We start from the raw sequence: 142,875 nt of genomic DNA on the forward strand, positions 1-142,875 counted from the left end.
TTACGGCTGTTTTTTCCACGGCTGTAAAAAGTGTTACATGCCTCATGACAAGTGTCCGTTGAGAGGGGTCGCATTTGAACAGTTTTACGCAGCCACTGTTGAGAGAAGCAAGGTGTTACAAACTGTGTACGGCCTTCGTCTCGAGGTCATATGGGAGCATGAGTGGATTGAAATGAAAAAATCAGACCCAGGGGTGATCAGCTTTCTTGAGAAAGTTAAAGCACCCGAACCGTTATCACCCCGGGATGCGCTGTATGGTGGACGCACCTGTCCTATGAAGTTGAGGTACACAGCGGAACCGGATGAAACTGTACACTATGTGGATTACACATCTCTGTACCCTTATGTAAACGCCAACTGCGTTTTTCCCCTCGGACACCCCACCATCATTTACAAAGATTTTGATGACCCCAGCAGCTACTTCGGTATAATCAAAGCTGTGGTCTACCCACTACGTAACCTGTTGTTCCCTGTTTTACCTTACAGAACATCCCAAGGTAAACTTGTGTTCACTCTCTGCCGCTCATGCGCTGAATTAAATTACCAGTCAGGTCCCTGCATGCATAATGATCAAGAAAGAGCTCTGACCGGAGTTTGGGTCACTGTAGAACTCTGTAAAGCGTTGGAGTGTAGTTATTGTCTTGCTAAAATCACAGAGGTGTGGCATTTTGAAAAGAGAAGTGATACAATCTTTAAAGGTTACATTCATTGCTTTTTAAAGGGTAAGCAGGAGGCTTCAGGCTATCCGTCTGATGCAGTGGATCAGGAGAGTAAGTCAAAGTATATAAGCGACTACAAACTGCATCAGGGCATCCAATTAGACCCTGAGAAAATCGAGATGAATCCTGCCAAAAGGCAGGTTGCAAAATTGTGTTTAAACAGTTTTTGGGGGAAATTTGCGCAAAGAAGTGATCTGTCTCAGACCACAGTCATCACTAACCCTGAAGACTTTTTCAGCTTCATGTTCTCGAGTAAATACAGGGTTAACTATTTTCATTTTTTCAACCCTGAAATGTGTGTAGTGCAGTGGAACTACAGCAAACGTGTCATATATCCACCAAGTAAGACAAATAATGTGTTTATAGCAGCATTCACCACCGCTTATGCACGTTTAAAACTTCTCAGCAGCTTGGAGAAGTTACAGGACAGATTGATTTATATTGACACGGACAGTTTGATTTATGTGACAAAAAGTGGTGAAACTCCTCTGGAGTTGGGGAATTATCTGGGTGATCTTACTGACGAGTTAGATGGTGACAGCATTTCGGAGTTTGCATCGACAGGACCCAAGAGTTATGCATACCAGACCAAAAACCGTAAAAATGTAATGATACGTGCTAAAGGCATCACTCAGACGCATGAATGCAGCGAGAGGGTCAATTTTGACAGCATCAAAGGGCTGGTCGAGGGCTACTTACAGAGGTCAAGTGAGGGTGTCATTGAAATCCCTCAGCACACGATCAGGAGGGATAAAAAGAGATTCCGTTTGACAAACGCGACATTTCTTAAAAGGTTTCGACTGGTGTATGATAAGAGACGTCTTTTTTCTGACGGGACAACTCTGCCTTTCGGTTATTAGAGTTGAAGAAGAAATAAAATAAAAAGTCACATGGATTTACAGGAGATTGATTTTGATCCTAGATTTAGAGTCCCTTTCTCATGTATGATAGTTGGACCCAGCGGCTGCGGGAAAACTTTCTTTGTAAAAAGTATTTTACAAAACTGTAATCATGTCATGGATATTGTTCCAGAAAATATTGTATGGATTTACACATCTTTTCAACCCATGTATGCTGAATTGCAGAAGATGAATAAAAATATAAAATTTGTGGAAGGATTGCCTCATTCTTTTGAAGATGAAAACCTGTTTCCTCCTGATCAGAATCATCTGATTATTCTAGACGATGTTATCGCTCAAGCCTCAGATGATGAAAACGTGATGAAGGTCTTTACCCAGTTTCGTCACCATCGTAATATGAGTGTTATGATGTTGACTCAGAATGTATTTCATCAGGGAAAGTTCAGTCGCACTATTAGTTTGAACTGTAATTATATGGTGTTGTTTAAGAACCCGAGAGATAAACTCCAGCTGAATATACTGGCCCGCCAAATGTTTCCATCTCAAAAGGGTCTCTTCTTGGAGAGTTTTGAAGACACAACGAGAGAAGCTCATGGATATTTAATCATCGATTTTACGCCTACCTGCCCAGAACATTTCAGACTGAGGACGGGGATACTTCCTCAGCAGTGGCCTGCTGTGTACGTACCCAGAACAAAGTAAGTCATCATGTCAGCGCGTATAAAAAGGAATTTACCATTATTCAGAGCTTTGTACCAGGCCTGTCCACAGAAACGTAAAGATATTCTCGCACACTGCTCTCCCGACTTTATTCAGGCTCTGTGCGAGATTGCACTGAATATCCTAAAAGGTAACATTAAACTATCACCCTCTCAACACCGACAATTAAAGAAACAAAGACATATCATCAGATTGTTGGGTGATAAAAGAACCGGGATAAAAACTAAACAGTTGGCTCTCAAAAAGCAACGAGGTGGTTTTATTCTGCCCATCTTAACGGCTCTTGCACCCTTGATCGGTGATCTAGTGGGTGGAATCATCAGGAGATAATGTCTCTCAGAACATCGCAGAAGATGTTTCTCATTTCACCTCATCAATTCAAGCGTCTGACCCAGTCAGACACGTCCATCAGACAGACGGCGGAGGAGAATTTGGATGCTGAAATGAGAGCGATATTAAACGAGCCGGGTTTTTCTTCTTTGACACCTTGCTTAAGTAAAGTCAGATACCTCTGGAGAAGAGCATCGTATCTCTTGATTTTTTCATAAGAAGTCAAACCCGGCTCGTTTAATATCGCTCTCATTTCAGCATCCAAATTCTCCTCCGCCGTCTGTCTGATGGACGTGTCTGACTGGGTCAGACGCTTGAATTGATGAGGTGAAATGAGAAACATCTTCTGCGATGTTCTGAGAGACATTATCTCCTGATGATTCCACCCACTAGATCACCGATCAAGGGTGCAAGAGCCGTTAAGATGGGGAGAATAAAACCACCTCGTTGCTTTTTGAGAGCCAGCTGTTTAGTTTTTATTCCGGTTCTTTTATCAGCCAACAATCTGATGATATTTCTTTGTTTCTTCAATTGTCGGTGTTGAGAGGGTGATAGTTTAATGTTACCTTTTAAAATATTCAGAGCAATCTCGCACAGAGCCTGAATAAAGTCGGGAGAGCAGTGTGCGAGAATATCTTTACGTTTCTGTGGACAGGCCTGGTACAAAGCTCTGAATAATGGTAAATTCCTTTTTATACGCGCTGACATGATGACTTACTTTGTTCTGGGTACGTACACAGCAGGCCACTGCTGAGGAAGTATTCCCGTTCTCAGTCTGAAATGTTCTGGGCAGGTAGGCGTAAAATCGATGATTAAATATCCATGAGCTTCTCTCGTTGTGTCTTCAAAACTCTCCAAGAAGAGACCCTTTTGAGATGGAAACATTTGGCGGGCCAGTATATTCAGCTGGAGTTTATCTCTCGGGTTCTTAAACAACACCATATAATTACAGTTCAAACTAATAGTGCGACTGAACTTTCCCTGATGAAATACATTCTGAGTCAACATCATAACACTCATATTACGATGGTGACGAAACTGGGTAAAGACCTTCATCACGTTTTCATCATCTGAGGCTTGAGCAATAACATCGTCTAGAATGATCAAATGATTCTGATCAGGAGGAAACAGGTTTTCATCTTCAAAAGAATGAGGCAATCCTTCCACAAAGGTAATATTTTTATTCATCTTCTGCAATTCAGCATACATGGGTTGAAAAGATGTGTAAATCCATACAATATTTTCTGGAACAATATCCATGACATGATTACAGTTTTGTAAAATACTTTTTACAAAGAAAGTTTTCCCGCAGCCGCTGGGTCCAACTATCATACATGAGAAAGGGACTCTAAATCTAGGATCAAAATCAATCTCCTGTAAATCCATGTGACTTTTTATTTTATTTCTTCTTCAACTCTAATAACCGAAAGGCAGAGTTGTCCCGTCAGAAAAAAGACGTCTCTTATCATACACCAGTCGAAACTTTTTAAGAAATGTCGCGTTTGTCAAACAGAATCTCTTTTTATCCCTCCTGATCGTGTGCTGAGGGATTTCAATGACACCCTCACTTGACCTCTGTAAGTAGCCCTGGACCAGCCCTTTGATGCTGTCAAAATTGACCCTCTCGCTGCATTCATGCGTCTGAGTGATGCCTTTAGCACGTATCATTACATTTTTACGGTTTTTGGTCTGGTATGCATAACTCTTGGGTCCTGTCGATGCAAACTCCGAAATGCTGTCACCATCTAACTCGTCAGTAAGATCACCCAGATAATTCCCCAATTCCAGAGGAGTTTCACCACTTTTTGTCACATAAATCAAACTGTCCGTGTCAATATAAATCAATCTGTCCTGTAACTTCTCCATGCTGCTGAGAAGTTTTAAACGTGCATAAGCGGTGGTGAATGCTGCAATAAACACATTATTTGTCTTACTTGGTGGATATATGACATGTTTATTGAAATTCCACTGCACTACACACATTTCAGGGTTGAAAAAATGAAAATAGTTAACCCTGTATTTACTCGAGAACATGAAGCTGAAAAAGTCTTCAGGGTTAGTGATGACTGTGGTCTGAGACAGATCACTTCTTTGCGCAAATTTCCCCCAAAAACTGTTTAAACACAATTTTGCAACCTGCCTTTTGGCAGGATTCATCTCGATTTTCTCAGGGTCTAATTGGATGCCCTGATGCAGTTTGTAGTCGCTTATATACTTTGACTTACTCTCCTGATCCACTGCATCAGATGGATAGCCTGAAGCCTCCTGCTTACCCTTTAAAAAGCAATGAATGTAACCTTTAAAGATTGTATCACTTCTCTTTTCAAAATGCCACACCTCTGTGATTTTAGCAAGACGATAACTACACTCCAACGCTTTACAGAGTTCTACAGTGACCCAAACTCCGGTCAGAGCTCTTTCTTGATCATTATGCATGCAGGGACCTGACTGGTAATTTAATTCAGCGCATGAGCGGCAGAGAGTGAACACAAGTTTACCTTGGGATGTTCTGTAAGGTAAAACAGGGAACAACAGGTTACGTGGTGGGTAGACCACAGCTTTGATTATACCGAAGTAGCTGCTGGGGTCATCAAAATCTTTGTAAATGATGGTGGGGTGTCCGAGGGGAAAAACGCAGTTGGCGTTTACATAAGGGTACAGAGATGTGTAATCCACATAGTGTACAGTTTCATCCGGTTCCGCTGTGTACCTCAACTTCATAGGACAGGTGCGTCCACCATACAGCGCATCCCGGGGTGATAACGGTTCGGGTGCTTTAACTTTCTCAAGAAAGCTGATCACCCCTGGGTCTGATTTTTTCATTTCAATCCACTCATGCTCCCATATGACCTCGAGACGAAGGCCGTACACAGTTTGTAACACCTTGCTTCTCTCAACAGTGGCTGCGTAAAACTGTTCAAATGCTACCCCTCTCAACGGACACTTGTCATGAGGCATGTAACACTTTTTACAGCCGTGGAAAAAACAGCCGTAAAATTCAAACGCAACTTTGACACCGTTAATCTCTGCATACCCATCCACTGAATATGGCCCGATTTTCTTTTCACCCCTATTTAATGCATGCTCGATAAATATGGCTCTGCTGTCTGCAATCCGGCCGAGCCATTGAATGGACGCGCTGGAGAACGTTTTACTGCTACGTCTGTAGTCCAGAGGTGATGGAATGGCTAAGGTTTGAGGAGGAAGGAAATTGGTTACAAAAACCTTCATGCAGGCTGATGCTATTGTGATACTTTTAAACGGATCCACACTTGTCTCCTTAAAGAACTCGTCTCTGAATTTTAAGCATCCTTGAAAAAGAATTTCAACGTCATTTTTACAATAACGAATAGCTTCTTTCTTAAAGTCAAAGACCTCTTTGCTCGCTTCTCTGTACCAGCTGCTAAACACCTGTTGTTCTTGAAGACTCATGCGTTCTACAGCGTAGCAGGATGGAGGAGGAAAAGCCCCCACATACTGGAGACGTTGTTCAGAGGAAAATAGGTGGGGGAAAAAACCCTTGCTTTGATCGGTAAAGCCTAACGCTTTCGGCATGGCGCTAAGCTTTATGCACATGAAGGACAGGCTATCAATGTATTTTAACCTGTAATCAGGGTCGGTTAAACAGAGAACTTTACTCCCTACCATGACGATATGTGGTTTAATCCCTAACTGCAGCATTGCTGTGAGAATCAGGTAACCATCATACCCCCGCGCATTGTGCGCTATTAAGGTGTAACCTTTGTACATTGGCCTCCTGAAATGCAGGAGAAATTTTTGGGTGCAATTCAGTCCATAAGCGTACCATTCATCACCTTTCAACGTTTTAGCACAGACCAGAAAGGGGGTATGCTCGCCGCTCTCATTGACGAGGCATTCGAAATCATAAAAAATCAGTTTATCATCAAGCTGATTAATTGCACTGCAAGGCAGAATGTAACACTTATGACCATCGCATGTCTAGGCTGGGGGGTACATTTTCACCGCAAATACTGCATTTTACATTACACACGTGTGGTTTATTCAGTTTACTGATTGGAATAACGTATATCCGTTTGCATACTTTACACAGTTTTACCAACTCACAGTCACTCATAGGTCTGTCAGCACTATTTCTGATGCGCGGTTCCCTGTGTCTGCTGAAACATGAAGAATTACGACAGATTCTTTGACAGCCTGCACAGCTTACAGGATTGCTAATCTCTTGCATACATTTATATGTTCGACACACTGGACAATAACCTTCACAATGGTGTGTATTGGCATTCTGATAGCTGGCGTAACAGTAATTACAAATATATCTGCACCCCATAAAACCTTTGAGATTTTTTATCCCATAGTAATGACCTTGAAATAACAGCAAAAACAGAGGGTTTGAACGATCAGGGAAACTGGTCTCAAATTTACACAGAGCAGTAGAGCCCGTGGTTCTGTGAAACACTACAATTTTTCTCTTCAGAATGGTTTCAAATTTACCAATATCACTAAAAGTAACTGCTGTTTGCTCGTCAAGGCCTGCCTGATGCTGCCATCTCCTCCCCAGTTCTACAGCACGGTGATCCGTGAGCTCAGGGTCAGAGACGTGTGCGAGGCTGATTGCAAAACATAACTGATTACCGGTATTGTTTATAATATACAAATGACGCATTTTCTTATTAAACAGTTCACAGTCTAACGTTCCTGCAGCTTTACGCTTAGAACCTCCTGCTGGGTCATTAACAACCTGAAGAACAAATTCCATGTTATTATCTACAGGTATATTTGCATTCGATTGTACTAAATCGTCGAGGAAGTTTTCGAAAGCAGGCAGGATCATATTTCCATCATCTGTAACAGTAAATGTGATGTGACGATTGAGATTTTCACCCACTAATTCCAGCTGCACAACGTCGTTACGTCTGGTTAACGATCTCGCAGCGTCGGCTAATTCAATTATAATACGCATGATGTCTGTATAGAATGCTGCTAAATCTGGAACGTTACTTGGACAGGGCGGCGGTATGGTAAAAGGTCTCCTTATTTCATGGTTATTAAAATGTTCACGTTCAACCACAGCTGGAGGATCTCGCTCTATTTGATTAGAACTAACCGCTACTCCCGTATTAAAATTACCCCCGTGATGATCTGCGGAGTGTGACGTAGAGGGGTTATGATGAGTGTCAGGTGGATCATTTTCCTCAATGCTGCTGCTGTGTGGAGACGGTTCGCTGTTCAAATCGGAAAGAGCCTGATTGATTACGTTTAAAACGTCACAGTGCCGATCTGCGGCGTGTGCAGGTGAATCATTTTCCTCAATGCTGCTGTGTGGAGACGGTTCGCTGTTCAAATCGGAAAGAGCCTGATTGATTACGTTTAAAACGTCACCGTGCTGATGTTCATTTATTAAATTTTCACTGTTAGCAGGAGATGCATTAACGGGAATTTCGTTAAGTTCATTAACTAAATTTCTTATTTCATCCAGGGCAAGTCTGATTACTTGATCAGAACTAACCGCTACTCCCGTATTGAAATGACCCCCGTGATGATCTGCGGAGTGTGTCGTAGAGGGGTTATGATGAGTGTCAGGTGGATCATTTTGCTCAATGCTGTGTGGAGACGGTGTGCTATTTTCTTCTGCATTAACGGGAATTTCGTTAAGTTCATTAACTAAATTTCTTATTTCATCCAGGGCAAGTCTGATTCGGTTATCCATTTTCTATGAACATAAGAAACGAAAAAAAAAAAAAAAACTAACCTACAGAAAAAAAAAAAAACAAAAAAAAAAAAAAAACACAGTGATCAGTTCAGTTTAAAATCACCTTGATGTCACCAAAATGCTTCTTTAACAGAATCTGACATGCAGCCAGAAGCGTTAACGATGAGGTCTTATTACGAAGATCCCGTGAGACTGTAGAGACTGTCTTCCTGCGCTGTCCGTTTCTGTGACCAATCTGTCCTACCATCAACGTTACCTCTGTAAGGAGAATGAACAAAAAATAAATAAAAAGATAATAAATATATATATATATATATATATATATATATATATATATATATATATATATATATATATATTGAAATAATCACATTAAAGCTGAAAAAAAAAAAAAAAAGGGAATTAAAATTAATTCAGTATGTATGTATGAATTAAAACGTACCGTTCATTAAACCACTCACTAGCGTTGCTCGGGTTTGTAGCGCAAAGAGTCGCTGTCTTTTGGCCGGGGTTAAATATTCTGTAAAAACAGAAGACAATAAAAAGTTATCTTACGCTGCGCAGCACAGCGTTCATAAATAAAACGAAAATAGTTTTTAAAATACACAAGTTTTTTTTTAAATCTTACTCCGATTCTTTGCGGTAAAACCTGCAGATTTCACTTCTTGTTGGACTGAAACTGTGCCGTTCTGCTGAAAGCTGTCTTGATCTTTGAAAAGCGACCTTCTGGTTGGCGGATTTAATGTGGCATCTTTGGATGTATCTGTAAACAGGTTTATATGACATTTTTATTGAACTATGCTTAAAATACATATATATATATATATATATATATATATTGTTTTTATTTAATTTTTATTTCCTTACCTTGCTCCTGCTCGACAACTATGTCTTCCACAGAGCTCTCAGTCGAATCTGTAAACAGTTTTATCTGAGGTTTAAAACAAAAGTCTCTAATAACACATAAATAAAATACATTCACTCTCAAAGAAAAACAGTTAGTTCTTAGGACTTACTTTCTGGAGGTGCCGGTAACTTATCCGGTGTGTCTTCAGGGGAAATGATGATAATTGGCGGAGGAGTATTCAAAGAATCTGTCGTAATTTCTGTGTTAGAAGAAAGTTCAGATGTAGTTGGGAGTTTTTCTTGTTTGGAGATAATTCGCCTTCTTAATTTGGAGTATGGATTCCAGCCGCTGAACCCTCCAACTTGATCATTCGGGTTTACCTCTCTCATCAAATCTATAAATTGAAACATTGTCAAGGGTTAACTATAATATATATATGTATATATATATTTTATTGCATTTAACATTTACTTACCATAATCTGATTGTGTCAAGATGAAATCATCAAGGTCATCAGCGGTGGGTTCTATGACAAAGAAACAAAAAAAAAAATATATATATATATATATATATATATATATATATATAAACAATATATATAAACAAAAATTGAGAACATTCACATGCATTTAATGATACTTACTTACTTACTTACGTTTTAAGATGTCATTGTGCTTTTGTGAATTATCAGAAGAAGAAGCCACAATTTCCGGGTTTCCTGAAATATTTACCGACATTTTTTCTTGTCAGTACTGGTATTTTTCAATGTAACAAGTGTTATGGTTCAAAGACATTCAGCATTTGAAGACCCTGACACTGAGGTTAACCAATGAAACAGAGCCCCAACATTTACACACAGTATTTATACCAGAACATGACAGTGTTATCTCAACTGCAAAGACTATGTTTTTAAGACCAAAACCCTTCTTGAGTTCAAAGGTGATATGTTATCTAAGAAACAGACGTAACTGCCCCTTCCTGACATCGCCCCTAACAGTTGGGATATAGAATAACTGTAACCCTGTAACTCTAAGATGAAAAAGTAAAAATGTTTTTTAGAAAAGCTACAGGTAACTTAAATTATCATTCCTTTTTCCTAAAATGGAGTCTCTCATGATTCAAAAACAAACACATCATTGCTAGTCAATTTGTAACTTGGAAACAGTATACTGATGTTCTTTTTTTTTTCTGTTAATCTGATATTCGTCTTACCTCTTTCAGCTGCTTTTCCAGTATGTTGACGCAGAAGCTGAAGGTTTTTCTCGTTCCATCGATGTAGTGAAGCACAATTTTTTATTTTTATTTACTTTTTTAGGTCTTTTCTATTTTGAACGGATTTAGACTGGCTCATATATTCAACAAATAGGTCCTGCTGTAAAGCAAAAATTAACTTACAATTCTGTCAGGTTACACAGTTCCTTTATTAGGATTTCATGTGATAGGTCAACATTAAGTTGATTATACCTTTAAAAATATAAAAGGATGCATGTCTTTTTTTGTTGTTTTGTTTTTTAGATGTATTAACGCCTGAAAAAAACATACAGATTATTAATAACACCCTTAAACACACCCCTGTGTTTTAATTGACTCATTTAAGGTATCGCCCCTAATGACGACAACCAATCAACATCCACTGTTACGCCCCTTGGACACACCCCCCCCCCTGCCCACATGGCAACCACATGGCGCCCATATGCCCCCCACCGGAAGTCCCGCCCTCACCGGAAGTCCCGCCCACCTGTCAAAATGTTTGATGGAAGGGTGCACTTAAATTCTCTCTTATGGATTCAATTGCACCCAAAAATTACTTCTCCATTTCAGGAGACCGATGTACAGAGGCTTTACCTTAATAGCTCATAACGCGCGTGGATATGACAGCTACCTGATTCTCACAGCTATGCTGCAGTTAGGCATTAAACCTCATCTCATCATGCAGGGAAGTAAAGTTCTCATGTGTATGAAGCTTAGTGCGATGCCAAAAGTATTAGGTTTTAGTGATAAGACCAAAGGTTTTTTCCCCCACCTATTCTCCTCTGAACAACATCTCCAGTATGTGGGGTCTTTTCCTTCTTCATCCTCCTACGCTGTAGAACGCATGAGCCTTCAAGAACAACAGGTGTTTAGCAGCTGGTACAGAGAAGTGAGCAAAAGGGTCTTTGACTTTGAGAAGGAAGCTCTTCGTTATTGTAAAAATGATGTGGACATTCTTTATCAAGGTTGTGTTAAATTCAGGGATGAGTTCTTTAAGGAGACAAGTGTGGATCCGTTTAAATGCGTCACGATAGCCTCAGCCTGCATGAAGGTTTTTGTAACCAATTTCCTTCCTCCTAAAACCTTGGCCATCCCCTCATCTCTGGACTACAGGCGTAGTAGTAAGATGTTTTCTAGCACGTCCATTCAATGGCTTGGCTGGATTTCAGACAGCAGAAAAATTGACATTGAACATGCATTAAACATTGGGGAAAGAAAATTGGTCCATATTCTGTGGATGTCATTGAAATTCCTCAGCACACGATCAGGAGGGATAAAAAGAGATTCTGTTTAAGAAATGCTCCATTTGTTAAAAGGTTTCAGTTGGTGTATGACAAGACATGCCTTTTTTCTGATGGGACAACTCTGCCTTTTGGTTATAGGAGCATAAGAAGAAGAAAAAGAAAAACAAGAAGAAGAAAGATAAAATAAAATAAAAATGTTGCATTCGGCCGATTTACAGGAGGTTGATTTTGATCCTAGATTTAGAGCGCCTTTCTCATGTATGATAATAGGACCCAGCGGCTGCAGGAAAACGTTTTTTGTAAAAAGTGTTTTGAATAATTGTAACCAACATGGATGTTGTTCCAGAAAATATTGTGTGGATTTACACTTCTTTTCAGCCCATGTATGCTGAATTGCAGAAGAAGAAGAAAAATATTAAATTTGTGGAAGGATTGCCTCATTCTTTTGAAGATGAAAACCTGTTTCCTCCTGATCAGAATCATCTGATTATTCTAGACGACGTAATCGCTCAAAGCTCAGATGATGAAAACGTGATGAACGTCTTTACCCAGTTTCGTCACCATCGCAATATTAGCGTCATGATGCTGACTCAGAACGTATTTCATCAGGGAAAGTTCAGTCGCACTATTAGTTTGAACGCTAATTATATGGTATTGTTTAAGATACCGAGAGATAAACTGCAGCTGAAAATACTGGCCCGCCAAATGTTTCCATTGTAAAAGGGTGTCTTCCTGGAAAGTTTTGAAGACGCAACGAGAGAAACTCATGGATACTTTATCATCGATTTTACGCCTACCTGCCCAGAACATTTCAGACAGGCATACTTCCTCACCAGTGGCCTGCTGTGTATGTGCCCAGAACAAAGTAAGTTATCATGTCTGTGCATATAAAATTATTATTCAGAACTTTGTACCAAGCTACTCCACAGAAATGTAAAGATATTCTCGCACACTGCTCTCCTGACTTTCTTCTGGCTCTGTGTGAGATTGCTCTGAATATTTTAAAAGGTAACATTAAACTATCTCCCTCTCAACACCGGAAATTAAAGAAGCAAAGAAAAATCATCAGATTGTTGGCTGATAAAACAACTGGTATCAAACGTAAACAGCTGGCTCTCAAAAACCAGGGAGGTGGTTTTATTCTCCCCATCTTAACGGGTCTTGCTCCCTTGATCGGTGATCTAGTGGGTGGTATAATCAGGAGATAATGTCTCTCAGAACATCGCAGAAGATGTTTCTCATTTCCCCTCATCAGTTCAGGCGTCTGACCCGGTCAGAAACATCCATCAGACAGATGGATTTTGGATGCTGAAATGAGAGCGATATTGAATGACCCCGGTTTGACTTCTTATGAAAAAATAAAAACATACGATGCACTTTTACAGAGGTATCTGACTCTACTCAAGCAGGGTGTGAAAGAAGAACAGCGGGTGAGTTTGACGCTTCAGCGTGACACATCAAACGAGACTCCAGACCATGAGCAGCATGAAGAAAATCTGGTCCCGGGGCATAACCAGGTTGCTTCGGATCAGATTGTTATGGATGTACTGAAAAGCCTGCCAAAGCATAACCATAAAAATACATTTTGAAGAAATTATCCGAAGAAGTGGGGGTTGGACTTTGCGAGGAGAATTTGTATTTAAAGGAAATGTTGTAAAGGTGTCCCATATGATTGACTTGTTGAAAAATCTCATGCTACCGTTTAAAAAACCTGGAGCACCGCTACCCCAAGGATGGTCAGACTTTCTGCATACTTTGTCAGAGGTAAACATCCCCATATCTTCAGTCAATAACCGTTATGCTCCTGATGAATATAGACGGTTCAAAACAAATGGAGAGGCATCATTTATTGAAAGTGAAACATCCCCTCACATTAAGCAGAGAAGAAAAAAGCAGATAACTCTTTCTCCCCATTGGTTGAGATCCGAGCAGGAAGACCCTGAAAATACTACCATGAAGCCAAAAAAGTCTCTTCGTAAAACAATACTACCTCCCAGATGGATCACATTTTCATCATAAACCGTTATAAGAAAATGAGACGTGTAACCTATTTCTTTCATTCAATAAAATCTTTATTGAATATATTTTCATGTCTAGCATCATGCTCTATTTCACACACACACACACGCACACACACACACACATACACACACACACACACACACACACACTGATATACATTTTAATTAGAATTTAAACAAAAATTAAAATCAGAAAAAAGACAATTTTTTCTGATTAGACAATTTAAATTCCATAACAATCCTGAAACATCTCCAAGGAGCATGCACTGTGAGTGAAAATGCTGAAGTCTGATTAATGACACATTTCTGGTATTTTTTTACAACGTTCGATACCATTAAATCATTCTTAAACATCTCCGGTGTATTTAGACAACACTTGCTGCAGTGATAGACCGCATGCTCTATGACAGAGGTAATAAATACAATGGTGACCGCACACAGTGGACAGAGTGTTTTGAAGCTGATTATTATGATACAATATTTTTGATGATCTGTCTTTTAAAAATGTTACGATGCTTGACGGGTAGAAATCAAAATTCGGAGGGAATCCATAAGAGTCAAAAAAGCTGGATTGACCATTCTCATCCAGAGTCAGAGCTAACCAGTGTTCTCCCGGCATGTGTGAAGGATGTATGTTCACGATAAAGTATGCGGGTCCTGTGAATGGGTCAGCTAGCAGCGGCAGCTGGTCGCACGCCCAGACACCGTAAAACAAATCTCCCAGCAGATGATACAGTAGATCCTCAATTTCATGATTATTCATGTCTGATTAGATTAATAATAATCCACCAGCACACGCCTCTTTGAATCAATCTCTAAAATAGAGTCATAACAAGCGTAGATGATCAGCGTGGTGGTATGAGGCAACGGGTTTCTGAAATGCATTTCCAGTCTTAAATTCCCACTGGAAACTGGAGATAGAGCATCTGTGTCCTCACCCGGGTTAAGATTAAATGTGAATAGAGAGTATCCTTGATTAAATTCCTGACGTGTTATACTCAGTGGAAGATCTTTTAGATGTCGTCCTGTAGCCGTAAACAAGTTGTAATACTCTCTCACTGAATGACCTTGGTTAAAATTGGGCTGGAAGGCTTTAGCTGGAATTTGTCTGCCATCCTTACACAAAGCTAAATATTCCATATCAAAATGATTAAAGTCAAACGGATTGAGATTGCGTGTTCCTGTAAAAGCATCATGATCCAGTAACGCAATCACCACATACCTGGGAAAGATACCTAAGAAAAGATTCTCTTGGTTGCATACCCTTGAATTTTCAGGGATGGAATATGTTTTTACATTCACACGTGAAAGTGGATACAGAGCATTTGCTTTCATTAAAGCTGAAGCGTGACCCAGTCGTACAGCTGGAGAGACAGTAACTTTTTTGATAAAAAGAGATGCTCCTAATATCCTGAGTTTGTAAGTGGAGTCTCTTGCTGCCATGAGACAAAAGGCATCATTGGCTCTTGTAAGTTTAATTTTAAGGTCAACAGAGTTTAAAAGAAGTCTCTCGCAGAAAAATATGTCTGCATGCAGGGGGCCTAGGAGATGTACCTCCCTGGAATTTGCCGTAAAGCCTGCTCTGCTGTTAAGACCTTGGTTAGGGCCGTTAGTTGTAACAATAGAGTTCAGAGCACCTGCAGTGTCTTTATAAAAAAGACCAGAGCTAAACTGGGTTTTTAAAGAATCCTCAGAAAAGTTTAACAATGTCTCAATCATGGCTCTATATGGATGTGTAGCGCTGGATTGTGAAATCATTCGATCTCCGAGAGTTACGTCACACTGACTGAAGATGGTGTTTAACGGGTAGTTGATGAGCCCTACAGGTGCATCATCCGGCAGGTTTGTTCCATCCTCGTTAGTAATTTTCACTCTGAGATGCAACAGTGTATCGTTGAGATCCAGATACTTTTCTCCGTCTCCCGGAATGAAAAACTCGATCGGGCCTCCATCAGTGATTGCTGAAAGCGGTTGAGATCCAGCCGTCAATTTCATCAACCTGATTACTCTCCTCCTCCTCTGGTGAAGGCTGAAGGGCAGGTATCGGGTCTGGAGTTTGTGGGGAGGGTGAGTAGCTGATGGTTGCCTCGTCCTCCACGATCACCCTCTTGTCTTCAGGTTGGATATCTGTGTGTACCTTTAAAGAAACTGCATGTTTTCTCTTTTTTTTTTAGATGTAAAAAACATCTAAAAACATACACCAAACTACATTTCCATGCACATATTTCATAAAATATTATTGTTCTAAGGATTTTTTTGTTCGCTATAAATGCTCTAATTTTTTCTTCCAGATGTGCCTCATAATTTTTATCTTATGGTGTTTTTAATCTCTTTCCTTTGTGGATCTCTTAATGATTGAAGGTGTTTTTTTATTTATTTCCTTTTCTGAAGTAATTTTGGTCTGTGTCCTATATTTGCATTCTGTGCAGAGTGTTTCAACAAAAAATTCATTATGGGTTCATAATGACCATAAACATTCTTGTTTGATGAGCTTCCTCTGTAAGACGTTCAGGTTTCTGCATGAGGAGAAGGTCTGTCATCCAGAGGTGGCCAGGAGTAGAGAACCCGGTTCCTCTACATAGAAAGGTTTGGTCATCTGAGCAGGATGGTGGCTGAGCGCCTCCCTTTGGAGGATTTTTGGGAATGTCTCACTGGAAAGAGAGCCCAGAGGAGACCCAAAAAGAGACTGGAGAGATTAAATCTCATGGCCGGTTTGAAATTTTAGCTCAGAAGAGGCAGAGGAGGAAGTTGGGGAGGAGATCTGCAGATCTCTGCTTCAGATGTTGACCCATCACCCAGTTTCAGATTAGTGCCAGAAGATGGATGGAGCTTTGTTGGTGTTGCAGGTATGTGAGTCTTTACATTGAGGGAATTTGTTATCCTTTGTTGTAATTATTTTCTCACTTTTTCTTTAGGTCCTGCATATGATCCACTTCGTTTTATTCTCAGCACCTCAGTCTGAGCTTCTGGATAAGATGCTGCAGGCAAAGATCAAACATTTCAATTTTACCACATGAACCCTTCTTACATAAATCCTCTCGCTCCTTAAACATTTCTATAACTCACAGTTTTGACTCTGAGGCCCTAATTGTGCCTGTCTGATGAAAACAAAGACAGGTGGGAATCACCTAGGCAACAGTGACTGACACTGCTGATAATTTTTACAAACACTAACAACAGTGCTAACTGAAGGCAGGTATGCTGGAGCAGCAGCGGCACCCTTCAATTTGTTAGTTGTTGAAATGTTCTGGATATTTTGTTTCATTTGAATTAATACACCATAGAAATACATGTGTTTCATATTCTGTCAGGACATCAAAGCAAAATGTATTTTTCAACAAAGATAAATTCAATGTGTTTTGAATAGAAGAACAAAATGTTGGACCTGTTGGAATTATGATTATTGATTAATTAATATTTATCAATAATAATTATTAAAAATCATAATTTGACTAAATTAATTTCTTAACCAAAATCCTCATTTATGAATTGAAACCAGAGATGTTTCTGGTGTTGTAATTGTGGCTCAACGCCTTTGATAATTACAACCGTTAAATACTCCGTAATAATTAATAACTATTACCAGAGATGTCGCTGTTTAATCGACCGTTTCTGCCGAAACGTGTGGAACTTTTAACCTTATCTTGACTGAAGAATCACTCTTGCCCAAAATAAACACAGAACGCCTTCTGTTACCATCTATGTGAATATTTATTAAATCACAGCCTGATACAATCCGCTCTTCTGATTTAATAATCTTCACCAACTCAAACATGCAAAGTTCTACACAAAAGGGGTAAAATATCTAACTAAACAACAATAAAGCAAAACAGCAGTGGGTGTGTATGGAATCAAACCACCAGTTATGGCAAAAATGATAATATGACAAAGGGATGTGGTGGTGAGTGGAGGAGGGTCGCAGCTCCAACTGTAACTCAGTTATACTCAGTCATAAAACATCCCCCAACGCTGGGCGGGGTGAGCAGACAAAGTGTTATAAAACTTTTGATGGCAAGCTAGCAAGCAGTAAGGTTGAAGACAAAGAAAATGGTGAATTTCACCATGAGGTTATTTTAACAGTCCAGTCTCACAGCACACCTGCGCTTGCTCTCAGGTGTTGGAAAAGCGGTCAATCTTCGTCCTCTGGCCTCCTTGGCAAAAGGGAAAATATGATCTGACCATCAAAGTCGACTAGAACAAAACACGGTGGCGATTCGTCTCCTTGAAACTCCGTGTTTTTTTAGTTACGTGTTAAGCTCACGTCTTCGATCAGCAAAATGAAATTTCTGGCTTTCTTATTCCAGAAACCTCTTTTATGAATTGTTCGTTGGCCAACGAGAGAGAATAAATAAAATCCACTCAGGACTCTTCTCCAGGTGATGCTTCAGATGTTGGTAACCGTGTCACGGTCTCCAGCTGGAAAAGCAAATGGTCAAAATGGGCGCCTTCCTATATAGCGTCCTGTGACGTCAGACTGGGGCGTCCCGTCGAATCAGTCGCAATGTCCTGGATACAAAATGGCCGAAAACGCCAGGAGGCCTGGTGGCGTCCAGCATCGTGCAAATGGTCCAATATTCAGCAAACAAGTGGTCCAACAGACCATACTCAAGAAAAATCTGATTTGGAACAGCAGTTTGTTGGGAGATGAAAGCAGACCTTTAACATCTCCACCAAACTGGAGAACATGCAGTTGGGGCCTCCAGTCTTGCTGAACAATGAAGATACAGTCTGCAGTATACAGAGTCCATGATATACATCAGTTCCAAGATAACTGTTTTTGTTGTCTATAAAAATACTCTTAAGTTATCTGCTTCTAATACGCTAAACTGCTAAAACTCCTTATTGCATCCAGAGGCTGAACTGCTCCACCATAGTACCTGCAACAGAACCTGTCTCTGATTGGACAATATAACTACTAAACTATAAGTAACATATACAGTTGTACCCATCAGCTGGAGACAAAACCCCAAGCCAAGAAAAAGAGATTCCTGGACCAGTTAACCGTAATAATTGCCCTGATATTTTAACCTGCATATTGTTCAGGGTTTCTGGGTCTCAGGTACTGGACTTTGTCTTGCAGTCCTGAGAAGCAGAAGTTACTCTCAAAGGAAACCCTTAATGTTTCTGTTTTTCTTGATCACATGATCAACCATTAATTCAGTCTTCCTGATTGTCACCAATCTTCATGCTACAGCACTGTAGTTTTTTGTTGTTCCCTAGTCTTCTCCCTCTTATTTAAACTCAGCTGGCTCTCTGCTATTGTCGGATCCACCCTACAGTACTGGGATCTGGGAGGTGCAATGGTAGTGAGTTCATGTTGGTCAGTGACCACAAGCCTCTGGTTTTCATTTTGGATGTTTATCACTTTGAAGATGCGCTTGCCAATAAGATAAATCATCTCAAGGATGCACATTAAGATGCAGATTGCACTGGACACAACCATGAAGAGCATGAAGATTTTCTTTTCTGTTGGACGACTGATGAAGCAGTCAACGGTGTTGGGACAAGGTTCCAGGGAACACTTGGAAAGTCTAGAGAGAAAAAGTAGATCGAAGTTAATCAACTGAAGAACAGCATTGACGTCATTTGAGAATAAATAAAGTCCAAGGCTTACTTGGGGAGATCATATCCATGGTAGATCCGATACAGAATATAGAGAAATGATGTGTCAAATCCAGCTTTAAAGACCAAGCTTATTAGATATGTCCACCACAGACCACCTCTCTTCTTGCCGGGGTTAGCGTAAAGGTGGGAGCCATGGTTCACCTCAACATACTTCCTATCCTTCCCCTCACGGTATTTGACATGAGCCATCACCATAAGAGACGGACAGGTGACAAAGATCAGCTGCAGCGCCCACAGACGAATGTGGGAGATGGGGAAGATGTGGTCATAGCAGACGTTGGTACAGCCAGGCTGCAAACAAAGTCAAACATGTTACTTTCTGGACCCACCAAAAGAAGAAAAACTGTCTCTAAAAGGAAAAGGTCATGAAAACAGGAATAGTCGATTATCGCAAGACAAGTTTAACTCTGATCTGAACTGATTTCACAAGTAAACCAACATAAAGAGAAACCACAGTACTCTCTGAGATCCAAAAAATAAACTACATTAATACAATTTGCTTCCATTGAGGGAAATAATGAATCTTTTAATGTTGAAACAGATACCATGTTCATGAATGCACAGGGAAGATGATAGCTGCATAGGGTAGTTAGCCAAAATGGTACACAGAAGCTGCCACAAAGTGCTTGTGGAAATTAAAACCAAATTAATAAAAAAATACTGTTTGATCTGTGTATTGATGGACTCTCTCACTCTCTGCTTGTTACCTTCATGCTATTGTGGAAATATAAATGCCTTATCATTAGTAGCTAAAGCTAAGATATATTTGGGATTTGCTGCTTATAGATTGATTATTATTAGGAGTTTTTAGTTTTGGCATTGTTGATAGGCCTAAATTCTTGGTGTCAGATGTCTGAGTAAGTGAAATGTTCTGCTAAATTTTAAATGTGTAAACCAGTGTGTTAAGATAATATAAAAGAGGTCAAGTAAAGTAAAGTGAGAAAATAAGGTTTGAGGCCTGTAGTTTGAAGATTCTACAAATTCTGTTTCCTGAGTTTGGCAACTCCACATGTTTTCTGACGAGAATTCATGATTTCGCTGGGTTGAAGTCCCGGAGGATGGGGACCTCCGAAGTGTAAACAGTTTTCTTGAGGTTTGAAAGAAGGTTGTTCATTGTATTCTGGAGTCAGAAAGCTAAGACCGGGCAAAAACACAAAGGTTTGAATGCTGTGTTTTATTCGAGTTCTGTCTCAATAAAACCAGATTACAGATGTGGTAATTCCTAAAACACATAGTCTGAAGTCCCATGAAGTTATAAGTTACTGTGAACAGTTTGTATGAATCTGTAAGACCAGTAACAGTGAGAGCATGACTGTGAGTTATAAATGACATTTGTAACAAGACCAGCATGAGAAAACTATGAGCTGAAATAGGATAATTCAGCAAGAACAGTCAGAAACTGGAGCGCATTTAGTGCACTCCAATAATAGATAAAGTGCACAAACATAAAGACACATAAAATAAATGAGCTGTCCTCGGAAGAATAATCTGTGAGATAGACTTGTTAGGAGGAGTATGTGAAAAATACGGTGTGACTGGAGAGAGGCGCAGCGGTTCGCCAGACTCTCATTGCAGGTGAATGAATGTAGCATTCCTGTATGGAAACCTAACTGGTGTCAACAATGACAGGGTGCTGATTGCTGTTTGGATTGTAGGTGGGGAAACTGAGGTGTCTTGAGACGTGTTTATGTCACTCTCAAAATGGTCCAGATACCAGGGACACAGCGTGTCATATTTTCTGGACGGCCTCAGTTGACCAGTGAATTAACAGAGTGGAGTGAAGAAAGGTGTGAATACTTTTTTGAGTGATAATACTTTTCAGAGTGCCAATACTTTTCAGAGTGCTAATACTTTTTGAGTGCTAATACTTTTCAGAGTGCCAATACTTTTCAGAGTGCTAATACTTTTTGAGTGCTAATACTTGTTTGGGTGTGAAAACTTTTGAAAGTGTGAATACTTTTGTAAGGTGTGAAAACTATTTAGGGTTCTAATTGTTATACTGCCAACAATACCAAGATAAAATGCAAAAGATTCATTTTACAGGGAAATAATTTCATATTTGGCTCAGATTGTTTGCATTCTTGATTTTTCCTCTTTGAGAGAAGTTAAATTTCAGCTCTGTGAAACGACCTTGACAAAGAGATGCAGCTGCCTGAAAACAAAGATACAGGTCCTTCTCAAAATATTAGCATATTGTGATAAAGTTCATTATTTTCCATAATGTCATGATGAAAATTTAACATTCATATATTTTAGATTCATTGCACACTAACTGAAATATTTCAGGTCTTTTATTGTCTTAATACGGATGATTTTGGCATACAGCTCATGAAAACCCAAAATTCCTATCTCACAAAATTAGCATATTTCATCCGACCAATAAAAGAAAAGTGTTTTTAATACAAAAAACGTCAACCTTCAAATAATCATGTACAGTTATGCACTCAATACTTGGTCGGGAATCCTTTTGCAGAAATGACTGCTTCAATGCGGCGTGGCATGGAGGCAATCAGCCTGTGGCACTGCTGAGGTCTTATGGAGGCCCAGGATGCTTCGATAGCGGCCTTTAGCTCATCCAGAGTGTTGGGTCTTGAGTCTCTCAACGTTCTCTTCACAATATCCCACAGATTCTCTATGGGGTTCAGGTCAGGAGAGTTGGCAGGCCAATTGAGCACAGTGATACCATGGTCAGTAAACCATTTACCAGTGGTTTTGGCACTGTGAGCAGGTGCCAGGTCGTGCTGAAAAATGAAATCTTCATCTCCATAAAGCTTTTCAGCAGATGGAAGCATGAAGTGCTCCAAAATCTCCTGATAGCTAGCTGTATTGACCCTGCCCTTGATAAAACACAGTGGACCAACACCAGCAGCTGACACGACACCCCAGACCATCACTGACTGTGGGTACTTGACACTGGACTTCTGGCATTTTGGCATTTCCTTCTCCCCAGTCTTCCTCCAGACTCTGGCACCTTGATTTCTGAATGACATGCAGAATTTGCTTTCACCCGAAAAAAGTACTTTGGACCACTGAGCAACAGTCCAGTGCTGCTTCTCTGTAGCCCAGGTCAGGCGCTTCTACCGCTGTTTCTGGTTCAAAAGTGGCTGGACCTGGGGAATGCGGCACCTGTAGACCATTTCCTGCACACGCCTGTGTACGGTGGCTCTGGATGTTTCTACTCCAGATTCAGTCCACTGCTTCTGCAGGTCCCCCAAGGTCTGGAATCGGCCCTTCTCCACAATCTTCTTCAGGGTCCGGTCACCTCTTCTCGTTGTGCAGCGTTTTCTGCCACACTTTTTCCTTACCACAGACTTCCCACTGAGGTGCCTTGATACAGCACTCTGGGAACAGCCTATTCGTTCAGAAATTTATTTCTGTGTCTTACCCTCTTGCTTGAGGGTGTCAATAGTGGCCTTCTGGACAGCAGTCAGGTCGGCAGTCTTACCCATGATTGGGGTTTTGAGTGATGAACCAGGCTGGGAGTTTTAAAGGCCTCAGGAATCTTTTGCAGGTGTTTAGAGTTAACTCGTTGATTCAGATGATTAGGTTCATAGCTCGTTTAGAGACCCTTTTAATGATATGCTAATTTTGTGAGATAGGAATTTTGGGTTTTCATGAGCTGTATGCCAAAATCATCCGTATTAAGACAATAAAAGACCTGAAATATTTCAGTTAGTGTGCAATGAATCTAAAATATATGAATGTTAAATTTTCATCATGACATTATGGAAAATAATTAACTTTATCACAATATGCTAATATTTTGAGAAGGACCTGTAAAACTTCTACACAAAAGGCAGAAGCCTGTCTCTGCTGAGAGATGGGGATTGTAACTCTACCCTGCATGTGTCAAACTCAAGGTCCGCGGGCCAAAACTGGACCCCAGAAGTTTAGTGATTCTCTAGAAGTAGAGCCTTTTAATATGGTGATTGTGTGCTTGAATGTTATTTTGTCAATCAATAAGCAGTTTTGTCTACATTCTGCCACAATCTGCCTTTTGAAAATGTTTTGAATCTCGCTCTTTATGTCTAAAATAAAAAGATAAATTGGCTAAAGTCTGCAGACACAAAATGAACCTGGATTGAAGCTCTAACTATGTTTATTTAATCTGAGATCTTCTCCAAATGCAACAGTATATGTCCGTCTACATGAGATACTAACAACTTCACCTACTGGTATAATATAAAGATCTGATTGAATATGTGAAACAAACAATGATGAAAGTTTTTCAACAGGTGATGCTCATCCAGGAGGAAGACAGTGTTCCTAGGAAATGCAGCTCATTCATTAACAATCATTTTTTCTCCTATAGGTGGATGTTTTGCTGACTAATCATAGGCTGGATCTATGAAACATTATGAGCACAGACCAAATGACCAAGGTTCTGACTGACTTATGAACCTCACTGACCTGACAATGATAACATGACACCCAACAGACAACACCTTTAAGGTGGACCCACTAAGACCACCGTATTGATTCTTGGTGAATAAAAAAAAAGAATTGAAGCGTTCAAAACAGACCTTGTGGAAACAAAAGGGGTTATGAGGAAACAATGTGCATTTTAAGAATAATAGAAGTCAAATTATGTTCAAATGTTTGCAAATAAAATGACTCTGACAGAGAAATAAGTAAGTAGTGTGTGAATGTGTGTGAATGGGAATGACTGATTTCAATGTAATGCATCTTTGAGGGACTTTAAAAGCGCTAATAAAGGTCTGATGTTCTGATGATCTTTGCCAAATTTATATCTTAATAAGGTTTCCAGAATCTTTTCTGAAAAATCATATAAAGATAGCAAAGGTTCTACCTGTATTGAAAATACTGATTACCATAAGAAAGTTCATAGATCTGTCTTCAATTTTTCATAATTCTTTTACAAACAGGTTATTTAAACTTTCATGTGGCCAAATGTCTGTGTTTGACTTTCTGTTTTTGTGAAATAAATGTCTGTTTCATGTTATGTAAAAATTAGAGTCCTCAACATACCATAATAATATTAGGTCAGTTCTCTATGGTAAAACAAAAAGATTTTAACAGATGTTTAGACTTTTTCCAGTCAGGTTCAAAATGATTGAATTAGACTCAAACTTAACATAAGATGAAATGAACCTTAACAGAATTACTGGACTGGACTGACATAGAGAAAACTTTAGTTAATTGAAACAAACTTTAGTTACTTGAACTAAATACAAAGCTGACTGAAACTGGATGTTGTATCTATAAAACTGGGTAAGATAAACTAAGATTATAAGATATAATATGCCCTTCATTTTTTGTGTTCATCAGTGAGTGAGTTTTTATTTTTAATAAGAACTAAACCAAGCATTATTTATAATAATAGCAACTACCAAAAATAGTGATCTCATTTTTAAATGTAATAAGGACAGCGGCTACAGTGACACATTGGGAAGACCCACGTGTCAAGGGGGGAATATGTCACATCTGGTAAAGCATTAATGCTACACTATAAATGCAAAGAAGTTTTGCAGATCATGCATAATTTGTTGCAAACACGGGGGAAGAAATATTGCCTAGTTGTAATAGATGAACCTAGTGACACATTTCTTCCCCACATATGGTATCCCACAGATTATAAGGTCAGATAATGGAACTCATTTTGTAAATAAATTAATAGAACTAAGTTCTAATGCATTAGGGTTTCAGTTAAAAATTAAGGAAAACAATGGAAGAAACAGGGAGGCCATGGCCCGAATGCCTATCCCTGGTTAATTATGGATGAGAATAACTCCAAATCAAACTGGTCTTACTCCATTTGCCACCTACTGTACATCATTGTATGGCTCCACCCACTATATTCTGAGTCTGAGATCACGTGACACCAAGTCGCTGATGTAACTTCGTATTCTCAAAGAAATAGTACATGGCAGACCGTTTTCTCTGCCCTCTGACATGAATGAAATAGAGAAAGCACAACAGGAATGGGACAGCTGTTTAAAAAGCCATATTAAAAGGAGTTCCTGTTGACATGTGTCAAAAGATGAAAAATAATCCTGATTTGCAGGGAACAGACTTCACAAAGTGGGAAAAACATTTAATTCACCTTTTACATACAGCTCAGGAGGCAGAGAAAAAGAAAAGAGGAGAAAGAGCAGCTACAGAATCCGCTCCTTAAATTACAGCTGCAAGAGGCCAAAGACAAATTAAATAAGAGAAAAATGATTTAACTGAAAATGTAATGTTAGCTGCAGCTCAACCTGTTCCTCCAGCAGCACACACCCCTATGTTTATGACTGATCAGTGGCAAGAAGGGGGTTACTCCCTCCTCCACCCTATTTATTTTAATAATTACAGGTACAGTGTCCCCGGTCGTGGAGGCGGATGGTATGTTGGTGGTCGGCTGGTCGTGGTGGATGGTGTGGAGCACCCAGAGGAAGGGGTGGAGCCAGCGGAGCACTGGGAGATGTTTGCTACAACTGTGCAGCGTGGGCACAGCAGATCCCACGTTGCCTGCAAAGGTGGGAGAGAACTGGCTGAATTTTTAGTGGACACTGGAGCTACTTATTCCACCATAACACAGCAACCTCCTAAACCACTGCTCTCTACCAAGACTGTTTCTGTGATGGGCTTCTCAGGGGCTGCATAAATTCTTCCTGTTCAGATTGGGACTCAGAGAATAACTCACCCTTTTGTGTGTTCACCCAGCACACCTGTTCATTTGCTGGGCAGAGACTTATTAGTGAAGCTGGGAGCATCAGTGTTGAGTGGTACTGATGGGTTAACGGTAACTTTTCCAGATGGTTCCTCTTTGGCATGTGGACAAATCAGCATGGACAATATTTTTTACAGCCAGTTGCAGAGGAATATGCTGACATATACTGGGGACTGCAGAAAGCACCTTCTTCTCCAAGCAGCATCTTCTCAGTGTATCAGCTGTGGAAACCCTGGATTCGAAGTCTCTGCCCCTGCACCTCTCCGCCTGACCCGCCCCATGTCACTCTGTTCTACGACCGTTGTCACACTGAATGGTACCAGGATTTGTTTAATGAAACAGTAGAAGGTAGGACATGGTTTATTTCATCCAAAAATATTTATGTGGCTCCTGAGGGTGTGGCTGCAACAGTTGATTTAACACCTGACCAAGCAGAACGGTATTTACTGTCAGATGAAGCTGTTCCTCATGTTTCTCTTTCTTTGCATCCTGATTATCAAGCTAAGGAATTGGGAGGAGTGGTAAAGCACTCTCTGGCAGCTGGAGACTGGCAGGACACCTCAGTCACTAACTTAAGGTATTCTAAGAGCACAGACACATACTGTATAAATGTACAGCTACTGATGAAGTTCTGTTGCAGCGTGAGATGCTCATACATCATCCTGGAAGAGAAAAAAAAATAGATTATCCTAAAGCTGCAGCTCTTTTGCAGAGCCTATCTTATCAGTTATGGGCTGAAGGGCCCACAGATGTAGGATTAACCCCCTGCGCCCCAGTTTCTTTTCAGGTTGCATCTCCCTCGCTTATTTGGGTTCCACAGTATCCGCCCAGAAAATAAGCTCAGGAAGGCATCAGAGACATCTGCATAAACATGGATTCAAGGTCAGTAAAAATAAACTAAAAATAGCAAGGAAGCAAGTTTCCTTCCTGGGCGGAGTTATTACCGCAGGAAACACGAGCATGTCAGGTTCACATAAGCAACGTATTTTAACACACCCTAAACCTCTTAGGTTGAAAGACATGCTGTCATTTTTGGGCCTTACAGGCTACAGCAGGAACTACATCCCAGGTAACACCGATCTCACACAGCCCCTCAGAGACCTACTCAGAGAACAGGGCATGTGAAATCTCAACAATGTCCTTAATTGGACACAGGAAGTGGAGGAAGCCTTTATTGTGTTAAAACAGCTTCGCTCCAACGCAGCAGAACTTACGCTCCCAGACTACACCACACCATTTTATTTGGATGTTTCTGTAACAAAACTGGCAGTAAATGGAGTTTTGTTTCAAGGAAAAGGGGGAGAGAGGAGAGTGCTGATGTACATTTCAGTAATGATGGATAACATGGAAAAACACCACCCATAATACACACAACATGCAGCAGGGTTGACAAAATTAATTCAAAAAACAGCTCACTTAGTGATGGGACACCCTCTGAATGTTTTAACAGTGTGGTGGCATATGTGAACTCTCAAAGTTTCACCATGACAGCTCTGAGACAACACAGGCTCAGCAAAATCTTGGAGGCACCAACATAACCTTCACTCATGAGGGAATCAACATGGCGAATGGAATAACAGGAGGAACCACATCAATGTGAAGAGCTGGTTAGCAGGCCAGAAAGAATAAGACCAGATTTAGAAGCCAGTCCCCTTGAGGGACCTCAGGTGAGACAGATGTTCACAGATGGTTGTTGTTTTAGGCATGATGCTGAAGGACTTAAGGCAGCATACCGGTGGTGGAAGACACAGGGACAGATTTTATCACAGTACAGGGAGAGGAACTGACAGACGCACAATCAGCGCAGAAAGCAGAAGTTATGGCAGTAATAGCTGCTCTGGAAATAGGAGCAGGACAAAAGGTTAATATCTACACAAATTCTGCATACGCTACAGGAGCGGAGTTCTATAAATCAGAAACATGGTTTAACTCCACATGAGCTGCAAACAGGGAGGCCATTTCCAGGTCCACAAACAAGGTTACCGTTTCTCACTGAGTGTGAACAATCTATGTCTCATCGTGATTATTAAAGATTTCTCCAGTCTTTTTACAGCTTTCTCCAAGCAGATCCCAGCAGAACCAGAGACCAGGGTCGGAACCACCACCTCGGAAGCCGAGTGGGTCCTCCTGAAAGTCATCAAAAGAAAGTGGTCAGAGCCAAGGTGGACCGGTCCATTCCAGGTCACAGAGAGAACCTCACATGCGGTGAGGGCAAAGGAGACACGTGGTATCATTGGAGCCAGTGTGCAGCAGCAGAGGCACCACAGAGATCGCTGCCAGAGGTCCAGCAGAACCTGAGGGACAACACCAGCACACTAGAAGACCTTTCTCACCCAATTCAAGGGGCAGAATAATCCCCTAGGGTGAGAGAGCGTTCATTTACACCTAAAGGTTAGTCTACACCTTAGGTGCACCGTCAGATCAGTGGTCCCACCAATAGGGGCAGAATAATCCCCTGGTGGGACCACTCAGCTCCAGGTCAGTCTACACCTGTGATTGAAGACCAGGACATCACACAGAAGAGGCGGATGTGATCGAGCTTTCCTCTCTTTCACTCTCTTTCACTGGTGGTTGTAGCTGCTCTCCCACCGAAGAACTGAACTGAACACTCTGAACTTTTAAAAAAATAATAATAAAAAAGGTCCTTAAGTATCTTCCTTCAACACACGCCCAAAGCACAGCTTTAACTAGGAGAAGGCGTAGACATATCATAAAACGGAGCGCAAACTCCTTTGACTTAAGCAAAGACTCACCCACCTACATTGATGCAATAGGAGTACCTCGGGGAGTGCCAAATGAATATAAAATCGCGGATCAAATCTCGGTAGGTTTTGAAAATCTCCCAATAATTGCAGCCTTTTTTCCGGTGACCCCAAATAAAAATGTAGACCGCATCAACTACATCCATTACAATGTTTTACGTCTAGCTCACTTAACAAGGGATGCAGTAGAAGGTCTGTCTGAACAATTGGCACCAACCTCCCTCATGGCTGTGCAAAACCGAATGGCATTAGATATGTTGTTAGCAGAAAAAGTATGTGCAATGTTTGGTGATATGTGTTGTATTTTCATACCCAATAATACCGCCCCTGATGGTTCCGTCTCAAAAGCTTTAGAAGACTTAAAAACACTTTCAACCACCATGCATGAGCACTCAGGAATAGACAATCCGTTCGAAGACTGGATGACTGGTATGTTTGGACACTGGAAAGGGTTAATTATGTAATTGTTTATATCCATTGCTGTTTTTGTGACTATTATGGTGACGTGTGGATGTTGTTGTGTACCATGTATAAGATCTTTGATTGTGCGCTTTATTACTGCAACTATTGAAGGCAAGGCAACCACACCCCCTCATATGATGCCTTTGTTGGCTATCCCTGATGATGACGAGGAGCCTGAAGGGGTGCTTAGGCGTCTGGTATAGACGTTTACTTTTTGTATTCTTTTAGTGAAGTCTTAACAGACTTCAAAAGGGGGAATTGTGGAAATATAAATGCCTTATCATTAGTAGCTAAAGCTAAGATATATTTGGGATTTGCTGCTTATAGATTGATTATTATTAGGAGTTTTTAGTTATGCTTTTGATCGTTAGAAAAAAAACCTTAACAGTAGCCTCAGTTTTTACACAATGAGTGTTTATTATTCAAGGTTAAAGGTTGCAGGTGTTTTCTGTCTGTATCGTGAGAAGCTGGCAGTATATTAGGGAGGCATGGTACTCCTCTCACTGAAGATTCCTGAAGACGTGTGAGAAACATTTCTTTAATTAAATGATGAAATGTATCTCTGTTTCTTTGATACTGTTGCTGGGGAGACATCCACAGACAGAATGATTGTGTCTGTGTACTGCATAGCAGCATGGGGTATAAAATGTAATGTTACGCAGCCCCCAGTGAGACAACACACAGACGTTTCCAGGTACCAGTGTAAGTGTGTGTCTCCTCTCTGAATTCAGATTGGTTTTAATAAACTTGTGGAAACGTACAACTGATCTCTGACTGAGGATTGTCCTTTGGGTGCCAAATAAAAAGAGTCGTTGAGAAGTGAGGAGTAATGTAAGAATGTAAGAGTTAACGGACGGCCAGTAAAGTTTTCCTACCTCGACATGAGCTATACCAGGACAGGCGAAGATCAGCTAAAGTAAGATACCCCAATGTAAGCTAATTTAGGTTTAGAGAAGATACACTAACATAAACAATGCTAAGGCAAACTAGCATAAAATACAGTAACATAAGCCAAGGTAAGAAAGCCTAATCTGTAAGATAACAAGGTTATAGGTAAAAAAAAAAAAACCCATGACATGTCAAGACAAGCTATGCTAAAGTAACCTAGCCTAAGGTACTCGCACTCGTACTCGTCGTCTTCCGCTTATCCGGGACCGGGTCGAGGGGGCAGCAGACTCAGCAGAGACGCCCAGACGTCCCTCTCTCCAGACAACCTCCTCCAGTTCCTCCAGGGGGAGCCCAAGGCGTTCCCAGGCCAGCCGAGAGACATAGTCCCTCCAGCGTGTCCTGGGCCGTCCCCTGGGCCTCCTTCCAGTGGGATGTGCCTGGCACACCTCCCGAGGAAGGCGTCCAGGAGGCATCCGGTATAGATGCCCGAGCCACCTCTTATCTATTAAACTCATAGAGCTGACAGGAAAGTCACAAATATTACTGAACTTCAGGAGAGTTGAATGTAGCGGTTTTAACACGCAGTCTGCTGCTTATAAAACGTGTTTAGTTGTAATCAAGTTCACCAGTGATTAAGGGACACTTGTTAGACAGATTCTGGATTAAATCAGTCCTGCATCTCTTCATTCATCAAACCAAAAGTACCATCATGTGTCAAGTCTCATCTGAGCAACAAAACTGCTGCATTAAAGATTTAAGAGGTAAGGTACGGAAGCCCGTGAGGGGACATGGGGAAATTTATTTATTTTGCGTCTCCACGCAATACTTTTGTGTTCGGCATTTTGGAACAACAGCACAGATGACAAACTGCTCATAAAACAAACAGCACTGATATGTCATTGATATGGTTTATTTGTCATATGCAGGTTAACACGTAGTAAACAATGTGATTAAATGTTTAGGATAAGAAGAACCGTTCAAATCACGATAAAAACAAAAACACTAATGGTGTACAAAAAAAAAAGTACACATCATGCAGCAGCAATAAGGAAATAAAGTGTCACAGATGTGGTTTCGTGCAGTTTTATTGTTCAGTAGTTTGTTTGACAGCTTGTGGATAAAAACTGTCTTTTAGTCTGATTTGAAGATCATTTTATTTAAGGCTGATTTCAAAATAAAACTCAATAAATCTCAAAACGGGTGTAGTGTTTGTTTCATTTTTGCAGTTATCTGGTTTGGAAACTATCCCGCAAAGTATCGCGAGATAACGCAAAGACTATTGCGTGAGAACGCAAAAAGTATTGCGTGGGAACACAAAAAAGAGAAAAATCCCCCATGTCCCCTCGAGGACTCCGTAGAAAAGCTTCATCAAGAGAAGATATTAAATAAATATGTTGTGAAGTAGAAAAAAATTGAATGTACCATTAAATGTACAATTTATTTAATACATCATTAAATATTAAGTGTACCACTAATTATGTCATGTCGTCTTTAAAATTATACTTAATTATTCAGTGGCACATTTAATTGCATTATAGTCCATTTCATGATATAATGGTACATTTATTGTTTCTAATAATGTATTAAATAAATAAATGGTACCATTAATTTAATGGCACATTTAATGTTACATTTCTTTCATGTTGCATTTACTTCACTTATGGGACATTCACAACATTTATTTATTTAATGATGATTTTATTGTATTAATTTTGGTCCAGTTTGACCCTCCATTCTTGATGCCTGTATAGGAGGTCATGTCAGAATTTGAATCAGGTGTTCTGGAGCAGACAAACATCTAAAACTTGCAGGGAAGGGGTCCCTGAGGACCAGGGCTGTGAACCATTGAGCTACAGTTTCTAAATTATGAAGGTTTTGTCTTTTTGGCCTTTTGTTCAACAAGTACAGTTCTCTTACTAGGTGGATTTTTCTTTCATTTCAGCAACTTGAAACATAAAAGTAATGTCATTGTTCAAAGGAAACAATCACTTAATAAATAAGTAAAATACAACTAAGATAAGCATGGTCTGTTTCCTTGTTTAATATTTTATTATTTCTTCATTATTATTCTTTTTACTTTAACTGGCCTTTACTACAGCTAAAAACAGGGACCTAACTGGTCCTTCAAAGAAAGAAATTACCAAAAGACTAAATGAAGAAAACAAAAATGGGAGTGGCACAGGAGTGGGAGTCAATTTACCAGGAGTGGGACGGGACAGGATTTTTTTCGTTATGCTGGCCTTGGATTGGGATGGGACAAGACATTTTTCTGTGAGAGCGGGATGGGACAGGAGAGAAAATACACTCCCGTGTCACCCTCTAGTGCCCGGCCACCCTACAGAGGAAGCTCATTTCAGCCGCTTGTATCCGGGATCTCGTTCTTTCGGTCATGACCCAAAGTTCATGGCCATAGGTGAGGGTAGGAACGTAGACCGACCGGTAAATCGAGAGCTTCGTTTTTCGGCTCAGCTCTCTCTTCACCACAACGGGTCGTCACATCGCCCCCATTACTGTGGCAGCCGCACCGATCCGTCTGTCGATCTCCCGCTCCATTCTTCCCTCACTCGTGAACAACACCCCGAGATACTTAAACTCCTCCACTTGAGGCAGGAACTCCCCTCCAACCTGAAGAGGACAAGCCACCCTTTTCCGGTCGAGTACCATGGCCTCGGACTTGGAGGAGCTGATCCTCATCCCAGCCGCTTCACACTCGGCTGCGAACCGCTACAGCGCATGCTGTAGGTCTTGGCTAGAGGGGGCCAGCAGGACCACGTCATCTGCAAAAAGAAGAGATGAAATCCTCTGGTCCCCAAACCAGACCCCCTCCGGCCCTTGGCTGTGTCTAGAAATCCTGTCCATAAAAGTTATGAACAGGACCGGTGACAAAGGGCAGCCCTGCCGGAGTCCAACATGCACCGGGAACAGGTCCGACTTAGTGCCGGCAATGCTGACCAAACTCCTGCTCCGCTTGTACAGAGACCAGATGGCCCCTAATAAAGGGCCCCCGATTCCATACTCCTGGAGCACCCCCCACAGGGCATCACGAGGGACACAGTCAAATGCCTTCTCCAGGTCCACAAAACACATGTGAACCGGTTGGGCAAACTCCCATGAACCCTCAAGGACCCTGCTGAGGGTATAGAGCTGGTCCACCGTTCCACGGCCGGGACGAAAACCACACTGCTCCTCCTGAAGCCGAGGTTCGACTATCCGACGGACCCTCCTCTCCAGTACCCCTGAATAGACCTTACCAGGGAGGCTAAGGAGTGTGATCCCCCTGTAGTTGGAACACATCCTTTTGTCCCCCTTTTTGAAGAGGGGGACCACCACCCCAGTCTGCCAGTCCAGAGGCACTGTCCCCGTTCGCCACGCAATGTTGAAGAGGCGTGTCAACCATGACAGCCCCACAACATCCAGAGACTTGAGGTACTCAGGGCGGATCTCATCCACCCCCGAAGCCTTGCCACCGCGGAGTTTCTTTACCACCTCGGTGACTTCAGCCTGGATGATGAAAGAGTCAAACCCCGAGTCCCCAGACTCTGTTTCCACCACGGAATGCGTAATGGCAGGATTGAGGAGATCCTCGAAGTACTCCTTCCACCGCCCGATAATTTCCTCAGTCAAGGTCAGCAGTCTCCCACCCCCACTATAAACAGTATTGGCAAAGCACTGCTTCCCCCTCCTGAGGCGACGGACGGTTTGCCAGAATCGCTTCGAGGCCAACCGGTAGTCCTTCTCCATGGCCTCACCGAACTCCTCCCAGGCCCGAGTTTTTGCCTCTGCCACAGCCCGGGCCGCAGCACGCTTGGCCTCACGGTACCAGTCAGCCGCCTCAGGAGTCCCACAAGCCAACCACAGCCGATAGGGCTCCTTCTTCAGCTTGACAGCGTCCCTTACTGCCGGTGTCCACCACCGGGTTCTGAGTTTGCCGCCGCGACAGGCACCGCAGACCTTACGGCCGCAGCTACGGGCAGCAGCATCGACAATAGATGCGGAGAACATGGTCCACTCGGACTCTATGTCTCCAACATCCCCCGGGATCTGGTCAAAGCTCTCCCGGAGGTGGGAGTTGAATACATCCCTGGCCGAGGGCTCCGCCAGGCGTTCCCAGCAGACCCTCACTATGCACTTGGGCCTGCCACGTCTGTCCGGCTTTCTCCTCCTCCAGTGGATCCAACTCACCACCAGGTGATGATCAGTGGACAGCTCAGCCCCTCTCTTCACCCGAGTGTCCAAAACATGCGGCCGAAGGTCTGATGATACGACAACAAAGTCGATCATCGACCTCCTGCCTAGGGTGTCCTGGTGCCAAGTGCACTGATGGACACCCTTATGTTTGAACATGGTGTTCGTTATGGACAATCCGTGACTAGCACAGAAGTCCAATAACAAAACACCACTTGGATTCAGATCTGGGAGGCCATTCCTCCTGATCACGCCTCTCCAGGTGTCACTGTCGTTCCCCACGTGGGCGTTGAAGTCCCCCAGCAGAATAATGGAGTCCCCAGGAGGGGCACTATCCAGCACCCCCGACAGGGACGCCAAGAAGGCCGGGTACTCTGCACTACCACTCGGCCCGTAGGCTGAAATGATAGTCAGAGACCTCTCCCCAACCCGAAGGTGCAGGGATACGACCCTCTCATCCACTGGGGTAAACCCCAACACGAGACGGCTGAGCTGGGGGGCAACAAGCAAACCCACACCAGCCCGCCGCCTCTCCCGGTGGGCCACTCCAGAGTAGAAGAGAGTCCAACCCCTCTCAAGGAGATGGGTTCCAGAGCCCACGCTGTGCGTGGAGGCGAGCCCGACTATTTCTAGTTGATATCTCTCGACCTCCCGCACAAGCTCAGGCTCCTTCCCCCCCAGCGAGGTGACATTCCACATCCCTAGAGCCAGCCTAAGCATCCGGGGATCGGGCCGCTGAGGTCTCCACCTTCGTCTGCTACCCAATCCTCTTTGCAACGGTCCCTCACGGTTCCCCCTGCAGGTGGTGGGCCCACGGGGGGATGGCCTCATGTCTCTCGTTCGGGCTTGGCCCGGCCGGGTCCCGCGAGGAGCAACCCGGCTACCAGGCGCTCTCCGACAAGTCCCGACCCCAGGCCTGGCTCCAGGGTGGGACCCCGGCTCTGCCGTACCGGGCGACGTCACGTGCCTCGATATTTTGTTCTTCATGAGGGATTCTTGAACCACTCTTTGTCTGACCCATCACCTAGAGCCTGTTTGCAATGGGAGACCCTACCAGGGGCATTTAGGCCCCAGACAACATAGCCTCTAGGATCATTTGAGCACTCACACCCCTCCACCACGTTAAGGAGGCGGTTCAAGGAGGGGCCTAGCCTAAGGTAAGTTCAGCTAAACAAATAAAAGCTGTGCTCTGCCAAGCTATAAGCTAAATCAATGCAAAGCTAATCCAAAGTAAACTATTCTGTGGAAAGCTAAACTAAGCTAACTAGATGGTTCATCGGCTGCTTCTTGGTTAGTGTTTATGATCTAACAGGTCTTGTGATTTTATTCCAGCTTACTTTAGTTTTATTTTTATAGCGCCAATTCACAACACATGTGGTCTCAGGGCACTTTACAAAGTCAGTTAAATCGAATCATACAGATTTCAAGTCAGACATTCCAATTAATCGTAACCATTGAACAGTTCAGTCAGATTCAGATTTCATCCAGTCAGTGACTTGCAGCATTCACTCCTCCTGGATGAGCATATAGAGACAGTGGACAGTCACTGGTGTTGACTTTGCAGCAATCCCTCATACTGAGCATGCATGTAGCGACAGTGGAGAGGAAAAACTCCCTTTTAACAGGAAGAAACCTCCAGCAGAACCAGAACCAGGCTCAGTGTGAGCGGCCATCTGCCACGACCGACTGGAGGTTTGAGAGAACAGAGCAGAGACACAAAGAGAACAAAGAAGCACTGATCCAGGAGTACTTTCTATGGGAAGGAAAAGTAAATGTTAATGGATGTAGCTCCTTTAGTCGTTTCATCTAGAAAGAAAGAACAGATAAACTCTGATCCAGTTTTCAAGGTTAGAGTCTGAAAGAGAGAACATAGAGTTAGTTACAGTAGAAGCTCAGTCAGTAGCCATGTCTAGGAGAGAGAAAGGGTTAAACACTAAAAGACAGGGCTATGTGGATCATCAGTAGAAGGTGAGCATTAAGTTGTTGCCAGCAGAAGCTTGGACGATGCCCCTCTCCAGAAAGGTGTCACAGGTAGACACAGAGTCAGGCCAGGTGTAGCTTCTAGGAAGAGAAAAGAGAGAACATAAAGTTAGAAGCTTTGTAATTTGGATGAGGAAAACTAAGGATTAAATATTGAAAAGAGTTGTAGCTATTGATTGGTCTGGGACTAATCAATAAATCAGACTGAAAGATGGTTGCTACTCCTCCTCCTCGCTCAGTATTTCGAGGAATGTGAAAATTTAAATAATTATTAGGAGTTAACTCATTTATAGTAACATAATCATCTTGCTGCAGCCAGGTTTCTGTGAATCAAAATAAATCAATCTGATTGTCACAAATCAGGTCACTAACTAACAATGTCTTTGAAGAGAGAGATCTTATGTTCAATAAGCCACATTTAATTGTTTTATTTTTCTGTTCAGTCGAAGTTGTTAATTTCTATGAGATTTTTATGGCTTCCTCCTTTTATTATTTTTTAATCTATTCAATTTTGGTCGTGGGCGAGACACTGTCTTAATAGGGTAATGGGTGGGTAGCAGTACAGAAGCTGCAGAGAGGAGTGTTAAACTATGACCCTGCTTCCTGGACTGAACCCTGGGTTGTCAGAGTTCTGGAGAACTAATAAATTCAGCCAGATTCCTAGAAAGAAGAGCTGCTCCATCCAAAGTGGAATGGATGCCGTCTCTCTGGATCAGACCAGGTTTTCCCCAAAATGTTTGCCAATTAGTAAATTAAGTACAATGCAACTAAAACTACCAAATCTGAGAGCATTTTTAAGATGGCATGAGTAAAGGAGAGCTGCAGCATCATCCTTTAGTTCATCTACTCCTGTATGATTTGGAACTAAAATGCTATTTTGTCTGTCAAACTGGGTGATCTCTGAGATTCTTCATAAACCCAGTTAAAGACATGCAACAAAGAGAGTGTCTGTACCAAACTGTCAGTAACTAATTGTTACAAAAGCAGTTAATTTTATACATAGACTCTGTGCCAAGTTGTCTGTTAACTCTAAACACAACACTGGTTGATCTCTTGGGTTCAGAAGTCTTTTTATGCCTGATACGTTAACAGAATTTCCAGATTTTTATTTTGCTACAATGCTGTGAACATTATTACAAATTTCTCCTGGTTTTGTTTTTTTGTCAAACCCGAATGTTTATGATTGTCAAGCAAACATTGATACAAAAAGCAGTTTTTAAATGGTAAAATTTACTAAAGTAAAATGTTACCCAAACCAACCTGTGTCAAATATAATTATACCCATATCTCACCACTATGCACCTCTTTCATAATATTGGGGGCTGTTTGTGGATGAAGAATATGATCCTGGCACTTTGTTTTGAAAAAAGAACAAAATATGAAACAGAAATAGCCAAGCACTTCCCTAAAGTTACCAAGAGGGAGCAGAAAAATGAGATTAACAGGCTCGGGTGTAATCAAAGTAGTCTGTTCACTTCCTGCAGGCAGGGCAAGGAGGAGAATACCGTCATCAGAATACCATGAGGATTTACAAAGATTTGACACCAAGAAGAGAAAGCTAATTAACCCATTGAAGTTCTGCATATCCTCAGTGCACAAAACCCAGGATAGAGGACTGTGATAAGGACAAAAATCAGTGATGCTTGTAGACAACATTGCGTTTTTAAAAATATGGTGATAAACGAACTGTTGCTGTATCCATATTCAAATGTGAGAGGGTGCTGGAAACACATCCTCAATCAAACACAGTTTTACTCACTATCTGGACTTTTACACACAGGACACTGTGAATCTGGAGACAGATGGAGGCTGCTGCAGCTCTGAAGCTGAGCTAAATTGGACTGGACTATTCAGATTGTAGAATCAGCAGTAACATCCGCAGCATACTTCAAAACATTTATAATCCACAACTTTTAAATACTGTAACTCATTTTTGACCTACATACGTAGCATACGTAGCAGCTTAATGTTTTATTTCCATGTTCCTTTGCAATGAGCTTGCAGATCACCTTCAGCCGTTCTGTCCTGGTGCTCTCCAGATAATCCAGCATGGCCAGGAGATAGAGCCTCTAATTAGGAAAGCCGTTTATCCATCCCAGGGACATGTAAAGGTGTGTTTGTATGGAGCTCACCTGTCGAGTGTTGCACACAAAGTCCCTGCTTTCCTCTCCCCACACTTTCTGGGCCGCCACCACAAACACCAGCACACGGAAAACAAACACCATGGACAACCAGATCCTCCCAAAGGCTGTGGAGTATTTATTGACTCCACTCAGCAGATTCTCCAGTCCGGACCAGTTCATCCTGCTGGTGCTGTGGTCTAGAGCACACACAGGTTCTCACTGTGGAAAAGAAGAAGTGAGAAAATATCAGCTACACCTTCCCAAACGGTGCAGCTCATTAATGAAAACATGTGGGCGATCCGTAACCAGTCATGTTACCTCTGCATTCATCACCTTCTTCTTCAGTGAAAACCCAGCAGTGATGAACCCTGCCCATAGCTCAGCCGTTCTTTCCATCAGAACCATAATTCAAAGTTTAAAGGGATCACCGAAGATTGGACTTTACCTGACCCAGTTATCATTCTGACCCCTTTACCAGTTTTTCTACCAACACAGTTTAAGTTTAAGGATATTTTTCAGATTTTTCTACAGAATGCTGATCTTAGAGTGTGATAATAGTTCTGACCCAGTGCCATTATATTCAGAACCTTTTGTGGTCATGATCTGTTAGTGTTTAAGCTGTTCGCGTTCTCTTAGTGTTGTTCAGCCCCTTGTTTATGTACTTTTTACTCCCTTCTTGGGTTCTGTCACATTTAGATATCTCCGTTTCGCTCTGCTCAGACTCTTCTCTCCCTCAGCTCCTTCTGTCCTGATTAGTCTCAGCTGCTCCTCATCTCCACCTGGTTGCTTCCACTTAGCTTTCTCTTCTTCCCCTGTATTCTCCTGTGTTTAAGCTGTCTGGTTGTCATTGTTCCTCTGCTCCATGTTCCACTGGTCTGCCTCATGGTCTGTTGTCCTCTTCACTTCTTCGTTGGTGCTACCTGTGTCCGCAGTGAGTTGTTTTTGATATTATTGTTTTTAAAATCTTGTGTTTACCTTTCAGTCGGCACTTGGGACCTTCACAAACCTACACATCATGACATTTGGATTTAAAAGGTTTCTCCATCCACCCCGCCTCCAGCCCATAGACTGCTGGAGATACAGGGGTTGGACAATGAAAGTGAAACACCTGTCATTTTAGTGTGGGAGGTTTCATGGCTAAATTGGACCAGCCTGGTAGCCAGTCTTCATTGATTGCACATTGCACCAGTAAGAGCAGAGTGTGAAGGTTCAATTAGCAGGGTAAGAGCACAGTTTTACTCAAAATATTGAAATGCACACAACATTATGGGTGACATACCAGAGTTCAAAAGAGGACAAATTGTTGGTGCACGTCTTGCTGGCGCATCTGTGACCAAGACAGCAAGTCTTTGTGATGTATCAAGAGCCACGGTATCCAGGGTAATGTCAGCATACCACCAAGAAGGACGAACCACATCCAACAGGATTAACTGTGGACGCAAGAGGAAGCTGTCTGAAAGGGATGTTCGGGTGCTAACCCGGATTGTATCCAAAAAACATAAAACCACGGCTGCCCAAATCACGGCAGAATTAAATGTGCACCTCAACTCTCCTGTTTCCACCAGAACTGTCCGTCTGGAGCTCCACAGGGTCAATATACACGGCCGGGCTGCTATAGCCAAACCTTTGGTCACTCATGCCAATGCCAAACGTTGGTTTCAATGGTGCAAGGAGCGCAAATCTTGGGCTGTGAACAATGTGAAACATGTATTGTTCTCTGATGAGTCCACCTTTACTGTTTTCCCCACATCCAGGAGAGTTACGGTGTGGAGAAGCCCCAAAGAAGTGTACCACCCAGACTGTTGCATGCCCAGAGTGAAGCATGGGGATGGATCAGTGATGGTTTGGGCTGACATATCATGGCATTCCCTTGGCCCAATACTTGTGCTTGATGGGCGCGTCACTGCCAAGGACTACCGAACCATTCTTGAGGACCATGTGCATCCAATGGTTCAAACATTGTATCCTGAAGGCGGTGCCGTGTATCAGGATGACAATGCACCAATACACACAGCAAGACTGGTGAAAGATTGGTTTGATGAACATGAAAGTGAAGTTGAACATCTCCCATGGCCTGCACAGTCACCAGATCTAAATATTATTGAGCCACTTTGTGGTGTTTTGGAGGAGCGAGTCAGGAAACGTTTTCCTCCACCAGTATCACGTAGTGACCTGGCCACTATCCTGCAAGAAGAATGGCTTAAAATCCCTCTGACCACTGTGTAGGACTTGTATATGTCATTCCCAAGAAGAATTGATGCTGTATTGGCCACAAAAGGAGGCCCTACACCATACTAATAAATTATTGTGGTCTAAAACCAGGTGTTTCAGTTTCATTGTTCAACACCTGTAGGGACCAACTTCCCCACGACCCATTATCGAAGAAGCGGTAGAAAATGACTGACTGACAGTTTCTTCATCCAAACGTAGGTATTTTTGTCTCCTACTGCTGTAGGACCAACAGTTTTCTGACCAATCAGGGCTCCGAGTGCAGAGAGACACGCCCACACTCTAATTTAGTCCCAGTAAATTTCGCCTGTGGACCTGAAGGTTCTGTTTAACCCGTCAGATCTTCTACAGGAAACTGCAGACACTTTAAAAGTCCCATGTGAGACCAGCAGAAGGCTCTGATGCTCACAGTTCAAGACTCTTTCATGCTTTTATTCAACTTGTGGACTCATCCCGCTCCCCCAGAAAAGTAGATCACCATAGTAACCAGTGGCTCTACATCATCTGAGTCTAGCTCCTTCATTGCTGTCATAATCCATCATGAAGCTTAAATTACTAACAGGTTTCAGAAGAGGAAGTTGATGTATGTTGGATTTTTGGCCAGCAGCACCTTTGGCTGGTTCATTTATGTGAAATGAGGAGGTTTTTGCATGTTGGGGTGTGGATTCAGCTGCTGCTGAAGACATTCAGGTTAAAGACAGATCAGAGCGCAGTGAGGGCTAAATACTGGATAAAGAGACTTATTTTCCCACACAGTAGACATTTAAACATGTAATCACTGTGTGCTGCTCAGTGAACAAAGCCAGTGATTTTTATAACCTGCAGTCAGAAACATCCGGCCACATGATGGAAGTATAACCATCATGTCAGCTTCACTGGTGAAGAACACTAGATCTTCATGTTCTTTACTCATTTTGTCCAAAAACTGAAGGAACCACACCAGTGATTCTTTTGTCCTCAAAAGTGGACCCGATACCAGTGTGACAGGAGCTACACTTGACAGCATCAGTCTTTGCACACATACAGGTCCTTCTCAAAATATTAGCATATTGTGATGAAGTTCATTATTTTCCATAATGTCATGATGAAAATTTAACATTCTTATATTTTAGATTCATTGCACACTAATTGAAATATTTCAGGTCTTTTATTGTCTTAATACGGATGATTTTGGCATACAGCTCATGAAAACCCAAAATTCCTATCTCACAAAATTAGCATATCATTAAAAGGGTCTCTAAACGAGCTATGAACCTAATCATCTGAATCAACGAGTTAACTCTAAACACCTGCAAAAGATTCCTGAGGCCTTTAAAACTCCCAGCCTGGTTCATCACTCAAAACCCCAATCATGGGTAAGACTGCCGACCTGACTGCTGTCCAGAAGGCCACTATTGACACCCTCAAGCAAGAGGGTAAGACACAGAAAGACATTTCTGAACGAATAGGCTGTTCCCAGAGTGCTGTATCAAGGCACCTCAGTGGGAAGTCTGTGGGAAGGAAAAAGTGTGGCAGAAAACGCTGCACAACGAGAAGAGGTGACCGGACCCTGAGGAAGATTGTGGAGAAGGGCCGATTCCAGACCTTGGGGGACCTGCGGAAGCAGTGGACTGAATCTGGAGTAGAAACATCCAGAGCCACCGTGCACAGGCGTGTGCAGGAAATGGGCTACAGGTGCCACATTCCCCAGGTCAAGCCACTTTTGAACCAGAAACAGCGGCAGAAGCGCCTGACCTGGGCTACAGAGAAGCAGCACCGGACTGTTGCTCAGTGGTCCAAAGTACTTTTTTCGGATGAAAGCAAATTCTGCATGTCATTCGGAAATCAAGGTGCCAGAGTCTGGAGGAAGACTGGGGAGAAGGAAATGCCAAAATGCCAGAAGTCCAGTGTCAAGTACCCACAGTCAGTGATGGTCTGGGGTGCCGTGTCAGCTGCTGGTGTTGGTCCACTGTGTTTTATCAAGGGCAGGGTCAATGCAGCTAGCTATCAGGAGATTTTGGAGCACTTCATGCTTCCATCTGCTGAAAAGCTTTATGGAGATGAAGATTTCATTTTTCAGCACGACCTGGCACCTGCTCACAGTGCCAAAACCACTGGTAAATGGTTTACTGACCATGGTATCACTGTGCTCAATTGGCCTGCCAACTCTCCTGACCTGAACCCCATAGAGAATCTGTGGGATATTGTGAAGAGAACGTTGAGAGACTCAAGACCCAACACTCTGGATGAGCTAAAGGCCGCTATCGAAGCATCCTGGGCCTCCATAAGACCTCAGCAGTGCCACAGGCTGATTGCCTCCATGCCACGCCGCATTGAAGCAGTCATTTCTGCAAAAGGATTCCCGACCAAGTATTGAGTGCATAACTGTACATGATTATTTGAAGGTTGACGTTGTTTGTATTAAAAACACTTTTCTTTTATTGGTCGGATGAAATATGCTAATTTTGTGAGATAGGAATTTTGGGTTTTCATGAGCTGTATGCCAAAATCATCCGTATTAAGACAATAAAAGACCTGAAATATTTCAGTTAGTGTGCAATGAATCTAAAATATATGAATGTTAAATTTTCATCATGACATTATGGAAAATAATGAACTTTATCACAATATGCTAATATTTTGAGAAGACCTGTACATTAGCTCAGTGAGCTGTGTGGAGGCATCTCCAAGTCAACAAAGATGACTAAAGGAGACTGCAAATTCTGCTTGGCAACGGGAGAACCAAGTCCATACCAACATGATGTCGATTTTAAAGAGAAAACCACAACTGCTAACTTTGCAGCAAACGCTAGAGAACTGGGTGAAGATGTCCAGGACAATGTGAACATCACAGAGAGGGTTACTCAGAACACAGCCGGGTTCTGTTGTTGGTAACACACGATTTGGACTGGAGCTGCCATCACTTCCCTGACATAGCACCACCCTAAGGAAGAGGCACGTCCTCCACCTGTACATTGTGTTTTAGCCCTGAGCTTCACCACATACATTTGGAGAAGCAGTGGTGGCCCTCATTAGTTTATCTGCACAATGGATGGAAGAAGGTGTTGTCCTGTATGCAGCAGGTAGTCACTGGAAATGGACTGGACTCATCAGGAAACAACAGAGCAGTTTTGAAGATAGAAAACGTGTCAGTGAGTTTAGCTCAGTCAGATTTGCCTTTCAAAACGGATCTGTGACAGGCTGTGCTATCATTTGCATGTGATCGGGAGCGAGCGATGTTGATCTCCAGTCATCAGCTCCTCTGCTGTGGTCATGCAAGTGGAGACAAGAGCGGATGACAGAAGCTATCAGTTTTAACCTCTTAAGCCCCAGGCTCCCCTTACAAGGGGACTTGGTCTCTTTAGCTGACTAACTCTGACACACACTTGTCATATGTCCAGATCTTCATCTGAGACTCCTCAACAAAATGATCTACTTCTACTTATATCCACTGACCACTGCTCAAACGCCATGCAAAAAAGTCTAACATGTATGAATTGCCTGTTGTGTTGACACCAGACTGGCTCCACATGTCACTCAGATGCTGTAATTACAATTTATTGTGTTTATTTCCTTCTTTACAGTAAGAGTAAGAGCTTTTCTATGAAAAATCTGTTTTCTGTTAGGCAGAATTTTGTTTTTTTGCATTCAAACCTTATTTACTCAGACCCAGAATAATTACTCTCAAATGTTCACATCCACATCATCCTCCAGGACCTTTCTGTTAGTAGATACCAAGATGAGCAGTTCAGGCATTGTACATGTTGAGAAATGCCATATGAAAGTATGAGTGTGCATTTAGACCCTAGGGCTTAAGGGGTTAAATGAAAGCCAGGCACTGGGAAGTCAAATCTTGATTGTTGTTAACCTGACGAACATCAGTTAAACCTTGATGCAATGGCTCCTAAAACTCTCAGATGTCTCCAGGGTGTTTCCAGGGTCATTGTATCCACAGCTGTAAAACCTTACAGCCCAAATCCCTGTCATTAATCAGCCTGATTGCTTTCAACAGATTCAACTTGCTTTGGATCTCTGGGAAATCAGGTCTGATGCTTCACAGTTGCATCAACTCTGGTGAAGAGAAACACACCTCATCATGGCAGAGGGAGAAATCATCCAGGAACCGTTTTGAGGATTATGACAAACAGTTTAAAGTGCTGACTTTCAATCCAATTAACCATCTGAGGGATTTACAGGTAAAACCACGACATGACATCTACAGACTTAAGGGATTAGCTTCAACTGTCCTGGAGCCCAAAACCACAGAACATCTTCAGATGTTTTATTCTCGTCAAGAGGGACCCACACAATGTCAGGTAGGTCATGTTAAAGCCTATAAGTGAAGCAATGTGTGATTAGCTGTAATGTAGACGTTTCTAACTCAGAACCAGGACACACCCAGTTAGCCTCTCTTTGTAACACTGATGACTCATTCTCTCCTTTCCCTTAAAATTCTTCCCAGCCTCAGCCTGAGAATATCTTTCTTCTGCTGCTTTCGTGATGAACTTCTCTGTTATTTCTTGGCTTAAATAAGTTCTGTATCTGTTGTTCAGGACGGAAAACAGTGTTCTGTAAAATAAAACTGTTAGCTCTGGAGACAATCTCTCCTTACTGTTCAGTTATGCCCTAAAAACTGGATAAACTAGATAAAAATCAAACAAACAGAACGTTACCTGGTTCCCAAACGTTGCTCACAGATATCCAATGTGTCAACATTGAGTGCAGCAGTGAAGTAGGAGGAAAAAAACTTATTGGATCCTCTTTTTCCGCTCCTGTCTGCTTTCTGCCTCCTTCCTCAGAACCAGCCAAGCCAGAATGAGCAGTTGCAGCGTCATAAAAAACACACATGAACTAAAAGGCTTCACAAGCTCAGAGCGTCCATTCCTGCCACCTAAAGGGTTGGATGGGAGTTTTTTTATGTTTTGATGTCCAGTGCCTTGCAAACGTTTTTTACATTCTAACCTGTAATTTGAATATTTTTAATATTATTTTACAAGGTAAGTTACCATAACTACGCAGATGATCTACATTACAGTGTCACCAGGTGACCTATTCAAGCACTGGCTAGATGCATAGAAATCAAATCAACGCATGGATGAGTCATCATTTTCTTCAGCTGAATAAAAACGAAACTGAAGTAATTATTTTTGGACCAAAGGAGAAGCGATCAAGAATCAACTCACAGCTTCAGTTACTACAGCTAGAAAGCACAGATCAGGCCTGGAATCTAGGTGTAGTGACGGTCTCAGGCCGGAACCTTCCGATGCATAGTAGGAATGTAGACCAACCGTTAAATCGAGAGCTTCGCCTTTCAGCTCAGCTGTCTCTTCACCACAATGAACCGGTGCAGCGTCCTCATTACTGCAGTGGCCGCATCAATCTGTCTGTTGATTTCCCGCTCCATTCTCCCCTCACTTGTGAACAAGACCCCAAGATACTTGAACTCCACCACTTGAAGCAGGAACTCCCCTCCAATCTGGAGAGGGGAAGCCACCCTTATCCAGTCAGGAACATCGCCTCGGATTTGGTGGAGCTGATCCTCATCTCCGCTGCCTTTTACTCTGTTGCTGCAAACCGCCCCAGTGCATGCTGTAGGTCTTGCGAGAGGGGGGCCAGCAGGACCACATCATCTCCTTTCCAACAAACGGGCATATGCTAAGGGAGGCCGAGGAGTGTGATCCCCCTGTAGTTGGAACACACCCTCCAGTCCCCCATTCATAAGAAGGGGGACCACCACCCAAGTCTAGCAGTCCATAGACACTGTCCCCAACTGCCACACAATGTTGAAGAAGTCTGTCAGCCACGACAGCTCCACAACATTCAGAGACTTGAGGTACTCGGGGTGAATCTCATCTACCCCTGAAGCCTTGCCACCGCGGAGATTATTGACCACCTCTGTGACTTCAGCCTGGCTGATGAACAAGTCCACTCCCAGTCACTGCTTCCACCAGGGAAGGCGGGAATGCAGGATTGAGGAAATCCTCGAAGCACTCCTTTAGCCGCCCAATAATGTCCCTTGTCGAGATCAGCAACTCCCCACCTCCACTGCAAACAGTGTTGGCAAAGCACTACTTCCCTCTCCTGAGGCACCAGACGGTTTGCCAGAATCGCTTCACAGCAAACTGATAGTCCTTCTTCACGACCTCACTGTCAACCACCGCAATCTGGAATTGCTGCCTCGACAGACCCGCAGACCTTATGGCCACAGCTACGGACGGAGGCATCGACAACAGAGGTGGAGAACATGGTCCACTCAGACTCTATGTCTCCAACCTCCCCTAGGATCTGGTGAAAAGCTCTTGCAGAGGTGGGAGTTGAAAACATCCCTGCCCGATGTCTGACCCATCACTCAGAGCCTGTTTGCCATGGAAGACCCTACCAAGGGCATTTAAGCCCCAGACAAAATAGCCTTTAGGATAATTTGAGTATCCAACTTCTCCACCAAGTCAGTTCAAGTATCTGCTGTATTGTTCATGATGATGTCAGCAGCCTAAATGATCATCTCCAACATCTATGGAGAAGTTCTCTGGTGCTGCTATCTCCTCTCTAGCTTCTGAATGCAGCAGGAACCAGAGCTGCTCACATTCCAGGCTGGTGCTGAAAGCAGAGGGAACGACGCATTGATCTACTGGGAATGTCTGTTGGTTCCCACCGTGATCCCAGAACCAAATCTACCTTTAACACTCCTCTCTTCTCCTCCACCAGCAGGCTCTGCTCCTCTGTTCACTTCACTTTACTCCACCTTTTTTCCTCCGTTTTGTTTTGGTCATACTAAACCTCATTAAACAGGAGGGAGATCACAGTAAAATGCTGAATTTTGCATGGCGAGTAAACATAATAATAAGCGAATCAAAATAATGACAAACATTTAAATAAGCAACATTCAAACATTTTTAAGTTGTGTTACAATTAATTTAGTCTTGCTAAGTTTTTTCATCTCGATTTTAACATTTCTTAATCTAGTCGAAATTCTATCAGCAGATTTTTCTCCACTGATTACTAGGAGCGCATTTTTTTACTTGTTTCTTTTAACAACCAATCACAGCTCTTAGAAGACAGCGTCACACCTAGCAATGGGGTCAACCACATATCCTCACTCAGATAGGAGTTTCTGTCATCTCCTTGCTCAGAGTTACTCTCTGCAGAAAACCAAATCATTCTTAAGCTAAGACTCCTTGCCAAGAAATTTTAGGCTAAGATAGGAGCTCTCTGAGAGGACTCTGAGGATCTTTGTGAATACGGACACAGGAGCTTGGTAGGTGTCAGACAAGGCAAGGCAGTAGAATCCAGGAAACATGGAGATCAAACAAAGGAGAGAAACAATCCGCTGAAAATCTACAGGCAGGGACTTTCGATAATCTGGCAGAGACTGGCAAGCAGTTAAATAAAGCAGATCACAGGTGAGTAAAATTGCACTGATTGCAGCAGAGGAGGTGGGCATGACAGAGCAGAGAACAGCCAGATATCAAACCAAAGTATTTACTCTTCATTTTTAAATTAGTTTATAAATTTCTTATCTGATTTAGAGTTAAGAACTGATAAAGGCATCATGGGGGGGCAGACCTACTCAATCGTGTCTTTATACTCTGAACCTTATATTAAGATTAACATTGAGTGTGAACTAACATCATTATTTCCTCATAGCCCTGTCATGTCTGACCATTTTGAAATGACCTTTGAGTTACATTTCACTGAGTACTCCACCCCTTAAAGAAAATTTCTTTATAGTAGATCTTTATTAGTTATATTCCCTCTGAGATTATTGATGACCACACTCTAGCCTGGTAGGTGGCGGTAAATGCACCTTAAGTTGGTTGCCATCCGCCAATAAAAAACAAAAGAAGAAGAAGACGATCTTTAATAGACAGTGCTGTAAAAACGTTTAAATAATGTCTCATTAATTTTGTCAGTATCACCTAGCAGTCCAGCAGAGGCAACAACGCAGTTTCCACCCCTTTACATATCAGTGATAGGAGGCTAGCTCCTGGTTTAATTCAGAGTTGTGTACCTTAAAATTGACCCCTAGGAAATTGGAGAGAAAAGGGTGCTCTACACTTTCCGCTGTCAAAACATGTATGCTTAGTATGAGGGATTGCTGTGAATTTAAAGACTGAATGCAATGAACTATCCACTGTTGCCACATGCTCATTCCAAGGGGCAAGTGATTGTTGCAGGAGGAGACTGCTGTAAAGTCAGTAACTTGATGCAATCTGCTTGGTTTCCGTAGATAGAAAGCTTTTTACCAATTTGAATAATAAACTGAACCTGAGATCATTGTTTTACTACTACCAACAAATTGGAATGCATGTATTTTACTTTTAATCAGTCTGTATGATTAACTGATTATATCATTTATATTATGTGCTTACATTGGATAGTTTTCTTCTTTTTTTTGTAAACTGCCTTGAAACATTTGTAGTGAATTTGCGCTGTAAAAACAAAGTTAATTTAATTCAACTGAAACAGAAAAGGTGAATATATGATGGTGAGGAATGTACTGATTTGATTAATACAAATAAATATTTATTTCAATTACTAAGCTTATGGGTGTCACAAAATAAATGTAAACATAATTGGTCAGATTAACATATCCTGCTGAATGGTTCGTTTCTCCTCTGCAACCAGTGCAGACAAGTTTATCCTCTCCAATATGGCGGCCTTGTCGACGTGGGAACCCATTAACTGTAAAACCAAACTAGTTTTATTTTGAAAACCGTGCAAGCGGAAATCGTATTCATGCTAACCGTACGTCAGTGTCTAACATGTCTCCCTCGCAGACCCGTCTGTGTCAGTAGAAACGTTTGGGTTTTTATCCGTGGATCCTCTGCCTTGTGTGAGTATTCCCGTGGATTTAGCGTGTTTTACGTGTGTCGCAGTGACGGTAGAGGTTGTGTATCTGCCGGCGCCCGCGGTAACAAGGTCACCGTATCCTCTCGGTGAGCCGGTGGCCGCTCTGAGCTCCGGGCCGGGAACATGGTGGTTACAGACCTTTTCAGACGAGCTGCCTGGCGGGGTCGCAGCGGACAGGAGGCGGCGGGGATCAGGTCTGTGTGTCGGAGTTTGGACCAGAAACAGGGGCATGTTTTATGAACACAACTTACTAACCTTACCTGAGCTATTTTAGTATTTCTCTTCAAAATGATTCGTTTTCTTTCTTTCGTTTTTAGGGTTTAGTGGTCACACTGTGAGCTTTGCCTAAATCCTATTAGGAATATCATATATATTATTACGTTTTAACCTCTCTCATCTCTGCTGTGATTGGTTGTATTTTCATTCTACGAAATCGATGACGTTTTAATCATTCCAAAAAGTCTCGTGGCAAAAAATGCTTAATGATAATTCTGTTGAAGTGGATCTAAACAGCAAATCAACGTTTACAAATAAACTGTAAACTGGGCCTTCAGGGTGTTATCTTTATGTTACTGTGCATTTTTTTACATTTTCATGTAGTCTCGTTTAATTCTGCAGCATTTATCCTAAAACATTTAGTGCTGCCCTCTTTGGTTGAACGGTGGCTACTGCAGGTGAATTTTCTACTGGTTGAAACGGTCCAGACGGGTCCATGTCTACCCACAGCTCCAAAACCATCTCACTCAGACACTCCCCCATAGCGAGTCAGGAGTTGGACCTGTGAGCATTGATGATAGCGTTTTAGACCTTTGATCAGATGCTTTACAATTCAATTCAATCCAATTCAATTCAAAGATACTTTATTGATCCCCGAGGGGAAATTATAATTCCAGTACAACCCATCCAAACATACATCATGACACAAGACAAGGGGGGACGGGTCACCGAGGCTTTGCTGCCCACTCACAGGCGCTGCCCTTGTTAGATGAGAAAAGAGACCACATTAGGTAAGTAGAGGGAAATAAATCATATTTCACACTTTATCCTTAGCAGGATACAGTTTGAGATTGTAAAAAACCTCAGAACAAAGAAGCAACAAGTTGACAAAACAACATCATGCTGGGAACGGTGAAGGTGGTGTGAGGGGTGCATATGTTTATCTTGAGCATGTGTGTGTGTGTGTGTAAGTGTGTGTGTGCAAGTAAGTCCATGAAGCACTGTCACAGAGGCCATTGTCCTTGATGGTTCGTTGGAATGTACATCAACCGGCCACAAAGTTCTGAGCAGGTCCACAGATGTCCTCAGTGAAGGGAGGGGGCAGAGGGAGCAGAGCGTCATGGTTACATAACTTCCAGGAGAAGTTGAAGATAACCAGCCATCAAGGCCGTGCAGGGGAGCCAGATTCAGAAAAACAATAATTATTTGGGTTAGGCTGACTCTTAATTTTCCGTCAGCCTTGAGAGTCTCGCTGGTTTTTCTCAAAGGCGAATCCAAACAGCCAAATTCCTGGTCTTTCTGCCAGATCCGAGCGAACAACTTTCTCCAAGATTTATCCCATTTCACCCCTGAGTCCAGGAACCGCAACCTGCCTGCGATCCTAAGGATCGCATCCAGTCTGCGATTCAGCTCACGTAACATCTCAGTCTGAGTGTTGATCGCTCTGAAGATCCCATCATACATGCCAGGCAGCCTCATAATGGCCAGAACAGCTGCTGACATTCTCCAAATTTCTCGATATGCCAGGTAACCGCTGATTCCAAAAAGCAGAAATCCTGATATCAAACATCCAATTATTTACACATCTTCCACATCCTCGACTGACATTATCGACACACAATCCTCCACCTCTGCCAGGAGTCCATCGTGTATCCGGAAAAAGACGTCCCGTCTGGACAAGTTGGGCTCTCCTTCACCCTGTCTTCTCCTCGAGAAAATTTGATCAATTGCATTGAGAGTCCAGCTGACCAAATCCATAACTCAGAATTTGGAAAGAGGCTCCAAAAAGAAGACAAGACACAGAGCTGAAGCAGGGCAGATATGGGAGGGTGCGGGAGACAGAGAAAAAGCTACTGGAGATAATATAAATGTAGATGTGAGTGTAAATGTTCTGAAAGTCTGTTACTGCTTTGAATGTTAGCCCAAACTGGACCCATTCTGTCCTCCACTGCCTCAGCAGCGCCAGCTTCGGGCATCTCTGACTCAGCGCCTTGAGCCAGCGGCTCGGACTGGTAAGGCTCAGGCCCGCTGGGCTCCATAAAGCCTCCCTCAACCTCTGGTGACGAGGGGGTTGATAAATCCTCCACCTCCAAAGATCTGTCTGTGGTGAACCTACCAGCGTCGCTCTCCATGTTTCAACATGTCAAATGAAGCTAGCTGCCACTTTCCCTCGTCCTCCTGACCACACCCCCACTTAACCCCTTCTGCTCATCCCCACACTTGGCCACGCCCCTCCATGTCTTTTGGCACCGCCCACTTTGGTGGCGTTTTTCTGAATGTGTTTTGGGGGCGGGGTTATGATTTAACATCAGGTTTAGTTCCACTTAACTGCTATTTTGGAGTTTGATTCATTTTTTTATTGCAGTGAAATAATAAATGCTTTAAATGTTGCTAGGCTGGAGAGGAAATATGTTGTTTCTATAGCAGGGCAACACACCTATTTAAGTCATGATGTAAGGCAGTGCCGTCCAGAGGCACACATGAGGACCAGAGAGGGGGAGAACATGAAGAACTGTCAGTGTTCCCCTGGAAGTTTTATTGGAGGGGTGGTTTGGACCTCCCTTTCTCCAACAGTCAAGTTAATTTTTTCAAATTTAATTTCTAAATAACGCTGGATCGCAGAGAGGAAAAAAAGCAAGCAACCATGGTGGTTTATGCCCTTGTATGGAAGCTTATATGGACCAAAACTCTAATTTACCAAGACCAAAATCCTAGGGGAAACGGTGTACTTTCTGTTAATCAACAACTAAAGAGGTAATGACATATAACCAGCACAACAATGGGAATCTTATTTCATGCCTTTGTTGTGATTATGAATCTGAGAATATTATTTAATATTAATATTTTAATATTTTATCTAATAATATTTGGGTCTGTTAAGGGTTGTTCTGTGAATACCAGCCCAGTAAGGCGATGGTATTAGAACAAAATAGAAAGGTGTGAGACGAGCTCTGACATTATTGAACAGCATAAACTCTGCACATATATGGAATAAATTCACACAATTTATTAAAATACAAGAATTTATTAACAAAAATAAGTCAACTCAAAGTCAAACATATTTCAATCAACAAACTCTTTACTTTGCTAAAACAATCCAACTAAACTACCAAGCAGAATTAAAGAATAATGAAGACTAATGGACTATGTACAATATAAACAAGTTGATTAAAGATGATTGATAATTATGACCAAAAAGAGTGATGCAACATTACCATGAAATGTTTATGTTTGAGAACCAAGGATTATCTTGAAGAATCTGGAAATGAAGTTAAGTTAGTTTTGGAACCAACTTAGAAAATAATCAGCAAACGTTTAGACAACCATTCACAATGTAAGATCAGATAAAATATTATTTTAATAAAATGTTTTAAATAATGATCTGCTGAATAAAACCAACATTCTGGATGACTAATTCTCAACGGTGTCTAATTAGCTGCCTTTATTTATTGAAATAATATTTAAAGAAATATTATTAAGGGAATATTTTGGAAAGAACCAAATCTTTCTGGAGAAATGGGGCTTAATGATGTTTACTTAGTTATCAAGTTTAGTAAAATAATGTTTAGGGAACTATTATTCACTAGCTTGAAAACTAAACCTTTCTGGGTAAATATTATTTAGCAGCTAGCACAACTGCTAACATTATCTGTTAGCTGTTAAGCTAACAAAGAAGCTGATAGCTTAGCAACAGAATCAAACACCTTTAAAAAATACCGTTAATAAAATGGTTAAAATGCATAAGTGCGGACGGCGCGTTATGATCAATATTCTGTTTAAAATCACCCTTTAAATAAAGTTTGTCTTAACTTTAAAAACATACAAACAAAGAACACAACCTGAGAACGTGTGCTGCAGATAGCCTGCTAGCACCAAGATAGCTGAGTTCAACACAAACAAAACCAAACTTCATAAAATGAAAAACGTTTAGATCATTTCAATCAAAATCTTTCTATATTATTCTACCCAAACACTTAACCTCATGAACTATGGTGAGGAACGATGTCCAAGGCGGAGAAGTTTGAAGAAACGTCCACAGTCTTAGCTTCTAACTAACCTCTGAAGCTGTGGATGAAAGACTTCTCCTTCTGTCCGCCAACCACGCTGCACGTTACCGTAACCACGGTGATGCGGTCTCTGCTGTCTTCCTTCCAGACTGGGAGACGCTCCGCTCTGCTTCGTAGAGACCGCTTCTCTGTAGGGAACTTCTCTGGGACAGTTTGCTTCTGCAGGCCTCACAGAGAAAGTAAGCAATTCTTACACCTTAATTTCCCCGTTCATGAATGAAAATACCGGATACACAAACAGTATTTCATTCGTACTTAACTTTGCATATAATCGATGATCGTATGACATCTTTGGATCCAGTTGAAGAGTTTATGTCTGTTTGCCAGCAAAGAGACATCAGCGCGCTTGTCTCCCCATCCGGTCCCTGTTGAAGGCCGTGTGGAAAGAGAGCGGATGTAGCAACAGCTGTGCTTTTATTTGGGTAGTGGCGTCACAGGAAGTCTGCAGTTATCCCGTTTCCTGGCTGTGCCGGAAGAAGGTTGATGCAATTTATTTTGAAAAGTTCCAGAAGAGTTCGTACCGGAGTTTAATGTTGAAATCCATGGCTGTGGGTCCCAACACTGACATCTTTTCTGAGAAAGCATAAATCTGTACTCCATAAGTAACTGTTATTAACATAATCCTTCTAACCCTTTCAGATGGATATGAGTTTTTCTCATATGTCCTGTCTTGGCATTTCAGGCATATCCTGAAGAGAAGCTGGTAGCCTACATGTGCTGTGGCAGTATTTGCTGTTCAGAAATGAGATGAGATTAATTTAATTAAACAGCATAAATCCAGCATAAAAGTAGGCATTTCACAATAATCAAACCTTTGTTTGAACATCTTTCAACCATTTGGATTATATGTGAGGGTGGATGAGTGTATGTGTAGAAATAAGTGTGTTTGAGTTTGTCACCTAGAGTTGAACAGTTGTTAGTGATAGGACAGGTGAACCCGGCTCCAGCAGCCCCAGGGAAGCACTATGCCCCGTACAGAGGTAGGGTGTCAGCAAAGCACAGGAGGAGCATATCCCAGGCCAAAGAGGCGCAGGGTAAGACGCGGGGCACAGAGTCCCCCCAACCCAGCCAGAAGGCCATACTCCGCTGCGCAGGCCTTGCCTGGGACCTAGTTCCCAAATGAAGCTGTTTGGAACAATGTCTTGTAGCCAAACCACAGTCATGATATAACGACTATAGGAGCGCCCTCTATCGATCTTACGGAGCCATTGCAAGCTGTTGTACTGCAAGCTGGTTACTGGAGCTGACAGCCTGACTAATAAACCAGCTAATATGGGATTGTTTAGTTTTTTCTATGAAGAGAAAAACTGAATGTAGTACTATGCACAATAAGTAATCAGAGGGAACACTTCCTTAAATAATTTGGTTGGGATTGGGTCTAACATACAAGTTGAAGGTTTAGATGAAGCTAATATTTCTGATAACTCAGGAAGCTCCACAGGATCAAAACAGTCCAAACACAGATCAGGTTCTGCAGCTATTTCCAATGTTGTCTCACTTGCTGAGGATGAAGTAATCATCTTCGGGAGTATGTCAAAGATTTTATTTTTAATAGAATCAATTTTATTTAAGAAGAATCCCATAAAATCATGACTGCTAAGAGCTAAGGGAATAGATGGTTCAACAGAGCTATGACTCTGTGTAAGTTTAGCAACTGTACTAAAGAGAAACCTTGGATTATTCTTGTTCTCTTCTATTAATGATGAGAAATAAGTTCTAGCTTGGTGAAGTGTCTTTTTATACAACAGTAGACTATTTTTCCAGATTAAGTAGGAATCCTCTAGGTGTGTAGAGCGCCAATTCTCTCCAATTTTCTAACATTGTGCTTTAAAGTATGCAGCTCTGAATTAAACCAAGGAGCTAGCCTCCTATGAATGATTACCTTCTTTTTCAAGGGGGCTGCATTGTCTAATGCATCACGCAATGATGAAGAAACACTATGAACAAAAGAATCAATTTGTGAAGGGGAAGAAATTAAACTGCTGCCCTCTGCTGGAGGTTTGTTGACACGGAGGAATTAAAAAATAAGATGGATTCTTTAGAAGGTCTTATATGACTAGCAGGTAAAACCTCTCCATGATACCCAGGGTGATCAGATGTCCCGGTTTGTGCTGCATTTTTCACTTCAGTCTTGATGTCCCTCAAACAGAAATAATGTCCTGCATTTGACTGGGTCCTACGTCATGACCAGCCTGCTGGGAAAATAAAACCAAAGAAGAAAAGGATTTCCTTGCATAGCTCACATCAGCAGACTATCCAGAATATAATGGAAAGTTTGTCCCATGCAGCTACAACAAACTGGACTACAGGACTGGCTGCACCAATGAGATGCAACGTGTTGATCTGAAGAACCTTTTTAATGTGTTTAGTAACTTTTATTTTGACTGAACTAGAGGACCAGATATTTGTCACATCATGATTAATCCAGCTAGAAGCTCACAGAGAGGATTCTTACTGTTTTCTCTCCCAGCCAGGCCATTTAACATCACCTGTAGCTCAGGTGAAGGTCCCTCTACTCTGTTCCTCATCATGACCCTGAAGATGCTCATTAGCATGAACCTCTGCATCTTGTCTTGCTGGGTGAATAAGTGATGAGCTTTAACTTATGATCAGGCCATTCTGAGTCAGCATTCAGGTTTTATCGCTGCTCTGCTTCCACCTGTTCCTGTGCGCAAACAAGCACCAGACTCAGCTCTCCGGTTGGCTCCGCGGTTGCTCTGAAATAAGCCCGGTTCGAGGCGCTCGGTGTAACTTTTCGGGTAATAATCGAGGAATGCTGACGGCTCCAGACTTAACAGCCATCCTGAACTTCCCCAGGATGGACAGAATGCCAGTCCGCCGGTACCTGTGCGCGTAGTTGTGCAGTCGCGGTGCCGACTGTGTGCGCACATAACCATTTTTGTTGTTTTAACTCTTTGCCAGCTTAGGTGAAGCAGGCAGTGATTATATGGAGCACAATAGAAACAAATCAGATAGTTTTTTAGATAAAAACATTTTGTGGCTTAGTGCATCTTTTTAAGACTTCTAAATTTCGTCTTTTAAGAGATCTGGGGCTAGTTTTAACGACGCGCCGCGTGGTGAAGTTATGAGTACAACGATGTCGTCTGACTGCGACGATGTTGGACGTTAACACGTATCTGCCATCTTTGATTGGCATGTTCTCTTGTCTTTTCTATTTTGAAGAGTGGCCTCTGTGAGTAAAAACACTCCATGTGTGTCTTTGGGACAGTCTCCTTGAACCCTTCTTGTTCTGTGCAGCAGGTTAGCTCCGAGCTAGCGGGTTGAGTCAGCCAGAACTGCAGCAGCATCATCATCAATGGTGTGTCTACATCCGAGAGCCGTCACATTCTCCTGTGTCCGCTCAATGAACTCTGATCTCCTCCGCTGTCATCACGGTGAGTGTGTGTAGCTGCGCAGCCCCGTATGCGCATGCTGCTGCAGCTGGGGCTCACCTATGGTCTCCTGCAGGCTACACGTGTATGGCGTTTGCAAGGCTGGGAGGAGAGTTCTGCCAAGCTCAGCACCTGCTGCTTATTGTGGACAAGTGAACAGAAGGAAGAGCAGCGACGCACAATCACTGCCGCCCACACCCACTCACAGGTCAGTGACACAAGGGCAGCAGGTGGCCCTCACAGGAACATTATTCATATTAATAAAGGGTTAAAGACTGAGTTTGTGGTGTGTTCAGGTCCGTACTGCCATCCTGTTGAACACATATGAAGACGAGCTAACCCTCAGTCTGTGACCTGTCCTGGGAGGAGGGGAGGCCTTGGTTGCAGCCTGCCACTTCCCTCTCTGCTCTGGTTTCTTTCTTCTTCCTCTCTGACTCTTCAAACCTGTAGAAGATCCGATTCATTTTTCCTCTCAGTCGAGCCAAACAAGCCAACTTTATTTTATTGCCAACAACTTTTGATCCTTCATCATTTTGTTTACAACATATTTGTAAGTCGATTTAATGTTTGTTCAGAGCAGCTGTTCATAATTTAGTGAAAAGTTCTTCTTGAAGTTGGTCCCTTCTTCACAAACACTGAACAATGAACCGCCCGGCCCCGGTGGAGATCTCCTACGACTGTCTGAGGTTCCTCATCACGCACAATCCCACCGATGCACAACTGGGGAAGTTTCTGGAGGTATGGACCTGCACACGGTTGACTTTCAGCTTGTGTTGTTTTCTTCTGCAAACAGAAGTGACATGCTGTGTTTTGATGTGCAGGACCTGAAGATGTATGGAGTGAACACCCTGGTGAGAGTGTGCACTGCAACGTACGACAAAGCTCCGGTGGAACAAGAAGGAATCCAGGTTCTGGTGAGGGATGCGGAGCACCTTTCATCTCAATGGAGAGGAATTAAGTTTCCTCCACCCTGAACGGTTTCCTCTCTGCAGGATTGGCCGTTTGATGATGGCTCCGCCCCCCCGGAGCAGGTGGTTGATGATTGGCTGAACCTGCTGCAGACGAAATTCAGGGAGGAGCCCGGCTCCTGTGTGGCTGTGCACTGTGTGGCCGGACTGGGACGGTCAGTAGAACTTCTTGCAGGCTTTTCTCACTCTAGGCTCATTTAATGAACAAACTGCTGTTTCAGCAGAATTACGCCACAACACCACCACTAAATAACCCAGAATGCTCCAGGGTCAGCAGAGTTCTTCTGAGTGTACATGAAGAGATCATCTGAACCCTTGTAGTTTGAACCTTCTCTGCTGATCATCTGCAGAAAAACACATGAACTTAGGTCTGGTGTTAAAGCTCATGCATGCTGTGTCTCCTCAGGGCTCCTGTGTTGGTGGCCTTGGCCCTGATTGAGTGTGGCATGGAGTATGAAGACGCAGTGCACCTCATCAGACAGTAAGAGCTCTGTTCTTGGTGATCCTGCTGACCCGTTCTTCTGAGTTCTGTTCATTTTGTCTTTGTTTCATCAGAAAGCGTCGCGGTGCTCTGAATGCCAAGCAGCTGCAGTACCTGGAGAACTACAGGCCCAAACTCTGCCTGCGCTCCAAAGATGCTAACGGACAGAGCTGCTGCGTGCAGTAGGGTCCAACAGAACTTGACGGGTCTAAGTTTATCTGTAACCTCACCTGAACAAGTAGCAGAAACCCAAACATTCTTAGCATCTTAAAGGGAAACGCATTAAAAGCTTCTCTGCCTTGATTCATTCTGCTTCAGATGTTTGCAGCCAAATCCAGGTTCTGTTCGTGTATGCATTTAGAGGCCTCCTGGTTCTGTCCACGCTCAGTAAGCTGCATGTGACAGTAAACCGATTTAATTTGAAGACCTTCTGATTTAAAGCAGGTTGAAGACTTCCAGTTTTATTGGCAGCAGGTTATCGAGGGAATCTGAAGCTGTTCAGTAGTTCTCTGCAGGACGACTGATCGCCTGCAGAGAACCCATCAGAACACAAGCTGAGATTAAAAGGATAAAAACCAGAATCACACCAGCATCTGTCTGCACCTTCAGCACCACCTGCTGCTCAGTGTAAACTATTATCTCTCGTCTCTGTTCCTGTAATTTATTTATTTCACAGTTTTTGTCAAACGAACGTCTAATTAAGAAAATGTTGAAGAATTAAAGTCCTACGTGCTGAAACTGTTGCCTTTGGTTTCATTTAAAACATCCTTCAGAACCAACCTCACACTTGTTCTGGGTCGCAGAAAGCCACTGTTTTAAAGATATTTATGACCCGCAAGTTTCACAACATTCTGCTGGTATCAGAACCATCATCACAAGCAGAAAATTCTGTGAGAAAATAAAGTTCAACTACGATTGTGGAAAAACTGGAAATGGGATCCAAACTTCCTGTGAAACATATTTACAGATTCGTTTTTCCATTCTTGGTCCCAACTAAATGTTCATCTTCTATACCGCTTATTCCATAGCGGGTCATCGGGGGAGCTGGTGCCAGCAGTCTACGGGCGAGAGGCGGGTTCACCCTGGAAAGGGCGCCAATTCATCACAAGACAACTAAATGTTTTAATTTATAAAACCAAAGTTCATATCAGAAAAAAATAACCTGAGGAAAAACTAAAGTTTCCAAACCAACCTGGCTCTGTCTGAAATAGTAATTACCTCCCTTGTTAAATCATGAATTAACTTTGGTAACACTGAGGCCAAATCTCTAGAACCTCGAAATCACTTCAGTAGAACCCGTCTCCACACCTGAAATGTTGACCCACCAGGCTCTGATCTAAAGAAATTCAGGAAGAAAGTCACTGACTTCTATCAGTGTGAAAGGTTATCAATCCATTCTAATGCTTTTGTGACTCCTGAGAACCTGAGGGAGAACCATTATCCACACGTGGAGAAAACATGGAACATTGGAGAACCTTCCTGGGAGAGGCTACCAGAATTAATCCCAAGAGTTCAAACAACTCATCCAAGAGGTCATAGAAGAGCCCAGAACAACATCTAAAGCTCAGCAGGTGGTTCCTGCAGGAAAACCCTCCAGTGTGTCTGAAATAAATCAATTCAGCAAAGCAGAGTGGGTCAGAATGTCCACAGTGATGTTGAAGACTCAGTACCAGTTATCAGGAACACTTGATGGCAGCTACTGCTGCTGCCAAGGGAGGAACAACCAATTATTAGGTTTAGGGGGTGATTACTTTTTCACACAGGGCCAGGCTGGTCTGGTAGATTTTTATCCTTAATCATTTTAAAACTGCATTTTGTAATTTGGTTATCTTTGTCTGATAACTTTATTTGATGATCTGAAACACGTAAGTGCGACAGGAAAGGAAAAGCAACAGAACTCTGTAAGGGTGTAAATACTTTTTTATTATCACCCTGATGGAAGTTTAGAGTTGGTGGTTGATCTGATCTGAATGGGTTTATGGTCTCTGCAGCAGGTTGAACTGATGGGTCCTGGACTCCATGAACTCTGTGTGGGTTTGCTGCACAGAGCGACTGGTGCCTCTGGCTGTGGAGATGCTGGGCTGCTGCTGGAGCAACACAGTGTTCTGCTTGTTGGTTGGGTTCTATCGACTGACCCAAAAACAACAGAAAGCTAACCTTGAATAAACCAGCAACACATTATTGGCTGGGCTGCATGATGCCACATTATTATTTAAAACAAAGGGTGTGGTTGGTTCTAATGAACAGCAGCTATTAGCTGTCTGCAGAGTTCAGGGACCACATGCTGGAGAACACCAGAGGGCGACACTGTCCTGCTCCATGCAGCAGTCAAAGAGAAGGTGGGACAGTCAATTCTTTCTTGACTGAGCTAAAAACGAGAAGATCAGGGAGAGCAGCAGCTCTGTGACTATCTGGTAAATTTCTAGCAGACCAACATCATCAGTCCTCATTAGATATGGTCCAATTAGTTTTCTGCTGAAGGCCCTTTGTGTGACCTGGAAACTCCTTTTGACTGAACAATTGTTTTAACCTTACCTTTAGAAATGCTTCCAGCAATAATTCCTGATGTTTTTTGGTTCTCTTGATGTTACTCTGCTTACTGTGACCCTCATCTTCTTCTTGACAGAAGATGACAATCAGGGTGCAGACCTTGATTTCCAAATGAAATGCAAACTTTATTTTGATCTGAAAAGAGGACTTTGGACCACTGAGCAACAATCCAGTTCTTTTCCTCCTTAGCCAAGGTAAGGTGGTTCTGATGTTGTCTCTGAGTCACAATGAATGCGACATCTGAGTCCATCTTCTAGATACGTCTGTGAGTGATGGACTCTGAAACTATGACTCCAGCTGCAGTACACACCATGTGAATCCCATTCAACCGCTTGATTGGGCTTTGCTTCACAGTCCTCTCAAAGTTACAGTTATACTTGTTAGTTGAAGACCTTTCTCTGCCACACTTTTCCCTTCCACTCAACTTTCCATTCATTTGCTTGGAGACAGCACTCTGAGTGCTATGTGACTCTTCACTCTATGACTCTTGTGTATATATGTACTTTTTAAAGATATTTTTATTTACAATTATTATTTTAAAAAATCCTCACTAGGAGCAAAATGTATCAGAGTCAAATTCCTTGTTTGTGTGCACAAACTTGGTAATAAATAAAGCTGATTCTGGTTGTGATGAACAGCAGTGTTTTTATGCTTTACCCTCCATATAGAGAGCGTCAGTGATCTTCTCCATGACTGTAGACCTCAACATGAACATTTCTATATTAAATATCTCTGGGTTTTTATTAGCTGTAAACCAGAATCATCATGAACAGAATAAAACGCTTTATAACAGCGTGTTTGAGGAATCTGTAAAAAATATACGTTTTATTGTTTGAACTGATTAGATGAAATAAACTGTTTGCTGATTTATTGAGATGCAGCTGGAGCTAGAAACACGTTAAACTTTGAGATGCCAAAGATGTAGCTGCTGGTTCTGCAGAAAGAGGGCGCTCTTCTTACTAAATACTGTGGAAAACAATATTGATCCTTTATTGACACTTTTCAGGGAAATTATTTCTGCTGCACGTTTAACTGAAGCCTTCAGGCTCTTCATCGAGAGGAAGAGGAGGGTACATGGGAGGAGTGATCGGAACTGTGACCCAGTTCAGACCAGAAGACTCCATCTGAGAATGGGGACGGAACATTGAAGCTTGATCATTTCTTCAGTCATTCAGCTGAGTTTCTGCAGTTAGACCAGGAGGAGAGAGGGAGCGGCTCAGGAAGGAAGGAAGGAAGGAAGGAAGGAAGGAAGAGGGTGGGCTGCTCAGGAGGTTCGGGCATCTGGCTGGATTCGAGGAAGATAAGAAGAACAGGAGAGGAAGAAAACTGGATGCGCGTAAAGTTTCTACAAGCAAAGAACTAAAGAGAGAGAGACAGGCGGGTTGGAAGAGGAGAGGAGGAATTATTTTCTACCGGAAAAGGAGGAATTCTGCAGGGAGCAGCAGGAATGTTACCGGTAAGTTTTTACTGATGGATCCAACCGTCATAAACTCATTTAACGGAAACTAACGGTCCAATAGAACTGCTGGTAATGGACCTGAACTGTCGTGTTTTGGCGTTTTTTCATAGGAAAAGTGAATCACTGCGCCGTTTCAAATTCAGCTAGGCAAAGGTAATCACAGTGCCAAGCGCCCCCGGGTGCTAGGGGCCCCACATCAAACGCCCCCGGGTGTCAGGGGCCCCAAATGTACCCAGAAACTAATGGCATGGATTGTCTTCCTTCCTTGTTGCTCTTACTGGCTTTAACTGGTTCTTGGATTATTGCCTGGGTTCTGGTTTTTCATATAGACAATATGGCACACTGTCCAGGGTGACATGGGGGGGGGGGGGGGGGGGGGGGGGGGAGTGGTGCTGGCAAATAACAAAAAACAAGAAAAATGGACAAAAATATACATACAGTTAATTGGCAGATAACCAATTCATTCAAGTTCAAATATTTTCACAGCTGAGCTCTGGACATGCTGAAGGCTTCCAACATACTCGTACTTCTGTGAAGGGAGCCTTCAAAGTTAAACTTTCAGTTTTACATAGATGGAATCAGGCCAGTCTAAGGCTTAAAAGGGACATATGATGCTTTTAAATCCTTCCTTTCCCCCTTAAATCATCCAGCTGTGGTCTAAATAAAGTGGAACTGCAGTTTTTTGGTCTGAACTCCTTGTTCTTGTAGCTCCTCAGGCTCCTCTTTTACCTGTTCTGAGGAGCGTCTGAGAGCAACTCGTTTTGGTGCCGTCTCTTTAAATGCTGCTGAGGCACTTCGCACCGCGCCCCCCTCCAGGTCAAAGATCGCTCCACTTTGACCACTTCGGCCATTTTTGTAGTTTAATAACAATTATCTAGCGGTGCAGAAGCAAGAGAAACACAGCAAAACAATGCTAAAGTGTTTATGTAATAATAATATTAAAACACGCAGCACGGTTCTGTCCTCCAGGAGCTGAAAGCAGCACACAGCACCAACATCAGCAGAAGATCCGATACTGCTGCTATCAGAACCACGGCCAGGACGTCACATCCACACAATAAATTCATGTCTAAAATAAAGTTTGTTGTCATTTTAGCGTTATTTGCAGCTTATTGCTTTGCTGCGTCCGTCGTTTCCAGAGACAGAAGGAACTGAGCCCTTAATCAGTCTTTCAGCAAATCCTTCTGGAGGAGGTTGATGAAGAACTCGTCCTTGAGGAGCTTCATGCAGACGAAGAGGAATTTCTCCACTGATGTGGGAACATTTCAATGAAAGTAAAATTTAAGCAGACACTTTGAAGAGGTTCTGATGCTGGGGGACAATGTCATGAATTGTGTGGGTTAATACAGTCAACAACTAAACTGAACTCATCTTCTTGCAGCGTCGGCATATTTGAGATTTTACTACAAAATCACAGTGAGAAATAAATATGGCAAATATGCGAAATGACCTTGTTTAGCTGTTCAGCAGCAAATACTGTGATGTTACAGTTGGAATATCATAATAGAGAGTGGAGAAAACTGAAAGGACTGAAAAATACGACCCAAACAGAATATAAAGATATCTCTGCAACACCTGGAGAGACTAACTTCAACTTCTTTGCACTCCTACAGACTCCAAGTACACAACATGTATTTAAGGGCTAAAAAGCTGGATTTTGCATGATATGTCCCCTTTAAATGAGTTTATTCTAGTAAACACCAGCATTGTTTCCCTGCTGTCCAATCTTTCTGACAAAGGTCGTTTCTCTTTATCGTTGTTGCCCTCTCTCACACTCGCACAATGTCAGAAAACAGAGCACCTCTTTGTGGGCAGGTTTGGTTGCTGTCAGCTCCAGACAAAACACCAAGATATAGAGATGTGTTTACTGCACACAGAGCGAGAAACGAAGGGACTCAGAGGGGTCTGCTACCTTGATCTGTGGCCTTATCCGGCCTTTTCTTTATCAGGTGATAGTTCTGTTCAACTACTGCTATTCACCATATACCCTATTAACGCGCATGTACCAAACTGTTTGGCCTGTCTCCTGGGGGCATGCAGTGAGAGCTAAAGTATTTTCCATGTGGAACATCTTGTGGTTTTGCCTTTAAAGTTGAATCTGAGGCAGCTGTAATGAGTGTTGCAACAAATGTAAAACAGCTTGAGTACCTCGGCAACCTCCTCTGTAATTTGGAGTCGCCAACACTTATTTTTTCTGGGCACAGATTCTAGCTGTGCAGCTGTCAGTGAATACAGATAGTCATTGAGATTTCTATATTTAACGTGTGAGCACTCAAATCATCAGACAGCTTAAGATGACAGCTGCTGATATTTGCATAAATACTGACATACTTTGCTTAACTCCTAATCCATTCATTGTTTCTTTCTAGTTTCCTCCCAAGCTGCCAGATTTCCACGCAATCTTTTAAATTGCTCTTGATCAGCATTTCTTGATTGTTTTCCTTCAGCTCATTTTCTAATGAATGTATCTTTAACTGCAATGGACTTTAACTCTGACCTTTGAATCCTTCAGGCATAAAATACTTCTGAGCTCAGAGGGTGAACCAGCGTTAATCAACACATAACCATTTTATACCAGCATACTGTCAGAAAGTAACTTTCTACCATTTCCCATTACTTTTGGTGAATTTAAGAAAAATAAGTTAGCACAGTTTAGTAGACAGAAAATAGCATGTTAGCTCCTAATGAGCTAAAGCACTCAAAATATAGCAGGAGTTTCAGTTGTATTGCACTTACTTTACTAATTTATCGAGGACACAAATATGAAACAATATATTGATAAAATCACACCTCTTTATCTCATACCATGTTTTACCTTGGCTTATGTTCTTTTAAACTACGTAGTTTATTTTGTCGAAGTTTATCTTAGCTTTCCTTAGCTTAGCTTAGCTTAGCTTACCTCATTTTATGATGGCTTTTCTCCTAGGCTTCTTAGTTTACCTAATATCGGCTTACCTTAGTTTAATTATCCTATCCAGTTTATTTTAACCTAATTTAATTTAATATAATTAAACTTGTCTTACTGTATCTTATTTTATCTTGGCTAATCCTAGCATGGTAGCATGGTTTAGCATGCTTTGTCTAATCTCATTTTAGTTTATTTATCTTGCCTTACTTACCTAGTTTGTGTTGCTCTACCTCATTTGAGCTTAGTTTAGCTTAGTTCAGCTTAGATTAATTTAGTTTAGCTTAGTTTAGTTTAGTTTAACTGTTTAGTTTAGCTTGGTTTAGTTTAGTTTAACAGTTTAGTTTAGCTTAGTTCAGCTTAGATTAATTTAGTTTAGTTTAGTTTAGTTTAACTGTTTAGTTTAGCTTAGTTTAGTTTAGTTTAACTGTTTAGTTTAGCTTAGTTTAGTTTAGCTTAGTTTAGTTTAACTGTTTAGTTTAGCTTGGTTTAGTTTAGTTTAACAGTTTAGTTTAGCTTAGTTCAGCTTAGATTAATTTAGTTTAGTTTAGTTTAGTTTAACTGTTTAGTTTAGCTTAGTTTAGTTTAGTTTAACTGTTTAGTTTAGCTTAGTTTAGTTTAGCTTAGCTTAGCTTAGTTTAGTTTAACTGTTTAGTTTAGCTTGGTTTAGTTTAGCTTAGCTTAGTTTAGTTTAGTTTAACTGTTTAGTTTAGCTTAGCTTAGCTTAGTTTAGTTTAGTTTAACTGTTTAGTTTAGCTTGGTTTAGTTTAGCTTAGTTTAGTTTAGGTTAGTTTAACTGTTTAGTTTAGCTTGGTTTAGTTTAGTTTAGATTAGTTTAGTTTAGTTTAGTTTAACTGTTTGGTTTAGCTTGGTTTAGTTTAGCTTAGATTAGTTTAGTTTAACTGTTTAGTTTAGCTTGGTTTAGTTTAGCTTAGATTAGTTTAGTTTAGGTTCGTTTAGTTTAACTGTTTAGTTTAGCTTAGTTTAGTTTAGTTTAACAGTTTAGTTTAGCTTAGTTCAGCTTAGATTAATTTAGTTTAGCTTAGTTTAGTTTAGTTTAACTGTTTAGTTTAGCTTAGTTTAGTTTAGTTTAGCTTAGCTTAGTTTAGTTTAACTGTTTAGTTTAGCTTGGTTTAGTTTAGTTTAACAGTTTAGTTTAGCTTAGTTCAGCTTAGATTAATTTAGTTTAGTTAGTTTAGTTTAACTGTTTAGTTTAGCTTAGTTTAGTTTAGTTTAACTGTTTAGTTTAGCTTAGTTTAGTTTAGTTTAGTTTAGTTTAACTGTTTAGTTTAGCTTGGTTTAGTTTAGTTTAACAGTTTAGTTTAGCTTAGTTCAGCTTAGATTAATTTAGTTTAGTTTAGTTTAGTTTAACTGTTTAGTTTAGCTTAGTTTAGTTTAGTTTAGTTTAGTTTAACTGTTTAGTTTAGCTTGGTTTAGTTTAGTTTAACAGTTTAGTTTAGCTTAGTTCAGCTTAGATTAATTTAGTTTAGTTTAGTTTAGTTTAACTGTTTAGTTTAGCTTAGTTTAGTTTAGTTTAACTGTTTAGTTTAGCTTAGTTTAGTTTAGCTTAGCTTAGCTTAGTTTAGTTTAACTGTTTAGTTTAGCTTGGTTTAGTTTAGCTTAGCTTAGTTTAGTTTAGTTTAACTGTTTAGTTTAGCTTAGCTTAGTTTAGTTTAGTTTAACTGTTTAGTTTAGCTTGGTTTAGTTTAGCTTAGTTTAGTTTAGGTTAGTTTAACTGTTTAGTTTAGCTTGGTTTAGTTTAGCTTAGATTAGTTAAGTTTAGTTTAACTGTTTTGTTTAGCTTGGTTTAGTTTAGTTTAGATTAGTTTAGTTTAGTTTAGTTTAACTGTTTGGTTTAGCTTGGTTTAGTTTAGCTTAGATTAGTTTAGTTTAACTGTTTAGTTTAGCTTGGTTTAGTTTAGCTTAGATTAGTTTAGTTTAGGTTCGTTTAGTTTAACTGTTTAGTTTAGCTTGGTTTAGTTTAGTTTAACAGTTTAGTTTAGCTTAGTTCAGCTTAGATTAATGTAGTTTAGCTTAGTTTAGTTTAGTTTAACTGTTTAGTTTAGCTTAGTTTAGTTTAGTTTAGCTTAGCTTAGTTTAGTTTAACTGTTTAGTTTAGCTTGGTTTAGCTTAGCTTAGTTTAGTTTAGTTTAACTGTTTAGTTTAGCTTAGCTTAGTTTAGTTTAGTTTAACTGTTTAGTTTAGCTTGGTTTAGTTTAGCTTAGTTTAGTTTAGGTTAGTTTAACTGTTTAGTTTAGCTTGGTTTAGTTTAGCTTAGCTTAGTTTAGTTTAGTTTAACTGTTTAGTTTAGCTTAGCTTAGCTTAGTTTAGTTTAGTTTAACTGTTTAGTTTAGCTTGGTTTAGTTTAGCTTAGTTTAGTTTAGGTTAGTTTAACTGTTTAGTTTAGCTTGGTTTAGTTTAGTTTAGATTAGTTTAGTTTAGTTTAGTTTAACTGTTTGGTTTAGCTTGGTTTAGTTTAGCTTAGATTAGTTTAGTTTAACTGTTTAGTTTAGCTTGGTTTAGTTTAGCTTAGATTAGTTTAGTTTAGGTTCGTTTAGTTTAACTGTTTAGTTTAGCTTAGTTTAGTTTAGTTTAACAGTTTAGTTTAGCTTAGTTCAGCTTAGATTAATTTAGTTTAGCTTAGTTTAGTTTAGTTTAACTGTTTAGTTTAGCTTAGTTTAGTTTAGTTTAGCTTAGCTTAGTTTAGTTTAACTGTTTAGTTTAGCTTGGTTTAGTTTAGTTTAACAGTTTAGTTTAGCTTAGTTCAGCTTAGATTAATTTAGTTTAGTTTAGTTTAGTTTAACTGTTTAGTTTAGCTTAGTTTAGTTTAGTTTAACTGTTTAGTTTAGCTTAGTTTAGTTTAGTTTAGTTTAGTTTAACTGTTTAGTTTAGCTTGGTTTAGTTTAGTTTAACAGTTTAGTTTAGCTTAGTTCAGCTTAGATTAATTTAGTTTAGTTTAGTTTAGTTTAACTGTTTAGTTTAGCTTAGTTTAGTTTAGTTTAGTTTAGTTTAACTGTTTAGTTTAGCTTGGTTTAGTTTAGTTTTAACAGTTTAGTTTAGCTTAGTTCAGCTTAGATTAATTTAGTTTAGTTTAGTTTAGTTTAACTGTTTAGTTTAGCTTAGTTTAGTTTAGTTTAACTGTTTAGTTTAGCTTAGTTTAGTTTAGCTTAGCTTAGCTTAGTTTAGTTTAACTGTTTAGTTTAGCTTGGTTTAGTTTAGCTTAGCTTAGTTTAGTTTAGTTTAACTGTTTAGTTTAGCTTAGCTTAGTTTAGTTTAGTTTAACTGTTTAGTTTAGCTTGGTTTAGTTTAGCTTAGTTTAGTTTAGGTTAGTTTAACTGTTTAGTTTAGCTTGGTTTAGTTTAGCTTAGATTAGTTAAGTTTAGTTTAACTGTTTTGTTTAGCTTGGTTTAGTTTAGTTTAGATTAGTTTAGTTTAGTTTAGTTTAACTGTTTGGTTTAGCTTGGTTTAGTTTAGCTTAGATTAGTTTAGTTTAACTGTTTAGTTTAGCTTGGTTTAGTTTAGCTTAGATTAGTTTAGTTTAGGTTCGTTTAGTTTAACTGTTTAGTTTAGCTTGGTTTAGTTTAGTTTAACAGTTTAGTTTAGCTTAGTTCAGCTTAGATTAATGTAGTTTAGCTTAGTTTAGTTTAGTTTAACTGTTTAGTTTAGCTTAGTTTAGTTTAGTTTAGCTTAGCTTAGTTTAGTTTAACTGTTTAGTTTAGCTTGGTTTAGCTTAGCTTAGTTTAGTTTAGTTTAACTGTTTAGTTTAGCTTAGCTTAGTTTAGTTTAGTTTAACTGTTTAGTTTAGCTTGGTTTAGTTTAGCTTAGTTTAGTTTAGGTTAGTTTAACTGTTTAGTTTAGCTTGGTTTAGTTTAGCTTATATTAGTTAAGTTTAGTTTAACTGTTTAGTTTAGCTTGGTTTAGTTTAGTTTAGATTAGTTTAGTTTAGTTTAGTTTAACTGTTTGGTTTAGCTTGGTTTAGTTTAGCTTAGATTAGTTTAGTTTAACTGTTTAGTTTAGCTTGGTTTAGTTTAGCTTAGATTAGTTTAGTTTAGGTTCGTTTAGTTTAACTGTTTAGTTTAGCTTGGTTTAGTTTAGTTTAACAGTTTAGTTTAGCTTAGTTCAGCTTAGATTAATGTAGTTTAGCTTAGTTTAGTTTAGTTTAACTGTTTAGTTTAGCTTAGTTTAGTTTAGTTTAGCTTAGCTTAGTTTAGTTTAACTGTTTAGTTTAGCTTGGTTTAGTTTAGCTTAGCTTAGTTTAGTTTAGTTTAACTGTTTAGTTTAGCTTAGCTTAGTTTAGTTTAACTGTTTAGTTTAGCTTGGTTTAGTTTAGCTTAGATTAGTTTAGTTTAGTTTAGGTTAGTTTAACTGTTTAGTTTAGCTTGGTTTAGTTTAGCTTAGATTAGTTAGGTTTAGTTTAACTGTTTAGTTTAGCTTGGTTTAGTTTAGCTTAGATTAGTTTAGTTTAACTGTTTAGTTTAGCTTGGTTTAGTTTAGCTTAGATTAGTTTAGTTTAGTTTAACTGTTTAGTTTAGCTTGGTTTAGTTTAGCTTAGATTATTTTAGTTTAGTTTAGCTTAGGTTAGCTTACCATAAAAGCAGCAGAGTGAATTGGTTACCCTTATCCTTTCTGAAAATGGCTGAATACAAGAAAAAGGTCTAATTACCACATTAATAATATTCTTTTTGACAACATTGAACTATTATCATAATAGTAAGTAGGCATAATTCATTATTTCTTATAGTAATTCTTTGTATCAGTATTGTTCTTTTTTATGTTACTGATTATTTCTTAACATCTTGCTCTACATCTGCCCGGTCCTGTTTCAGGTCTCCTGGATTTCACTGTGTTTCCCAAAGACTTTGAAAGACAGTTATTGTGATAAAAATAGTTTAGTAGTCCTGAAAACTTGTTGTTTCTCCTTCACTCCACTAAAAACATACACTGCTCTGAATGCTGTTTTTGTCAGATACAAGGACTGGACTGACAGAGTGAAAAACAACCAAATAAAAAAAAGAAAATCTGAAACTCCATCAGGAAAATTACTGATGAAGACCTCTTTGAAAGATTACAAGAAGATCTGGCTGCTTGGAAGGAAAACAGCTGCAGACTGAGTCAGGGCATCTGTACTACGCCACTTATAAGTGGCTTTAGGGTGTCACTGCAGAACCTACAAGAATCCTGAGGAACGTTTTACCAAATTCATTTGTTAGAGAGTCAAAGTTCATTTGAAAATCTATTTGAGGTTGCTTTGGGACATTTTTACATAGATTCTTTCAAAATCAAAGAAGGAAACTGATTTCTTGTCACAATAGATGATTCCCGCCCATGCTGCTTCCAAAGTGTGATGCTGATTTCCTTCCCAACACAAGTTATAGTGGTCGCTCAGCGTTTCTAAAGAAATGTCTGTATTTGTTTGGGTGTGAGCAGAACTGTGGTTCACTGCTTAACCACCAGTGGGGCACTTTGGATGATATGTTTTTCCATTTCAATTGGTTTCTACTGTTTAAATGTCAAGATAATGTGGACTTATTTTGTCAGGCTTTTTGTAGCAAATCCTACTGCATCTGTCTGCTGTTTTGAGCTTATTGACAGGTTTTAGCCTGCATGAAGGGACACTGTCAGTCAGCTGTTGGCAGTGCTCTTCTAATTCTGGTCAATGTTCTCACTGAAATAAAAAGAGCGTCAACATAGGAGGCTTTAAATGGCAACAGTTTGCTCCACACCCACAACACATTTATCCTTTCGCCATTGACTGTTGAGCATACATTAGCCTTAGATTTACATTAGAATTACAACTTTTTGCTAACAGCTGCTCCAAAGGAACCTTCAATCTTTTAAAGCCTTAAAGTTACAAACCAGAATTATTTGTTGAGGATTGGTGCTCATTTCTTTTGAGTATGTCCATTTGCTTTTGTTCTGCTGTTGAAAGGAGGGTCATGACGTACTGTTCACATCTGGATTTAGTGTTGAATATCATTACAGCTCTGAAGAATGGGGTATAAATATTGTGATATACATTTTCTGCCCAGCCTAGGCTCAGAACATTCTTAGAAGGGAAACTTCCAGGAACATTTTATTTCTAGAACAACCTGTGAGGAGTCAGAGTAGAGGAGATTTACAAATAAACGTCGTTGCTTTTTATAATGAAATCTTTTTTTCTGGTGACATAAACAGCTGACAGGTATTTTAGCACTGCTGAATTAGAGTTAAGGCAGAAAACGTGTCACTTGTGTGGGTCGTGTTGATGACTTTTGTCCAAGCAGCTGTAAATGTGAGTCAGATTTAAACACATTTGATCACCAGATACAAGATTTATATTAAGGTAAAGAGTCTCTTTTGTTTTTGTCTAAACCGATTTACCTCCAACCAAAACGGATGAAGTTGAAACAGAGACTCTGTGTTTGAACACTTGCAGTCAACATGTGACAGTGTGTTTTTGTGTGTACTTTCTGTGTGCCATCTGTATGTATCAGTGTAGCCTTTCTAATCTCTGCTCTGCAGTTTTACTCCAGTATCTGCTGCTGGACAGCTTCACTCCACAAAGAACAATAAGCTCATGTTCATATTTAGATACTCCCAGGAAACAGCAGCAGTAGATATTACTGCTGACTGTAGCAATGTCAACCTAAGGGTGTCATTTCCTTTGGAGATACTAAAATAGTTCTTGTTTAGATTTCTTATTCAATTCAATTCAAAAATACTTTATTAATCCCAAAGGGAAATTAAATAAATCAGCTGTTAGATAACTGTACATGTACATGTAAGTGGCATAATGTTTTCTGAACAATGAACCCACCAACTGTGAGCCTCACTGACCTAGGTGGCTCCATCTAATTAGTAGATTCTTAAAGTAATGGTGATCCACAGAACACAAACTGTGAACAGTGGTTTTGGTCAGTTCTCCACACATTTGGAAGTTTTTCTCTGGACTTTGGCAGCCCTTGTTCCTGACCATGGCACCAGATTATGTGGTATGTGATTGAAAAACGGAAGGAAGTAGTCAACAGAAAGAAAACTCTTAAACAGATGAATGTTATTTGGACATCACGCTTTTTATAAAAAAGGAAAGAAAATCCACATTCCTGATTTTACCTTCAACTACAATTTGAGAGTTGATGTGAGGTGCCAAAATAAGCACTATTAATGCTATGCATTAATATCATGAGAAAGAATGAATCTTGGCCTCTTACAGGTGCAAAGAGTTTAATGTGGAAACAGATACCATGTTCATGAATGCACTCTGTATATGACATGGCTGCTTAAGGTAGTTAGTTTAGCTTAACAGAAAAAAAATAGTTTTAAAATATTTGGAGCGAAAAGAAGAAGAAACCAGAGAGTATTAGATCTAAATTATTGTGTCAGAATGAGTCAGGCTAAATTCACTGTTTAGTCATTTTAAGCTAAGCTAAAGCTAGGCTAAGTTGAGACAATGTAAGCCAAAGAAGCCTAATCTTAGATATGATAAGTTAAGGCAAACCAATATAAGCATATCTAAGGCAAGCTAACAGAGAATAAAATAGGATTAGATAAGCCATGGTAAATGGCCTGCACTTCATTAGTTTACTTTACATTCAGTCATCCACTGATTCACACACTGAGAGTGGGAAGCTACAATGTAGCCACAGCTGCCCTGGGACAGACTGGCAGAAGTGGGGCTGCCATACAATTGCCGCCACCGGGCCCTCTGACAAACATCAGCAGGCAAGGTGGGTGAGTGGGGGTTTGAACGGCAACCCACCGGTTACAGGATGAACCCCTACCGCCTGAACAACCCAGAGTAGTTAAAGCTAAAGTAAGCCAAGGTAAATTAAGCAAAGATAAACTAAAGCTAAGCTAACACAAGCTGAGACATGATAAGATAAGCTAAACTAAGCTAAGGCAAGCAAACTAACCTTAGGTAAGATAAACTAAACTTAGATGAGTGAAACTAACAAAAGAACATCAAGTAACGCCAATGAAAGCTAAGCTAAAGTAAGCTACCATAAGGCCTGCTAAGATAAGATAAGATAAAATAGGCAAAGTTATTGTAATCACAGATAAAATGAGTGATTGCTGCAAAGTCAACACCAGTGACTGTCCACTGTCTCTACATGCTCATCCAGGAGGAGTGAATGCTACAAGTCACTGACTGGATGCAATCTGCTGGGTTTCCTTAGATAGAAAAACCTTTTATCCAATTTGAATAAATAACTGAATCTGACTGAACTGTTCAATGGTTACGATTAACTGGAATGTATGAACCTGACTGTTGTGAAGAACCTTGAGACGACATGTGTTGTGAATTGGTGCTATATAAATAAACTGAATAGAATAAAATAGAATAAGATAGTTAAGCTAAACTAATCTGGCTTGAGACAAAAAGGTCCAGGGTTTGCATTCTGGCCTGTGGTCTTTCTGCATGGATTTAGCATGTTCTCCCTGTGTATGAGTGAGTTCTCTCCAGGTACTCCAGTTTCCTCCCACAAGCCAAAAACACAACTTCTAGGTTAACTGGTATCTAGCGATGAGTGTGTGTGTGTGTGTGCATCGTTGTTTTTCCTGTATGTCTCTGTGTTGTCTTGTGATGGACTGGTGACTTGTCCAGGGTGTACCCCACCTCTCACCCAATGGCTGCAGGGGATTGGCACCAGCCCCCTTGACCCTGCAAGGACCAGTGGGTATAGATGATAGATGGATGGGAAGATAGTTTAAGCTAAAATAAACTTAGATGAGGCAATTTAAAATGGTTTAAGATAAGGAAGACTGAACTTAGATTAGTACAATTAGACTATGCTTCACATGGAGTCTGAACTCTGGTCCTCAGGAGCCACTGTTCTGCGACCATTAGATGGGTCCCTGCTCCAGCACATCTTAATCAAATGTAAGACTCATTACCAGACCTCTGCAGAAGGGTTGGGTGATATGAGTATATTCCATGTATTCGGCTTTCATGTCCGATATATAAAATGACAACATTGTGACTATTTGAGTATCAATCTCCATAGCAACCACTGCCTGCCAACACCTAATTTTCAAGAAGATCCATTTCTCGTAGTAGTCTATTCTTGAACGCATCGCTCACCCCCTTCCCCACTGATGATGAGAAATCCGGAGAGCCCAGATTGTATATAGGTGAGGTCAGGTCAGGTGAGGTCAGGTCAGGTGAGGTCAGGTAGGTGAGGTCAGGGCAGGTGAGGTCAGGTAGGTGAGGTCAGGGCAGGTGAGGTGAGTTGAGGTGAGGACAGGTGAGGTCAGGTCAGGGCAGGTGAGGTGAGGTCAGGTGAGGTGAGGTGAGGTCAGGTGAGGTCAGGTCAGGGCAGGTGAGGTCAGGTGAGGTGAGGTCAGGTGAGGTGAGGTCAGGGCAGGTGAGGTCAGGTGAGGTGAGGTCAGGTGAGGTGAGTTGAGGTCAGGTCAGGTGAGGTCAGGTCAGGTGAGGTCAGGTAGGTGAGGTCAGGTCAGGTGAGGTCAGGTCAGGTGAGGTCAGGTCAGGTGAGGTGAGTTGAGGTGAGGTCAGGTGAGGTCAGGTCAGGGCAGGTGAGGTCAGGTGAGGTGAGGTCAGGTGAGGTGAGGTCAGGTCAGGTGAGTTGAGGTCAGGTCAGGTGAGGTCAGGTGAGGTGAGGTCAGGTGAGGTGAGGTCAGGTAGGTGAGGTCAGGTCAGGTGAGGTCAGGGCAGGTGAGGTGAGTTGAGGTGAGGTCAGGTGAGGTCAGGTCAGGGCAGGTGAGGTCAGGTGAGGTGAGGTCAGGTGAGGTGAGTTGAGGTCAGGTCAGGTGAGGTCAGGTCAGGTGAGGTCAGGTAGGTGAGGTCAGGTCAGGTGAGGTCAGGTCAGGTGAGGTCAGGTCAGGTGAGGTCAGGTCAGGTGAGGTGAGGTCAGGTGAGGTGAGGTGAGGTCAGGTGAGGTCAGGTAGGTGAGGTCAGGTCAGGTCAGGTGAGGTCAGGGCAGGTGAGGTGAGTTGAGGTGAGGTCAGGTGAGGTCAGGGCAGGTGAGGTCAGGTGAGGTGAGGTCAGGTGAGGTCAGGTGAGGTGAGGTGAGGTCAGGTGAGGTCAGGTGAGGTGAGGTCAGGTCAGGTAGGTGAGGTCAGGTCAGGTGAGGTCAGGGCAGGTGAGGTGAGTTGAGGTGAGGTCAGGTCAGGGCAGGTGAGGTCAGGTGAGGTGAGGTCAGGTGAGGTCAGGTCAGGTGAGGTGAGGTCAGGTGAGGTGAGTTGAGGTCAGGTCAGGTGAGGTCAGGTGAGGTCAGGTCAGGTGAGGTCAGGTGAGGTGAGGTCAGGTGAGTTGAGGTCAGGTGAGGTGAGGTCAGGTGAGGTGAGGTCAGGTGAGGTGAGTTGAGGTCAGGGCAGGTGAGGTCAGGTGAGGTGAGGTCAGGTGAGGTGAGGTGAGGTCAGGTGAGGTGAGGTCAGGTGAGGTGAGGTGAGGTGAGGTCAGGTGAGGTGAGGTGAGGTCAGGTCAGGTGAGGTGAGGTCAGGTGAGGTGAGTTGAGGTCAGGTCAGGTGAGGTCAGGTCAGGTCAGGTCAGGTGAGGTGAGGTCAGGTCAGGTGAGGTGAGGTCAGGTGAGGTGAGTTGAGGTCAGGTCAGGTGAGGTCAGGTCAGGTGAGGTGAGGTCAGGTGAGGTGAGGTGAGGTCAGGTCAGGTGAGGTGAGGTCAGGTCAGGTGAGGTGAGGTCAGGTGAGGTGAGTTGAGGTCAGGTCAGGTGAGGTCAGGTCAGGTCAGGTCAGGTGAGTTGAGGTCAGGTGAGGTCAGGTGAGGTGAGGTCAGGTCAGGTGAGGTCAGGTCAGGTGAGGTGAGGTCAGGTGAGGTGAGTTGAGGTCAGGTCAGGTGAGGTGAGGTCAGGTGAGGTGAGTTGAGGTCAGGGCAGGTGAGGTCAGGTGAGGTGAGGTCAGGTCAGGTGAGGTGAGGTGAGGTCAGGTGAGGTCAGGTCAGGTGAGGTCAGGTGAGGTGAGTTGAGGTCAGGTCAGGTGAGGTCAGGTGAGGTGAGGTGAGGTCAGGTGAGGTGAGTTGAGGTCAGGTCAGGTGAGGTCAGGTGAGGTGAGGTCAGGTGAGGTGAGTTGAGGTCAGGGCAGGTGAGGTCAGGTGAGGTGAAGTCAGGTGAGGTGAGGTGAGGTCAGGTGAGGTGAGGTCAGGTGAGGTGAGGTGAGGTCAGGTCAGGTGAGGTCAGGTCAGGTGAGGTCAGGTGAGGTGAGTTGAGGTCAGGTCAGGTGAGGTCAGGTCAGGTCAGGTCAGGTGAGGTGAGGTCAGGTGAGGTGAGTTGAGGTCAGGTGAGGTGAGGTCAGGTCAGGTGAGGTCAGGTCAGGTGAGGTCAGGTGAGGTCAGGTGAGGTGAGGTCAGGTGAGGTCAGGTGAGGTGAGGTGAGGTCAGGTGAGGTGAGGTCAGGTGAGGTGAGGTCAGGTGAGGTGAGGTCAGGTAGGTGAGGTCAGGTCAGGTGAGGTCAGGGCAGGTGAGGTGAGTTGAGGTGAGGTCAGGTCAGGGCAGGTGAGGTCAGGTGAGGTGAGGTCAGGTGAGGTCAGGTCAGGTGAGGTGAGGTCAGGTGAGGTGAGTTGAGGTCAGGTCAGGTGAGGTCAGGTGAGGTCAGGTGAGGTGAGGTCAGGTGAGTTGAGGTCAGGTGAGGTCAGGTGAGGTGAGGTCAGGTGAGGTGAGTTGAGGTCAGGGCAGGTGAGGTCAGGTGAGGTGAGGTCAGGTGAGGTGAGGTGAGGTCAGGTGAGGTGAGGTCAGGTGAGGTGAGGTGAGGTCAGGTGAGGTGAGGTGAGGTCAGGTCAGGTGAGGTGAGGTGAGGTCAGGTGAGGTGAGTTGAGGTCAGGTCAGGTGAGGTCAGGTCAGGTCAGGTCAGGTGAGGTGAGGTCAGGTGAGGTGAGTTGAGGTCAGGTGAGGTCAGGTGAGGTGAGGTGAGGTCCGGTCAGGTGAGGTCAGGTGAGGTCAGGTGAGGTGAGGTGAGGTCAGGTCAGGTGAGGTGAGGTCAGGTGAGGTGAGTTGAGGTCAGGTCAGGTGAGGTCAGGTCAGGTCAGGTGAGGTGAGGTCAGGTGAGGTGAGTTGAGGTCAGGTGAGGTCAGGTGAGGTGAGGTGAGGTCAGGTCAGGTGAGGTGAGGTCAGGTCAGGTGAGGTGAGGTCAGGTGAGGTGAGTTGAGGTCAGGTCAGGTGAGGTCAGGTCAGGTCAGGTCAGGTGAGTTGAGGTCAGGTGAGGTCAGGTGAGGTGAGGTGAGGTCAGGTCAGGTGAGGTCAGGTCAGGTGAGGTGAGGTCAGGTGAGGTGAGTTGAGGTCAGGTCAGGTGAGGTGAGGTCAGGTGAGGTGAGTTGAGGTCAGGGCAGGTGAGGTCAGGTGAGGTGAGGTGAGGTCAGGTCAGGTGAGGTGAGGTGAGGTCAGGTGAGGTCAGGTCAGGTGAGTTCAGGTGAGGTCAGGTGAGGTGAGTTGAGGTCAGGTCAGGTGAGGTCAGGTGAGGTGAGGTGAGGTCAGGTGAGGTGAGTTGAGGTCAGGTCAGGTGAGGTCAGGTGAGGTGAGGTCAGGTGAGGTGAGTTGAGGTCAGGGCAGGTGAGGTCAGGTGAGGTGAAGTCAGGTGAGGTGAGGTGAGGTCAGGTGAGGTGAGGTCAGGTGAGGTGAGGTGAGGTCAGGTCAGGTGAGGTCAGGTCAGGTGAGGTCAGGTGAGGTGAGTTGAGGTCAGGTCAGGTGAGGTCAGGTCAGGTCAGGTCAGGTGAGGTGAGGTCAGGTGAGGTGAGTTGAGGTCAGGTCAGGTGAGGTGAGGTCAGGTCAGGTGAGGTCAGGTCAGGTGAGGTCAGGTGAGGTCAGGTGAGGTGAGGTCAGGTGAGGTCAGGTGAGGTGAGGTGAGGTCAGGTGAGGTGAGGTCAGGTGAGGTGAGGTCAGGTGAGGTGAGGTCAGGTAGGTGAGGTCAGGTCAGGTGAGGTCAGGGCAGGTGAGGTGAGTTGAGGTGAGGTCAGGTCAGGGCAGGTGAGGTCAGGTGAGGTGAGGTCAGGTGAGGTCAGGTCAGGTGAGGTGAGGTCAGGTGAGGTGAGTTGAGGTCAGGTCAGGTGAGGTCAGGTGAGGTCAGGTGAGGTGAGGTCAGGTGAGTTGAGGTCAGGTGAGGTCAGGTGAGGTGAGGTCAGGTGAGGTGAGTTGAGGTCAGGGCAGGTGAGGTCAGGTGAGGTGAGGTCAGGTGAGGTGAGGTGAGGTGAGGTCAGGTCAGGTGAGGTCAGGTCAGGTGAGGTCAGGTGAGGTGAGTTGAGGTCAGGTCAGGTGAGGTCAGGTCAGGTCAGGTCAGGTGAGGTGAGGTCAGGTGAGGTGAGTTGAGGTCAGGTCAGGTGAGGTGAGGTCAGGTCAGGTGAGGTCAGGTCAGGTGAGGTCAGGTGAGGTCAGGTGAGGTGAGGTCAGGTGAGGTCAGGTGAGGTGAGGTGAGGTCAGGTGAGGTGAGGTCAGGTGAGGTGAGGTCAGGTGAGGTGAGGTCAGGTAGGTGAGGTCAGGTCAGGTGAGGTCAGGGCAGGTGAGGTGAGTTGAGGTGAGGTCAGGTCAGGGCAGGTGAGGTCAGGTGAGGTGAGGTCAGGTGAGGTCAGGTCAGGTGAGGTGAGGTCAGGTGAGGTGAGTTGAGGTCAGGTCAGGTGAGGTCAGGTGAGGTCAGGTGAGGTGAGGTCAGGTGAGTTGAGGTCAGGTGAGGTCAGGTGAGGTGAGGTCAGGTGAGGTGAGTTGAGGTCAGGGCAGGTGAGGTCAGGTGAGGTGAGGTCAGGTGAGGTGAGGTGAGGTCAGGTGAGGTGAGGTCAGGTGAGGTGAGGTGAGGTCAGGTGAGGTGAGGTGAGGTCAGGTCAGGTGAGGTGAGGTCAGGTGAGGTGAGTTGAGGTCAGGTCAGGTGAGGTCAGGTCAGGTCAGGTCAGGTGAGGTGAGGTCAGGTGAGGTGAGTTGAGGTCAGGTGAGGTCAGGTGAGGTGAGGTGAGGTCCGGTCAGGTGAGGTCAGGTCAGGTGAGGTCAGGTGAGGTGAGGTCAGGTGAGGTGAGTTGAGGTCAGGTCAGGTGAGGTGAGGTCAGGTGAGGTGAGTTGAGGTCAGGGCAGGTGAGGTCAGGTGAGGTGAGGTCAGGTCAGGTGAGGTCAGGTGAGGTGAGGTGAGGTCAGGTGAGGTCAGGTCAGGTGAGGTCAGGTGAGGTCAGGTGAGGTGAGTTGAGGTCAGGTCAGGTGAGGTGAGGTGAGGTCAGGTGAGGTGAGTTGAGGTCAGGTCAGGTGAGGTCAGGTGAGGTGAGGTCAGGTGAGGTGAGTTGAGGTCAGGGCAGGTGAGGTCAGGTGAGGTGAAGTCAGGTGAGGTGAGGTGAGGTCAGGTGAGGTGAGGTCAGGTGAGGTCAGGTGAGGTGAGGTGAGGTCAGGTCAGGTGAGGTCAGGTCAGGTGAGGTGAGGTCAGGTGAGGTGAGTTGAGGTCAGGTCAGGTGAGGTCAGGTGAGGTGAGGTGAGGTCAGGTCAGGTGAGGTCAGGTCAGGTGAGGTCAGGTGAGGTGAGTTGAGGTCAGGTGAGGTGAGTTGAGGTCAGGTCAGGTGAGGTCAGGTCAGGTGAGGTCAGGTGAGGTCAGGTGAGGTGAGGTCAGGTGAGTTGAGGTCAGGTGAGGTGAGGTCAGGTGAGGTCAGGTCAGGTGAGGTGAGGTGAGGTCAGGTGAGGTGAGTTGAGGTCAGGTCAGGTGAGGTCAGGTGAGGTGAGGTGAGGTCAGGTGAGGTGAGTTGAGGTCAGGTCAGGTGAGGTCAGGTGAGGTGAGGTCAGGTGAGGTGAGTTGAGGTCAGGGCAGGTGAGGTCAGGTGAGGTGAAGTCAGGTGAGGTGAGGTGAGGTCAGGTGAGGTGAGGTCAGGTGAGGTGAGGTGAGGTCAGGTCAGGTGAGGTCAGGTGAGGTCAGGTGAGGTGAGTTGAGGTCAGGTCAGGTGAGGTCAGGTCAGGTCAGGTCAGGTGAGGTGAGGTCAGGTGAGGTGAGTTGAGGTCAGGTCAGGTGAGGTCAGGTGAGGTGAGGTGAGGTCAGGTCAGGTGAGGTCAGGTCAGGTGAGGTGAGGTCAGGTGAGGTGAGTTGAGGTCAGGTCAGGTGAGGTCAGGTCAGGTGAGGTCAGGTGAGGTGAGGTCAGGTGAGTTGAGGTCAGGTGAGGTGAGGTCAGGTGAGGTCAGGTGAGGTCAGGTCAGGTGAGGTGAGGTGAGATTATCACTGCCTGTTATTATCACTATAATTTGGTTGTAAAGGATTTGCTCAGTCTTGTTAAATGGCCTTTATTCTAATCTCTGAAATGCTTTTTCAGCCCCTCGTTGATTTCATTTGGAACAGTCATTGTATGAATTATGTGCTTTTATGTTGTTAAGTTATCAAAGTTATGGTTGAGAATGAACAGTATTTATTTCCATCCTGAAAAGCAGAAGCAGTGTTTTCTGTAACAGATCATAGTGTGTGTTGACAGGCTGCTGCTTTAATGGCCGTCTGTGTTGAACTGCATTCCAATGAGTCGCTGCTCAGCTTGTATCTGCCTGGACATACCTGAAATATCATCATCTGCCTCGGCCTCGCTTTTATTCTTTCAGACCTTTTCTCTTGCATATTTCTGGATTTCAGAGGTGGAAATGAGACGATGAGCTACCAGTCTGTACTCCTCTGAAAAGGAAAAGGAAAATAAGATAAATTCTCTTTAAAATGAAAACAGTTGAGGGAGGACATGAAACTTGGCACAGTACCATAAATATGTGGTTTAATTGCTCCAACCATTGCAACATTTTGTGTCGTAGGATATTAAGTTTAGAAGAAAAACAAACAAAAGCTTAATCACTTTTAAAAATGTCCAGCTTGTCTTTCTTCTTCCATCTTTCTCCCCTCCTCACCCTTTCCGCACCTCCTCTCATTTACTGACAGCTGACACCCCCTCTGCTCTCCTCCCTCACTGACATTCTTTATATCTGCTGCTCCGACCACACATAGACACACACCTCACACCCTCACCTCTCATTACAACACGTCTAATAATGTCATAGCACACACACGTGTGCAAACATTCACACGTTTGGTCGATGGTCTTCTGATGAAGCGCTTTTGGAGGTGGCTGCTGGAGCGAGTTGTTTCTCGGTCAAAAAAACTTCAACTGAATAAGTGCAGGAACCCAAAGAAGAAGGTCCAAACCTGCAGCAGAAGTAAACCCTGCACACCATGGGTGAGTTTGAGCCTGAAGACCTTCTCAGTCTTTGATGTATTCTTTATGACCTGCTTTATTATTGCTAAAATATGTCATAAGTATAGATACAGCAAGGTGCATGAGAGAGAGGGGCCATTCCATCTAATTTAAACTAAACCACAGAGTTGAAATGTCCCCATGGAATCAACGCACTGAGCGACTAACATGGAGAGGCAGCTCCTCTCTTTCTATCTCTGAATGTGCTGAAAATAACCAGAGTCACTTCATCCAGCTGCTGAGGCATTTAAGAAACCACTGACTAATCTGCCCCTGTGTGTGTTACTGGGTCGGACTGACAGAAATGTCATCCTCATTATCAGATCATGCTGTTCCACTTAGAAGAGCTCATAGGAACTGTATCTTTAAAGTTCAACAGGACACTTTTGATAATTCCTCAACTTATTGAGCCTTTTTCTGACCCTGATCTACCAAAGACTATTGATAGTCTCAGTGGACCTCTGGTGTTCATATCAGAGGTCCATAGAGTGTTGGTAGCAGATAGGATTTCTACATCCAAACTGCCTCACCACTCCTCCACACTGACAGAGGCATGCATGGCCTGATTTATGTGTAAAAGCAGCAGGTCTTTATGAGTCATTTTGAAGCTGCAAGTCGTGCATGTTGTAGTTTCTGGATTCAAATTACTGCCACAGTATTCGGGACACATTATCCTGCTGGAACCGGTCCCTGCTGACAGACATACCGGGATGTCATTGAAAATGGTTTGATGGGTCTTACAGATCAGGGTCCCGATAGGTTCTAACAGTACACTTTACTGAGGTGACTTCGGTGGTGTTTAATGCTCTGGTTCGTTAGTGTATTTTTACAGAGCTCTCAGCAGGTACCGGATTCTGTACAGTCCACATGAACTTGTTCAGCTTGGCTTTAGTTTTGCCATTTGTAGCTCCAGATGTTCTTGTGGTTTTTTCCTCAAACTTGAGCCATTTTCAAACCAGAATTTCTTTATGTTTCTTGTTGAACATCTCATGCTCCCTTTGGTGTCCAAAGACAAGTGCCAAAACCTTTCTTTATTTGGCATCATCAGCCATTATGCCTGTACCACCTCTGATAGACTGTTGGTAACCTGGAGGTATTGCTTCTTGCTGATTAGGAGAACTTTGACTTTTATTGGACTCAAATGTGTATTACAGAAGGAAGGTTGTGAACTGGACCCATGTGGGGTACTTCAGGGGTATGTGGGAGTCAGACTCAGGGATGGGCTGGGAAGCTCAGAGTAGAGTCACTGAGGTGGTTCGGGCATCAGGATGCTTTCTGGACCCGTCTAAGGGAGGAGTTTCAGAAATGTCTACTTATGAGGAGACCTTGGGTAGGACTAAGGGTTCACAGCAGATATTATTCCTAACCACTGCAGGTGGATGGGCTGGGTTGGATGAAATTTTGATGGAGTAATTGTAAATGCCCAGTCAGAACCAGAGTGAAACCAGTAGTTTGTAGTTTCTGTATAAATTAAAAGATTCTCCAGATGATGATGTGTTCAGAGTCACTCAACATTCAAGTGCTGCTGGAAAGCTGTCTCATCATGATTCTCATCATGAGAAACACATGGAGTCAAGCTAAATCTTCTTAGAGCAGTTAATGTCCAGACATATGCAGCATGTTCATGTAGAATGAGATGTTTCTCAGAGATGTTCACCAAATGAATTATAATATTTAATCAAGGAAGAGAAAATGATAAAGATAAGCAGTACATGGGGCCAACACCATTTAAGCATTTTTCTAAGACTGCAGCCACTAATGTGAAACCTGATTTCTGTGATTTATTGCCTGAATGGAGACATATTTGGACTTTTAAACAGTGCAACAAATGGCTTTTTTACTTGTTGAGAAAGTGAAAATTTTTACTGGTTTACTTCCCACAATGCTACAGGGAATTGTGCTTTTAGTTTGTGGCATTTAGTGAAAATTAATCTCTTTAGTTATTAATAATATCACTGTTAATTTGTCCCACCTGAGTAAGCAAACAATAAACTAAATCAGTTTGCTTTTCACGGTGGAGTTGGAGTTGAAGATGCCATCATACACCTGCTTCAACAAACCCACTGTCATCTGGACAAAGCCAGCAGCACTGTGAGGATCATGTTCTTTGATTTCTCCAGAACATTTAATACAATCCAACCTGGTTTTCTTTGTCAGAAACTCCAGAAGACTCAGGTGGAGGCCTCAACAATCTCCTGGATCAAAGACTACCTGACAAACAGACCACAGTTTGTGAGACTGAAGGGTTGTGAGTCTAACCAGGTAGTCAGCAGCACAGGAGCACCACAGGGGACTGTACTCTCACCATTCCTTTTCACTCTGTACACCTCAGACTTCCAGTACCAGACAGACTCCTGTCATCTGCAGAAATACTCAGATGATTCTGCAGTTGTTGGTGGATCAGAGATGGACAAGAAGATGAGTACAGGAAGGTGGTGGACCTCTTTGTGGCATGGTGTGGAAACAATCATCTCATTTTGAACGTGACTAAAACAAAGGAGATGATTGTAGATTTTAAGAGAAACAGGAATAAGTAAAAAACTATTTCTATCATGAGAGAAGAAGTGGAGGTGGTGGAGGAGTATAAATACCTCGGTGTTCACCTGGACAACAGACTAGAGTGGAGATGCAACTGTGAAGCCATCTACAAGAAGGGACAGAGCAGACTGTACTTCTTGAGGAAGCTTAGATCCTTTGGTGTTTGCAGCAAGATGCTGCAGATCTTCTATAAGTCTGTTGTGTAAAGTGTGATCTCTTCTCCATCATCTGCTGGGGAAGCAGCATCAGAGCCAGGAACTTAAAAAAGCTCAACAAGCTGATAAAGAAGGCTGGTTCTGTTCTGGGGACTCCTCTGGAACCTCTGGAGATCATTGTGGAAAGAAGGATTCTTCACAAAATGAAGAACATTATGGAGAACCCTGAGCATCCTCTTCATGAGACTGTCCTACAACAACAGAGTGTCTTCAGTCAGAGGCTTCTTCAGATCTGCTGTAAGACGGAGCGCTACAGGAGATCCTTCCTGCCCACAGCCATCAGCATCTACAACGGCTCTTTGAAGAAACCTTCATAATATGAGCTACAACAACATTTAATTTCCCTTTGGGATTAATAAAGTATGGTTGAATTTGAATTAAACTGAATTGTAGGGTGTGTGTGTGTGTGTGTGTGTGTTCCTGTCTTGGCATCACAGTGAGAACCATTTTCCCGATTTAACCATTAAATTGAGGACCATTTGTACCAAAGTGAGGGCATTTTGCTGGTCCTCACGACCTATTTTGCTAACGGTTAGGTTTAGGACTAAGGTGTGAATTGAGTTTAGGTTAAGGTTAGGGTTAGGCATGAACTGGTAATGGTTAGGTTTAGGGTTATTGTCGGGGTTAGGGCATAGAAAGGGTTGAAAATGACTGAAAATCAATGGAAGTCAACACATGGTCCTCACTACATATAGCAAAACAAGAGTGTGTGTGTGTGTGTGTGTGTGTCCTCAACCTAAACACAGTATTAGTGTGTGTTTGTTCATGTGTGGGAGGGAGAGGAGGGAGAAACACTGCTGATATGAAACATGTATCTGTGTTCAGAGAGTCTGTGTTCTCCTATCCCAGATTACCCTAAATATATCTCTGAACCACTGATCCGTCATGACATCAGCGCTGATGTCACATCATGGAGTTAACACAGGAAGTTCCTCCGTGAATGCTGTGTTTAGTCTTCTGGCTGCAGAAATGTAAGGATCTGATGACATGTTGCAGGGGTTTACAGCTGAAACCTGAATGTTACAAATATTTTTAGAAAATATTTAATAACATTTAGATTAAATATTGAAAGAGAACAAAACCTAGTCCAGTTTAAATTTTGCTGCTGGTGTCTTTAAATCCAACTTAACACACAAAGGAGCTGCTGCTGAGTAATCGTATTTAATGCTGAGTCAGTGGTTGCTATGATGATGGCAACCGCTCTGGTCAGCAGGTAGGAGGGGGAGGCAGCCAAGAACAGCTGCTGTGAGAAACATTGTTGACCTGGGTGTGGAACAGCTTTCTGAAGACCACATGTGTACATTTCTATCTTCTATGTAGGAAATATAACCTTTGACCTTCTGTCCCAGTTCCAGTTTGGAAAGAAGAATTTCTGGGAGTGAACTGGCCACGTGCTCTCTGCACTCTGGGCTGAATGGATAAAACTATAAAATGTTTCCATTTATTATTGAGAAGGGTATTAAGATTTTGACACGCCTTTTTAAAAATGAAAGAGCAAAAAATGTAACTTTTAAAATGAATCCTCCTTTTATGGTGTTTTATTAACTTGTGAGAAACACCGTCTCATTTGTTGTAAGAAACAAGCTGCTTGAATAGTTTTGGACTGTATCCTGTGCAGTGGTTAATAATCTCAGTGAACATTTATATCTAGAAGAGTTCCTGCACTTTTCTCTGTTCAACAGATTTTGTTTCATAATCTATGATGAGATTTTAAAGATAATTTGTATTTCAATAAATTTATAGGAAAGTCCTGGAAAACGTTTCCCAACTGAGCTTCTTGTTTTGTTCATCATCAGCAGCTTTTCCAACATACCTGGAGGACTGATGAGCTAAACTTCAGTAGAGACTGAAAATGAAGAGTAAAGTCAGTTAATTGTATTTATTGTCTGTTAAATGGTAACTGGTAAATGGACTGAACTTATGTAACCCATTTCCAGTCATACGGACCACTCAAAGTGTTAATGGTTTACAACTGGACCCCCTAATCATTGGTTTGTATATCGGCCAGCAGTTAGTTGAGTTAATTAATCAACCAGGCCCGGTCAGTCATCAAAACACCACAATGAATCTTGTGTTATTGTTTCCATGGTTGCAGGTGATCCTGACAGTTTACCTCAATGAAACCCAGCAGATGCTAACTGAGGTCCCAGTCACACCAGCAACCCGAGTGACTGACGTGGTGGAGTACTGCAAAGAGGCAGGCGAGGCCGAGTGCCACCTGGCAGAAGTATGGAATGGACATGGTGAGTCCGTAGCCTGACCCTGACCCTGTCCACAATGAGCAGCTAATACAGGATATGTCTCCTATAATAGAGGGCAGGGTCCTCAGCTGCCCTCTGCTGTCCTAGAGGTCAAACATCTGGCTTTTCTTACCTTTTGAGATGCCTGCAGGTGAACATTGGTGTCTGCATTTTAAAAGCGTCCTTTTTTAGCTTGAAGTTGTTTTGCAAAAATAATTTTAAGATCAGAAATCACCATGTTTTTGAAAATAAATTCATTATTTCATAAAAAATGTTGCCATGGTAAAGTAACGATGCTGGTTGAGGTCAATTTTTTCCCTTTCTATTCATTTTCCATTTTCTGTGTTATTTATTCACCTTTTCTTAGATTATTTTATTTTATATATTTTTTTAATTTTACAATATTTATTGTGTTCTTTTCTTTACTTTTTGTCACTTTTTAATCACTTTGGGGCTGCATGGTGGCGCTGTTGCCTTGTAGCAAGAAGGTCCTGTGTTTGAATCCCGGCTGGGGGTCTTTCTGTATGGAGTTTGTTCCAATAGTTATGGTCAATCTGACAGAGAGACGTATCCCAATCCTTGTGGTTTTTAGTATAACAATGACCATCAGTGAGCTCTAGATGGACAAACTGTCTACTTTTAAGGCTAGGCTTAAAACTTTCCTTTTTAATAAAGCTTATAGTTAGAGTGGCTTAGTTTATCCTGAACTATCTCTGTAGTTATGCTGCTATAGGCTTAGGCTGCTGGAGGACATAATGACCACTTTCAACCTCTTCACTACATTCTCATACTACTCTCTAATTTTGCATTATTTGCTGTTATTTCAGCTTTTAACTTTGTTCTCTATTTTCTCTTCCTAGAAGCTACACCTGGCCTGACTCTGTGTCTACCTGTGACACCTTCCTGAAGAGGGGCATCGTCCAAGCTTCTGCTGGCAACAACTTAATGCTCACCTTCTACAGATGATCCACATAGCCCTGTCTTTCAGTGTTTAACCCTTTCTCTCTCCTAGACATGGCTACTGACTGAGCTTCTACTGTAACTAACTCTATGTTCTCTCTTTCAGACTCTAACCTTGAAAACTGGATCAGAGTTTATCTGTTCTTTCTTTCTAGATGAAACCACTAAAGGAGCTACATCCATTAACATTTACTTTTCCTTCCCATAGAAAGTACTCCTGGATCAGTGCTTCTTTGTTCTTTTTGTGTCTCTGCTCTGTTCTCTCAAACCCCCAGTCGGTCGTGGCAGATGGCCGCTCACACTGAGCCTGGTTCTGGTTCTGCTGGAGGTTTCTTCCTGTTAAAAGGGAGTTTTTCCTCTCCACTGTCGCTACATGCATGCTCAGTATGAGGGATTGCTGCAAAGTCAACACCAGTGACTGTCCACTGTCTCTACATGCTCATCCAGGAGGAGTGAATGCTGCAAGTCACTGACTGGATGCAATCTGCTGGGTTTCCTTAGACAGAAAAACTTTTTATCCAATTTGAATAAATAACTGAATCTGACTGAACTGTTCAATGATTACGATTAATTAGAATGTATGAACCTGACTGTTGTGAAGAACCTTGAGACAACATGTGTTTTGAATTGGGGCTATATAAATAAACTGAATTGAATTGAAAGTTTGCATGTTCTCCCCGTGCATGCGTGGGTTCTCACCGGGTACTCTGGCTTCCTCCCACAGTCCAAGGACATGGCAGTTAGGTTTATTGGTCGCTCTAAATTGTGTGTGTATGAGTGTGTGTGTGGTGGTTTGTGTGTTGCCCTGCGATGGACTGGCGACCTGTCCAGGGTGAACCCCGCCTCCCGCCCATAGACTGTTGGAGATAGGCACCAGCTTCCCCGCGACCCACTATGGAAGAAGCGGTATAGAAGATGACTGGTTGATTAATCACTTTGTACTTATTTTATTCATTTTGAAATATGTATCTGTTTGTTTGTAGGTGCACAAAGATCCAGTTTGGTACCTTCTTTAGATTTTAAGGCTCTGTTCAGGACATTTTGGGTATGCTTCAGTCAGTAGAAACACACCTTATTTTGTTCTGGGACTGTCCCATATAGAACTGAGTGGACATTTGGGTTGATTGTTTTCAGTTAATTAAGGATAAGTGGAAATGGCCGCTGGCAGCATAGATGAAGAAGACTGTCGATATCTGATGATAAAATATGGTAAAATTACCTTGGAGCTGTTTTGTTCAAGTTGTCCTTGAATGCACCATGAAGTGCAGCTGTTGGGATATACCCTCCTTTCAGAGGGAAAGCCAGTCATCTTTTTGGACCAGTTGAATGCAACTGGATTTGGACAGAACTAGAACCAGTGATGTGGTTTCAGATGAGCTATGTACCTTATTTCTGTTGAGAAATGCTGACAGGAAGTTCTGGTTCTGATCACCTTTCTTTCTCCACTGTAGCTGACTGAGGAACTAAATGATCCCAGACAGACTTCACTGACAGCTGGGCATCTTCTCTGTTTGGTGCTGGTGTCACGTTTTAAAGTTGCCCTATAGAACGTTGCTCTGAGTGCTCAGTTCTGCACATAAATGTTCCACATGTGTTCTGCTTTAATGCAACACTGTCCGATCGGTACCGAACCGAAAGATCTGGACCAAACATCCTTGGTAGGAATACATATACTCTTAAACTCTACTTGTACCGTTTATTTATATTTGTTTTTTATTTTAATTAGCATTATAATTTCTGTTTTCATATATTTGTTAATTCATTTGTGAATTTGACTCACTGAAGGCAACGACAGCAGTTATAAGAGATCCAGCTTAGTAGAGATGAATATTGTCCACACTTTGTCAGCAATAATAATCAGCTTCTACTAAATGATCATTTAGTTGAAGCTGATTATTTTAACAGGCGGAACATCGTCTAACCTTCAGTCCCCCACCTCATTATATTACTATAATCATCTTAGATGAATTACTGTCCCATCCAGTCCATCCATCCATTAATTTTGTTAATTAATTTATTACCTTCATGTTTATTTGATAGTTTGTTTTGTCATTTTTGCCTTAGTTCTTTCTGATTTATTTTTGGGGATTTCTGCTCATTTTTCTTGCTTTGAATTTTTTCCTTTGTGAAAATTAGATGATGTTATTTGCTGTTTGAATAGGAAGGGGTTTACTCATTGGTGCAGGCTCTCTATGGGCTTCAGTGGAACTAGAAAATATGGTGTAATGACTCATTCTTGGTCTCTAATTATAATTATCTGATAGTAATCTCATTAATAAAGTCCTGTCACTATCCATGTCATCTTCCATCCAGCCTTAGCTCATGTGTCTGGAGACCGCAGATCTCAGATCTGCAGCGATGAAGGAAGAGCAGATGTGGGGAACTCTGTGGTTCCCTCGTTTTAGCTGACCTGAAGTGGTTTTTGAAGGTTTAGTGCAGAAGGTCAAGGAGCAGCGTCATCAGTTGCTGCAGAAACTGCAGCTTCAGCAGAGAGTTTTATTCTGCAATAATTGTGCAGATTGGCTGGGTTGATATTTTGCTGTCCTTGCAGTGCCTTGACCTATATCTGCACATCCATCACAAAATAACTGCAGACAGCTTGAGGATCACAGTGTGTACATGGTTCTAATCTGGTGCTCCATGACAGGATAATCACAGTATGAGCTCCAGGCCCAGTTGCCTTGCTTTGAAGCTAATTATAATACAGCCAGATCCATCATGCAGCTGCAGCTGGTTTAATCAATAACAGGACTAAGTCCCTCCTGTTTATTGTGTGACACAGAGCTTGGCCTACATTCATTCAGTCGCCCTGCAGCCCTGTGGTGCTACTGAACAGTCAGATGTGCTAAAAATGCCTGTAATGTTGTTTTGTGTCTTTGAGGGCACCAGTGTAAAGCCACACATTAGAAATGGTGGTGCAGACTGTGTGTCAGAGTGCTGCTGTGTGATAAGAGGCCATGTCTTTAGGGAGCAAGTTTTTCATGGATGCTGTTTGTGTGTTTGCAGCAGCATGCACTAAGCCGATGTCTGCATGAGTGCATTTGGCGTTGAGAAACTCTAGTTTTTTCTGCTGTGATTGTATCATGTGTACCTATGGTGGACCTGAAGTGTCTATCCTTTTGTTAAAATGCCAGTTTGGTTTAATGTTAAAAGGTCACGTGGGTTACAGAGGATCATGTTAATCTTGTACAGAAGGAGATCTCTCTGGCCACAGTTTCAGGGGACCATGTGATCTCAGTTCTCGGAGATTTAATGGCTTTATACATTAACCTGTTGGTTGGTTTGTGTGTAGGCATGTGTGGTACTGCACTGGAGTGGTTCAGATTGAACCTGGCGGAGAGAAATCTGTTCCATCATCATGTGAGGTCCCACAAGGCTTGATCCTTGGACATCTGCTGTTTTCCTTGTATCTCCTGCCTCTTGGGACCATAAACTGCTTTCCATTGCAGAGCAGACTATCCTCAGTTCAATGCATCCCTGACACAAAGAAATAACTTATTGTCTCGAGGATGTAAAATCCTGAAAAGCTCCTAATTTTTTACATTTGACTAAAAATAACCTTTTATTTTTGTCTTTTACTTGATTTTATTCTGTTTTTAATCTTTTATTTTCATCATTTTAATCTATCTATCTATCTATCTATCTATCTATCTATCTATCTATCTATCTATCTATCTATCTATCTATCTATCTATCTATCTATCTATCTATCTATCTATCTATCTATCTATCTATCTATCTATCTATCTATCTATCTATCTATCTATCTATCTATCTATCTATCTATCTATCTATCTATCTATCTATCTATCTATCTATCTATCTCCGTCCGTCTGTACCCACTTATTCTTGTAGGATGGCAGGGTGGTCATTGGCCAGGTCTCCTGTCCACACTCAGACCTGAGGGCAATTTAAAGACACAGGTGAAACTAACTGTCATGTTTTTGGACTATGGGAGGAAGCTGGAGTACCCGGAGAGAACCCACGCATGCACATGGAGAAAGACCCCAGGCCAGGATTTGAACCCAAGACCTTCTTGCTGCAACTGCATCACCATGCAGATGTGTTTTAAAGTTGTTAGTAAAGTTCGATTGTTTAAAAGAAATCTAAAGTTGTTTAAACAATTCTTCAGTTGAGAAATAAATGAGTGAATAATATGGCGTCAAATTCACGCCAAAATCCAATAGGAGCAATAAAGAAGATCACGAGCAGCTCATTTTAATTCCAGGAGCGCGTGGATTACGTTCCATGCGCGCATTGGAAGTCCAACGCGCTCACAATCCAATAACCACGAGCGCTACTCTATGCTGCAGGCACAAAAGTCAACACAGGCGCGCCAGAGATGCTCCTTTCTGTGCTCTTGGTGTATCAATCTGCTCACACGTGGATTACTCCTGCGCACTCGTGTGAAACATTTGGCTGTTTAGAAAAAAAAAGACATCTACCTGCCTATTATTGGCCACTTTTCCGCTATCCCCGCCCCGTGACCCCTGTTGCTAACCGTGACCAGCTAATACAGCTGAGATGAAAACTTTTTTCAGGAAATCATTTGTATAATTTCTATATTTGTCACTCAATATCAACTGGAGTTTGGGTGGTTATAGCCCTTGTATCCCCTGCTGATTCCCTTCGCAGAAGGCAGCTAAATGTTAGCTTAACCTATTAGCTACTGAACGTTTTAACCGGTCTTTTTCCAGACCAAGTGATATTGTGAATAAATACATGCATATTCCGATGCAACTATGAAACATGCATAATGTTCTATGATAAATTCATAAAGCCCTTACTCACCAAACTCTGATTTCCTGAAAAACGTTTTCATCTCAGCTGTATTAGCTGGTCACAGTTAGCAACATGGGTCACGGGGTGGGCTCCTGGAATTAAAATGAGATGCTCGTGATCTTCTTTATTGCTCCTATCGGGTTTTGGCTTGAATTTGACACCATAGAATAAGAGGCTGGATCTCTCTGAAATGGGCCGGATTGGGCCAACTTTAAGCTCAGGAACAGTGTTTAACAGAAATAAGGCTCTAATAATTGATAAAGAGTGTCTCTTGCCTCCAGATGACAGCATAGTAATGTGATGTTCTCTTCTCCTCACCCTCTGTCTTCGCAGAGCGAGCTCTCCCTCAGGAGTTACTGTTGATGGATCTCCTTCAGCAGTGGGGGGCCAGGAGCCCAGAGGTCCGCTTCTACCTAAGACATTACCCCCCGTGGCCACAAGGTACAACTTCAGTAACTGGCTTTAATGTGACCGTAGGACCCAGCAGCCCACTGTCAGTGGGTGGGGTGTGGAGGTTAGGTCAGTAACTGGGACAGTAATTCATCTAAGATGATTACAGTTATATAACAAGGTGGGGGAGTGAAGGTTAGACGATGCTCCGCCTGTTAAAAGCACAATGATCATTGAGTAGAATCTGATTATTATTGTAGCACTGTTGCCTTGTAGCAAGAAGGTCCTGGGTTCAATTCCTGGCCGGGGTCTTTCTGCATGGAGTCTGCATGTTCTCCCTGTGCATGCGTGGGTTCTCACCGGGTACTCCGGCTTCCTCCCACAGTCCAAAGACATGCCTGTTAGGTTAATTGGTCTCTCTAAATTGCCCTTAGGTGTATGAATAAGTGTGTGTGTGGTTGTTTGTGTGTTGCCCTGAGATGGACTGGCGACCTGTCCAGGGTGTACCCCGCCTCTTGCCCATAGACTGCTGGAGACAGGCACCAGCTCCCCCGCGACCCACTATGGAAGAAGCGGTAGAAAATGACTGACTGACTGACTTATTGCTGGCGAAGTGTGGACAATATTCTTCTCTACTAAGCTAGATTTATTATAACTGCTTTCTTTGCCTTCAGTGAGTCAATTATAAATGTAACAGTTCTGCAAATCACTGTTAAAATGAATAATCTGGGCAAGTTGCTTCTGCAGAATCTTAGGCCCGTTTCACATCTCCCATTCATCAGTCAGGTTATTGAAAAGCTGTGTTCCAGCAGTTAAAGACCGTCTTAACAATGAGCAGCTGCTTAGACGTCTTCCAGTCAGGCTTCCTGCTCACATTACCCAGACTGCCCTTGTCAAGGTGCTCAGTGACATCCATATAAATGCAGACTGTGGAAGAACCACAATGCTGGTATTATTGGACCTCAACGCAGCATTCAACATGTTGATCACGGTATATTACTGGAGTGACTGGAGAACTGGGTCGGTCTTTCTGGTACAAAATTCAAATGTGGGGTTCCCCAGGGTTCCATCCTGGGATCCCTCCTATTCAGTATCTACATGCTCCTCCTAGCTCAGGTCATAACAAACTAGATAGGTTACCGTAGCTACGCAGATGATCCACAGCTCTGCATTACAATGTCACCTGGTGACTATGGACCTATTCAAGCGTTGGGTTGATGCAGGGAACCAATCAATGTGTGGATGAGCCATAATTCTCTCCAGCTGAATAAAAACAAAACTGAGGTCATTATTTTTGACCAACGGAAAAGCAATCAAGAGTCAGCTCACAGCTTCAGTTACTACAGCTAGAGACCACTGATCAGGCCTGAAATCTGGGTGTAGTGATGGACTCAGACCAGAACCACATAAAAACAGTCACTAAGTCAGCCATCTGTTACCTGATGGAAATTTTCAGGTTTAAAGAACTAATGTCCACCAGGATCTGGAGAAACTGATCAATGCGTTTATCTTTAGTGGAACTGATCACTGCAACAGGTTCTCCACAGGTCTACCTAAAATCAGAATCAGCTTTATTGCCAAGTTCGTTGGAATTTGACTCCGGCTGCTGGAGCCCTGAAGTTTTATTCATCACATCTGTCAAACTCCAGCTCCATTCATGTTTAAAGGAAGAACAATACATTTGTGTTTTACACTTTTCATATGATGCAGAAATCTAGGTCCTGTTTATGGGTTTGTGCTATTATCTATGTGTGGAGTAAGCCCTGAGAATCAGAATCAGCTTTATTGCCAAGTTCATACATACGAACAAGGAATTTGACTCCGGTACACTTTGCTCTTTTGTTCTGTTTTTGTATTACAGAATAAACATAATATACAAATGTACAATATACAAATATATAATAAAAAGGTACATTTGCAACATCTGTATGCTGTTGTTTTGTACTCTATTAAATGTTCAACAGAGAAACAGCCTGGGGGAAGAAACTGTCTCTGTGGCGGCTGGTTTTAGTGAACAGTGCTCTGTAGCGCCACCTGAAGGTAAAACTCTGAACGGTTTATGTGCAGGGTGTGTGGGGTCTGCAGAGATTTTAGCAGCTCTTTTCTTGACCCTTGACCTGTATAAGTCCTGGATGGAGGGAAGGTCAGCTCTGATTATTCTCTCTGCAGACCTGATTATTCGTTGCAGTCTGGACCTGTCCTGTTTGGTGGATGATCCAAACCACACTGAGATGGATGAAGACAGGACAGACTGAATGATGGCAGTGGAGAAGATGACCAGCAGCTCCTGTGGAAGGTTGGACTTCTTGAGTTGCCTCAGGAAGTACAGTCTCTGCTGGGCCTTCTTCTGAACAGTGTCCATGTGTGAAGACCATCTCAGGTCCAGACAAATGGTGGTTCCTAGGAACCGGAAGTGGTCCACAGCAGACAGTGTTGTTGAGGATGGTGAGGGGGGGGTATGTGGGGTGGTGTTCTTCTGAAAGTCCACCACCATTTCCACAGTCTTGAGTGAGTTATGTTCCAGGTGGTTCTGACCGCACCAGTGGACCAGCCGATCCACCTGCTGTCTGTATGTAGACTCATCACCGTCCTGGATCAGTCCAATGACTGTGGTGTCATCTGCAAACTTCAGGAGTTTCACGGACGAGTCCGATGAGGTGCAGTCATTTGTGTACAGAGAGAAGAGGAGTGGGGAGAGAACACACCCCTGGGGGGCACCAGTACTTATTGATCTGGATCGGGAGAAGATGCTCCCCAGTCTCACCTGCAGCTGTCGGTCCATCAGGAAGCTGTTGATCCACTGACAGGTGGAGGCTGGGACGTTGAGCTGGGTGAGCTTCTGGTGATGGATGTCTGGTATGATGGTGTTGAAGGCCGAGCTGAAGTCTACAAACAGGATCCTGGTGTACGTCCCTGGATGGTCGAGGTGTTGCAGGATGAAGTGTAGACCTAAGTTAACAGCATCATCTGCCGACCTGTTTGCTCGGTGAGCAAACTGCAGGAGGTCCAGCAGAGGGCCTGTGATGTCTTTCAGGTGCTTCAACACCAGCCGCTCAAAGGATTTCATGACCACAGACGTCAGGACTACAGGACTGTAGTCATTTAATCCTAGGATGGTGGGTTTCTTGGGAACCGGGATGATGGTGGATCGTTTGAGGCAGGAGGGAACCTCACATTTCTCCAGTGACTTGTTGAAGATCCTTGTGAAGGTCGGAGCGAGTTGATGTGCGCAGGCTTTCAGACATGATGGGGAGATGTTATCAAGTCCTCCAGCTTTCTTTGTTTTCATGCGCTGAAAGAGCCTATTTACATCTTCCTCAAAGATCTTTAGTGCAGGCAGAGGATTTGATGGTAGGGGGTTGGTTGCTTTATGGGAGGAACTTGTTCCTGAATGGGATGTAGAGGAGATGATTTGAGGTGTGAATGGCTTCTTGTCATGTCTGCAGTAGAAGCCATTCAGACGGTTGGCCAGGAGACGACTCTGTTCAGGATGGGTGGAGGGGCTCTTGTAGGCAGTCAGGTTTCTCAGACCAGTCCATACAGCTGAAGTGTCACCAGTAGAAAGGATGTTCTTCAGCTTCTCACTGTAGCTTCTCTTAGCTGTTTTGATCTCCTTTGTTAGTTTGTTCCTGGCCTGCCTGTACCGCGCCCAATCTCCACTGCTGTGAGCTTCTTCCTTTTCCCTGCGCAGATTCCTGAGGTGTGGAGTAAACCATGGCTTATTGTTCCCAAAGGTGCAGAAGGTCTTGGTCTGCACACACATGTCCTCACAGAAACTGATGTATGATGTCACCACATCAGTTAGTTGGTTTAAGTCAGTGGCTGAAGTTTCAAAAACAGTCCAGTCAGTTCAAAGCAGACCTGTAGCGTCTGCTTTGATTCCTCAGTCCACTTCTTAACAGTGTGAGCCTTGGGTTTGGTATGGAGTTAAATTTGTCTCAATATTATTCAATCAAACAAAAAACTAATCTCAATCAAAAAATATTAAATTGTGATCAAAACTTTCAGAGTTTTTTTCTCACAAAGAGAAAAAAGTTATTTGCAAAACATAAACTTTTATTTGCGCAGGTCAAAAATCTTTGGTTACGACTCTCTTGGTTTTGACACTCTGTTTTTGGTTGAACTCAACAAATTTTGAGTTCTGGAAACATGAACATCCTGGGCGGGGCCTAAAGACGAACGCTGTAAGACGTTTCCCTATTGGTTAGCGCTGACTAAAGCAGCAGACTCTGATCCCTCCACCTCTGAACTTCTGGTCCAACTGCAGGGTTTGCAGCGTCGCTTCAGTGAGGAGACATCAACTCTACAGAAGAAAACTGAGCCGACAGTCAGAAATACGTGGTGACGTCAGCCGACACCAGCTCTCTCTTAAAGATTAGCTCCGCCCATACAAGGTGCATTACGGTAATGGAGCAGAAAGGACGCTGATCCTGGCAACGGTTGAGAAAATAAGAGGAAAACAGAAAAGTAACCTACAGAACATTTATATTAATTACATTTTTACAACTTTCACATTCATGTTTTATGTAAAAGAATAAATATTTAATATTTTACTGTACAGTTTTGGAGAAATATCTTGTCAAAATACCTCAAAATGCTCAACCATTATATGCATTTGTCCCACTTTCAGGAATTTATTTCTCCAAAACCAAGAGAGGTGACAACACAATCTCTTCAGATTATATTAGAGGGTCATCTATATTATAACCAGAATTAATATTTCATAATTTCACTGTAGGTTTCTGGAGAAATACACAACTACCCCAACAAAGTACGACAAATGCTTCTTTTTGGTGAGGTCGATGAGATCCTGGGAAGTGGTCTGGACAGGTTAAAGTTCAAGAGCATCCAGATCTCCTCTGACCTCTCCTGGACTAGAAACGCCCCTCACCTGTTGAAGAAGGTACAACAACAGCTCTTCTTCATCTCCTCAGCTGCTTACAGATGTCTACAGAGCCACGGTGGAAAGCACTCTGTGTCTCAGGAGGACAGTGTGGTGAGGGAACTGCACAGGAGAGGAAGGAAGTATCACGGGTTGTGAGGACAACACACAGGATTATGGGATGCCATCTGCCTGACATGGACTCTGTTTTATACTACATTTGGGGTAGTTGTGTATTTCTCCAAACCTTTACAGTAAAATTATGAAATATTAATTCTGGTTATAATATAGATGACCCTCTAATATAATCTGAAGAGATTGTGTTGTCACCTCTCTTGGTTTTGGAGAAATAAATTCCTGAAAGTGGGACAAATGCATATAATGGTTGAGCATTTTGAGGTATTTTGACAAGATATTTCTCCAAAACTGTACAGTAAAATATTAAATATTTATTCTTTTACATAAAACATGAATGTGAAAGTTGTAAAAATGTAATTAATATAAATGTTGTGTAGGTTACTTTTCTGTTTTCCTCTTATTTTCTCAACCGTTGTCAGGATCGGGTCCTTTCTGCTCCATTAATGCATCTTCTATGCGTGAAGCTAATCTTTAAGAGAGAGCTGGTGTCGGCTGACGTCACCACGTATTTCTGACTGTCGGCTCAGTTTTCTTCTGTACAGTTGATGTCTCCTCACTGAAGCGACGCTGCAAACCCTGCAGTTGGACCAGAAGTTCAGAGGTGGAGGGATCAGAGTCTGCTGCTTTAGTCAGCGCTAACCAATAGGGAAACGTCTTACAGCGTTCGTCTTTAGGCCCCGCCCAGGATGTTCATGTTTCCAGAACTCAAAATTCTTTGAGTTCAACCAAAAACAGAGAGTGTCAAAACCAAGAGAGTCGTAACCAAAGATTTTTGACATGCGCAAATAAAAGTTTATGTTTTGCAAATAACTTTTTTCTCTTTGTGAGAAAAAACTCAACTTAATATTTTTTGATTGAGATTAGTTTTTTTTGATTGAATATTATTGAGACAAATTTAACTCCACAGTTTGGAAGCTCTTAGTCTCTGTCTGTAGGTTGGGATGAGGTGGATTAGATAATGATCTGAAAAACCCAGAGCAGCCCTGGTAACAGCATGATATGAGTCCTTTAAAGCTGTGTAACAATGGTCCAGTGTGTTTTTATCTCTGGTGGGACACTTAATATGCTGTCTGTATTTGGGGAGTTCATTGGAGAGGTTTGCTCTGTTAAAATCTCCCAGTATTATGATGAAAGAGTCCGTGTATTTTTTCTCCAGGTCTGTAATCATCTCAGCAAGAGGTTTTTCCGCAGCAGAAGTTCAGCCATGAGGTGGAAAATATGAGCCAATTATTATAAACGAGGAAAACTCTCTCAGTGAATAAAACGGTTTACAGATTATGGAAAATGACTCCAGATCAGGACTACATGTTTTTCCAGCACTTTTACGTCTCTGCACCAACCTTCATTTATATAAAAGCAGATTCCGCCTCCTCTCTTCTTCCCCGATAGCTCCACGCTGCGATCCGCTCTGAGCAGCTGGAAGTCCGGCATCAGCAGTGCTCGGTCCGGGATGTTTTTACTCAGCCATGTCTCGGAGAAGCAGAGAACCGCTGATCCGCGGAGGTCCGTGTTTTTACCAGTGAGAAGAAGCAGCTCGTCCATCTTGTTGAGAGAGCGGACATTTGCCAGGTGGATTGAAGGCAGTGGTGTGCGAAGTCCTCTTTTGCGGAACTTTACCAGCACGCTTTCCCCTTAGACGCTTTCGGCGCAGTATCCCATATAGAGCTGCAGCTCCGCTCGCCAGGAGCTCAGTGAACCTCGGATCGATGAATGATGGTGAAAAAAGAGAGGACTCTCTGATGTTGAGAAGTTCCTCTCTACTGAATGAGACCAGAGGATTGTGGCTCGAAAAACATAAAAACACACAAAATACAAACACAAAGAGAGAGCGAAGCTCCGAGGCTGCCATCGTCGGCGCCATCTTATGATTCAAGAGGTCCATCAGACAGCTGGAGCTGATCCAGAATGCTGCTGCCTGGTCCTCACTAGAACCTAGAGAGTAGAGAACATCAGTCTAGTTCTAGAGTCCTTCCACTGGCTCCCTGGAGCTCAGAGACGAAACTTTAAATACTTCTGTTAGTTTCTAAGTCACTGAATGGCTTAGCACCAAAATACATTAAAGATCTATTGTTGTTGTATCAACCTTCCAGACCACTCAGGTCTTCTGGTTCCAGTCTACTCTGCAGAACCAGAACCAGAACCAAACATGGGGAAGCAGCATTCAGTTCTTCTGCTCCACTGATCTGGAACAAACTTCCAGAAAACTGCAGAGATGCTGAATCTCTGAGTTATTTTAAATCAAGGTTAAAACCCATTTGTTCTATTTAAACGATGAACTTTTTCAGTCTTTAGTCCAGATATTCTCTTTTAGTTAAAATGGCAATTCTGTGTACTTTATGTCTTCTGTTTTCACCATGTAAAGCACTTTGATCTGTCCTGTTGCTGAATAGCAGATAAACCTGCCTTGTCTTCATTTTGCACATAAACCTTGAAGTGTGTCGCAGGCGTTTTGCAGGGAGTCTGCAGGTCTGTAACCAGACTACGTGCAGCAGACTTGAGATCTGGAACGAGATGTGAGGAGCAGCAGTGAAGACAAATGTGTTTTTGAGCTGTCACTTTAAGCATCACCATAAACACCAACATCATCATCATCTGATTTTATGCGACAGAAGGGCTGAAGCAGCAAATTCATCTTCTGCACTCCTTTGTGTTTTATGCTGAAAACGTCAGGCCACATTGTTTGTGCAAATCAAATGTTTTGGACGATGTTTCATATGATGAGACAGGGCCTTGCCTAGGGAGTCTTTGTCCCCAGCATTTTTACATTGTGTCCACAACCATCAATGTTTTACTGGAATCTTCTGTAACAGACGGACATAAACAAAAGGAGAATGGTCTAGTCAAAGTTCAGACCTAATGCTGTTCAGATTTTCTTTATTCAAAACACATTTTACGTCACAGTAATATACTACTTTGTACTGGTTTGACAAAATGAGGAAATGTTCTGGGGTGTAAATACTTTTGTAAGGAAAATAAACTCCTCACAGTGAAATCAACAGGCAGACGCAGCTTCCTGAATCAAACCATAAAGATCACTCAATGGAGCAGGTATATCTGTGCAAGCATGACTGTGGACATACGTGTGTGTGTGCACACGTGCCCACTTCCATGCCCACTTTCATTTTCATATGCCATACATTCAAATCTGAGCCCACATTTTGTTCTTTATTCTGCAGGAGGTCAGCAGCCAGAGCAGAGCTGGACCACAGAGGCAGCAGAGAGTGGGAGTGATAAGGTAGGAGGACCATGCCATCTGCTCCAGTAGGACACTTTTAATGGACTTTCTTCATAAAGAACATGCTGCCAGGCTCTTTAACTCTAAGTAACCAATGAGAAAGCTGCAAAAAAAGAGGAAAATGAACAGAACATTTCTGACAGACTGATGGTTCTGGTTCAGTTTGCTCCCTTACGAATCTTCTAGAAAACAACCTTAGATCATCAACTGTCAGAGCAATGATGACGAAGTAAAATGACCAGCACCTTGCTTTAAAAAAAAACAGTGCAGAAGAACCAGAACCTGATACAGTGTAAGGTAGTTGTAGTCTGCTGTGTGTCTTGACAGACTGATACCTTCGCACGCTGGGAGAAAATCCTCCCAGAAACGGGTCATAAATGGGCTTTGGTGTTTGTTTCCATCCGTGTTATGACGGCTAGTTTTTTCTGGGCAGCGCTGCTTGTTAAGGCCTTTAGTCAGAGTAAAGCTACGGGTCTTAGTGTCATGAATGCAGAGGTTTCATTTCTATAGTTCAATAAGAAATCAGGACAGAAGTACAGATTTACAGAAACACATAAAAACTCCAGAACCAGCTGAGTCTGGACTGAAGGCAGATCAGAACCTAAAAATAAGTTCCTGACTGTATCAGAGTGTTTATGTGTTACAGAGGGTGTCATACCTGTGTGTGTGTGTGCAGGCTATCAGAATAATCCTGGATTAGTGACAGTAATGATTATTCGGCTCCAGCATTAAGTACGTGATGATCACAAACACACAGAGACTCTGTTTAGGCTCATTCATCCCTGCTAACCACGGCCCGTTCTGCTGCCTTGTCCTGTTATCTTCCTCACATAGTCATGAGTCACACGGACCTCTTCCTCGCTATTTTTGTTTGTCACCATCATGTTTAACCACGTCTCCTCCTGTGTGGTGGTGGATGAATCTGTGTTGGTCCTGTCTGTTGGTGTGTGTTGGTCGGTCAGTGAAGGTAGGATTAGCTTGGTCCCATGACATAACCGGGCTAAGAGGATTGTCGGCCAACCGAGCAGCTCCTACTCCTCCTCCTCCTGCTTCTCCTCATCCTCTCACCTTGCAGACTCCTTTGCACTCGTCTGAAAGTCTCTGTCTGTCTCCGACTCCGACTTTAGTTTTTCCACTCGCTTCAAAGCAACAAAACAAAGAGTTAGCAGAGAGAGCAGCTGGGGTGAGTTTTTTCTTCCTTACGGTGAACATTAATGTGATACTTTGTGTTATTTTATCATAATTAGTGTCACTCTCTTTTCTGTCCTTATTTCATATTTGTTAGTTGATTTTAGGTGTTTTTTTGTCATGTATCTGAGATAAGGTGAGGACAACACAAGGCCTTCTTCATGTCTGAGACCAAGCAGTTTGTTGGCGTCCACTGAAGTGGACACCATATTTATACTCACATCTTTAATGCCACTGTGTCTCTTTAAGACCACAACTGTAGCTTTAAAATGACATCACCTGTGAGGGGCGTGACCTTCTCGTCATGGTTGATGTCGTCTTAAAGGCAAGCTTTAGGTTTTTATTTGGGTTATTTGTGGTAAGCTCAGATCTCTCCAGAACTAACCGTATGTTTCTTTGTGAGAGAAACGGGTCATGAATAAATGTCCTCTGTAGTAGACATCAGGACAGCAGGTGTTTGTGTTGCATTTCTATAACAGGAGCTGAAAGGATTCTTAAAGAAACGCTGAGGAAGACTCACAGGTAGATCTAGGACAGGTTGAGACTGGAGGGGATCGGAGGGGATCGGAGAACCCAGGTCAGAGTGATAGCTCAGAAGAAGAGATAGATGAAGTGTTCCTCCTCTAGGAGGACCAGAATGGCTACGTAGACGACTGATCAGCTGCTTTAAGGTGATCCGAGCTGTGACCCATCTTGTAGCTCAGAACCACAAGGAGCTGTGTGCTGCCCGTACCTATTCAGCTGTTGACTATAGGAGCATATCAGGGGAACCTAGCAGACCGATCGGGACCATACGATGTCCCTTAGGCACTCATCTGCGCATATGTTGCTTTAACAGCTTCATCACTGAGGGAAGATCTCTGCATGAACAGGAAGCATTTTCATCCAGTCTGTCTACAACTTATTTTGTGAAGCTACCAGATGTGAACCGACACTGTGATGAGGTGGCCCGGCCCGATTCATTCATTCTAGATCAAATTAGAAGCTGGAACCGTGTGGGATCGGTGGCGTCTTGGTGAGGAAATTCACTTAATTAACCTGATATTAACTGATGCCCACTGAGCCTGTGGACCTGTGGGAGGGACAGGGACAGGTATCATCTCTTAAAATGGTCAAACTGGGTCCCAGCAGTTCTGGGAATAAAGTTTAAAGATGTTCAGCTTCACTCTGTCCTTGGTGGACTTCTGCATTTACAGTAACTTTCAGGTCCATGTGTGGATCCATGTAGGTGTTTTTTCTACATGAAATATTAGTAGTTGGTGAATCTGTTTTTACACGTCTCATTTAGTAATGTCTCCATCTCCCATCTCATGAAGGTACTCTGTTTTTCCTGCAAGAACCCGTGATTTCAAACCATACAGCCAGAGAAGCTCACCTGCAGAGCTCATTTAGCTCTACTTGCATTGGTAAACAGAGGCATGTCAATGGAGGGGTCTTCATTCCTTGTTGATCGGGATGTACAGAGCAAATGTTCTTGAGTTCCTGGCATTCATCTATACTTGTAGTGTCCAAAGTGTACTGCATGTGTTAGATGTTTCCTTGGTTCAACACAACTGAATCAGAAATGATGCGGTCATTAAATGGTTGCAGAACCTCTTGACCAGTTTTCCAACAGAGCACCATGGTCCTGTTGTCCTCTACAACAGGACTTCATGGGCCTGTTGTGGAGGCTCAAGATCAGATTGTTTCTAGTGACCTTTATTTTTGCTTTTTTCTTTGAAAGTAGGCAGACAGGAAATAGGGTGAAGAGAGGGAAACACATGCAGCGCAGGTCGCCACGGCTGGGACTCGAACCAGGGGACCGCCACGCCGAGGTCCGAAGCCCCTCTATACATGGGCCACGTGCTGTACTGCTTCTGCTGGAGGAGGCGGAGAGCAGCTGCCCGTAATCAGACTGCCTGGATTGGGTCAAACGGGAGGACCAGCCTGCTAATTCCATGGAGCAGGAATGTCCAATATCCAACATAAAATTAACTTCACTGTGGTCAGAAGTTCTTATTATTGCCATGGATGAGACAGGAACTTCCTCATAAAGCCCTCATAAAATGTTAACTTGTTCAGGCAGACTTTGGAGCTTCACCATCAGAACCTCTGAGCCTTATTTATAAGTTCTGGCTGGGCTGTGGTCCAGATAATAATCCCACTGGATCATTTTAGACATGAAAAAACATATATGAGACATTCTTGCAGATACAATAATTATACAAACATTATTGGTATTTAGCTTAGTTATGTTTTTATTTTCTATTTAATTATTTATTTTTTATCGTTTCACACAAATTAATGACACAGTGTCACACAGTAAAAGGCGGGTCCTTGGAGAAGCTCACTCTTACTCCAGCCTCTTTGTGCTCAGCTGTGACCTACTGCAGAAGACCACTGCTGACGCGAACAAGAAAACATTATCTCCAAAAAGCAACAATGACACCTGGAGGTTTTCCAAACTAGACTCCCTGAGATCCTCCTGTTCATGAACATCTCCAAAAGGCTCTTGCTTTATTTCCTTACCTCTGAGGTATTTTCTTATGTCCTTGTCAGAGTAGAGCATGGCTGAGATCTTCAGGAGACTGGACTGTGTGTGAGTGAATGCCTGAGTCCACGTCGGGGTGTCACCCTTCGTGGCTCTGCATAAGCACCCCCAGAAGCTCTCCTTCTTACTCAGACAGGCCCAAACCCACAGGAGACGTTGTGTGGTGCCGCAGAATGATGTCAGGTTTAATGTGCTGTAGTTTTCTGTCTGTTGCTCTTTGAATAACAGTAATTTAGCTCAAACTAAGGACAAAACAATAAGGTATCATTTTACACCAGTTCTGTTCAGAACCTCAGCATCAGCACCTTATAATGTTCAATTCAATTCAGTTTTATTTATATAGCACCAATTCACAACACATGTCGTCTCAAGGTTCTTCACAACAGTCAGGTTCATACATTCCAATTAATCGTAATCATTGAACAGTTCAGTCAGATTCAGTTATTTATTCAAATTGGATAAAAAGTTTTTCTATCTAAGGAAACCCAGCAGATTGCATCCAGTCAGTGACTTGCAGCATTCACTCCTCCTGGATGAGCATGTAGAGACAGTGGACAGTCACTGGTGTTGACTTTGCAGCAATCCCTCATACTGAGCATGCATGTAGCGACAGTGGAGAGGAAAAACTCCCTTTTAACAGGAAGAAACCTCCAACAGAACCAGAACCAGGCTCAGTGTGAGCGGCCATCTGCCACGACCGACTGGAGGTTTGAGAGAACAGAGCAGAGACACAAAGAGAACAAAGAAGCACTGATCCAGGAGTACTTTCTATGGGAAGGAAAAGTAAATGTTAATGGATGTAGCTCCTTTAGTCGTTTCATCTAGAAAGAAAGAACAGATAAACTCTGATCCAGTTTTCAAGGTTAGAGTCTGAAAGAGAGCACATAGAGTTAGTTACAGTAGAAGCTCAGTCAGTAGCCATGTCTAGGAGAGAGAAAGGGTTAAACACTGAAAGACAGGGCCATGTGGATCATCTGTAGAAGGTGAGCATTAAGTTGTTGCCAGCAGAAGCTCGGACGATGCCCCTCTCCAGAAAGGTGTCACAGGTAGACACAGAGTCAGGCCAGGTGTAGCTTCTAGGAAGAGAAAAGAGAGAACAAAGTTAAAAGCTGAAATAACAGCAAATAATGCTAAATTGGAGAGTAGTATGAGAATGTAGTGAAGAGGGTGAAAGTGGTCATTATGTCCTCCAGCAGCCTAAGCCTATAGCAGCATAACTACAGAGATAACTCAGGATAAACTAAGCCACTCTAACTATAACCTTTATCAAAAAGGAAAGTTTTAAGCCTAGCCTTAAAAGTAGACAGAGTGTCTGCCTCACGGACTAAAACTGGGAGCTGGTTCCACAGGAGAGGAACCTGATAACTAAAGGATCTGCCTCCCATTCTACTTCTAGAGACTCTAGGAACCACCAGTAAACCTGCAGTCTGAGAACGATAATGTAACAGCATCAATTACAACCTTTGAACCTTATATTCTTTGGGATTTTTAACTGGGGGATTTAAGCCTCAAATGGTCACTATAAGGAAACCAGAAGTATAATTTAATACATTCATGATCCGTGAGAATGAGAACCTTCTATTGGTCTCGCGTGGACCTTTTAATGGGTGTGTGGTGTTTCCAGTAGGAGATCTGACTGGTTAAACAGAACCTTCAGATCCAGATGAGAAATCTACTGGAAGTGGATGAGAATGTGGGCGTGTCTCTCTGAACTCTGGGCTCTGATTGGTCAGAAAACGGACAGAAAGGAGATAATACCTAGGACTGGATGGAGAAACACTTTAAATCCAAGTATGTTCTGAATATTTCACCGGAGTCAGGCTGCTCTTTAAGCAAACTGGTTTCCTGAACATCTCAGCAGAACCACAGGCTGATCTCCTCCTTGCTGCTCTGTACTGATGGAGGAATTCATGTAGATGGAGCCCAGACCCAGAACTGAATGCAGATACTGAAGAGAACATGGAAGTACTGTTCTGGAGGTCCACATTTCTGGATTAAAATCCCATTTTATTGGTCTGAATGTTGGGTTTTCATGAGCTGGCATAAACACTGAAATGTTCCCCTCTGTCATGAATGGATCTGCAGGACAGGCATTATGAGGTTGGTTTGTTCAACTGAAAGACTGAAATAAATCAGCTTTTCAATGATGTTCTTCTCCACAAGATGTAGCTGTATGTTCCACTTTAAATCAGCAGAAGCTGTGTTGATTGTAGATTGTACTGGACAACAAAACCAGGCTAAACTCCTGATCCAGTCCCCATTTCTTTAGGCAGTCACACCTTCTAATAACCCGTTAAAGTGCCCTTGATGAATAGTTCTCCATCTATTCAGAAGATCTTCCGAAGTTTTGCTGACTCTGACCACAACAAGGACTTTTCATCCAGACCTGCAGCGCTGGCTGAATTTCCTGCCAGCATTTAGTCCCGGTTGTGTTGGTCCATGCAGAGGAAATGTGTGATGCAGCAGTCACATGCTGCCGCTGTGTCAGAGCGTAGCACAGAGACACAGACCGAGCAGGAAAATGTGACGCAGCATGAGTCCGATGTTAACTCTGATCCTATATCCCTGCCAGCATCATCTTCCTCATCATGCACATCTGGAACAGGAGGGGCAATGAAGGCAGCGAGCTCCACCAGGCTTTGGTGCAGTGATCTTCCTTTTGAGAGAAGGTGGTAGAGAGAAAAAGAAAGGGAGGTGTGAGAAAAAAGGGGGAGAGAGGGAGAGAAGGGGGGATGTTGCTGCAGCAAAAAGCCAGCTGCAAAGGGATGACAAGGACTGGAGGAGATCTGGAGGAAGATTCAGAAAAGTAGGAGGAGTGGAGGGAAACTAGAACAGGAGAAATAATGCTAGGTGTTGTTTTTATGTTCAAATGTGAGCACTCCTGATGCAGGGTCACATTAGCGCTCCTGACTCTGTTCCTACGTCACAGGAGAACACGCCAGTAAGTGGGAGAGTTTGTGTGAGCCGGAGATCCGAAGTCGTAAATCTCAGCCCGACTCCTGACGGACAACACAGAGGAAAAGTTGTGATAAGGATCGCTTCTGGTTTTCCTTTCTGGATCTTCTTTCTCCACGATCACATCAGCAGGGAGCTGTGTCTCTGAGAGGCTGGCGGTATGGAGTGGAACGAGGTGGATCTGGTGCAGGAATTCACTGTTGAAGGACAATGCAGCAAAATTAAAGTGCGCTCCTGCAGGATCACATGGGACAGCCTGCAGGTAAATGCAGCGCAGCGGGTGCTGATGGGGTCTGCATGTTAACACAGCTGCTGAGAATAATGTCCTCCTGGTTGGTAGAAGCAGGAACACCTGGAGAAAGTAGGGGGAACTTTTTCACTGGCTCTACATAGAGGTGGCGCCTGCTGTGGAAGAGATTCCCAGCAGTTTCATTCATGGTTTTATTTGCATTTGAGGCTGGAAGAGGGTGAAGGTTCTGTAGTCTAATCACGTCAGATGGTCTTCATCATGCTGTGTTTGCTTTTTATTATGAGTACTTCATAAAACACTGTAAATGATCAGAGAGTTGATGCAGGAATCTGCAGAAATCAGCAAGAATTAAATTGGAGGATTGTTCCAGATTTTCCCACAGAATGTTCAGCTTAGAGTGTGATGATGGTTCTGACCCGTGAAATATTCAGAGGCTTTTGGTTTTAACCTCATTTAATGGCCACAGTTTCATCTCCACATGTCCAGGTTCTTCATCCAGTCGTAGGTGTTTCTGTCTCCTTCCAGCCAGGTTGTCTCCCACTGCTGGAGGACTTAGTTTTCTGACCAATCAGAGCCCAGAGTGCAGAGAGACACGCCCACACTCCCACTGGATTACAGCTCTGGACCTGAAGGTTCTGTGTAACCCATCAGATCTGCTGCAGATCCGACACATCGTACCCCCTGAAGGTTATGAAGCTCAATTTAAAGTCACTTATGTTCGGTTCCCACATAGTGACTGTTGGGTTGTTTGGAAGGTTCTGTGAGCTCCTCTGAAAATGTTGGAATCACCATAGCAACCATTGACTCAGCGGTCAGTGTTTCTTACGTTTCAGCAGAAACAATTCAGTTTTAACACTCATCTAAAAGCTGCATATTAATTATTCTAGTGGAACATTAGCAGAGTCTCTGCAGATCTGCACTATGGTTTTATGCTAGTTGAATAATGATTTTCTACTGCATCATTGGTTTGTTGTGTTTATGACTGGTTGTAGAGTAGATGACTGGAGGACAAAGCTTCAGGTCATGTGCATGAAGAAGATCCCATAGGCCAGCAGTTAGTTCATGGCAGGTGGGACCTCAGACTCTAGTGGGCATAATGTCGTGTAAAACAAGATGGAGTCACCATCAGCATCACTAATCACTGCTGCTGCTAATTAACACATCTCAATTAGTTCACAAAACTCGACTGCATCCACAACGTTGTCTCGGTGAGACTGAGGTCGGGTCGGTCCCCTCAAACACCCTGCTGACTGTCCTGAACTGGTGCTGACTGATGGAGGCTTTTCCCAGCTGGGAATCATGGAAAATCAGGCAGGAAGGATCATGTAGTCTGCACCTGTGTACCATGTGAATCAGCCAGTCACATGGCAGCAGCTCCATGCCCTGAGGGATCAAAACATGTTGGAGTTCTGACTGAGACCACAATGAGGAGCAAAGGAGAGTCAAGGGAATGTAGCATGGATTTTCACCAACAACCATCCCTCAGGTTTACACAGAATGTCTGAAAGAGAGAAGATCTCCAATGAGCTGCAGCTGAGTGGAGGAAAACACCTTGATGATGTCAGAGGTGAATGAGCCGACTGGTTGCAGATGATAGAAGGACCGTAGCTGCAGACCACTGGTTCCAACCATGGTCGGCAGAACACCATCTCTTAATGCAGGACAAGTGGAACCTTGGGTCAGATGTTCTACAACAGCAGCAGACCTCACCATGCACCAGCAGAATGATGCTCCATGTATCAAAGCTCAGATGATCTCAACCTGGTTTCTTGAACCTTACAGTGAGTCACTGACCTGCAATGACCTCCACTGGAGGGATGAACATGTTTAACTTTAGATGGAAAAATTGTCTTCTTCTACGCAGCAGACAGAAAGTTCTGATATTAAACGAACAGGCAGAAGTTTTACTGAAAACCAGAAGCTGCTCAGTTTGATCTCAATCAAACTTTTTTCGAGCAGAAATAGAAATCTCTCATTTGTTGTTTTTGGGAAGGACTTGCAGTACTCCAGACTGGACTCTCTGAACTCCTCAACAATCTCCACTGTTGCACTTAAACATCTGACCTTTCCATCATAAACCACATTTGTGTTCATGTGATTCATGACTTGCCTCTCAGATATGTATAAAAGGCCATTGTGCCTACAGCCTTCTGAGTGGGGACGTTTGGGTTGAAAACACTCAATACCTGGATGTAGCTGGACTGAGACCTTCTGCTGTTTCCAACACACTTCTGTCATAGTTCCTGGAGAACACCTCTGTTAATCAGATGACAGCCCTGGCACCGTCATCACACTCTTCTGCAGAGGATGCAACAATAGTTCAGTCAGTGCGTGAAGGCCACCAGCTGAGGTTCATAACACTGTTGTAGATGTGTAACCTGAAGTGTGAGGTGATACGTGTGTGTGCAGCTGTGTTTCTTCTCCTCTCACTGTCAGCAACAATCCTGGAAACATGGGAAAACATTGACTTTTCCTGTGGATGTGTAATTAACCCTGTAGTTCATGTGTGTGTGTGTGTGTGTGTGCAGGTCCCCCGTGTGGAGCTGACCCTCTCTGAGCTCCAGGAAATGGCCACGAGACAACAGCAACAAATAGAGGCTCAGCAGCAGATGCTGGTTGCCAAGGTACAGCACAGAGCAGCTGGACAAGGCTCAGCGTGAGGACCGGAACGTCAGAGACTGTCCGAATGAGTCAGATTAGCCAAAAACTCTTAGAAATGATTAAATAGTTTAGAAAATGATGTTGGAAAGATGTCTGGGTGAGACCTTCTCAGTTGCAACATTTTAGAGGAACATCTACTGATGTCTGGACTTAGGTCAAAGGTCAAGGTAAAAAGCTGTTGCTCTAAAAAATTGTACTTACTAATTTACTTAATGTTTTACCCACAGTGTAGAAAAGTAATCATGCTTTGCATCTGAATTCACAACATGGAGAAAATGTCTACAAGATGCTCTCTGCTGACATCTGAGCCTAATATTATGTCTAATATTATCTTAGAGAAGGTATCATCCTCACAGTGTGGAAAACACAGTTTTATATCGAAATGTTATCAGACTCAAAGGTCAAAGGGGACTCATTGGTCTTACAACAATGACAAGAACTGTTTCAGGGGTTAGAAAGAACTCCCTGGAGCACCATCACTCCAATTGTTATCCTGCTGGACTTCATGTGGAACCACCTGCATCCAAACTCCCTGGACTCCCTCTGCATGCTTAACACAAATGACTGAAACACAATGTGTGATTAGTTCGGCCATCTTCTGCTGCTGATTTGAGCATTTACCTGATCAGCAGCAGCAGCAGCAACCGTCCTGCTGCTATGAAGGGACCGATTCATCATGAATGCTTCCTTGTCTCAGAGGCTGGACACGTATCACTGCAGCCACAGTTGTTGAGGTATTTGCTGACTAGTGAGGAATAGATAGAGACTCTCCACCGTCCTCCTCCCTTCTCCCTCCACTTGTCTCTGGGTTATTGTTGGAAAGACAAAAGGCCAGAAAAATTCAGGCAGACGAGGTCCATCCGTCTGTCCGTCTGTCTGTCCAACCATCTTTTCAGGACTATTGGGAATTGGGTCATGAAGGTAAGAGTTGCAGGATGAAAAGCCAGACATCCCTTTTCTCGGGAACCAAGGTGTTCTCAGTCCAGAAGACATAGCCTGCCAGCAGGTTTTAGAGTGTTCTCAGGTTCTTCCTCTATTGGAACAAGCCTAAAAGATACTTTGAAGGCAGGAATCCATCTGGCTCAGAAATCCAAACCTCCCCACTGACTTCTTTCAATGCAGAAGACCATCGTGACTTTAAAGATGAAGAACCAGCAGATACGAACTGCCGACCTGGAGGAAGCATTGCAGCTCTTTCTTTTTCTCTTTCGTCTCTATTAGTCCGAACGTCTGCAGGTGTTGGACGTGGGTAAAACTCTGAACCATCAGATATACTGACTAGTCTATAATGGTAGAGCTGCTTTCCAGCTACGTCTGCAGGGACCGCGTTCTTGTTCCTATGTTCTGGACCCTGAGAGTTAAATTAGAAAACCACTACTGATTGGATGCTTTTGGAGCAAAGCAAACCCTTTAACAGAATTTATATGAAATACTGAAGGTGGATCAGGTTGGTTTATAACTCTACGTTTGTAGAAACAGAACCTCAGGTGGAGCTGTACAGAGCAGGGTGTGAGCTTTAACCTGGACTCCGAACTCTGATTTATGACTTCAAATACCTTCCCTCACACTCAGTGTCCTAAATGACAAACCCAGGTCCTCTTTGTGACTTTCTGCTGTGCTGTAGGAGCAGAGGCTAAGGTATCTTCAGCAGGGAGGCAGAGCCAACCCAGGACAGACACAGGTAGGGTATAGATGTTTGTCCATCAGCTTTCAAAACATGTTGGCTTGGTTCTGCTCCTGCTTCATCTTGAATGTTTGTTCTGATTGTTTCTTGTCCTGCAGTCTGAAGCTGAGAAGCTGCAGCGACTCAAGGAGCGAGTAGAGACACAGGAAGCAAAGCTGAAGAAGATCCGAGCCATGAGAGGGCAGGTGGACTACAGTAAACTGATCAATGGAAACCTCTGTAAGCCCACACGCTGTGACTTTACATCTGCAAATCCTAATTGTATGGCAGCCTCACTTCTGCCAGTCTGCTGCAGGGCAGCTGTGGCAACAATGTAGCTCACCACTGTCAGTGTGTGGATGGGTGGATGACTGATTGTAGTGTAAAGCGCTTTGGGGTCTCTGGGGACTTGATAAAATGTTATACAAGTGCAGGCCATTTACTATTTACCATAATAGTAGATCCTTCACTCTGACCCGTCTCCTGGTTCTGTGTCTGCAGCTGCAGAGATCGACCATGTGAGCAGCTTGTTTCAGGAGAAGCAGGCGGAGCTGCAGTCTGCAGTGACCAGAGTTGACCAGGTAATTAGAGATGTTTTCTAGGGACCAGCAAAGAACGTGGGTGTTGCTCTAATTAAACTCATTTTAGATGATATCTGGTCCCAAATATTGAAAACAGAGAGTTTACGGCAGCAGTAGCTCTGTCAGTGGGCCCACCCAGGAAGGAGAAACACTTAAACCCAGAAACACTGAGCCAGGAGTAAGATAAGATGGACTGATCTCACAATGGAGAAATGAACTTGTTACAGCAGCTCTTAGTAACACAGGAGGGTGCAGATAGTTAGGAAATGTGCAATCAAAGAAGAACGAGGTAGATGTGCCAAAACAAGTAGTAATAATAGAATAAAATACAATGACTTATGTACAGTAAATAGTGGAGGCGATTGTGCTAAAGTGACAATGATTGCAAGTATTTACAGATACAGAGGTTATTACACGACTTATTATACATTGGAAAAAAAAACAAAAACTAAGAGAATGGATGTAGTTAATGGCTCTTGTGGTTCCTTTGTGATATACACTACCAGTCGAAAGTTTAAAAAGCCTTGCTTATTTAATGGTTTCCTTTGTGTTTATGACTATTTCCATTGTACGTAGATTCTCAATAAAGGCATCAAAACTGTGAATGAACATATATGCAGTTATGTAGCAAACCTTATTCCTTAACGTAGCCGCCCTTTGCTGTAATGACTGAAATATTAACCTTTGACCTTCTCTCCATGAACCTCTGGGAAGTTCTGTCAACACCGTTAGGAAAACCATTCCAGGTGACCACCTCATGAAGATCATGGAGAGAACGCCAAGAGAGCAAAGCAGTCATCAAAGCAAAGGGAGGCTATTTGGAAGAATCTAAAATATAAAACTGTTTAGAGTTATTTCACACTTTTTGTTTATTACATTATTACATGTGTGTTCATTCACAGGTTTGTTGTCTCTGATGAGAATCTACAATGTAAATAGTCATGAAGATCTAAAACTTTTGACCGGTAGTGTAAATAACTAAGTCTTGATGAAGCAAAAAGACTTCCCAACGTTACTTAACTGCAGCAGATCAACTGTTCTTAAGGACATCTTCATCTTGATGTAGTTAACTCAGCAGCTGGAGGACCTGAGGAGAGGACGCCTTCAGCTGCAGTGTGATGCACCAAGACAGGGGACCCCCACCGATTCTCCGGGTGCAACCACTGGCCATAAATCCCCCTCTTTATCCGGCCCTGCAGCCGTGGAGCTGAGGAAACTCTACCAGGAGCTGCAGGTAAACTGTGCCTGATGTTCAAACACATAATCACCTCAGAAATGTTCTGCTCAGATAAAAGCTCTGCTGATACTGAATGTGTTTCAGGCTCGAAACCGCCATAATCTCGAGCAGAGCAGCAAATTGGTCCAAAACAAGGAGCTGCTTAACAAGAGGAACGCCCAGGTGACGGTGATGGACCAGCGCATCGGAGATCTGAGGGAACGCCTTCATAAGAAGAAAGCAGAGGTACTTCCTCTTCTTAACGTTAATGTTTCTTGTTCAAACTTTATAACTGAGAATCTAATCATTTTCCCGTCCAGCTGAGCCGTATGAACGGCGGAGGCCCGTCCTCCCCTCAGACCTCCACCCATCCCTGCGGTGGCGTTTCAGGCCGAGTGGCGGCCGTCTGTCCTTACATCCAGACTCCAGCTGAAGGGAGACAGGACCCTGGGTACCCTGTGGCGGCTGACCCTCCTCCCAAACCCACACCGCTCAACCACGTCCGCTCCCTCTCAGGTTGTCAGCTCTTCACTCTTCCTGTTGGACATGAATTCACTTTAAAAATGTTTCTTTCTCGGCTCTAATTATTCTTCTGTCTTTTTCCTGTCTGTTGGCTCATCTTTTCTGTCCTCCTTATCTGTTCTTGATGTTACGTTCATTGTTACTGATTCAACATGGTGGTACCTGCCTTTGTGACTCATCATCACGATGTACATGTTGCTCCGGTTGTTTCTGTCTCCTGGTGGGTCTGGTTGTCCATCATGGCCGTGCAGAGGAGGACAGGAGTGGCGTCAGGAAGCCTTCTAGCCAGTGGAAGATGTCAGATTTAGACATTGTCCTGTCTGAGCCCACTGAGACATGGGAGGGACCTCTGTCCCCTCAGGCGGGGGACGGTAATAACAGTGAGTCATCCTGGAGAGGTTGCTGGGCACCTTCAGGAGGATTGGCAGCTCCTTCAGTCCTAGCTCAGACGAGATGCAGATGAGAAATACCTAAAACTTGTCATGACAACAATGAATTAATACATTTAAACTATAGAAACTATCGATGTGGTGTAACTAACTCCCGTTTCTTCAAAACATTTCTCCTCTGATCCAAAAAGCTTCTGCAGTTCTGAAGGAGGACAGAAGATTTAAAATGGCAGCAACTGGTCTGATTTAGCAGAGAACCAAACGTTCTGTGATTAGAAGACAAACTGGGTGAAAGTGGAGAAAAAAACTACATTTTGATGTTTGTTTCAAGGAGAAACTATGAATATGAAAAGTTTCTGAATATTTCTCAGGATTACAATCATCATCACACTCCAAGCTGATGCTGTAGTCAGAACCAGCAACTTGAGACTGAGGCAAGACTGGGTCCAGACCACGACACCAGGCAGACTAGAACAAGTCCATTTTCCAGAGCATTGCTGTAATCAGAATAATGTAGCTGTTGCTGCAAAACCTCTATGGAAGCAGAACCTGAACTACATGACGCCGGTCCAATAAATCTGATAAGCTGGTAACAAGTTCAACAGACAAAGCAGAAAACTCTGAGGAGCCCAAGCTAGAACAACCTAGAACAGGTGGCAGCTCTGATAGTTTAAAGTGAAAAACTTTATCGATCGAATGCAAATACAGTCAGGAGCTTCACACTAAGCTGCAGGAACGCTGTGGTCCAGAGTCCAGCATGTCCGAGCGTCATGAGACGGGTCTTGGTCCCATAACACTTCTCTAAGATAAACACTGAGAGAAAACCTAAAAAAGGGATCAGAATGATAACTGGGTCAGGTGATCCGTTGAAACTCTAACTGATGGTTCTGATGGAAAGAATGACTGACATGCAGAGGTCCTAACAAGACTGGGTTTTATTTCAACCCAGATTGTTGACCTGTTGAAGCTGCAGAGGATGTTGGTCTGTGTGGAGCAGATGGTGAGCACAGGGAGGACATAAGGAGATCAGCTAAACAGAATGGAAGGTCACGTGTTCAGAACCAGACATCTGCTGGAAGTCAGAGGACCACACACAGGCTGGACAGTTAATGAGATCAGGTCAAGGGTCAATTCAAAGGTACACAAAGTCAATTCTACTTCCACCTGTTTATTTCATGGAGATGGACGGCTGCATCGGAATAAATTAGAATATTATTAAAAAGTTCATTTATTTAATAATTCATAATTCCCATAGATTTGTCCCACACAGACCGATTCCGAGCTCATTAAAACCCAACATTCAGTTTCTCAGTAATTAGAATATTCAGACCAAATAAGAAGGATTTTAATCCAGTAATGTGGACCTACTGAGCAGCACCTCCAGGTTCTGTTTAGTATCTCCACCCAGTACCGGGTCTGGGCTCCTGCTGGAATTACTGCATCAATGCGGTGTGACATGGAGGGGGTTCTGCTGAGGTGTTCAGGAAGCCCAGGTTGCTCTGCTGCCTTCAGGTCATCTGCATTGGTGGTTCTGGTGTCTCTCATCTTGTTCTGCACAGAACTCCTTAGATTCTCTGGTGTTACCATGATGATTAGGGCAGCCATCGGTACCTTTGGCAGTGTGGCCGGTACCAAGTCCTGCTGTAAAATAAAATCAGTATGTCCATAAAGCTTGTCAGCAGAAGGAAGCATGAAGAGTTCTAAAATTTCCTGGTAGATGGCTGCATTGACTGTGGACTTCAGAAAACCCAGTGGACCAGACCCAGCAGATAACATGGCTCCAAATGACCATCACTCACTGTGGAAACTTCACACTGGACCCCCAGCAGCTTGGATCCTGTGACTCTCCACTCTACATCCAGACTCTGGGACCTTGATGTCCAAATGAAAGAAAAACTTCACTTTGATCTGAAAAGAGGACTTTGGACCACTGACCAAGAATCCAGTTCTTTACCCTTCAGCCCAGGTGAGATGGTTCTGATGTTGTCTCTGGTTCAGGAGTTGTGTTAACACAAGGAACAATACAGCTGTAGTTCATCTCCTGAAGATATCTGTGTGTGGTGGATCTTGAACCTCTGAATCCAGCTGCAGAGCATTTTTTCCTTCCACTTAACCTTCCATTAACATGCTTGGATCCAGCACTCTGTGAACAGCCAGCTTCTTCAGCAATGACCTGCTGTGGCTTTCATGTGGAGGGAGTCTGTGACTGTCTGCAGGACATCTGTCCAGTCAGCAGTCTTCTCCATGACTGTGGGTCAGAACACGGTCAGAACAGAACATTTCTGGATTATCCTTTTCATTAGTTTGGTGTAATCCTATGATTTACTGAGAAACTGTATGTTTAGCGTTTTATTAGCTGTAAACAATTAACATTTTATAACTAAGAGAAATAAAAACGTTAAACATTTAACTCTGTGTGATGAATGAGTTCCACTGAAATAAATCGTTTTCCCAGTGATTTTCCAGTTTATCCAGATGTGAATTAGCTTGAAGCTATAATGTATAATTTATAATGAAATAGTGACATTTGGGGCTTTTTTAAATAAAGTACTGAGCTGGAGCTGCTTGGGTTGAGTGGAGGAACATCTCTGCCAGGATCTTCAGCGTGTTCCTGAACACCACGGCTCTGCTCTTCCAGCGTCTGTCATAGTGTGGGAAACACACAGCTGTGAATCGCTGAAGGACAGGAAGTGGGAGCTGTGGCTGTGTACTGGGAGTGTGTGTGTGTGGGAGCAGGACATAGGTTAAATCTCCAACAAATGTTGGGGCAGGAAGCATTCTGTGGACGTCTAGGAAACGATTATTTATGGATTTAAAACCCTGAAAGAACAGAATATTCTTCATATTTCAGTGTGAACAGGACCCAACATTAGCTGTTTCTGTGATCCGTTTGGTACGGGTCATGCTGTGTGGCGGCTGCTTCTAATCCCAGCTCTGTAGCTGAAGGCCACGTTTCTACCTCACTCAGAGAGGACTGTTTTCTTCGTGAGGTCAGAATGGCGCCGGGCCACAGGCTGCACAGCTCAGCGTGGTGTAGTCTGGTACCTGCCAGAGCTGACGTCATGCCAGCAGGTTAGGTAACACCAGCCTTAACTAGAAGATTACAGAAGGAACCTGGCAGCTAAGGGCTTCTAGGTTAGTAGAACGTTCTTCATGATGGACTAAAAGAAGGAACAAGGAGCTCCACACCAATGAGAGAACCTGAGACCGAAAGTGCTCAGGAACCGGTTGCTATGGAGATTCCCTTTGTTTATGGGGAGCAGGGGAACCCATGACGGCGGTCCTTTCATCAGACCGAAACTCAAACCAGAATTTAAGCCTGAAGCAAACAGTGCCTGTGTGAGTTTGATCAGAAACGTTCTTTAGCAGTCAGTCTAACCCTAATATGTCACCGGGTCAGAACCATCATCACACTCTAAGGTGAACATTATGTGGGAAAATCTGGAAAAATTCTTAAACTTAAGCTGTGATTGTAAAAAAACAGGAAAAGAGATCAGAATGATAACTGGAAAGTCCAGCTTTCTGTGACCCGTTTAAACTTTGAATGATGGTTCTGATGGCTGAGAAATGGACTGGTTTTCTCACAGCTGTAACTAAAATCCCTGAATGTTCTATGGGGACAGGCTCTTCCTGCTCCGCAGACAGAGAAGCAAACAGAACATTTTGATGAAAATGTAAAAATAAGAATAAATGCATCAAATAATAGTAACTGGGCTTCAGGAAAGTATTTATCATTTTAACAGCATGTTTTAGGTCCACTGGGTTTGAAGCTCTGAAACCATCTAGCAAAGACCCGAACCAGATCTGACAGGACCGGTTTTCTTCTCTTCTATCTTCTGTTTGAGGTTCTTCTTGTTTTAAACTTGATGGAATCTCATCTCCCTGCTTTCCTTTTCTGTTGGGTTATTTCTATAACATCTGCCTGTTCATCTGTTGTTTTCTGTTCAGCCAATGAAGCATCATGGCCAAACATCAGTAAGAGTGGATCAGACTGGAGGTCCTGCAGTCCAGAACCGGTACTGTTTCTGCATCACACAGCCAGAAATTCTGATTATTTTGCTGTTTAAAATAGACCCAAAAGCTTCCTTTGTTTCTCAGCGTCTGACGATGAATTAGACTCAACTGTTCCTGTTTCAGGTCCGTTTGGATCACCAATGTGATCTTTGTTTGCTAAACACCAGAATTATGAAAGTGAAGATTTTATTACTTTCTCAAACGTCAGACGCTTACATACACTAAGCTCACCATACCTGATGATGATGTCATTGCTTTGTAAGCTCCTGATAGGTTAACTCACAGCATCTGAGTGAACTACAGGGTCAGCTGTGGATGTATCTTAAGGCAACGCCTCAAAGTCTCTGCTTCCTTGTGTGACATCATAGAAAATCAACAGAAATCAGACATCAGGAGAACTGTGGTTTTGGGGGCAATTCTGACAAAGTGGATGAAAATGTCAGAATTTCTCATTATGGAGACATTTAATAGAAATAATTTACTGACTTTGACCAGAAACTGGAGAAGTTTGGTCCGATTTAACGTCACACTGTGAGGAAAAGGGTTATTAATCTATTATACCAGGGGTGTCAAACTCCAGTCCTCGAGGGCTGGTGTCCTCAAACTTTTAGATGTGTCCCTGGTCCAACACACCTGAATCTATGGCCGAATTACCTCCTCAGTATGCAGTCAAGTTCTCCAGAATCCTGCTAATGATTATACAGTGGACACTGGTTTCACAGTTTGAATTAGCATTGAATGAAATAAACAGTTTTGGGTTTTATATTTTGTGGAGATGCCTGTGTCAGTCTGTGTTCTGGAAAGTCCGATTTCTGTTTTCAACCCAACAGTTTCCCTCTGGTTATGGTACCTACCCCAGCACCACTCACCAGGCGGCCGGGCATCACTGCGCCACCAGCTCACTGCCCCGTTCTGCCCCCGGTACCCTGGGCTGGCCCCGGTCCACTGCTTCCAGTGCCATCTCCTCCTCTTCATCATCATCCTGTGCTTTACAGCAAATCCAGCAGCATATTTCTCTCCCACCTAACTCGAACCAAGGTAAAACCCACAGACACAAACACTGAAATATACCAAAATAAATACTCATTTCTATTTTTATATATTACATTTCAACACTACGTTCTTACATGTATTTTGAAATATATTGAAGAAACACATTAAGAGATTAGATTTTTAAAATTTATGTATAATTTTTTTATATCTACACACATTTATTGCCTGTAAATGGCATTTCAATATGTTTTGTTTTGTTTTCACAGTAGACATACAGGGGTTGGACAATGAAACTGAAACACCTGGTTTTAGACCACAATAATTTATTAGTATGGTGTAGGACCTCCTTTTGCGGCCAATACAGCATCCATTCATCTTGGGAATGACATATACAAGTCCTGCACAGTGGTCAGAGGGATTTTAAGCTATTCTTCTTGCTGGATAGTGGCCAGGTCACTACGTGATACTGGTGGAGGAAAACGTTTCCTGACTCGCTCCTCCAAAACACCCCAAAGTGGCTCAATAATATTTAGATCTGGTGACTGTGCAGGCCATGGGAGATGTTCAACTTCACTTTCATATTCATCAAACCAATCTTTCACCAGTCTTGCTGTGTGTATTGGTGCATTGTCATCCTGATACACGGCACCACCTTCAGGATACAATGTTTGAACCATTGGATGCACATGGTCCTCAAGAATGGTTCGGTAGTCCTTGGCAGTGACGCGCCCATCTAACACAAGTATTGGACCAAGGGAATGCCATGATATGGCAGCCCAAACCATCACTGATCCACCCCCATGCTTCACTCTGGGCATGCAACAGTCTGGGTGGTACGCTTCTTTGGGGCTTCTCCACACCGTAACTCTCCCAGATGTGGGGAAAACAGTAAAGGTGGACTCATCAGAGAACAATACATGTTTCACATTGTCTACAGCCCAAGATTTGCGCTCCTTGCACCATTGAAACCGATGTTTGGCATTGGCATGAGTGACCAAAGGTTTGGCTATAGCAGCCCGGCCGTGTATATTGACCTTGTGGAGCTCCTGACGGACAGTTCTGGTGGAAACAGGAGAGTTGAGGTGCACATTTAATTCTGCCGTGATTTGGGCAGCCGTGGTTTTATGTTTTTTGGATACAATCCGGGTTAGCACCCGAACATCCCTTTCAGACAGCTTCCTCTTGCGTCCACAGTTAATCCTGTTGGATGTGGTTTGTCCTTCTTGGTGGTATGCTGACATTACCATGGATACCGTGGCTCTTGATACATCACAAAGACTTGCTGTCTTGGTCACAGATGCGCCAGCAAGACGTGCACCAACAATTTGTCCTCTTTTGAACTCTGGTATGTCACCCATAATGTTGTGTGCATTTCAATATTTTGAGCAAAACTGTGCTCTTACCCTGCTAATTGAACCTTCACACTCTGCTCTTACTGGTGCAATGTGCAATCAATGAAGACTGGCTACCAGGCTGGTCCAATATAGCCATGAAACCTCCCACACTAAAATGACAGGTGTTTCAGTTTCATTGTCCAACCCCTGTATATAAAGTATTTAAATGTACTTATTATTACACGACTCACAAAAACGTACAATATTAATATTTGGCTTTTGGGGGAAATTTATGGAAAACGTAGAACCATGCGATGGTAATTTGCTCATGTCAGTTTATTAAAACCAAAGCCAACAACAGTGGTGAGTAGACCACAGTGTCTCAATAACATGTCATGTGACCTTGATCATCAACCACAGTTTGACAACGATGTCTCCTGCTATTCACAAATTGACTTATTATCTGCTGAGGCATGGCATGGTCCCCAGGTCATTGAGGTTCTGTGGTTCAGAGTTGCAAGCCTCTAGACGAAGACTCAGCTGATCTCATAGGTTTTCTCTGGGATTCAGGTCTGGAGAAAGTGCATGCCACTCCATTTCAGGAACCCCAGTCTCCAGCACCCGTTCCCTGATGATGTGACCTGCATGATCTGGAGCATTGTCCTCCATGAAGATGAAACTAGGCCTGTGTTGTTCATGCAGGAACTCAATGACTGGTTTAATGCTGGTATTCAGGTAGTATGAGCTTGTCCCTGAACCATTCACAGTGTAGAGCAGTTCTGTATTGACTGGACCCACCTACTCACACTATAACACCACCACCACCAAAGGCTCCTCTGGTGACAACCGTGGCTGATGCATGGAGCTCTTCTTGACGTCTCCAACATTGTTGAATCATAATTTCTGCTCAATGTGAATCAAGAGAACAGCATAGAGGTGCACTGGTCCCTGGTCCAGCTGGGTGCTCCTTGGCCAATGCAGGATGATGATACCTGTTCCTGGTGGTGTGGTCCGGTACCCTTGCAGGTCGTCTAGACCACACTGAGGGAAACAAGTTCTAATGGTCTGGATGAATCTGCAGGGTTCTGTTCACAATGAAGAGATCCTCAGTGTGGGATGTGGCTAAAGGACATCCACTTCTATAGCTCCTTTTCCATTGCATGTAGAAGGCCCCAGGCTTTGTAAAGTCCAGGTCATATTTCAGTACAAATTTACCTGGGTAAATTCACTTTCCCAGGGCTTTACTTTCACAGGTAAATGGTCCTGGTCAGATTTCCCTGGGCTTTGTTAGAGCCCGGGGAAAGCTAAACTAAACTAAACTAAACTAAACTAAACTAAACTGAGCTAAGCTAACTAAGCTAACTAAGCTAAGCTAAACTAAACTAAACTAAACTAAACTGAGCTAAGCTAACTAAGCTAAGCTAAACTAAACTAAACTAAACTAAACTAAACTAAACTGAGCTAAGCTAACTAAGCTAACTAAGCTAAGCTAAACTAAACTAAACTAAACTAAACTGAGCTAAGCTAACTAAGCTAAGCTAAACTAAACTAAACTAAACTAAACTGAGCTAAGCTAACTAAGCTAAACTAAACTAAACTAAACTAAACTAAACTGAGCTAAGCTAACTAAGCTAACTAAGCTAAGCTAAACTAAACTAAACTAAACTGAGCTAAGCTAACTAAGCTAAGCTAAACTAAACTAAACTAAACTAAACTGAGCTAAGCTAACTAAGCTAAGCTAAACTGAACTAAACTAAACTAAACTGAGCTAAGCTAACTAAGCTAAACTAAGCTAACTAAATTAAGTTAAGCTAAACTAAGCTGAGCTAAGCTAAGCTAACTAAGTTAAGCTAAACTAAACTAAGCTAAGCTAAAGTAAAGTAAAGTAAATTGAGCTGAGCTGAACTAACTAAGCTAAACTAAGCAAACTGGGCGGCTGTACCGGGACTTCCCCACTATCCGCTGCCGGATCTTGGCCCTGCACTCTGGGACTTCCCGCTACCTGTTATCTGTTTGTGGCGGCTGAAGGTGAAAATAAAGGGTTCAGTAGGTATGTGGTGAATAACCGCAAGCACCAGAAAATAAAATGGAATATTTGTTTCCGGAAATTTGTGACATTTTAAGTTATTGTTGGCATTAATTGTAAACTATTTAGCCACAATTCTGTAAGACAAATGTTTTAACACAGTGCTGATGATGACCATATCCTGTAGTTATCTGATATGAGTTTATCTGATGATAATAAAATAAAAATAAGTGTGTTAGTCAGTGTTTAGAAGTTATCGTAAATGAATCATACAGCTGTAAAGCAACAACTCTGGCCTGATGCAGGTTGGTAAAAAATGTAAATGTAAAATAACGATTTAAACTTTTCCTGCTTATGGATCAAGAGCAACTTAAGGAATAATGGAAGGAATTAATCAGCTGTTGAAACAAAAAAATGATTTATTAGGTTTTAAATGGAGTAAAGTAGTAATGCCATCTGCTGGACTGAAGATGTAATGCAGTGTTCTACACAACTTGCCCAGACCTAATCAGGCTGACTTAAATAAATGGTCCTGGCCTCTCTGAGCAATGGAAGAAGAAAGTACGAGATTCCCTGGGATTCCTATTACTTCGTCACAGAGAAACAAACATGTTGTAACTCCTAATGTCAGTTTTAGATGCTAATGGCCGTGGGCAGGAAGGTCCTGTAGAGCTGTTGGAGTGGATCTGAAGAAGCCTCTGACTGAAGACTTTGTTGTTGTATAAGAGCATGATGAAGAGGATGTTCAGGGTTCTTCATAATGTTCTCTATTGAACAATCCTTCTTAGCACAATCATCTCCAGAGGGTCCAGAGCAGTCTCAGAACAGAACCAGCCTTCTTGATCAGCTTGTTGAGCTTTATTAAGTCAACAGTTCTGATGCTGCTACTCCAGCAGATGATGGCAGAATATTATTTTTGCATCCATTTTCACAAATATTTTTATATCTCTCTTTATTGTAAACTTTGCAGCTTGTTCTGTTTCTGCCACCAGGTTCTGCCTCCTCCTCCCAGCCGTCTCCTCTCTCCCTTCAAACGGAGCGCTCGGACCCCCCTCCGGCAGTGGCAGTCCGTCCCTACGTCCCGGACCACCCGTCCAGACCTCAGTCCCCCAGGAAGGGTCCCGCAACCATGAATAGCAGCTCCATCTACAGCGTGTATCTCCAACAACCTCAGCAGCCTCAGGCTAAGAACTACAGCTCTCTGAGCAACCGGACTGCTGTCAAAGCAGGTAATAACAGTTCCTTGTGTTCATAATATCTACTGTAGTTTATTTATCAACACATATACATCCCATCTTTTTGTTGTCTCTCTACAGTCTACGGCAAACCCATCCTCCCCTCAAACTCCTCGTCCTCGTCCCCTGTCCCCTTCTTCCAGGGGGGGAGGAGGAGGAGTGAAGGTAGCAAGGGACGATGTCAAAGAGAGAGAAGGAGGAGGAGACACCAGAGTTGGACAGATCCTTCCTCCACCCAGTGTGGACAACATCCCACGCCCCCTGAGTCCTACCAAGCTCACACCAGTGGGTGGGTTCACCGATCAATGTGAGCTTTAGAAGGTGTAGAGAAAACTGAAGCTATTCTGCTTAAACCTTCTGTGGGAGCAGACCAGGGGTCCGAGGTGGAGAGGACCAGGGGTCTGAGGTGGAGAGGACCAGGGGTCTGAGGTGGAGAGGACCAGGGGTCTGAGGTGGAGAGGACCAGGGGTCCGAGGTGGAGAGGACCAGGGGTCTGAGGTGGGAGCAGACTAGGGGTCTGAGGTGGAGACGACCAGGGGTCCGAGGTGGCTGGCTTCAGTTGCTCAGGTCTACATCCAAGAGCTCTCTGGTTGCTATAGTGATTGCTGCTCTTTCTGGCAGAAAAAACTAAGCCTGAAGCAAACAGTGTCCGGGTGAGCTGGATCAGACCGTTCTGGTTGGCTCATATGTACACCTTAATGTGTCTGCAGTGGTTCCTGTAGGAGGATCTAACAGGTTAAACAGAACCTTCAGGTCCAGTTTCTACAGAACCATCCAGGCCTGAAATCTACTGGTAGTGAATGAGAGTGTGGGCGTGTCTCTCTGCACTCTGGGCTCTGATTGGACAGAAGTACTACAGCAGTGGGAGATTGGATGGAGACACTGTTTAAATCCAAAAGGTTCTGAGTATTTCACCAGGTCAGAACCATCATCACGCTCTAAGCTGAACATTCTGTGAAAAAATTTGAAAAAATCCTAAAACCTAAACTGTGATTGTTGGATAAGTGGGATCAGAATGATAACTGGGTCAGGTAAAGTCCAGCTTTCTGTGACCTGTTTAAGCTTTAAATGATTGGTTCTGGCTGAGATATGGAAGTCCAAACAGGAAAGATTTAAGTTCCTTTGTGTTGCAGACTTTATTTGTTAGGAATGGTCTAATATTCTGAAATGTTATGGTCTTTCTCCACAGCCCACTCGCAGCTACGATACCAGAATGATGCTGACCTGGAGGTTCTGCGCCGTCGTCTCAGTAATGCTCCTCGGCCCCTGAAGAAACGGAGCTCCATCACTGAACCTGAGGGCCCACAGGGGCCAAACATCCAAAAACTGCTGTACCAGCGGTGGGTCTGAGTTCTCCAGGAAAACCAACATTATCCCGTTAAACTGAGCTCAGGTAACTGACGGTGTTTTGTTGTTGGGTGCAGGTTTAACACCCTGGCAGGAGGGATGGAGGGCGGCTCAGGTAAGACACAGACGTGATGTTAGAGGGTTAGAGTCATGGACACCTGGTTATTATTCCCTCCTCTGCTCCAGGGAACCCTTTCTACCAGCCCAACTGCCTTCTAGGAGACATGGACTGCATCCATTCAGCCAATAGGAATGTCGAGCTTGGAGACAAGAGTGTCAGTGAATTACCTGGGGAGGTCAAAGGTCAAAATCTGAGCTCAGACTCCTGCTGCTCCTCTTCACCCTCAGTTACTATGGAAACACCCAAAGACACAGAGAGCACCAAAAAGGCATCTGCCTCAACCCAGCCCAACTCATCTCCTGCACCTGAGAGGTCCGAGGACAAGAACAATAACAGCCAACGAGGAGTTAGCTCCGCCCACAACACGATAGGCCACGCCCCCTCTTCCCCATCACCTCCTGCTCCGCCTTCAGTACCAAAGGTCCACATACTGAAACCACACCTACTCTCACATCCTTGCTCCTTTCCTCAACAATAACCCCTGTGTTTCTGTGCGCTGCAGGCGAAGCGGACCAACCTGAAGAAGCCGTCATCAGAGCGGACGGGCCACGGCCTGAGGGTCAAGTTCAACCCTCTGGCTCTGCTGCTGGACGCCTCGTTAGAAGGAGAGTTTGACCTGGTGCAGAGGATCATATACGAGGTAAAATATGGAATCATGGAGCATGTTCATGAGTCACAATGGATATTTATACAAGTCTGCTTGGTAAAGCGTTGGTCACACTGTGCAGTACGAAGGTGTTGTGGACAATCATGGCCCAAACCTTCTGCAGTTGTTGGAAACTCTGTAGCTTCAGTTTGTTTAGCTTCAGATCTTCTCAATGGTCCTACTGGGCGGCTGCACCGAGCAGTTCTTCCACATCTTCATCCAAATCTGTGTCTTTAAGGTGGAGAACCCCAGCATGCCTAATGATGAGGGCATAACTCCTCTTCATAATGCTGTGTGTGCTGGCCACCACCATATTGTGAAGTTCCTGCTGGACTTTGGGGTTAATGTCAACGCAGCCGACAGTGACGGATGGTCAGTACCCCCAGTCTTCTTCATTTATCTAGAGATTCATCCTTGGAATCATCAGATGAACTTCAAAGTATTTTATTGTCGCACTTCCAGGACCCCTCTTCACTGCGCAGCTTCGTGCAACAGCGTCCACCTCTGCAAGATGCTGGTGGAGTCCGGGGCGGCCATCTTTGCCACAACTATTAGTGATGTGGAAACTGCGGCGGACAAATGCGAGGAGATGGAGGAGGGCTACTGCCAGTGTTCCCAGTTCCTCTATGGTTGGTTGTCCACAAACACGCCTCGTTAAATGGGTTTGTCCGCTCCAGACTCATCTTCCCTGGACTCTATGTTCTCCATCTTCTGCAGGTGTGCAGGAGAAGTTGGGAGTGATGAACAAAGGCTTGGTCTACACGCTGTGGGACTACATGGCTCAGCAGGATGACGAGCTCTCCTTCAGCGAGGGCGATGCCATCACCGTGCTACGTCGCCATGACGACAATGAGACTGAGTGGTGGTGGGCGAGGCTGGAAGACCGTGAAGGATACGTACCCAGAAACCTGATGGGGGTGAGAGCAACTAGCATACCTCACTGTTAACATGCCCAGATAGAAACACCGAAGCTGTTATCAGAAGGTCTGAAAATCAGAAGGTCCGAACGTTGCAGCTACAGCTGAATAATCCATCCTATGCTTTCTGTCACTCAGGGATGGAAAACCTTTCTCTTGTTAAAGTAAGCTGTGATGAAGCTAATCTCTTATTTCCATAACTGTGAGCTCATTTTAAAAATCTGAGTTTAATCAGCGAATACTGACTGAGGGGAGTTTTACAGGGTCAAAGAGGTCAGCAGTGATGGATTCATCTGAGAAAGAAGAAGCTGCTGGGGTGGGGTGGGGGAGCCCACAGAACCTCAGTTCTTCAGCCTCAAAACAACCAAATCATATGTTCTGAAATAGTGAGCTTCAGAACCCTCTGTCTATTTTAATGGGTCTGCAGTAGTTCCTGTAGGAGATCTGGCTGGAAAATCAGAAGCTTCAGGTCCAGTTTCTACAGAACCATTCAGATCTGAAATCTTCTGGGAGTGGATGAGAGTGTGGGCGTGTCTCTGCATTCTGAGTTCTGATTGGACAGAAAACTGTAGGTTCTACAGAAGTGGGAGAGACCCTGGCTGGAAGGAGACAGAAACGTTTGAATGGAGACACAGTTTAATTCTAAAAGGTTCTGAATATTTCACTGGGTCAGAACCATCATCACGCTCTAAGCTGAACATGCTATGGCAAAATCTGGAGAAATCCTCAAACTTAAACTGTGATTGTGGAAAAACTGAAAAATGGATCAGAATGATAACTGGGTCAGGTAAAGTTAGACGTTCTGTGACCCAGTTAAGATGTAAAGGACGGCTGAGATATAGAGGTCCAAACTGGACTGGGTTTATTACTGCTGCAACTGAGATCCTACTATAGTCTGAGTGGAAATGTTCAGTTCCGGAGAACCGTGCGGTGTATCAGAACACAGTCAAGCAGCCGGGTTTTCCACCTGTGTGGGACATGTGCTGACCCGGAGATTATTATGAAAGCTGATAATAAATGTGCTTAAATGTAGTTTGTGTCACTTTTGATGTTGAATTCAAAGAGTAAATTAACAACCCATCAGGTGGTCGGCTCCTAGAGCGGGTCATATGGTTTCTTTTGAGATGTTCAGGACAAAGCTAACATCATGTAGTGACGTTCTGGGTGTTGATCTCTCTGCAGCTGTATCCACGGATCAAACCCAGACAGAGATCCCTGGCATGAAGCCCAGATCCAAGAGGAAGAAGAAGATGAGGAGCCTGCAGTCAGCAGAGATAGAGGAGGCAGAAAACATGGCTCACTTTCATCCTCGGTAGCAGCAGAGCATATTTCCACCTGCTTGGATCTTCATTCAGTCGATCACAGCTTGGCAGCTTCAGCGGCAACATGAGAGGGACATAGCTGTAATTTCCACCCAAGCTTGGAAACATGTCCGGTATCCTGTAAAGACCTCTTCCCATTAAAGTCCCTCATTTCCTATGGTGCGGATTTAACTCTGATTCCCAGGTTGGATCAGTGAAGGTGAGGAAGGCGAGAAGAACGTGACGAGAGAACAAACCCGATGTGTCTCAGGAGAGATGGAGAATGTCAGTGTCGGCCTTCTGGAGGAGGACTTCCTGTTTCACAGCCTGAAGCAAGCATGCATGGATGGTGTGTTTCCTGCTGATGAAGAATCACGAGAAATGAGGAGAAAAGGAAGAAAATCAGTATGTGAAGATAATGAGTTTAATGGTCCAGTTCATGTCCTTAAAGGTTCCCCTAATCTAAATCTGCCTGTTGAAAGTTTGAATCTGTTGTTAAAAGAATCCAATGAGAGTTTCTGGGTTTATTTCGACTCTTCAGCCTCAAGCTGTCACATTAAACTAACCTGGATCATAGAAACGAGTCCCAGTAATTAATCTCTATCTGCTGGCTAGTTTAATGTTTTATTATCTTATTATGTTGCTTTAATTAAAACCAAACTTTGTTTCTTATTGGTAGCTTTGTGTCTCACTGCTGCCATCTAGAGTACAGTTGTTTGATGAGAGGGTGGAGGCATCACGTTGTGTATTGGCATACTGTTAGTACACAGCTACGGAACGCCAAAGTGTTCAAAATGAAATAAATAAATGAAACATTATGAAATAAGTCTCTACATCACTAAATAATAGATACTGATTTAATGTGACAATGAAATTGTGAAATAATTCAATGCATATTAAATTCTCAGCTCATTATTATGAAATATATTTCATTTTCCATTCAAAATCAGCTTTATAAAATAAAACAATTTTCAAATAACATTTTTACCTAATAATTGAAATTATTGTTGAGGCTATTTCTATGTAATTCCAGCATTTTTTTATTTATTTCACAATGTCATTTTTTAAAAGCCAGCTTTTAGTTTATAACGGTGATTTTTCCTCATGGCCATTTATTTCATAATGCCAGTTTACAACTGAATGACTGTGGGCCAATCAGCATCAACGGGCTGGAGCTGCATCCTCATTGGCTGAGCCGTACATAGAGATTAGCTTCCTGGGTACCTCCTCCCTGAGCAGCTACAGCGCCACCTCAAGGTGTAGGAAGGATGCTGGAGTTTCTTTAACTTCATTCAGCTCTGGTTACCTTAACTGCTTGAATTACATAGAAATAGCCTCAACAATAATTTCAATTATTAGGTAAAAGTTTTATTTGAAAATATTTTGAATGGAAAATGAAATATATTTCATAATAATGAGCTGAGAATTTAATATGCATTGAATCATTTCACAATTTCATTGTCACATTAAATCAGTATCTATTATTTAGTGATGTAGAGACTTATTTCATAATGTTTCATTTATTTATTTCATTTTGAACACTTTGGCGTTCCGTACGCAGCTAATGTAAAACTATAATAAAAGTATAATCCCAACAGAAAGTAACGTGGATGGAGTGGTGGACTGGATCAGATGTTTTTATTTATTTACATTAATATTTTTATTCTTACTCGTTTTCACTGCACAGCAAACATTTTACTGCTGTATATTTAAATCAGTAAGGTTTATTAATAAAGATGCTTTATGGACTGCATTAATAAAGTAAAACTAAACATTTAAAACATCAATTCCAGCTTTGTGGATATTCATATCTCAGCTTCTCATATTTCCAAGCTTTGTCCGCTTGCTTTGTTGAATCAGGCTTTGCTATGGTGTCATTTCTTTCTTCAAATGGAATTTTGTCAGATATTTCTAATGACTGTTTAAAATGTTTAACTGTTTAGTCTTTGAAAGGTGTTTCTGTTGAAACAGGGCAGATTTTCTCACTCATGAACAAAAATCCTTTCTCTAAAATCTGAAATCTCTTTCAAGTGTTTTTGAAACATTGTGCAAAGTTTTGCTTCAAAGGCAATTGTGTTTCTGATTGAGCCACATTATTTAATGCATTTGTCTGTCAATTTCAATACTGCGGGAGGATTAGCCAACTCAACCACAACCCAACAATATAAATAGTACATTACATTTGTAGTCAGACATTGGACATTTCCATGTTTCAAGTGATCAAAAACGAGTAGAACGCCCTTCAACCTGAATTAGAAATTCACAAGTTCACCAAGCCCAAATGCAAAATCCAGCTCATAGAAATCATAATGAGAGATGGAGTGACACAATGTTTATTTGCACTTTTGCATGTTGTTTAATTAAAATCACACACATTTATTGCATAAATCCATAACACAGAACCACTGATCCAGGAGTACTTTCTATGCTCATTTAGTGCCTTCATCTAGGAGACAAATAACAGAGAGAGCTTAAAGTATATGGCAGCATTAACTGCAGATAATGCATAATTGGAGAGTAGTATGAGAATGCAGCAGAGAGAGTGAAAGTGGTCATTATGTCCTCTAGCAGTCTAAGCCTATAGCAGCATAACTACAGAGATAGTTCAGGATAAACTAAGCCACTCTAACTATATGCCACTCTAATTATTATGAAAAAAGAAAGTTTTAAGCCTAGCATTTAAAACAAAATTCAAATGTTTGTTTGTTTCTCAGTACTGGTTTTATGATGCAAAAAGTCCAGATATTAAAACCCGTTTAGATGGTCATCAGCAGTGACAGCAGAAGGTTTCAGAGATTATGGTTATGATACAGGTCTCTGTGTATGAAACCCTCATTAATCTGAGGTGTGTGTGTGTGTGTGTGTGTAAGAGGACCATAATAAACTATGGACTTTAGATTGTTATGAAAGCACCTCCTGTCTTCTCCAAGCCTCTGGACTCACCTGTCAAGAGTGGCTCAGCTGGTAAGTTCGGCTCATGTAAAACTCACACTCGTCTCACTCTAGGAACCATTTTTCTAGAACTCTTTGCACTGGTTCTGAAACGTTTCTACCTTTCAGAACCATTACTTGCTTTGTTAATCTGTACTTGCTTTTGTTTAGTTGAAGCCTACAAATCGTGCAAACGTCCGCGCACTGAACCTTAAAAATAAAACGAATCCGTCTGATTTTCATAAAAATTTTGTTTACTTGGTTGTTTTTTATTATTCGTGTTAATCAGGTTTATCATAAAGTGATGGAAAATTGATAGATTTACTTAAAAAAAATAATGTCCATATAAAGACATAAAGACATGTTTTCTTTATTTTGAAAAGTCCGACGGAAGTGCTAGCTTCATTATTCAGAAAAGATCAACATGATACAGGAAAGTCAACATTGTGATGAGAGTGGGACAATAGAACAATTTTCATTTTAGTATGTCAGAGATGTGACAGAGACCATGTATGATGGAAGAATTTAGAAATATAAAAGAAACAATATAATAAATATACTGTAAAAGAATCAGGTAGTAAAATTATTCAAATTCTAAATGAGTTCTTTGGAACAACAAAGGTATCAGGATATTATTATGAACAACACACAAAGTAAATGGACATGTTTTCCCACAGTTCTTACCAGTAGGTGGCGGTAATGCACAATTTGATTTTTGCCAACCGCCAAAAAAACCCCCCAAGAAGGAGTAATTCAGCTATATGCTACGTGTTTAGCATGCAACTGAAGTATTCCTTATAACTGTTAACGGTACGGTAACAAATTTACATATTTAAAACCAAACTGTGACATTGACGCTCGTTTATTGTGACGTTTCACCCAAACGTAAGTCCGCATTTCTTATATTTAATCGTACGTCTTTTAACAGTAAGGCATATGCTAGTTACGTAAAAATCTTACGTATATTTTATACTATTAATAAACATGCTTGGCTTGGTGTTCTGATTTGTAGAATTGCATTTATCCAGCAGTCAAATGGACGACTCTCTCAAGATGGCGTACACGTCAACTAGTCCGCCATCTTGGAAGGGGAGACTGCGTGTCGTGTTTGTACATGTACATATAATATGTATATAGTATAAATATTTATTCTATATACATATTATATACTATATAATATGTATATAGTATAAATATTTATTCTATAACATATATATTATTTATACTATATATATATATATATATATATATATATATATATATTACGATACAGATACTATAGTATATATAGTATTTATACTATATATACTATAGTATATACTATTATACTATATATATATATATATATATATATATATATATATATAGATATTATAGTATAAATATTGTCTGTGTGCGGATAGTTTGATATGATGAAATTCCAACAGACAAGAGCTTCCTCAGGAGATGGTCAGCCGGTCCCCAGCAGGGGGATCTGTTGTTTCTGGTGGTGGTGACCACTTCAAATGCAGCTACCACCACTGGACATGGACTTATTGACATAATGTTGGTACATAAAGTCACTAGTGTAAGGATTATGATTATTGATTAATTAATATTCATAGGGGAGTGGTGGCCTAGTGGTTAGAACAGGAGGTTTGTGTTCCAGAGGGGACACAAGGGGCCAGGTTCGTATCCCACAGATTACCACTCTGGGTCCCTGAGCAAGACCCTTAGCCCCAGAATGCTCCCCGGGCGCCGCACAATGGCAGCCCACTGCTCCCTGTAAGGGATGGGTTAAATGCAGAGGACAAATTTCGTTGTAATGTACATGTGCAATGACCAATAAAGATGATTATATTATATTATATTATATTAAGAATTCTAATTTAAAATCATAATTTGAAAAAAAATTATTTCTTAACCAAAAATCATTACTTACAAATAGAAATCAGAGATGTCCTCTGGTGTGGTGATTGTGGTCTCAAAGCTCTTTAATAATTATTAATTATTAACCAAACCACCAACTGTCACTGTTTATTCAACCACTTCACCGAAGGTGGAGGAACTTTGACGTTGTTTTGACAGATAAATCATTCTTCTATTAATTATATATATGAAGATTTATTGAAGCCAAATAATTCTGATATACCATTATTCTGGTCCAAAAACCTTCACCTAACTAACAAACACTATTCTACACAAAGGGAATAACAATGACTACCTAACAATAATAATAAAAGAAAAATATATATATGCATTTAGTGTCTATGAAGATCAAACCAGTAGTTTTATGGACAAAATGTGTAATTTGGGTTAAATGGAAAGAAATCCTCCTGTCGTGTTGATGTCTCGATCGCAGCGATCAGCTGATAAACTATGAGGCCACGCCCCTTTAGCCACAACCAGTTGATCGCCCCAAATCTTGATAAAGGGTCATAAACTCTGAGGCGGGAACCCAGTGGAAAATCTCCAGTAATAAAACTGGAACAAAGAGAGGTCGGACGAGGCCCAGACCGCAGTTGCTGGGAATGAAAAACTTTTAAAAGTCCAACTTCTAACTTCTGGCTGATTCGAGATCAGCCGGACAAACATGAACCACGCAGCAGCAAATCAAAACACAGCTCAGCATAAAATACTTCCATCAGTATTGCAACAAGTTAATACCTGAGATGAACTACAGGTGATCCTACATCACCTTAACTGCCTCATCCTGACCAGACCTCTAAATGCACCTATCCGGTTTAATATGAAAAGAACCAAATTACTTGGAGCTTGATTTCGTCTCTCCACCGGTTGAGGATGGATCAGGTCTGATGAAAAGGAGGGGAGGGGGGGATGACGCGTCCGTGATCAAATTATGAAAACAAAACGGTAATTTCTCATCCATCCAGGAGGGGAAAAGATGAAGAACCGGGTGTCGGCGTGGTCTTCGATCGGTAAATAAATCCTCTGATCTTCTCGTATCAGACAGATTTCCAGCTTTCAAGCTCTTCCAGGAATGGCCTTGTGGAGCAAAGGTTCGCCTGCGAGCTTTTGTCTCTCCAGATATGCGCCTCCGATGCGCTGTCCTGTGAGACAGGCGGGAAATGGCAACGAAACTCTGCATCTCAGCCGGGTTATGCTCCCAGTGACGTCAGAGCTGCAACGTCTGTTGAGCTGCGTGTGTCAAAATGTGCGACCAATATGGATGGTCCCAACACTAGACATCACATTTTGGATGATCGAAGTTGTAACTTCTAATTCAATGATCTGAGTTTCACTTGTTTTTATTGAGTTTGGTGGCAACCATTAGTCCTAGGAAGCAGAAATGCTCTTCATCTTGTTTCCTTCATGTTTTTTATGTTGAATTTGTCTGTTTTCATCTATACCCAAATACCTGCAGACATTGTCCTGATCAGGGCTCTGGATCTCATTATTTTTATTACTAGGTCATACTGTAAACGGTACCGTGTGAACAGGGTGTGTATTTAGGGCTAATAGGACTAGTTCAGCTGTGTTTTGGTTTGTACGTTGTAGCGAGGAGCTGTGTGCTGCCTGTTCCATACAGCTTCAATTCAATTCAATTCAATTCAATTCAATTCAAAAATACTTTATTAATCCCAAAGGGAAATTAAACGTTATAACTCATATTATGAAGGTTTCCTCAAAGAACGTTGTAGATGCTGATGGCTGTAGGCAGGAAGGATCTCCTGTAGCTCCGTCTTACAGCAGATCTGAAGAAGCCTCTGACTGAAGACACTCTGTTGTTGTAGGACAGTCTCATGAAGAGGATGCTCAGGGTTCTCCATAATGTTCTTCATTTTATGAAGAATCCTTCTTTGCACAATGATCTCCAGAGGTTCCAGAGGAGTCCCCAGAACAGAACCAGCCTTCTTTATCAGCTTGTTGAGCTTTTTTAAGTCCCTGGTTCTGATGCTGCTTCCCCAGCAGATGATGGTAGAATAGATCAGACTCTCCACAACAGACTTATAGAAGATCTGCAGCATCTTGCTGCAAACACTGAAGGACCTAAGCTTCCTCAAGAAGTACAGTCTGCTCTGTCCCTTCTTGTAGATGGCTTCACAGTTGCATCTCCACTCTAGTCTGTTGTCCAGGTGAACACCGAGGTATTTATACTCCTCCACCACCTCCACTTCTTCTCCCATGATAGAAATAGTTTTTGACTTATTCCTGATTCTCTTAAAATCTACAATCATCTCCTTTGTTTTAGTCACGTTCAAAATGAGATGATTGTTTCCACACCATGCCACAAAGAGGTCCACCACCTTCCTGCTGACCACATTGGGGTTCATTGAAGGTTTATCATTATTGGATGGTTAATGTTGGCCTGACATGATGGCATAATTACTACTCAGTGATTAAAGTGAGTGACGTAGGTTTTTTTGGGATAAATTCCAGTTTCAGAGCATTCCAACAAGCCCCTCAGTGCCTCTGAGTTTCCAGTTGTTCTGTGAATAAACCCACATGTAAACCTTGAAGTGCCTCCGTATTTCCCTGGTGCACAACTGCATGCATCTGAAGCAACAGTATGTGGTTCATGGAAATGTTGTGTAACATCAGGTTATTTTACGCATGTTTACATGCTTATTTAAAGCGCCGCATGTCAAGTTACGTTTCTGCACCGCTTCACGCAGCTGCTTTGGTTTTTCAGTGTACGCCATGTTTCATGTTCATTTACTTGTACATGAGTCCCCTGGTTAGTTATTAACACATAAAATAATTTAGATCAGAATAAACATTTATACAACAAAGGACACTTTAACGTAAATTTGTTAAGATTCCCTGGAAAGGTGGAACGTTAGGTGGAATAAAGTAAATGTTTCGAGGCTCACACTTCATTCATGGCAGAATGTAAAGAGACTCCTCTTTACCCAGATAGATGAACTGCACCATGTCAAAACGTTTTCATCTGAACACACCTCTGCTGGAGAACGTCAGCATGTCCAAACAGCTGGGAACCACCGTCTATTTGAAGATGGAAAATTCTCAGCCCTCCGGTTCCTTCAAGATCCGTGGGATAGGACACTTCTGTCAGCAGGTGGGGGAGCTGTCCAACTCTTCTGGAACTTCTTTCTCATGTCTGATGTTGACTGACTGATGTGTTGTTTCAGCTCGCCAGACAGTCCAGAGGAGTTGTCTGTTCTTCAGGTAATGTCTGAATCATGACTCAGCCTTCATGTTGTGCTGCTTTGATACCAACAGGGGTGTTTTCTCCAGGTGGGAACGCAGGTATGGCTGCAGCCTTCGTGGCCAGAAAAATGGGGCTTCCAGCTACAGTCGTAGTTCCCTCCTCCACCTCTCAGCTGGTGGTCAGGAGACTCCAGGATCAAGGTGCTACTGTCAGGATTGTGGGGAAGGTAAACAGTTTTCTTTCCCCAAGCAACCAGACTTCTTTGTAATCGTTTAAAGATGTTTGAGGTTTTCCTGGAGCACCACAGAAACTCCAGATGGCAACCCTTCCAGAACACCATCCATAGACCTGGTAGGGCATGGATCCTGAGCTGTTTGTCAGTGGGTGGTTCATGGGTTAGAGATAAATCAACAGTTTAAACGCTTTTAAAGATTATATAAATGTCTGGCTGCTTGGAAACAAATACAACAAGATGTTTTCTGGATCTGAGGAGAAATTTGGTGGTTGTTGTTCTTGACTTCTCAGGTTTGGGATGATGCCAATGCAGAAGCTCTTAGACTGGCAAAAACAGAAGAGCTGACCTTCGTTCCTCCATTTGATCACCCTCTGCTTTGGTAGAAACTCTTTTCAAAGAATCAACCTATGAACCTACCATATTTAGAAATGTTCCAGCATCTTTTCTATGATCCATTTACAGGGAGGGCCACGCGTCTCTGATAGTCGAGGCTGCGGCCTCTTTGGGCCCCGGTGTGAAGCCCGGGGCCGTCCTGCTCTCTGTGGGAGGCGGAGGACTCCTGTGTGGGGTCATCCACGGTCTAAAGGATGTTGGCTGGATGGATGTGCCTATCATCGCCATGGAAACAGTCGGGGCAGACTGTTTCAACGCTGCGATTAAAGCGGGGAAGGTGGTAACCTTGGTAGACATCACCAGGTTGGTATAAACAGGTTGAATCTTGTTTGGCTGTGAAGCTGCTGTAGTGAAGAACTGTTATCCAGAGTCTCTGGAAAATACCCTTGATGGAGCTTTGAAATGCAGCCACAACAACTTCTGTCCTGAATCTTTCAAATCTAAATGTTTCTAAGTGTTTCACTCAGAAAAAAATGGTCTGAATGTCAGTCAGAGTGCAAAGTCCTCTAATATTAATGATCCACATGTTTCCTGAAGTCCACCTCTGTTTGGCTAATCAGGTCCTTGTGATGACTCCTTCACCTGGGAGCCTCGGGCTCCTGAGGCAGCTAAGTTCTGAGCCTCACACAGACCCATGAAATGAACCAGAACCGGAATAAGGCTTTGTCCGACCGAATCAAACATGAGCCTGATCGTCTTGACGGTTGCCATAAATGTTTTCATCACATTTTTATGTGAATTCCAGCAAAGAGTTTTGTTTCATCAAGTGCTCAGTAAGTCAGAACCAGAACAGACACCCAAAGTTCTGAGGTATTAGAACTCTGAATTCTGGGTGTGTTTATCGATTATTTAAATATCTAAATAACCTTTAAATAAAGTTCTGCCTTTAGTCATCTGAGATAATGCTGTGAACCCCTTCAGGAAACCTTCCCCATGTTTTCCTGCAGAATTATAGACATGTTTGGTTTTCATTGGTCTCCTTTTGTCTCTTTTTACTTCATTAAAGCATCAGGAAATCAAGCTTAGTTTGGATAAAATTAATATAATCCATCATCCCAAAAATTATTAGTTAATTGTGCTTTTTCTTATCATCCCTAATTTAATAGCAATTAATTTGATTGTAGTAAATAAAGATTGTCTTTGTTTAAATAGGTAAGAATTGTCTTTAGAATAAAGGTTTCCTTCTTCAGATGGAGTTTGACTGATTATGATCCAGATTTAGTTTTATAGAGTAATGTAGTTTAATGTAATTTATCAATGCTGCGCTCCTGAATGCACCCTGAACTGTCACTGCTGACCCTCCATAGTGAGGCGACGTGTCTTGGAGCGAAGACGGTATGCCAGAGAGCTTTCGAGTACAGCCAGAGCAGCGAGCTGACCATCATCTCTGAGCTGGTGACTGACCAGGAGGCGCTGCATGCCATCCAGATGTTCCTGGGTCAGTGTGTTGGCTTCCTCCAAACATCTGGCTGAGGGCTGCTCTGTGACTGAAAGAGCTTCTGCTGCTTGTCTTGCAGATGAGGAGCGGGTGCTGGTGGAGATGGCTTGTGGGGCAGCGCTAGCAGCCGTCTACAGCGGACTGATACCCAGATTACAGAACCAAGGCAGATATTCTGACACATTTCACCTTAGAACAAGTTTCACACCATTATTATTACTATTATTATTATTGTTTTTAATGTGACACAAACATTATTTTACAAACTCTGCTGCTTCAGTTATTGTTCATTTGTTTAGATCAGATTAAATCATGACTTATGACACAGTCCACCAGTTGGTAGCACTGTTGCCTTGCAGCAAGAAGGTCCTGGGTTCAATTCCCAGCCGGGGGTCTTTCTGCATGGAGTTTGTATGTTCTCCCCGTGCATGCGTGGGTTCTCACCAGGTACTCCAGCTTCCTCCCACAGTCCAAAGACATGCCGGTTAGGTTAATTGGTCACTCTAAATTGCCCTTAGGTGTATGAATGAGTGTGTGTGTGGTTGTTTGTGTGTTGCCCTGAGATGGACTGGCGACCTGTCCAGGGTGTACCCTCCCGCACATAGACTGCTGGAGATAGGCACCAGCTCCCCCGCGACCCACTATGGAAGAAGCGGTAGAAAATGACTGACTGACAAAACATATTGTATATATGCACAAAGTTTTAATCTATTAAAGCTTTTTTTCCTTGAAGAGTATCTTAATTTGTTCTTCTTTGACACACTGTGGATCCAAAGTTGTTGGATCCACAGAACCACAGCAGCTTGTATCCGTGTCTTTAGAGACTCATCTGAGCCTGAAATCTGTTTTTTTAGGTCGTCTGCCGACTCCCTTGGGCCCCCTGCTGGTGATTGTTTGCGGTGGCAGCAGCATCAACATGGAGCAGCTGAGCAGCCTCAAACAGAAGCTGAGGAGCTAAACCAATGCATTCTGGGAAATATGAAACCACCCGATCATTTAGAAAAAATCTAATTATAACTCATTTAAATGCAATACTTTTTATATGTAAGTGTAATAAATAAATTAATTCATTTAGGTTTCTCTGACTGCAGCTCACATTTTCACCACATGGTGGTGCCATAGTTTGCAGAAGGAAGTCGAGTCTGTTGAGAAGTTTAATTATTTAATTATTGATACATTTTAGTTTGTTTCCATGGATTCATCTTCATAGTGAAGTGGATTATTTAAAATAAAGAGAGTTTCTACCTGTTTTGGTTCCTTATTAAAGAGGTTTGAGTTTATTGCCATGGAAACGTTTGGAGTGCAGAAAGTTCAGCTGGACCGTGGTTCTTATCAACTGGTGGGATAAGACATGAAGCTGAAAATGGATTTTTATTTCTGCATGTCGTCATGATGCCTCAGACAGAACTATGGAACCAGATGCAGTTTACTCTCTGGGCTGCAAAGATTTATATAAAGCTATTTACACATCATTTAAAATAGAATATTTCTGAATTGTTCCTATAAAAGGATATTGTTTTACTGTCAACATCTGGACCCGACCACTACGTTTCTGTACAGTTCTGTAAAAATGTCAAGGTTTTTTAAAATAGACTCAAAGAATTGTTTTTATTTCCTTTAATTTATTCCACCGTCCTGTGTGTGTCTGTGATGGACTGACGACCTGTCCTGGGTGCACCGCCTCTCGTCCAATGACAGCTGGAGATAGGAACCAGCCTCCCGGTGGTCCTCCATGGATAAGCAGGTCTAGATGATGGATGGATGGAAGGAATTTATTCCATCTCAAGGATGATTGTTCAGCGTGCTGTAAGCTCATTTTCTGAGTGGGAATCAGTGTCTGATGACATCACAATGGGCGGTTCTGTGACGGATTCTGAGAAAGATGACAGACCTGATCAGCTGTATTATGGACACTAATCAATCACCACAGGTTCCTTCAGGTTCGACCCAGATTATCCAGCGTCCTGTCCTCTCAGAGAGCACATGTGCTTCATCTCCTGGATGAAACCAGGCAGCTGGCAGACGGAGGAGCTAATGGACACAGCGGCCTGTTTCTATGACAACAGGAAGGAGATGCTTTGATGAGGCCGTCAGTGAGTGGCAGCTATAAATAGAAGGAAGTCAACATGCACAGGTACTTATTGCCATGCGGTATATGTGGTATTACTGAAATCACAAGAACAGCATCTAATCGAGATCCAGAACCCAACCAGAATTTTGACTCCATGGTTTTAAGTTTATATAAGAGCACCAGCAGCCTGCAGTATCAATCCCAGCCTTGATTTGCAGGACATAAACGAGGCCTAATGAAGCTAATCAGGAAATAGGTTGAGATCAGTTAAATTAGACTAGAAGAAATGATCTTCATTCTCCTTGTTGTTCATGTGTCATTTTGTTAAAAGTCACGCGTTGACATCCTTTGGGTCACAAAGTCTTATTTTCTACATAATAATCAGTGATGCATTAATATTGACTGACCTGTGAAATTCACAGGAAGTGTTGATTTCAGCCAACATCTGAGTTCCGTTCGTTAGACCAACATGACATGGAAACTATTATGGACCCTTTCTGTGATGGAGGTCAGTGGGCCGCTGGTGGAAGAAAGTTCTTGGAGTTAATTAGCAGAGCAGTTGTGGTGTTTCAGGAATCAGAACCCAGGCATCAGGAGGTGAACAGCCGAGGCTCTGAGTCAGGAGGAGGAAGAGCTGAAAATGGAGGAAAACGCAGAAATTTGAAGGAGTAATTAATACTTTGGCTTTGGATGAAGGAGAACTTTATAGTTCAGCTCAATGTTAAAACATCAAAGTAGTTATTTTAGTAGTTATTCAGAAAATGAAGCTGTATAGTTTCTTTATTTGATCCTTCCAGCTCTTCTATGATAACAGCTCTATGTTAGCATTGGAGGAGCATAGCAAGAATAACTCAGCTTAACTGTTTGAGTTCAATTTGGTTTACAATAAATTCTCTTATTTACCAAAAGCAAGATACAATCATGTTTTATCTTTTATTTGTCAACAGTAAATAAGAATGTCTCGTATATAGCTGTAATAACTAGCTTACATCTATCATATCAGGTTAGGTTTAAGGAAACGTTATGGTTAAAACAATACATTTTATTGTCGACTAATGAAAAATGAATAATTATTAAAAGGAATTATAATATGTTATATAGTAGTAGTAGTATATTATAGTAGTATAGTATATAATATGTTATATAATATGGCATATAGTACTGTATAGAATTCATGAAAAGTTATTTTAACTTTCAATCACCAAATAAAACCAGAGAATAAAACCATATGTTCTTATAATCCGTGTGTGTTTTGGACCGTACCACGACTCGTCCTCCCCCCGGACTCCCTCTCACAGTGGACCGCTCCCCATTTCTTACCGCCCACTTTGGTTGAAGCCAAACAGAACATCATGGCGATTGATGGTAAGTAGGCCAATAACGTCTCTGCTCTCCGCGTTAATTAAGTCCATCTGGAAGCGGTTCTGGTCCGGGCGGACTGTGGGGACTTTAAGCTGTATTTCCGCTCAGGGAGGTGAAACCTGTGTCCGGTTCGGGTCCGGTTAGAGGAGCTGTCACGTTTGTGAGAAACGGTGATTTTCCGTCCGGATCTGTTTGTAACCGTGGTGCTGAAAGGACAGCTCCTGTGTCCCAGCTTGTTTTTCACTAAACCAGCTGTTCTGCGGCTCGGTTCGGAACTCAGAACATCATGTTGGTGTTGTAGAACTTAAAGAGAGGAAAACTCACAGGGTTGGTTGGACTGAGCCGAGGAAAAAGCTGTGAAACTAAGTGGTGGCTGTTTCCCGCTTTCATTTTCTCCTCAGTGTTGCCTTGCAGGATGTGACTTCATCCTTAACCTGCCAGGTTCTAATCTTATGGTTAAGTT

The 142,875-nt window shown here is 42.6% G+C and overlaps 4 protein-coding genes and 2 long non-coding RNA genes across 13 annotated transcripts in view; 4 read left to right on the forward strand and 2 right to left on the reverse strand.

The window, feature by feature from the left end:
* Positions 1-17,832: 17,832 nt before the first annotated feature.
* LOC124855344 (gap junction beta-4 protein-like) lies at positions 17,833-45,508 on the reverse strand. Of its 3 annotated transcripts, none has more exons than XM_047345116.1 (4): positions 45,267-45,508; positions 38,395-38,604; positions 19,302-19,603; positions 17,833-19,218 (listed from the first exon to the last, which is right to left on the reverse strand). In XM_047345116.1, the coding sequence occupies exons 2-4, from the start codon at positions 38,563-38,565 to the stop codon at positions 18,876-18,878; spliced, it is 816 nt and encodes a 271-aa protein (XP_047201072.1). In that variant the 5' UTR covers positions 38,566-38,604; positions 45,267-45,508; the 3' UTR covers positions 17,833-18,875. The 3 variants fall into 3 exon arrangements, with proteins under 3 accessions (XP_047201072.1, XP_047201073.1, XP_047201074.1); XM_047345117.1 differs by lacking the exon at positions 45,267-45,508 and adding an exon at positions 38,704-38,722; XM_047345118.1 differs by lacking the exon at positions 45,267-45,508 and having other exon boundaries at positions 38,272-38,396.
* LOC124855345 (protein tyrosine phosphatase type IVA 2-like) lies at positions 44,679-59,305 on the forward strand. Of its 4 annotated transcripts, none has more exons than XM_047345122.1 (8): positions 44,679-44,909; positions 56,985-57,121; positions 57,195-57,326; positions 57,415-57,856; positions 57,940-58,032; positions 58,111-58,241; positions 58,493-58,567; positions 58,642-59,305. In XM_047345122.1, exons 4-8 carry the CDS (start codon positions 57,761-57,763, stop codon positions 58,751-58,753), a joined length of 507 nt encoding a protein of 168 aa, XP_047201078.1. In that variant the 5' UTR covers positions 44,679-44,909; positions 56,985-57,121; positions 57,195-57,326; positions 57,415-57,760; the 3' UTR covers positions 58,754-59,305. The 4 variants fall into 4 exon arrangements, with proteins under 4 accessions (XP_047201078.1, XP_047201079.1, XP_047201076.1 ...); XM_047345123.1 differs by having other exon boundaries at positions 56,988-57,121; XM_047345120.1 differs by lacking the exon at positions 44,679-44,909 and adding an exon at positions 49,274-49,426.
* Positions 59,306-62,035: 2,730 nt separating this feature from the next.
* Positions 62,036-63,655, forward strand: LOC124884959. Its single transcript, XR_007042553.1, has 2 exons — positions 62,036-62,573; positions 63,546-63,655. It is a non-coding gene; the product is annotated as an uncharacterized LOC124884959 (long non-coding RNA).
* A 17,686-nt stretch (positions 63,656-81,341) lies between these two features.
* Positions 81,342-130,656, forward strand: LOC124884958 (apoptosis-stimulating of p53 protein 1-like). The gene is made up of 24 exons (XM_047393030.1): positions 81,342-81,582; positions 86,449-86,596; positions 92,669-92,776; positions 100,922-100,980; positions 110,432-110,527; positions 112,189-112,245; positions 112,347-112,467; positions 112,729-112,808; positions 113,875-114,042; positions 114,130-114,270; positions 114,345-114,540; positions 114,798-114,926; positions 118,884-118,951; positions 119,780-119,987; positions 124,295-124,531; positions 124,619-124,702; positions 124,743-124,826; positions 125,727-125,877; positions 125,962-125,999; positions 126,071-126,426; positions 126,508-126,645; positions 126,890-127,280; positions 127,369-127,568; positions 128,751-130,656. The coding sequence occupies exons 1-24, from the start codon at positions 81,454-81,456 to the stop codon at positions 128,790-128,792; spliced, it is 3,429 nt and encodes a 1,142-aa protein (XP_047248986.1). The 5' UTR covers positions 81,342-81,453; the 3' UTR covers positions 128,793-130,656.
* Positions 130,657-132,522: 1,866 nt separating this feature from the next.
* On the forward strand, positions 132,523-140,227 carry sdsl (serine dehydratase-like). 3 transcript variants are annotated; one of them, XM_047393029.1, is made up of 10 exons: positions 132,525-132,685; positions 134,674-134,718; positions 136,658-136,820; positions 136,894-136,930; positions 137,000-137,139; positions 137,439-137,527; positions 137,611-137,844; positions 138,849-138,979; positions 139,059-139,145; positions 139,834-140,227. In XM_047393029.1, exons 3-10 carry the CDS (start codon positions 136,662-136,664, stop codon positions 139,935-139,937), a joined length of 981 nt encoding a protein of 326 aa, XP_047248985.1. In that variant the 5' UTR covers positions 132,525-132,685; positions 134,674-134,718; positions 136,658-136,661; the 3' UTR covers positions 139,938-140,227. The 3 variants fall into 3 exon arrangements, with proteins under 3 accessions (XP_047248982.1, XP_047248985.1, XP_047248983.1); XM_047393026.1 differs by lacking the exon at positions 134,674-134,718 and having other exon boundaries at positions 132,523-132,685; XM_047393027.1 differs by lacking the exon at positions 134,674-134,718 and having other exon boundaries at positions 132,526-132,685; positions 136,662-136,820.
* A 763-nt stretch (positions 140,228-140,990) lies between these two features.
* LOC124884960 overlaps positions 140,991-142,875 on the reverse strand; it is a 2,258-nt gene continuing 373 nt past the window's right edge. The window contains exons 1-2 of the long non-coding RNA XR_007042554.1: positions 142,314-142,875; positions 140,991-141,684 (exon numbers count right to left, since the gene is read on the reverse strand). The exon at positions 142,314-142,875 is cut by the window's right edge and continues 373 nt beyond it. This is a non-coding gene — a long non-coding RNA (uncharacterized LOC124884960). The remainder of the gene's footprint in view (positions 141,685-142,313) is intronic.

This window comes from Girardinichthys multiradiatus, chromosome 19 (assembly GCF_021462225.1).
Source record: "Girardinichthys multiradiatus isolate DD_20200921_A chromosome 19, DD_fGirMul_XY1, whole genome shotgun sequence".
Lineage (NCBI taxonomy): Eukaryota > Metazoa > Chordata > Actinopteri > Cyprinodontiformes > Goodeidae > Girardinichthys > Girardinichthys multiradiatus.

Excerpts from the sequence above, each read along its gene's own strand:
- LOC124855344 (XM_047345116.1), bottom strand. The coding sequence starts at position 38,565 with ATGAACTGGTCCGGACTGGAGAATCTGCTGAGTGGAGTCAATAAATAC. Across the intron at positions 19,604-38,394 it reads TTGTGTGCAACACTCGACAG|CCTGGCTGTACCAACGTCTG; the intron begins GTGAGCTCCATA and ends CTTTGTTTGCAG. Across the intron at positions 19,219-19,301 it reads CATGGATATGATCTCCCCAA|ACTTTCCAAGTGTTCCCTGG; the intron begins GTAAGCCTTGGA and ends TTTTCTCTCTAG.
- LOC124855345 (XM_047345122.1), top strand. The coding sequence starts at position 57,761 with ATGAACCGCCCGGCCCCGGTGGAGATCTCCTACGACTGTCTGAGGTTC. Across the intron at positions 57,857-57,939 it reads AACTGGGGAAGTTTCTGGAG|GACCTGAAGATGTATGGAGT; the intron begins GTATGGACCTGC and ends TTTGATGTGCAG. Across the intron at positions 58,033-58,110 it reads AAGAAGGAATCCAGGTTCTG|GATTGGCCGTTTGATGATGG; the intron begins GTGAGGGATGCG and ends TCCTCTCTGCAG.
- LOC124884958 (XM_047393030.1), top strand. The coding sequence starts at position 81,454 with ATGAAGCGCTTTTGGAGGTGGCTGCTGGAGCGAGTTGTTTCTCGGTCA. Across the intron at positions 114,271-114,344 it reads TTCATAAGAAGAAAGCAGAG|CTGAGCCGTATGAACGGCGG; the intron begins GTACTTCCTCTT and ends TTTCCCGTCCAG. Across the intron at positions 114,927-118,883 it reads GGCGGGGGACGGTAATAACA|CCAATGAAGCATCATGGCCA; the intron begins GTGAGTCATCCT and ends TTTTCTGTTCAG.
- sdsl (XM_047393026.1), top strand. The coding sequence starts at position 136,662 with ATGAACTGCACCATGTCAAAACGTTTTCATCTGAACACACCTCTGCTG. Across the intron at positions 136,821-136,893 it reads TAGGACACTTCTGTCAGCAG|CTCGCCAGACAGTCCAGAGG; the intron begins GTGGGGGAGCTG and ends GTGTTGTTTCAG. Across the intron at positions 137,528-137,610 it reads TTTGATCACCCTCTGCTTTG|GGAGGGCCACGCGTCTCTGA; the intron begins GTAGAAACTCTT and ends ATCCATTTACAG.